General features: G+C 48.6%; 1 protein-coding gene across 3 annotated transcripts; it reads right to left on the minus strand.

Annotated features, from left to right (window-relative positions):
* Positions 1-25611: 25611 nt before the first annotated feature.
* LOC135054755 (oocyte zinc finger protein XlCOF6-like) lies at positions 25612-81724 on the minus strand. 3 transcript variants are annotated; one of them, XM_063958061.1, is made up of 3 exons: positions 81665-81724; positions 68930-69009; positions 25612-27958 (listed from the first exon to the last, which is right to left on the minus strand). In XM_063958061.1, exon 3 carries the CDS (start codon positions 27948-27950, stop codon positions 25641-25643), a length of 2310 nt encoding a protein of 769 aa, XP_063814131.1. In that variant the 5' UTR covers positions 27951-27958; positions 68930-69009; positions 81665-81724; the 3' UTR covers positions 25612-25640. The 3 variants fall into 3 exon arrangements, with proteins under 3 accessions (XP_063814131.1, XP_063814133.1, XP_063814132.1); XM_063958063.1 differs by having other exon boundaries at positions 68930-69004; positions 81665-81722; XM_063958062.1 differs by lacking the exon at positions 81665-81724 and adding an exon at positions 69096-69190.
* Positions 81725-144179: the final 62455 nt, after the last annotated feature.

The raw sequence follows: 144179 nt of genomic DNA on the forward strand, positions 1-144179 counted from the left end.
TTTAAATCCCGAAATATGTGTACTTGGGACCTATAAAAATTTTTTTTTCAGAAACATAATTTTTAAAATGCCTGCAAATAGTAAGGGTTATAAGATAGTAAACATAAGTCCAAAGATAAATGAATACACAATTCTCTCTCTCTCTCTCCGGAATGCGGTCAATTTACCTACAATCAAAATCCCGATGGTCAAAATCCACCGACATTTAAAATACCGACAAGGTCAAAATACCGACATTTAAAATGTCACAGGTCAAAAAGTCGACATGGGTTTTTCATGATTTTTTCATTGAAATTGACTTGTTCATACTTTATCATCCCAGTGGACCTGGAGGAGGAATATAGGCCCTCATTCCGAGTTGTTCGCTCGCTAGCTGCTTTTAGCAGCATTGCACACGCTAGGCCGCCGCCCACTGGGAGTGTATCTTAGCTTAGCAGAATAGCGAACGAAAGATTAGCAGAACTGCTACTAAATAATTCCTTGCAGTTTCTGAGTAGCTCCAGACCTACTCCTAGATTGCGATCACCTCAGTCCGTTTAGTTCCTGGTTTGACATCACAAACACGCCCTGCGTTCGGCCAGCCACTCCCCCATTTCTCCAGCCATTCCTGCATTTTTACGTGGCACGCCTGCGTTTTTTAGTACACTCCCTGAAAACGGTCAGTTACCTCCCAGAAACGCCCCTTTCCTGTCAATCACTCACCAATCAGCAGTGCGAATGAAAAGCGCCGCAGGAACACCAGCAAATCTACTAAGGTTTGTGTTAAATAACTTCGCGCATGCGTGCTGCGTACCATGCGCATGCACATTTTCCACCTAATCGCTGCATTGCGAAAAACGGCAACGAGCGAACAACTCGGAATGACCACCATAATACGATCCACGTGTGGACTACAATAGGGAATGGTAACCTGTGCCGAGCGCAGCTAGCCATGCGAAGGGACGCGGTACACTTATACGATACCCATGTCGACCTATGTCGACCCACACAAAATATGAAACCTTGCGTTGACTTTTTGACCTGTCGACATTTTAAATGTCGGTATTTTGACCTCGTCAATATTTTAAATGTTGGTATATTGACCTTGTCGGGATTTTGATTGTAGGTATTTCATACTAAACTCCTCTCTCTCTATACATAAATATATATATATATATATATATATATATTGGATGTGGCTGTTACTTGTGTCTCTTTCCTGGTGGCTGCAGGTTCAAATTTAACAGACCCTGCATAAAAACTGAAAAGAGTCTGCAACCAGGTTCATTAACTAGCTGAATACCCTTAAAGGCGTATGCGTTTATGCTTGGTTTTACCATCCTACAACCATTCTGGGTGAATTATCTATCTCTATTAAAAGTTGGTCCTATATATATGGGCTATGGATGTTTTATATCCATGAAGGCCTTTGTTCCTTCCTTTTTTTGTGATACCATACAGAAACCCCTGATGAAGTCGTTCTGACGAAACGCGTTGGTTCGAATCCGTTACGGTCTCTTATCTAGTTCATTAATACACCCTACAGAATATACACCTATAAGGGTAAGGGTGTTCTTTAAAGGCTTGAACAGAAAACCTATTGACTGTATCTGGATGTTTTTCTTTTAAGAATGTTTATATGAATGTATGGAACCTTTTATCTGTAAAAAAATGTTCATATGAATATATGGAATTCTATATGTTTTTTAATAAAAACAAATTGGTATCATATCTAATTTAGGCCATTCTGGCCGTCTTTTTGTTCGGGTGTGTTCTCTGGTGTGAGGGTATACTTGCAGGTGATACCAGTTATAAGAATCCACACCGTGGAAGAACAGCTACTGGAAATACTAAAATCTGAGTGTTTTAAAGTTATACCAAGCGCAATTAGTTATTGTTTTTGTTTATGTTATTCTTTGAAAGTTCACTAACGGGGACTTTCTCCATATTGCTGCTGGTGGGTTGAGCGCGGGGTGGAAGACATTTTTTTGTATTTATTTATATATATATATATATATATATACAGAGAGAGAGAGAGAGAGGATTGTGTATTCATTTATCTTTGGAGTTACATACATACATATACAGTATATGTTTACCAATACATGCTGCTGAGTGACACTACTATATTACATTGTTCATAAATATCATTTATAAGGTGCCCCAAAGCTCTGCAGCACTAGACAGTCAGAATTACAAATCATACAACAAACAATTGCACATAGATACATAACAATTACAGATGAGATAGACAAAGGAGATACAATGGTGACATAAAAGGTAGAGAGGACTTACAATCTAGAGGTGGCAATGCTGAGACAATAGTTTCTAGTGGTACTTAATGTGGACATGAGAATGAGGGAGAGTCTGGTCAGGTGGGGAGGGAGTTCCACAGGTTGGGAGCAGCACGGGAGAAGTTTTGGAAATGGGAGAGAGAGGTGATTAACAGAGCGGAGGGGAGACAGACATATCTCAAAGATGAGATTAGGCAGCAGTCAGAGGTGGCTACAATTTAGATGATCTCTAGATATCATTAGATGATACGCTTTTGGTGATCTCTGAAGCCTCCTTGGAGGCAGCAGCTGTCGCTGCAACTTCTGTGAACATGGAGAAAAAGAGTCCTCGCTCTTTGTCCAGCAGTGAGCATAAGGCCAGCTTCTCCAAACTGCTAAATGACCACCTTTAAGAATTAATTCAGATGAATGGAGTTTGAGAGACGAACAGTGTAATTTTCACTGCAAATAAAATGGTCCAATAATATTGTGGTTTTGTCTCTAATTTCTTGGACACAAATATCTCACTAACTAGTCTTATTTACTTTGGTACTTTAATTGTAGTCCTACAAGGGGCACTCACTGGACTGAAATACAATAATGTTATATATTAATATCAATTACCAGGGATCCATCATATGCTATTAAAACAGGATGTAGTCAGCTTCCCGACAGATGGGATCCCGGCACTCGAAATACCAATGCCGGAATCCCATCCGCAGCAGTAACACCGGCGTCTAAATACCGATGTCCGTAATCCCGATCCTTCTTTCAGCTGGATGCAAGCTGCGGGGAAGGGGGGGGGGGGGGGTGTTTAGATTTAGGCATTAGAAGAGGGGTTAAGGTTCAAGGATGGGAAGGTTAGGGTTAGCCCCCGGGGAGGGAGGGTTAGGCACTTAGCAGCAGAGGTTAAGGTTAGGCACCAAGCGGAGAGCGTTAGGGTTAGGCCCAAAGCAGGGATGGGTAGGGTTAGGCACCACCAGGGAGGGTTGGGGTAGGGAACAGGTAAGGGTCAGGGGACTTAATGAGAGGCTGACGGGATTCTGATGGTCAGGATGCCGCTGTCTGTATTCTGACCGCCGCCATCCCGTCCATCGGGAAATGATACTGAACCCATTAAAAAATGTGTATATTATCTGACTGGTTGATAAACCCCATTAATTCAATTTGTGTAGTGGAACTCCCATATATATATATTTTTTTTATATATTCTTTATTTTGGTTTTACAGAAAAAGTTAGGACGTTATCAAGAGTACAACAAGTCGTACAGTGTAGAAAGACATGGGTTAACATACCTGTAAAATATAAAACATCCAACATCTACACAAAAGACAAGACAGAGGTTAGAGGGGGGAATGGGAGAGGAATCAGGGGAGGGGAATGAGCGGGCTAATCAATTTCAATCAGAGATTAGTGTGGGTTCCATATAGCGAGGCATGTTACACAGATAAGCGGCATCATGTTATGTCTAGTGGGATCTGGTCTTTGTAGGTAGAGGTGGATTTAAACTCCATCCAAGAGAACCACGTAGCAACATAAGCGGCACGAGAGTCAAGAACCGAATGAAAAATATCCTCCATTGATCTATAGAATTCTATCCGCTGAAACCATTCCCATATTTGAGGGGGGGCACGGGACTTCCAGTGCACTGGTACTACAGCTCTTGCTGCGTTATTGAGGTGTTTGAGAAGGGAGTGTTTATATTTTGCCAATGGGATTGTAGTGTGGGAGAGTAACCAGAAGTCGATTCCAGTAGGCGCCTGAAACCCCAAGATCTTGGAGGATATTTGAATTATTTGGTTCCAAAAGGTAGTGATCAGGGGACAATCCCACCATATATGTAGAAGGGTGCCACACTCTTTTCCACATCTCCAACACAAGGGGGATACTGAGGGGTAAAACTTATGTAGAAGGGAGGGACAGCGATACCATCTAGTGAGCAGTTTATACTGTGTTTCAATAACTTCTAAGCTAGTAGAACAACGGGACATAACTTCACAGTGTTTCTGCCAGTTGATGTGTATCCCTCTAGGTATGAGATCTGTGTCCCATTTCGCGCAGAAAGCGGGGTCACCGGGGTAACGACTATGTAGCAGTATCTTATAGATACCAGACACGACATGTGAGGGTTCTGAGGATTGGGAGCACATTGTTTCAAAAGGGGTGAGACTACCAGTCAATGCAGCAGCTGTCCTGTGAGATAAGATAAATTGACGAGTTTGGAGATAGAACCAGAAGTCAGTCGCAGGAATATCAGTTCCCTCCCTAAGGTCATTGAAAGCTTTGATCTTCCCTCTAGAGAGCAGATGTGTTATTCTAGTTAGGCCTGCCCTTTTCCACCTAGCGGCTACACCACCACTCCCACCCGGTCCAAACAGTGGGTTGTCAAGGAGCGGGAGAAGCAGAGAAGTTGATGAGGACAGACCCATTTTAAATCTCAGTGTTCTCCACAGAGCCAAGGTGGGCCCAACCGTCATATGTGAGGAGCGGCCAATTGTTCCAAGCCAGGGTACTGCCTGTAAATGTAGACCCGAAGAACGTTTTTCCAAGTCAACCCACTGTTTAGAGCCGGAGTCGGACCGTGACCAATCCAGGACCCTATTCAAGATTGTAGCCTGGTAGTATGCAGAGACCATGGGCAGTTTTTGGCCCCCTTGAGTTTTCCTTAAGAATAGGTAGCAGTGTTTAAACCTGGGTTTTCTGCCGTTCCAAACAAAGTGGCTGATCGCTTTGTGCGCATTTGCCAAAAACTGATGTGGGAGCTTTAAGGGGATAGTTTGGAAAAGGTAAAGCAGTCGTGGTAGGATATTCATTTTTACAATGTTCATACGGCCTAGCCAGGAGAACTTCTGTTGGAGCCACTGCGACATTTCCTTACGTATTTTTTGCAATAAAGGAATGTGGTTCAGAGTGACAGTGGTCGAGAGGGAGGAGGGGATCAGGATGCCCAAGTATTTAATATGGGAGGGGTGCCAGGCAAATGGGAATGCAGTCTTTAGGGATGAAACTAAGTCTGTGGTGAGGGAGATACTAAGGGCCGTTGACTTAGCATAGTTAATTTTGAAATTGGACAATGCAAATTCTTTCATAAGCCCAGACAGGGAAACAGCAGGATTCGTAACGACCGCTAAAAGGTCGTCCGCGAATAATGCAATTTTATGTTCGTTTCCGCCCACCCTCAGGCCAGTGATATCCTGGTTCTGTCTAATGGCTCTAGCCAAAGCTTCCATGCAGATAACATACATCAATGGCGACAGCGGGCAACCCTGTCTAGTCCCATTAGAGATGGTTATCGGGTCAGATAATATTCCGTTTACCCGCACTTGTGCTGAGGGTGCTCGATATAGTGCCAATATTTTTTGCAGGAACACCTCTCCTAAGCCCAGCCGACGCATCGCAGCCTCCATAAAGACCCAATCGATGCGGTCAAAGGCTTTCTCAGCATCTATGGAGAGAAGCATCGTGGGGACCTTAGCGGTGTTCGCATGGGCAATCAAGTCAATCACTCGTATGGTGTTGTCTCTCGCTTCTCTGCCACGTACGAAACCAACCTGATCCGGATGTATTACTGTTGGAAGCAACTGACACAGGCGATTTGCTAAGAGTTTAGCATATAATTTAAGGTCGACGTTAAGGAGGGAGATTGGCCTGTAACTAGATGGCAACGAAGGGTCCTTTCCATCTTTAGGGATGACCGTGACATGGGCCTCCAGGGACTGGTTTGAGAAGGGGGCCTGTGGAGAGATAGTGTTACATGCCCGGAGCAGGAGGGGGAGAAGTTTATCCTGGAATGTTTTGTAATAGGATATGGGAAAGCCGTCGGGGCCTGGGCTTTTTCCAGACGGGGAGGACTTCAGAGCGGACAACAATTCGTCGGTTGTAAAAGGGACGTCAAGGGCCTCAATTATAGTAGGGGAAAGGGACGGGAATTTAATCTCTTCCAGATAATCCTCTACCGCCTTCCCATGTAATGACTGCTCACAATGGGAGCGCTGAGAGGTCAGATTATAGAGTTTCGTATAGTAAGTATGAAAGATCTCAGCCATCTTACCGTCAGAAGCATGAGGGACACCGGAGGAGTCCTTAATCTCTCTGATATAAGTCAGGGATCTTTGGGCACGGAGGGCGCGGGCAAGAAGTTTCCCGGGTTTATTACCCCATCTATGGAACTTGTGTCTACAGCAGCGGAATGCTCTACGAGTGCCTTCGTCTAGTAAGCCATTAAGAGAAGATCGCGCGTCTTGCAGTTCTGCTAATACGTCTGAAGTTAGTGTGGATTTATGAATGAGTTCAAGCCGTTTAATTTTAGCAAGCAGAGCTTCCCGACATTCGTTTTTTAGTTTTTTAAGGAGGGAGCCCAGTTGGATACACTTGCCCCTAATCACACATTTATGGGCTTCCCATACCGTCACTGGGGAGACTTCATTAGTCATGTTAAGAGCTATATTGTCTTCAATAGCACTGTCCAGTTGGGCTCGGCAGTCTGGGTCTCTAAGGAAATGCTCGTTAAAGCGCCAACGCCACTGACGCGGGTGGGGGCAGCGCAAGGATAGGGTAACAGTAGTTGGGGCATGGTCAGATCCGACTATTTGACCTATTGTGGCATCCACTAGAAAATCGAGGGAGTTATGGTCTACAAAGAGGTAGTCAATACGGGTATAAGAATTATGTGGGTGGGAATAAAACGTGTAGTCCCTATCCTTGGGATGGAGCAGGCGCCAGGTGTCTATTAGCTGAAAATCATGTAAGATTGACTTGAAGCGTCTGACATCATTCATGGAGGATCTAAGCGCACCAGTTGAGGTATCCAGAAGAGGCTCCAATGCCCTCCCATATATATATTAAAAGCTAATGCTGCTCCTCACCTCTATGGGGGGGTAGATCAAATGTTTTGCATGCCGGTGGCCACTAGACGGCACCCAATGGAGCAATTCAAGTGTTGCTCCGTTCAGGCGTGTACAGCCACCGGCGCTGACATTACTGTTACGTTGTCCCATCATTTTGACGGGCTGGTAACTAGTATAACATATAATTACTGTCCTTTATTTGTGAACGGCTCTTTCTGTATTGTTGTATACTATATAGTGACTTCTAACCAATGAATAAGCATGAAATAGACAGTCCCAATGTCCAAATTTTAAGAGATCAATTAAACAGCTCAACACAGGTGACTGCAATCATAAATTATGAGGGAGGTCCATGAGCAGAACATTTTGTGCCTGGTGGGAGGGGTCGTGTTGGAGTTTATGTATGTACAGTACCAAGAGGCAATGTTCTAGACCCAAATGTTTGGCCATCCAAATACCCAAGACATTAAAGGTCATTTTCTAAACTGGGATAATGCATAGCTACCTCTTTGGTGACACTCTTGCCCCCATATGTACACATTCGTACTCAAGGTTACATGCACGGGCTAGCAAGTCAAGGTTGCTCAGACTGCAGGTGGAACAACAATTAGCTCTTTCTAAAGAGAAGAGCTAGCTAGATGCTCCTAGCTCAACACTTATTTGGTTAGCCACAGTAGTACGTATGGGATTTCATTTTTAAGGACGTGTTTTAAGTAACTTCCAAGTTTATCATTTGCCCACAGATCCTCTTTTCCTCCAAAAAACAACTGGTAACAGTGGGGCAGATGTATTAAGTCTGGAAAAGTGATAAAGCACTGATAAGTGGAAGGTGATAATGCACCAGCCAATCAGCTCCTGTCAATTTACATACTGGAGCTGATTGGCTGGTGCTTTATCACCTTGCACTTACCACTGCTTTATCACTTCTCCAGGCTTAATACATCTGCCCCAGTATTTGTTTAATATCATTGAGTTACCTTTTGATCTATCTAGGTCCATTGTATGCCAAACAAGCACACTGATAAAAGCACATAAATCAACGTTATGAACCATTATGACATCAATGAGACATATGAAATAGGCAGTCCCAATGTCCATACTTTTGACAGTACTATAGGAGAAAAATGGAAATCTGAGATATAATAGGGCATTGGCCTACAAGAGATACTGGCAAGTGATGATTTACTCTAGACAATAAGTTCATTCGCAATAAAATATAATGTCATGGACATAGTTGGAAAAAATCAGTGGACTATTGCAATGCTTAGGTACATTTCTGCACAATGATTAGTGTCTCTGAATAAAGACTGTGATCTATTCCTAGTCTGTACAAATCTGAAAACCTAAAACTAAACGGTCTCTTCTTGAAGCCACCGCTCACTTCAAGTCTCCAGCAGATAACCACAGGAAAACCTCTCCTATTTTGCATCCAAGGAACAAGGTCTGGTCCCCATAAGTCTCACATTGAAAGTAATTGAATGCTTGCTTTCAGTTCCATTGGACTATATCAAATTCCTCCACAGGTTACTCTAACAGCTTGATTCAACCAATACGTCAAAGTACTAATACCTTTTCATGCCTCACTTTGAAACCTCTATTTGGCAAGCATTCTTCCAGTAGCAGAGCCCTGTTTAGTCTGGTCTTTGAAAATTAAGAAGAATTCAAGATCATGCACAGTATGCCTTTATGTCAGACATAGGAGAGGAAGAGTGATACTGTCGGTTACCGAGCTCTAGGTTTTCAGTATTGCCTCTTCACACGATTTGTACCTATGCAGTGTGGTGGGTACCACTACTTTTCACTGTCTTGATTCCATGAATGGCACATGTGGGAAAACTGTGTTTCGCATTCCCTCTGACATTATTGACACACGTTATATAAATCTGCTTTAGTCTCTCCTTTTTTTTCCTAAGCCAAAGGTTCTCAAACGTGGTCCTCAAGGCCCCCTTATGGTCCAGGTATTAGGTATATCCATGGCTCAGCACAGATGGTTAAATCACATTGACTGAGGTGCTAATTGAGTCACCTGTAGCCACGCAGGGATATACTTAAAACCTGGACTGTTGGAGTGCCTTGAGGATCGCATTTGAGAACCTCTAAGCGAAAGAAATGTTTCCCAGAGTAAACACTAAATTGATTTTTTTAACAATTAAAAATAGGATTTTAATTACCATACTGGTAAATCCTTTTCTTGTAGTCCATAGGGCAGCTTTTTCAACCAGTGTGCCGTGGCACACTAGTGTGCCGCGACCAGTTGCAAGGTGTGCCGCGGATCCAGAGCAGTTTCCTGCACCTTCAGAGTGAACTGTTGACACGGGCTCTTCTTAGAGGATCAGTCGTGTTCTGGCCATGATCTATGCCTTGAAGGCACGGCAGTGTGATATCATAGGTCACGGACGCCGCGTCTCACCACCCAGCCAGCCCAACCGCATACACATCTTCCAGGTCCTGCCTGCATACACAGCTTTCCTTGCCAACCCACATCCACACCTGCCCGACCGCCCACTACTCAGTATTCGCAGCACTCCACTATGAACAATCCCCGCCAATGAGGGACAGGGAGGAGGACAGCTGGCCTGTAGGGGCTAATATTTGTTATTTTATTTCTCCTGTGGGGAACAATAGGATTTCAATAGGATTTATGTGGGGAGAATAAGGATTTATGGGGGGAACAATGTGAATAATTCATGTGGGGAGCAATAAAATTTATGTGGGGGGCAATGTGATTGATTTATGTGGGGAGCAATAGGATTTCTGTAGGGAGCAACATGATTTATGTGGGTAGCAATGTGATTGTTTTTTTCTGTGTAGGCCAATGTATGAGTGGGATTTTTTGTTTACTGTGAGGGCCAATGTGTGTTTTTTTTTCTTTTCTTCCTGTGGGGAACTGATGGTGTGCCTTGGGAATTTTAAAATAATGTTCGGTGTGCCGTAAGTAAAAAACGGTTGAAAATCACTGCCATAGGGGATACTGGGAATCCATTTAGTACCATGGGGTATAGACGGGTCCACTAGGAGCAATGTGCACTTTAAGAATTTGATAGTGTGCGCTGGCTCCTCACTCTTTGCCCCTCCTACCAGACTCAGTCTAGGAAACTGTGACCGAGGAGACGGACATACTTTGATAGGATAGATAAAGAAAGTGGTGAGATTATGAACCAGCACACACAGAACAAGAGGAAAGCCATGCTAACCAAACTTGAAACCAGGAACAGCAACAGCAACAGCTGAACCAAACAACATTACTGAACCAACTAACCGTGCAGGAAGAACGAAGCACCGGGCGGGCGCCCAGTATCCCCTACGGACTACGAGATAAGGATTTATATGTCCTAGGGGATACTGGGAATCCATTTAGTACCATGGGGAAGTACCAAAGCTCCCAAACCGGGTGGGAGAGTGCTGAGGTTCCTGCAGAACTGACTGACCAAACTGAAGGTCCTCAGAGGCCAAAGTATCCAACTTGTAAAACTTAGCAAATGTGTTCGAACCTGACCATGTAGCCGCTCGGCAGAGCTGTAAAGCCGAGACCCCGGGCAGCCACCGGGCAGACCCCGTAAAGCCGAGATCCCAGGCAGCCACCCAAGAAGAACCCACCATTCTAGTAGAGTGGGCCTGTACAGATTTTGGAACCAGCAAGCCTGCCGTGGAATAAGCATGCTGGATAGTGAACCTGATCCAGCGTGCAATCATCTGCTATGAAGCAGGACACCCAATTTTATTGGGATCATAGAGAGCGAACAGCGAGTCCAATTTCCTGTGGCGAGCTGTTCTCTTGACATACACCTTCAAAACCCTCACAACATCCAAAGACTTTGAAGTAGCAGAGGTGTCCGTAACAACCGGAACCACAATAGGTTGGTTGATGTGGAACACAGACACCACCTTGGGAAGAAATTGCTGACGAGTTCTGAGTTCAGCTCTTGTCTTCATGGAAAATTAGGTAGGGGCTCTTGTGAGACAACGCCCCTAACTCCGACACACGTCTTGCCGAAGCCAAGGCCAACAGTGTGACAGTCTTCCATGTAAGGTATTTTACTTCAACCTCCTGTAATGGTTCAAACCAGTCCAATTGGAGGAACTGCAACACCAAATTGAGATCCCAAGGTGCCGTGGGAGGCACAAAGGGAGGTTGGATGTGCAGAACACCTTTCAAGAATGTTTGGACCTCAGGGAGAGAAGACAATTGTTTCTGAAAGAAAATAGACAAAGCCGAAATCTGGACTTTTATGGAGCCTAGACGTAGGCCCACATCTACACCCGACTGCAGAAAAAGCAGGAGACGTCCCAGATGAAATTCCACCGCAGAATATTGTCTGCTCTCAGTCCAAGACACGTATTTCTTACAAATACGGTTGTAATGTTTAGACGTTACCCCCTTCCTGGCCTGGATCAGAGTCGGGATGACCTTGTCAGAAATCCCTCTTTTGGCTAGAATCAGCCGTTCAACTTCCATGCCGTTAAACGTAGCCATTGTAAGTCTTGATAGACGAACGGGCCCTGTTGCAGAAGATTCTCTCGAAGAGGCAGAGGCCACGGATCTTCGAACAGCATCTTGAGAAGATCCACATACCAGGCCCTTCGAGGCCAGTCCGGAGCAATGAGGATTGCTTGAACCTTTTTATTCTTTTTAGAATTCTTGGGATCAGAGGAAGTGGAAGAAACACGTACACCATCTGGTAGACCCATGGAGTCGTCAGAGCGTCTCCCACCACTGCCTGTGGGTCTCTCGACCTGGAACAATACCACTTGAGCTTCTTGTTGAGACTAGAGGCCATCATGCCGATTTGTGGATATCCCCACCGACATGTCAACCACCTGAACACCTCCGGGTGAAGGCCTCATTCCCACGGGTGCAGGTCGTGTCTGCTGAAGTCTGCTTCCCAGTTGTCTACTCCTGGAATGAAGACCGCCGACAACAACACGGCGTGTTTTTCCTCCCAGAGGAGAATTCTTGACACCTCTGACATTGCGGCTCTGCTTTTCATTCCGCCCTGTCGGTTTATGTACGTCACTGCCGTCACATTGTCCGACTGGACCTGAATGGCCTGATTCTGAAGAAGAGATGAGTTCTGCAGAAGGGCTTTGTTTATAACCCTGAGTTTCAGGATGTTGATTGGAAGGACGACTTCCTGATTTGACCATCTTCCCTGAAACTGCATGTCACAACTGAGGGTCTGAGCTGATGGAAGGCAGCCTCAGTTGTAGGGGCTGAGATGTACCGGAACCTGGGAGGTTGTATCAGACCCCTGGACATGTAAGTAACATGAATAATAACTGCCCGAAGGCGTGACCACGACAACTTGGATAAAAGTCAATGATGTTTATTATGACAACTCCGCAACACAGCAGCAGTAAAAGAAAACGTAAAAGTCAGCAAAGAATAAATACAGTTCCTGGGTACTACAGGATGGCAGGAGCCACAGGGCACTGGTAGTGTGAGATAGTTCTTATGATCTTCTAGATGGAAAGTCCTTACCAGGCCCGACTGTAGCAATGGAGATAACCCAGGATTGTGCCAGCTGGTGTTCCAGGAAAAGCTGGGTTGCTGAAGATAAAACAGCTGCTGTGGATACTGGCTGGAACCAGACTGTTGTTAGCACGGAGTGGATACTGGCTGGAACCAGTTAAATAATAAATGAACTTGGGAGCGATGAAATATGAACTGAAATGTAGAACTTGAGAGCGGAGAAATAATAATACCGGTGGAGAGTGGTAAAGTGTAGAAAGGACACCGGCCCTTTAAGGGAAGCTGTACTCTGCTGGAAGCAGGTTATGTTGTAGCTGGAAACAGATGAATCCACGATGGATTGGAGAGTCAGGCTACACCGCAGGTGGAATGCTGGTGCGGGTCTCTATGGTGGAAGTCTTGAGACAGGAGCTGGAACCTGGAAGACAATCACAGGAGAGAGACAAACAGGAACTAGGTTTGACAACCAAAGCACTGACGCCTTCCTTGCTCAGGCACAGTGTATTTATACCTGCAGCAAGGAAGGGATTGGCTAGGCAATTATGCAGATTATCAATACTGAGAACAGATTGGTGGAAATGATCAGCTGACAGAATCCAAGATGGCTGCGCCCATGCAGACACTTGGAGGGAAGTTTGGTTTGTAATCCATGTGGTAATGAAAACAGTAATGGCGGCGCCGGCCACCGGAGACAGGAGGCGCCAGGCTGACAGATGCACATCCAACCACGCGGACACAGCGGAGGCCGCGGCTGACGTAATCGCCACTCAGACACTCTGCATGCAGAAGTTCAGGGACGGCGGCGGAGGCCGCGGGAGACGCCATGCCAGGTGTAATATGGCGTTTACTGTGACAGCGTCCCAGAGTGACAGGAGAGGATACAGGAATGTGCACATCAGGATAACAGATGGGATCCGGTCCTGGAGCGCTGAGCCAGCCTTAGGAGGCATCTGATGGGTAAGAAATGGCGTCCAGATACCCGGATCGTGACAGCACCCCCCTTTAGGAGTGGCCCCAGGACACTTCTTTGGTTTTTGAGGAAACTTGGAATGGAATCTCCGGACCAAGGCAGGAGCATGGACATCAGAAGCATTGGTCCATGAACGTTCCTCAGGACCATAACCCTTCCAGTCAATAAGATATTGTAGTTGACCGTAACGGTGACGTGAGTCCAGGATCTTGGCCACTTCATACTCAACGCCTCGTTGAGTTTGGACTTTCGGAGTTGGAGGAAGTGAGGAATGAAACCGATTCAAGATCAGCGGTTTCAACAGGGAAACATGGAATGTCCTGGGTATTTTTAAGAAGGGAGGCAACTGGAGTCTGTAAGCAACAGGATTGATGACTTGTTCAATCTTGAAAGGACCGATATAGCGAGGTGCAAACTTCATACTGGGAACTCTTAACCTCAAATTCTTCGTGGATAACCATACCCGATCACCCACCTTGAGAGCAGGAACTGCTCGACGCTTCTTATCCGCAAACTTCTTGTACCTGAACGATGCCTTGAGCAGAGCTGATCGTACGCTCTTCCAGATATTGGCAAACTGATGCAAGGTGATATCCACTGCGGGAACAGAAGTTGCTGGAAGCGGTTGGAACTCAGGGACTTTAGGGTGGAATCCAAAGTTAGTGAAGAATGGTGTTGAAGCAGATGAAGAATGATACTGGTTGTTATGACAGAACTCGGCCCAGGGAAGTAATTGAACCCAGTCATCTTGAGAGGAGGACACATAGATGCGGAGGAAGGCCTCCAAGTCCTGATTCACCCTCTCGGTTTGACCATTGGTCTGAGGATGGTAAGCCGTGGAAAACTTTAGCTTGACTTGGAGGACTTGACATAAACTTCGCCAGAATTTGGCTGTGAATTGAACTCCTCGATCTGAGATAATTTCTTCAGGAAGACCGTGGAGTCGGAAGATCTCTTGTATGAATACTTGAGTCAACTTGGAAGCTGACGGAAGACCGGTGAGAGGAATGAAGTGTGCCATCTTGGTGAACCGGTCAACTACCACCCAGATGGTATTGAACTTGTTGCACATGGGTAAGTCTGTAATGAAATCCATCGACAAGTGGGTCCATGGTCGACGGGGAACGGATAGTGGAACCAGTTGCCCCGCAGGCGACTGGCGGGATACTTTATGTTGGGCACACTTTGGGCAAGATGCAATAAACTCCAAGACGTCCTTTTTCAGAGTTGGCCACCAATAGGACCTAGAGATAAACTCCAGGGTTTTTTGGATACCTGTATGTCCGGCAAAACGGGAAGCATGGGCCCAATGCATGAGCTTCTTCCTTAGCATCGGCTTCACAAAACTTTTCCCTGATGGGGGCGTAGAGTCCATCCCTACCGTGGAGAATGCCAACGGATTTATAATAGGATGCTTGTCTGAAGACTCTGACTCATTTTCTTGCTCCCATGAGCGGGAAAGGGCATCGGCCTTGCGATTCTGAGAGCCCGGACAGAACTGGAGTTTAAAGTCGAACCTGGAAAAGAAAAGTGCCCATCTGGCCTGACGAGGGTTGAGACATTGTGCGCCCTTCAGGTATAAAAGGTTCTTGTGGTCTGTAAGTATGGTGATTGAATGAGAAGCTCCCTCCAACAGATACCTCCACTCTTCTAGAGCGAGCTTGATGGCTAGCAACTCCTGGTCGCCAATGGCATAGTTGCGCTCAGCTGGGGAGAACTTCCGGGAGAAGAAACTGCAAGGGTGTAAATGGCCATCTTTAGCCCTCTGAGATAACACCGCTCCTACTCCAACGGAGGAGGCATCCACCTCTAAGATGAAAGGAGAGTCGATGTCAGGCTGTTTCAGAACAGGCGCAGAGATGAACCTTTGTTTTAAAAGATGAAATGCTTGCATGGCTTCTTCAGACCACTTGGACGGGTTAGCACCCTTCTTAGTGAAAGCAGTAATAGGCGCCACAATGGTGGAAAAGTCTCGTATAAACTTTCGGTAATAGTTGGCGAACCCTAAGAACCTCTGGACCCCTTTGAGGGTTAAGGGTACCGGCCAATTTTGGATTGCTTGTAGTTTCTCAGGATCCATCTCTAGTCCGGAACCGGACACAATGTACCCTAGAAACGGAATGGACTTGACTTCAAAGACGCATTTTTCTAATTTGCAATAGAGATGATTGACACGGAGACGGGACAGAACCTCTTTAACCCAAAAACGATGTTCCTCTAAATCGTTGGCAAAAATGAGGATATCGTCTAGATAGACCACGACATGACGGTATAGAATGTCTCTGAAGACCTCATTGACAAAATGCTGGAAGACAGCTGGAGCATTGCTCAATCCGAAGGGCATGACGAGGTACTCATAATGTCCGTCACGGGTGTTAAAGGCGGTCTTCCACTCGTCACTCTCACGGATCCGGATGAGATTGTATGCACCTCGCAAGTCCAGCTTTGTAAAGATGGTAGCTCCGCTAACTCTGTCAAAGAGCTCAGTAATCAGGGGTAAAGGATAACGGTTCTTGATGGTAATGTCGTTCAAACCTCTGTAGTCGATGCACGGCCGCAGACCACCATCTTTCTTTTTTACAAAAAAGAAGCCTGCGCCGGCTGGAGAAGAAGAAGGTCGAATGAACCCCTTTGCTAGGTTCTCTTTAATATATTCCTCCATAGAATGCGTCTCAGGCAGAGACAACGGATAAGTTCGGCCTCGAGGTGGAACCTTCCCTGGAACGAGATCAATCGGACAGTCCCATTCTCTATGAGGAGGAAGGATATCAGCAGAAGCTTTACTGAACACATCCGTGAAATCTTGATATGGAGGAGGTGGAACATCAGACGACCTGGGGGAGGAAGAACAGACAGGCAATACTTTAAACAAACATGTCTCAGCACAGGAGGAACCCCATGCCAGGATTTGCGTAGTCGTCCAATCAATTGTAGGATTGTGAAGACGGAGCCATGGAAGGCCCAGGACCACAGGATGTGTGGCTCTTGGAATCACTAAAAAAGAAATAAGTTCGGAATGAAGAACTCCCACTCTCAGACGAACTGGTAGAGTCCTTAAAGAAATAACTGCATCAAAAATTTTGCTGCCATCCACGGCAGTTAAAGAAATGGACGAAGGAAGTCTCTCGGTGGGTAGGGACCACCGTTTAACATAGGCTTCGGTAATAAAGTTCCCAGCTGCTCCGGAATCAAGGAGGGCAATGACGTTCCGATAACGTCGAGCAACTTGAAGCGAGACTGGGAGATTACAATCTTGAGGAGATGGAGAGGAGATCATTACTCCTAGCCGGCCCTCTCCTTGGCGAGCTAGGATTTGGAGTTTCCCGGACGTTTGGGACAGGCATTAATGGTGTGAGACGGAGCTGCACAATAGAGACAGAGAGACTCGGAGAGGCATCTTCGGCGCTCAGCAGGAGTTAAACGGGAACGGCCAAGTTGCATGGGCTCATCTTTAGATGGTGACAGTTGACGAGGAGGAGGAGCAGAAGATTTTGGAGCAGATGATCTTCCACGCTCAGTTGCTCTCTCTCTGAAACGTAAATCAACTTTCGTGCAGAGTGAGATTAGCTCATCTAACTTAGAAGGTAAGTCTCTGGTAGCTAACTCATCTTTAATACGCTCAGATAAGCCATGCCAGAATGCAGCATACAGGGCCTCGTCGTTCCATGCCAGTTCGGATGCCAGGATCTGGAACTGTATCAGATATTGTCCTACAGTACGTGACCCCTGGCGTAAACGGAGAATCTCGGATGAAGCTGAGGTTACCCGGCCTGGCTCGTCGAAGATGCGCCTGAATGTTGACACGAAGGCAGTGTAGGAAGATAGCAGGGTGTCGGACCTCTCCCATAACGGTGATGCCCAATCAAGGGCTGAGCCACTGAGAAGAGAAATAATGTAGGCAATTTTTGTACGGTCACTGGGAAAATTGCCAGGTTGTAGCTCAAACTGAATCTCACACTGGTTGAGAAATCCCCTGCAGAATCTTGGAGATCCGTCAAATTTTGCTGGCGTTGGAAGATGAAGACGTGGAGCAGAAATGGGTAAGGTGGGTGGGGTTATAGCTGGAGTCACTGTGGTTGACGCACCAGACGCGCCTGATCCACGGAGAGTTGTCTGAATCCCATCCAGCCGAGTAGAGAGATCCTGGAGACAGCGGATGATGTGGCCCTGTGCAGCCTCCTGATGTTCTAGTCGGGCTGCCAGTTCTTGCATCGGCCTGGCCGCTTGATCCTGGTCTCCGGCTGGATTCATTAGGTCAGTGCTTACTGTCACAACTGAGGGCCTGAGCTGACGGGAGGCAGCCTCAGTTGTAGGGGCTGAGATGTACCGGAACCTGGGAGGTTGTATCAGACCCCTGGACATGTAAGTAACATGAATAATAACTGCCCGAAGGCGTGACCACGACAACTTGGATAAAAGTCAATGATGTTTATTATGACAACTCCGCAACACAGCAGCAGTAAAAGAAAACGTAAAAGTCAGCAAAGAATAAATACAGTTCCTGGGTACTACAGGATGGCAGGAGCCACAGGGCACTGGTAGTGTGAGATAGTTCTTATGATCTTCTAGATGGAAAGTCCTTACCAGGCCCGACTGTAGCAATGGAGATAACCCAGGATTGTGCCAGCTGGTGTTCCAGGAAAAGCTGGGTTGCTGAAGATAAAACAGCTGCTGTGGATACTGGCTGGAACCAGACTGTTGTTAGCACGGAGTGGATACTGGCTGGAACCAGTTAAATAATAAATGAACTTGGGAGCGATGAAATATGAACTGAAATGTAGAACTTGAGAGCGGAGAAATAATAATACCGGTGGAGAGTGGTAAAGTGTAGAAAGGACACCGGCCCTTTAAGGGAAGCTGTACTCTGCTGGAAGCAGGTTATGTTGTAGCTGGAAACAGATGAATCCACGATGGATTGGAGAGTCAGGCTACACCGCAGGTGGAATGCTGGTGCGGGTCTCTATGGTGGAAGTCTTGAGACAGGAGCTGGAACCTGGAAGACAATCACAGGAGAGAGACAAACAGGAACTAGGTTTGACAACCAAAGCACTGACGCCTTCCTTGCTCAGGCACAGTGTATTTATACCTGCAGCAAGGAAGGGATTGGCTAGGCAATTATGCAGATTATCAATACTGAGAACAGATTGGTGGAAATGATCAGCTGACAGAATCCAAGATGGCTGCGCCCATGCAGACACTTGGAGGGAAGTTTGGTTTGTAATCCATGTGGTAATGAAAACAGTAATGGCGGCGCCGGCCACCGGAGACAGGAGGCGCCAGGCTGACAGATGCACATCCAACCACGCGGACACAGCGGAGGCCGCGGCTGACGTAATCGCCACTCAGACACTCTGCATGCAGAAGTTCAGGGACGGCGGCGGAGGCCGCGGGAGACGCCATGCCAGGTGTAATATGGCGTTTACTGTGACAGCGTCCCAGAGTGACAGGAGAGGATACAGGAATGTGCACATCAGGATAACAGATGGGATCCGGTCCTGGAGCGCTGAGCCAGCCTTAGGAGGCATCTGATGGGTAAGAAATGGCGTCCAGATACCCGGATCGTGACACTGCACCCCCTGGGTGACTGCTCCCCATCCTCTGAGGCTTGCGTCTGTGGTTAGCAGTATCCAATTCTGAATCCCAACCCTCGACTAGGTGAGAAGTCTGTAGCCACCACAGAAGGAAGATCCTGGCTTTTGGAGCCAGACGGATCCTCTGCTGCATGTGAAGATGCGATCTGGACCATTTGTCCAACAGATCGAGCTGGAAGGGCCTTGCATGAAACCTTCTGTACTGAATTGCCTCGTAAGAGGCCAACATTTTCCCCAGAAGGTGAATGCACAGATGCATCGAGATCCGGGTTGGCTTCAGGACAGCCCGAACCATCGACTGGATTACCATTGCCTTTTCCAAGGGAAGGAACACTCTCTGAGACTCTGTGTCGAGTATCAATCCAGGGAAGGAAGCCTCTGCATCGGTTCCAGGTGAGATTTTGGTAAGTTCAGAATCCACCTGTGATCCAGGAGTAGTCTGGTTGAGAGGCCAATGCTATCCAACAACCGCTCCCTGGACGGTGCCTTTATCAGAAGATTGTCCAGGTACGGAATTATGTTCACTCCCTGTTTGCGGAGTAGAAACATAATCTCTGCCATCACTTTGGTGAACACTCTCGGTGCCGTGGAGAGACCAGATGGCAGGGCCTGGAACTGGTAGTGAGAGTCCTGCAATGCAAACTGTAGATAAGCCTGAGGTGGCCAGATTGGAATGTGAAGATACGCATCCTTGATATCCAGAGACACTAGGAATTCCCCCTCCTCCAGACCTGAGATCACCGCTCTCAGAGACTCCATCTTAAATTTGAACACTCGTAAGTACAGGTTCAACGACTTGAGGTTCAAAATCGGTCTTACCGAACCGTCCGGTTTCAGTACTACAAACAAGTTGGAATAATACCCCTTGTTATGCAGATGAGGTGGGACTGGAACAATAACCTGAGTCTGTACCAGTTTTTGAATGGCGTCCTGTAAAGTTATACTTGCCTCTTACGAAACTGGTAAGCATGATTTGAAGAATCTGTGAGGCAGGAGCTCCTGGAACTCCAGTGTGTAGCCCTGGGAAATAAGATCTATGACCCATGGATCCTGGCACAAACTTGTCCAGATGTGACTGAAGAATTTTAGCCGGACTCCCACCCACCAGTCTTCCAGGTATCGTGGTGTACCGTCATGCTGAAGATTTTGAGGAAGCAGAGCTACAGCTCTGTTCCTGAGAACCGGCAGCTGCTGGTTTGTGTGGTTTACCTCTAGCGCATCTGGTGGCTGTGGAAGAACCTCTGGTTTTGCCCCTAAACTTGGCCATCCGAAAGGACTGTAAATTGGAACCTGAGTAAGCCTTCGTAGCTGGGGGAGCTGCAGAAGGAAGATATGTGGACTCACCCGCAGTAGCTTTGGAGATCCATTTGTCTAGTTCATCTCCAAATAAGGCCTCTCCTGTGAAGGGTAGGCCTTCCACGCCTTTCCTGGAGTCCGCGTCAGCAGTCCACTGGCGTAGTCATAAGCTCCTGCATGCTGACACTGCCATAGCAGTGGTGCATGCATTAAGCAAGCATATTTCTTTTATGGCTTCCACCATAAAGTTCGCAGAGTTCTGTATATGTTGCAGGAGTAAAATAATCTCCCCCAGAGATAAGGTATCTAACCCCTCAATTAGGTTACCTGACCATTTGGCAATGGCTTTAGTAATCCACCCACATGCTATAGTGGGACTCTGGGCAACCCCAGCAGCTGTATACAAGGATTTGAGTGTGGTCTAAATTCTACGATCAGCCGTGTCTTTCAGGGCGGCTGCACCCGAGACAGGCAAAACAATTTTTCGTGACAGCCTGGATACTGATGGATTGGTGGATTTTCCCATTTTTTCCTATCCTCTGGAGGAAAAGGAACAGATGAAAGCAACCTCTTATGGATTTGAAATTTTCTATCAGTAATAACCCACGGTTCTTCAAACAGGGTATTCAGTTCCTTTGACACAGGAAAAGTGACTAAAGATTTTTTTTTTACATTAAAATAAGATTCCTCACTCTCCTCTGTCAACATATCAGGGATCTGCAGAACATCTCTTGATAGCCTCTATGACAGCCTGTATTCCCTGTGACAGAGTAGCATCCCCCACCTTCCCCTCCTCCATGTCTGACCCGTCATCATCAAAGTCAGACTGCAGGATATGAGCCAAAGTATGTTTCTGCGGACAAATGAAAGGGGACTGAGATGCTGGTTTGGGTACGGAGTCTCTTTTCATAAACTCATCCATAGACTGTCTTAAGTATTGTGTCTCTTTCTCATTGCGGGACAATTTAGTAGAAATATTGGAAATCATTCCCTTAATGGAGTCCAGCCATGCTGGCTCTGCCCCGCTAGCCTGGGAAGGTACACTACACTGAGTGTACAGTAGTGAACCCCCTGGAGAAGAGGAACACTGTGCCTTACATTAAACACACTCTTTGCCTGACATATTGCAACTGTGACAGCACACACACACAGAAAAACGTAAATGCACAATTAACCCACAAAGAACCCTTCCAGGGAGACACAGAGATATTATGGAGCCAGCACACAGCGCCCTTACCGCTAATGCCAAGCTTATCTGGGTCGCAGACTAAGGCCCTCATTCCGAGTTGTTCGCTCATTAGCTGCTTTTAGCAGCATTGCACACGCTAAGCCGCCGCCTACTGGGAGTGAATCTTAGCTTTGCAGAATTGCGAACGAAAGATTAGCAGAATTGCGAATAGAAATTTCTTTGCAGTTTCTGAGTGGCTCGAGACTTACTCCTACACTGCGATAAGTTCAGTCCTTTTCGTTCCTGGTTTGACGTCACAAACACACCCAGCGTTCATCCAGACACTCCCCCGTTTCTCCAGACACTCCCGCGTTTTTCCCTGAAACGCCTGCGTTTTTCCGCACACTCCCATAAAACGGCCAGTTTCCACCCACTTCTTGTCAATCACACTACGATCAGCAGAACGATGAAAAAACCTTGTTACGCAGTGAGTAAAATACCAAACTTTTGTGCAAATTTACTTGGCGCAGGCGCACTGCGAACATTGCGCATGCGCAGTTTGCGACTAATCGCTCCGTAGCGAAAAAAATAACGAGCGAACAACTCGGAATGAGGGCCTAAGTACCTAGATTAGGGACTCAGTACACTAATAATTGCTTCCCCCCTGCTATGACCCCCTGGTACCGCTGAGGCAATCTGGAGTCTCCCCGGAGGAGCTGCGCGTCCCTGTCAGTCAGCGTTTGTGTCCACTGCAGAGGGAAAATGGCGCTGGTGAGCTGCTGGCTCTGCTCATAGTGAAGCTCCGCCCCTTCAATGGTGCGGTCTTTCCGCTCTTTTTTATACTGGCTGAGGTGATTTTGTGCCTAAAATGGAGTCAGTCCCCTTTTAAGTCTGTAATGCCAGTCTGGGTACTGTGTACACATCTAGTGTACTGACTCAGTTCGCCCCCTCAGAAGCTGTGCGTCTGCACTGTGTACTGTGAGTCTGGAGACCCCGCCGCCCCCTGTAGAAGCCATGTGTCTCCATACCTTCATGCCGCCATAATGGCCAGCGACCCCCTAACCGAGACGCCGGCTTAGTACTCACCACTTTTCATTCTTCTGGCTCTGTTAGGGGTGGCGGCGTGCTGCGGGAACGTACGCTCGCCGTGGTGGGGCTTGCGATTAGTTCCCTCAGGAGCTAGTGTACTGTCAGCGAGGAACGGGGCCATTAACCCTTCAAGAGGTTGGGCCGTCCCCCGAAGCAGGCAGGCTGGTGCCATCCAGTCCTGCCTGAAAATAAACAGATAAAACAAATGCAGAAAACTCTTCAGGAGCTGCCAGAAACGTGACCAGCTCCTCCAGGCACATTTTCTAAACTGAGTCTGGTAGGAGGGGCATAGAGGGAGGAGCCAGTGCACACTATCAAATTCTTAAAGTGCCCATGGCGCCAAGTGGACCCATCTACACCCCATGGTACTAAATGAATTCCCAGTATCCCCTAGGACATAAAAGATATTTCTGACCTCACAAGCTGTCTCTTTGCTCCAACTATGGATTTTCCAGTTGTATATCTGTCCCACTGTCCCTGACCTTCTGCCCAACCATAACTAGTTTCTTAGCGTACTGCACAGCAGGACTTGCCCGACGGACACATCTGAGAGCTCCTCACGACAAGCCCATTCTTTACAGCTGGAGGCTGTGGTCTACCAGCATAGTCAGTCTACTGAAAGGAACCACGTCGTAAAAGTTGTTCTTTTATTATTCCCAATGGTTTTATGATATCTGTAGAGATTTATACATAATGTATAGGATACTAAAAATATGCCCCTCCCTTTTGAAGAACATTGTTTTACAAAGCGAGCATAACTTTATTCAGCACTGTAGACATAACATTTCAGGCACAATTTCCCTGCTCAACTGAGCGTACACTCTAACATTGTTTTCTAAACCACTGAAGACCAATAGGGAGATATAGGAAGGATAAAAAAAAAAAAATATGTGAGACAAAAAATTCTAAGTGCTTGTAAATGTCACATTTATGTGTGGAAATTTAAAATTGCTACATTTTATGTTTATCTACTTTTTACTGCATTTTGTGGAGTCATTCTCTCAAAATTACTTAAAGTATAGGAAACTGTGAGTAACAAAGGCCCTCATTCCGAGTTGATTGCTAGCTGCCGTTGTTTGCTGCGTAGTGATCAGTTAAAAAAATGGCAAAACTGCACATGCGTATGCATCGCAATGTGCACGCGCAGCGTACGGGTACAAAGAGCATCGTGGTTTTGCACAGGTTCTAGCGACGCTTTCAGTCGCACAGCCGATCGCAAGGAGATTGACAGGAAATGGGAGTCTCTGGGTGTCTACTGACCGTTTTCTGGGAGTGTTTGGAAAAATGCAGGCGTGGCTGGGCGGGTATCTGACGCCATTACCGTGTCATTCGTCGCAGCAATCATCACACAGAATAAGTAACTACAGGGCTGGTCTTGTTCTGTACAAAATGTGTTTGCAGCCGCTCTGCTGCACAGGCGTTCGCACTATACACTACCCCATAGGCGGCGACTACCTGATCGCAGTGCTGCAAAAAGTAGCTAGCGAGCGATCAACTCGGAATGAGGGCCAAAGTACAAACAATTTTAGACTTAGAATAGGAACACATTCTAGAGTGTTGGTATTTCTGTTAGTATTTTCTTGTCAAGACATATAATACACCTTATTTCTTTTTTAGGATTTCTAGAACAATTTTTTTTTCAAATATTTGAAGTCACTCTTATTATAGAATTTTGTTCTTGCAATAGTATTTCTTATTATTATTTTTCTTATTATTTTTTTTAACCTTATATCAATCCTATAAGACGAACTTCGTTTCGGCATTTGTCTAAACATAATTACTACAAGACAGAAATGATTTTAAAATTGTGCACATTTTACAACCTATAAACTGATGCTAAAGTAACCTTTAAAATTATATGTACACAATTTGTGGTCATTATAGAATTCCACCATTATGTTTTCCTGGCAGTGATACAATTCATGCAAAAGTGAAATATTTGCTAAGTTAGAAAGGTAATTATGGACAAATTACCCATCAGAATGTAACTCAAGGCTCAAAAATGTGTCTTTGCAAACTATCTTGCAACGATTTATACAACTTTATTCAGCGTGGAAATTGCCCAAACATTTTATGCTTTTACCTTGTCCTTGAGGATTTTTTTTTTCGATCTGTGTTTTCTTATATGTGATCTGGGTTGACCATTTTTGGATACATACACATTTGTTCATGTTTTGCATAATAAAAAAAATAATAATGATAATATATATGTACACATGCTAATAAGAATTAAAAATATAAGGTTTTAAAAAGAATTAAATCATCTTCATGACCATCTTCATGTATTAATACCAACTATGTTTATTAAGACAGGCTAAAGTAGCTGAGGCTGTGTATGAAGACAAAGACAGAACAATTAGTGAAACAACTGTGTTGAATTATGCATTGCCTAAATGGTTTATAATCTTATGAAAGTCTTGCCAACCACAAATAATATTTATAATAGCGTGCACCTTGAAATGTAATGGCAATTTAGAGTATTAGTTGACTTTTTATAGATAATATTCAAAGTCTAAAAATACAGCTTCTAACATGATTACATAAAAACATCTACAGCCTATGAACAATAAAGTTTGAGATATTTCAAATACAGTTCCATCCATTACAATTTTATTGTTTTCTATATTTTGAGCCTGAAAGCCACTGTTAAAGACCCTTAGGGGTTGATTCAATTACCTGCTAGTTGCAGATACAATGCTCCAGAACGCGAATCACGAGTGATGCATCGCCAATTTCTGTTCGCTACCACAGAGATACACACACAAATTGGCAACGTAGCCGCATTGCAGGGGGTACGGTATATGGAAAGCACACTCCTGCACCGCGGCGCATCGCACCCGAAATTCGTGGGTCAATGAACTGACATATTAGTGTATTACACTTTATCAAATAACTGAAATGTAACAATAGTTTTTGAATGCAATAAATTACAAGGTGAATTAACCTTTTTAATGAGTTATTTCGAAGAACTGGGTTTACTGCCTTTGTGAACTCTCAGATGTCGAGTCAGGGTGCACTTCTGTCCAAAACTTTTCCCACATTCGGAGCAAAAATACGGTTTCTCTCCGGTGTGTATTCTCTGGTGCAAGATGAGGTTCTGGTGTATGCTAAAGCTTTTCCCGCATTCCGAACACGTAAAAGGTTTCTCCCCAGTGTGAACTCTCTGGTGGACCACGAAATCAGCTTTGCGGGTAAAACACTTCCCACATTCGGAGCAAAAGCACAGTTTCTCGCCGGTGTGTATCCTCTGGTGTAAGACAAGGTTTTGGTGAATGCTAAACCGCTTCCCACACTCTGAACAGGGATAGGGCTTCTCCCCGGTATGAACTCTCTGATGGACCACATAATCGGCCTTGCGGGTGAAGCACTTTCCGCACTCAGAGCATGCGAACGGCTTCACTCCGGTGTGAATCTTCTGGTGCTTGACCAACTGCGACTTATTGGTGTAACTTTTCCCACAGACGGAACACGGATACGGTTTCTCTCCGGTGTGAAGTCTTTGGTGGAAAACAAGACTGGAGTGAGTGTTGAAACTAGTCCCACATTCAGAGCAGGTAAATGGCTTCTCCCCGGTGTGAATTCTCTGGTGAGTGATGAGGTGGCCCTTCTGGGAGAATCTCTTCCCGCAGTCGGAACAGGAATAAGGTTTTTCTCCTGTGTGTGTCCTCTGGTGAGTCACCAGCGGCGCCTTCTGGGAGAAACACTTCCCACAAATGGAGCAGGAAAATGGTTTTTCCCCCGTGTGGACTCTTTGGTGCTTAATGTAGACTGACTTGTGAGTGAAACGCTTCCCGCACTCTGCGCATGCGTACGGTTTCTCTCCCGTATGGCCTCTCCGGTGCAAAACGAGGCTTGTCTGGGTGTTGAAGGACTTCCCGCACTGAGAGCAGGAGAAGGGTTTCTCGCCGGTGTGAATCCTCTGATGCGTGATGAGATTTGACCGTTGGGAGAAACGTTTGCCGCAGTCAGGGCAGGCGACTGGCTTCTCCCCGGTGTGAACTCTCTCGTGGATCACAAGCTGCGCTCGCTGGCTAAAGCCTTTGTCGCAGAAGGAGCATGGGTAGGGTTTCTCTCCTGTGTGAGTTCTCTGGTGTGCCTCACATTGCCCTTCCCTTAGGAAGCACTTCCCGCAGAAAGAGCAGGAAAACCTTTTGTCATCAGTGTGGTACTTCTCATGTATTAGCAGTCGTGCTTTCTGGGAAAACCGCTTCCCGCAATAGGAGCAGGCAAACGGTTTGTTTCCTGTGTGAGTTCTTTCGTGCACAGTTACATGTGACTTTTGGGAAAAACCCTTGTTGCAGTAAGAGCAAGAATATGGTTTCTCCCCGGTGTGGGTTTTTTGGTGCGCCGCACATTGTTCGAGTCGGGTGAAACACTTGCCGCAGTAGCAGCATGAAAACGGTTTCACCCCGGTGTGGATTTTCTGATGTCTGATAAGATGTGATTTACGGCGAAACTGCTTTCTGCACTGAGAGCAAGGATAGGATTTCTCTTCTGCTTCACTGGTGTTTTCTTCTTCATGTGGATTCCATTCTTCATTAAAATGTGAAGATGAATTTTCAGTGGAGGCATAAATGTCTGTGTCCGTGAGGTTTTCTTCTTCACCTGAGACAGATTCTTCCTTAATACGAACTAGTGTATAATTGTCTGCCAGGTCATCTTCTTTAGATGAGACTGGTTTCTCCTTAATATGAGATGTAAGCTGTATATGATCTGTGGGTGTATACATGTCAGTGTGTGTGAGGTCTCCTCCATCACATGATACTGATTCTTCTTTAATATGAGTAGATGTATACTGTGTATGATATGTGAGTGTGTTAATGTCTGTGAGGTCTCCTCCATCACATGAGACTGGTTCTTCCTTAATAGGAGTAGATGTATACTGTGTATGATCTGTGGGTGTATCAGTGTTTGTGAGGTCTCCTCCATCACATGAGACTGGTTCCTCCTTAATATGAGATGTAGACTGTGTATGGTATGTGGGTGTATAAATGTCAGATTTTGTGAGGTTTCCTCCAGGAAATGAGTCCAATTCCTCCTTTATATGAGATGTATACTGTGTATGATCTGCAGGTGTATACATGTCAGTGTCTGTGAGGTTTCTTTCTTCATCCAAGACTGATTCTTCTTTAACTGGTGAAGATGGAAATTGAGCCTCATCATATAAGGTAGATTCCTGCTTAGTTTCCACAATACAATTATCTTCATTTTTATAATTTAAAGGTGAAATTAAGGTGTGAAATCCTCCTGTTGTATTTGCCATCATTGATGCACCTAAAAGAATCACAAAATGGAAAAAAAAGTTATATCAATGTTGTGTCAACGTTTAGTAATTTTTTTGAAAAAAAAAAAATTGTGTAAATGGTATGCAAATAATAAGATTTTACTTACCGGTAAATCTATTTCTCGTAGTCCGTAGTGGATGCTGGGGACTCCGTAAGGACCATAGGGAATAGACGGGCTCCGCAGGAGACATGGGCACTTTAAGAAAGAATTTGGATTCTGATGTGCTCTGGCTCCTCCCTCTATGTCCCTCCTCCAGACCTCAGTTAGAGAAACTGTGCCCGGAAGAGCTGATAGTACAAGGAATGGATTTTGGGAATCCAGGGTAAGACTCATACCAGCCACACCAATCACACCGTACAACTTGTGATAAACTTACCCAGTTAACAGTATGAACAATCACAGAGCATCAGATAAACTCTGATGCAACTATAACATAACCCTTATTTAAGCAATAACTATATACAAGCATTGCAGAAGAAGTCCGCACTTGGGACGGGCGCCCAGCATCCACTACGGACTACGAGAAATAGATTTACCGGTAAGTAAAATCTTATTTTCTCTAACGTCCTAGTGGATGCTGGGGACTCCGTAAGGACCATGGGGATTATACCAAAGCTCCCAAACGGGCGGGAGAGTGCGGATGACTCTGCAGCACCGAATGAGCAAACACAAGGTCCTCCTCAGCCAGGGTATCAAACTTGTAGAACTTTGCAAAGGTGATTGAACCTGACCAAGTATCCGCTCGGCAAAGCTGTAATGCCGAGACCCCTCGGGCAGCCGCCCAAGAAGAGCCCACCTTCCTTGTGGAATGGGCCTTTACTGATTTAGGCAGCGGCAACCCTCCCGCAGAATGAGTCTGCTGAATCGTGTTACAGATCCAGCGAGCAATAGTTTGCTTTGAAGCAAGCGCCCCAAGCTTGTTGGAAGCATACAGGATAAACAAAGATTCTGTTTTCCTGACCTTAGCCGTTCTGGCTACATAAACCTTCAAAGCCCTGACCACATCCAGTGACTCGGAATCCTCCAAGTCAGTAGTAGCCACAGGCACCACGATAGGTTGGTTCATATGAAAGGATGAAACCACTTTCGGCAGAAATTGTGGGTGGGTCCGCAATTCTGCTCTATTCGCATGGAAAACCAGATAAGGGCTTTTATGTGACAAAGCCGCCAATTCTGACACACGCCTAGCCGAAGCCAAGGCTAATAGCATGACCACCTTCCACGTGAGATATTTCAATTCCACCGTTTTGAGTGGTTCAAACCAGTGTGACTTCAGGAAACTCAACACCACGTTAAGATCCCAAGGTGCCACTGGAGGCACAAAAGGGGGCTCAATATGCAGCACTCCCTTCACAAACGTCTGAACTTCAGGCAGAGAAGCCAGTTCCTTTTGAAAGAAAATGGATAAGGCCGAAATCTGAACCTTAATGGAACCCAATTTAAGGCCCAAAGTCACTCCCGCCTGTAGGAAGTGAAGGAAACGGCCCAGCTGGAATTACTCCGTAGGGGCATTCCTGGCCTCACACCAAGCCACATATTTTCACCATATACGGTGATAATGTTGAGCTGTCACATCCTTCCTAGCCTTTATCAGCGTAGGAATAACTTCCTCCGGAATGCCTTTTTCTGCTAGGATCCGGCGTTCAACCGCCATGCCGTCAAACGCAGCTGCGGTAAGTCTTGGAACAGACAGGGCCCCTGTTGCAACTAGTCCTGTCTTAGAGGCAGAGGCCACGGGTCCTCTGTGAGCATTTCTTGCAGATCTGGATACCAAGTCCTTCTTGGCCAATCAGGAACAATGAGTATTGTTCTCACTCATCTTTTTCTTATGATTCTCAGCACCTTGGGTATGAGAGGAAGAGGAGGAAATACATAGACTGACTGGAACACCCACGGTGTCACCAGTGCGTCCACAGCTATCGCCTGAGGGTCCCTTGACCTGGCGCAATATCTCTGTAGCTTTTTGTTGAGGTGGGATGCCATCATGTCCACCTGTGGCAGTTCCCACCGACTTGCAATCTGCGTGAAGACTTCTTGATGAAGTCCCCACTCTCCCGGGTGGAGGTCGTGCCTGCTGAGGAAGTCTGTTTCCCAGTTGTCCACTCCCGGAATGAACACTGCTGACAGTGCGCTTGCGTGATTCTCCGCCCAGCAAAGAATTCTGGTGGCTTCTACCATCGCCACCCTGCTCCGTGTGCCGCCTTGGCGGTTTACATGAGCCACTGCGGTGATGTTGTCTGACTGAATCAGAACCGGCTGGTCGCGAAGCAGGGACTCCGCTTGACGTAGGGTGTTGTATATGGCCCTTAGTTCCAGGATGTTGATGTGAAGGCAAGTCTCCTGACTTGACCACAGCCCTTGGAAATTTCTTCCCTGTGTGACTGCCCCCCACCCTCGGAGGCTTGCATCCGTGGTCACCAGGACCCAGTCCTGAATGCCGAATCTGCGACCTTCGAGAAGGTGAGCACTCTGCAGCCACCACAGGAGAGACACCCTGGCCCTGGGGGATAGGGTGATCAACCGATGCATCTGAAGATGTGATCCGGACCACTTGTCCAACAGATCCCATTGAAAGGTCCTCGCATGGAACCTGCCGAATGGAATGGCCTCGTATGATGCCACCATCTTTCCCAGGACTCGCGTGCAGTGATGCACCGACACCTGTTTTGGTTTTAATAGGTCTCTGACCAGTGTCATGAGCTCCTGAGCCTTCTCCATCGGGAGATAAACCCTCTTCTGGTCTGTGTCCAGAATCATGCCCAGGAAAGGCAGACGAGTCGTAGGAATCAACTGCGACTTTGGAATATTTAGAATCCAGCCGTGCTGTTGTAACACTACCCGAGAGCGTGCTACGCTGATCAGCAACTGCTCTCTGGACCTCGCCTTTATGAGGAGATCGTCCAAGTATGGGATAATTGTGACCCCTTGCTTCCGCAGGAGCACCATCATTTCTGCCATTACCTTGGTAAATATTCTCGGTGCCGTGGAGAGACCAAACGGCAACGTCTGAAATTGGTAATGACAATCCTGTACCACAAATCTCAGGTAAGCCTGATGAGGTGGATAAATGGGGACATGAAGGTATGCATCCTTTATGTCCAGAGACACCATAAAATCCCCCCCTTCCAGGCTTGCGATGACCGCTCTGAGCGATTCCATCTTGAACTTGAACCTTTTCAGGTATATGTTCAGGGATTTTAAATTCAATATGGGTCTGACCGAGCCGTCCGGTTTCGGTACCACAAACATGGTCGAATAATAACCCTTTCCTTGTTGAAGGAGGGGAACCTTAACCACCACCTGCTGAAGATACAATTTGTGAATTGCAGCTAACACTATTTCCCTCTCTAAGGGGGAAGCTGGCAGGGCCGTTTTGAGGTATCAGTGAGGGGGCATCTCTTCGAATTCCAGCTTGTATCCCTGAGACACAATCTCTATCGCCCAGGGATCCACCTGGGAGTGAACCCACTTGTGGCTGAAATTTCGGAGACGCGCCCCCACCGGGCCTAGCTCCGCCTGTGGAGCCCCAGCGTCATGCGGTGGATTTAGTGGAAGCCGGCGAGGACTTCTGTTCCTGGGAACTAGCTGTGTTGTGCAGCTTCTTTCCTCTGCCCCTGCCTCTGGCAAGAAAGGACGCACCTCGGACTTTCTTGCCTTTTTGTGATCGAAAGGACTGCATTTGGTAATACGGTGCTTTCTTAGGTTGTGAGGGAACATATGGCAAAAAATTTGACTTTCCAGCAGTAGCTATGGAGACCAGGTCCGAGAGGCCCTCCCCAAACAATTCCTCACCCTTGTAAGGTAAAACCTCCATGTGCCTTTTTGAGTCGGCATCACCTGTCCATTGCCGAGTCCACAGGACCCTTCTGGCAGAAATCGACATTGCATTTATTCTAGAGCCCAGTAGGCTAATGTCTCTTTGAGCATCTCTCATATATAGGACAGCGTCTTTTATATGCCCCAGGGTCATTAATATAGTATCCTTGTCTAAGGTATCAAGTTCCTCAGATAAGGTATCAGTCCATGCTGCTACAGCACTACACACCCAGGCCGACGCGATTGCCGGCCTTATTAAGGTACCTGAATGTGTATAAATGGACTTCAGGGTACCCTCTTGCTTTCTATCCGCAGCATCTTTTAGGGTGGCCGTATCCTGTGACGGCAGGGCTACCCTCTTGGATAAGCGTGTTAAAGCTGTGTCCACCCTAGGGGAGGATTCCCAGCGTAACCTGTCCGTTGGCGGGAAAGGATACGCCATAAGCATCCGTTTGGAAATCTGCAATTTTTTATCTGGAGATTCCCAAGCCTTTTCACATAACTCATTTAGCTCGTGTGAGGGGGGAAAGGTCACCACCTGCCTTTTTTCCCCATACATATGAACCCTCTTGTCAGGGACTGGGGTTTCCTCTGTGATGTGCAACACATCCTTAATTGCTATAATCATATAACGGATGGATTTAGCCAATTTAGGCTGTAACTTTGCATCATCATAATCGACACTGGAGTCAGAATCCATGTCGGTATCTGTGTCAACAATTTGGGATAGTGGGCGCTTCTGAGACCCTGACGGCCTCTGCGACATAGGATCAGGCATGGGCTGAGACCCCGACTGTCCTAAGGTTTCAGCTTTATCCAACCTTTTATGCAAGGAATTAACATTATCATTTAAAACCTTCCACATATCCATCCAATCTGGTGTCGGCGCCGTCGGCGGATACACCACATTCATTTGCTCCCGCTCTGCTTCCACATAGCCTTCCTCGTCAAACATGTCGACACAAGCGTACCGACACACCACACACACAGGGGATGCTCTTTTTGAAGACAGTTCCCCCACAAGGCCCTTTGGAGAGACAGAGAGAGAGTATGCCAGCACACACCCCAGCGCTATATGTCCCAGGAATCACACAGTAACTTAGTGTTAACCCAGTAGCTGCTGTATATTATGTTTTTGCGCCTAATTTATGTGCCCCCCCCTCTCTTTTTACCCTCTTCTACCTTCTTCTGCAGGGGAGAGCCTGGGGAGCTTCCTCTCAGCGGAGCTGTGGAGAAAAAATGGCGCTGGTGAGTGCTAAGACGCCCCGCCCCCTCAGCGGCGGGCTTCTGTCCCGCGTTTATGTACAATATTATGGCGGGGGCTCATACATATATACAGTGCCTAACTGTATATATGTCCAATTTTTGCCAAGAGGTCCTAATTGCTGCCCAGGGCGCCCCCCCCCTGCACCCTACAGTGACCGGAGTATGTGGGTGTAGTGCGGGAGCAATGCTGCAGTGCTGTGCGCTACCTCAGTGAAGACTGGAGTCTTCTGCCGCCGATTTCGAAATCTTCTTGCTTCTTTCACCCGGCTTCTGTCTTCCGGCTCTGCGAGGGGGACGGCTGCGCGGCTCCGGGATCGGACGTCAAAGGGTGAGATCCTGTGTACGATCCCTCTGGAGCTAATGGTGTCCAGTAGCCTAAGAAGCAGGACCTATCTGCAGAGAGTAGGGCTGCTTCTCTTCCCTCTGTCCCACGATGCAGGGAGAGCTCACTAAACAGCACCCAGCTCGTCCGGGCACAGATTCAAACTGAGGTCTGGAGGAGGGACATAGAGGGAGGAGCCAGAGCACACCAGAATCCAAATTCTTTCTTAAAGTGCCCATGTCTCCTGCGGAGCCCATCTATTCCCCTTACGGAGTCCCCAGCATCCATCGGGGCGTTAGAGAAAATCTGTAAAAATAGGTGGCTAAAGAAGTACTGAAAATAAAGGATTTAGCCATCTATTTTTACCCATTTCAGTGTTTCATCTAGTCCTACCTTTATTACACCTTTAGGGGTCTATTCAATTGAAGTCGGAATTAATGTCAAGTCGGAAAGACAGCATTTTCCGACTTTCTTTGGTCGAATCAGGATTCGACCTATTCAATAGAGTTGCCATTTTTCTGACTTGTCGGAAAACACGTGGATTGGCAGATTAGCCGCGGATCCATGTGTTTTATCGAATTAGCGGCCAATTCTGACACAGGTTTTTGGCCCGTTTTCGACAATGCTTATCCGACTTCACAAAAAGTCGGATCAGCATTGTCGAAAACGGGCAAAACCTGTCAGAAATGCCCGCTAATTAAGAACTGAACTGTCGGATCCTCTCCGTCGGAGAAGATCCGGCAGGCATTGAATAGACCTATAAATCTACATTTGTTTCTTTGACATCATGGCAAGATAAGTTGTTGCGGAACTGTCACCCAAATTTACTAAGGTGGGAGTGTCTTAGAATTGGTGATGTTGCCCATAGCAACCAATCAGATTCTACTTCACATTTATCTAGCTGCTTCTAGAAGATAATAGATAGAATCTGATTGGTTGCTATGGACAACATCACCAGTTCTTAAATACTCCTACCTTAGTAAATTTACCCCTGTGTGTCAATATCTATGTGCCTCCACATGAAAATGCAAAGAAATAACTTATTGTATAAATGTATTTATTTTATCGTTGCAGCGTGCCAGGGGGGTCATTCCGAGTTGTTCGCTCGTTATTTTTTTCTCGCAACGGAGCGATTAGTCGCTAATGCGCATGCGCAATGTCCGCAGTGCGACTGCGCCAAGTAAATTTATCAAATTCTTCACACCTGTATACATATTTAACTTCACATCTATTTTACATATTCACCAGAGTTGCATAGGAAAAGAAGGCTTCCTCCACATGGGTTTGGTAATTGGTAATGACAATCCTGTACCACAAATCTGAGGTACGCCTGATGAGGTGGATAAATGGGAACATGAAGGTATGCATCCTTTATGTCCAGAGATACCATAAAACCCCCCCCCCCCCCCCTCCAGGCTTGCGATGACCGCTCTGAGCGATTCCATCTTGAACTTGAACCTTTTCAGGTACATGTTCAGGGATTTTAAATTTAATATGGGTCTGACCGAACCGTCCGGTTTCGGGACTACAAACAGGGTTGAGTAATATCCCCTCCCTTGTTGAAGGAGGGGAACCTTGACCACCACCTGTTGAAGGTACAATTTGTGAATTGCATTTAACACTATCTCCCTTTCCGGGGGAGAAGCTGGTAGGGCCGATTTGAAAAACCGGCGAGGCGGCACCTCTTCGAATTCCAGCTTGTAACCCCGAGAAACAATTTCTATTGCCCAGGGATCCACCTGCGAGTGAACCCAGATGTAGCTGAAAATTCGAAGACGTGCCCCCACTGGGGCGGACTCCTTTAACGGAGCCCCAGCGTCATGCGGTGGATTTTGTAGAGGCCGGGGAGGACTTCTTCTCCTGGGAACTAGCTGTGTTGTGCAGCTTTTTCCCTCTGCCCTTACCTCTGGCAAGAAAGGACGCACCTCGTACTTTCTTGTTTCTTTGTGATCGAAAGGACTGCATTTGATAATGTGGCGCTTTCTTAGGCTGTGAGGGAATATAAGGCAAAAAAATAAGAATTTACTTACCGATAATTCTATTTCTCATAGTCCGTAGTGGATGCTGGGGACTCCGAAAGGACCATGGGGAATAGCGGCTCCGCAGGAGACTGGGCACAAAGTAAAAGCTTTAGGACTAGCTGGTGTGCACTGGCTCCTCCCCCTATGACCCTCCTCCAAGCCTCAGTTAGGATACTGTGCCCGGACGAGCGTACACAATAAGGAAGGATTTTGAATCCCGGGTAAGACTCATACCAGCCACACCAATCACACCGTACAACTTGTGATCTGTACCCAGTTAACAGCATGATAACAGAAGGAGCCTCTGAAAAGATGGCTCACAACAACAATAACCCGATTTTTGTAACAATAACTATGTACAAGTAATGCAGACAATCCGCACTTGGGATGGGCGCCCAGCATCCACTACGGACTATGAGAAATAGAATTATCGGTAAGTAAATTCTTATTTTCTCTAACGTCCTAGTGGATGCTGGGGACTCCGAAAGGACCATGGGGATTATACCAAAGCTCCCAAACGGGCGGGAGAGTGCGGATGACTCTGCAGCACCGAATGAGAGAACTCCAGGTCCTCCTCAGCCAGGGTATCAAATTTGTAGAATTTAGCAAACGTGTTTGCCCCTGACCAAGTAGCTGCTCGGCAAAGTTGTAAAGCCGAGATCCCTCGGGCAGCCGCCCAAGATGAGCCCACTTTCCGTGTGGAATGGGCTTTTACAGATTTTGGCTGTGGCAGGCCTGCCACAGAATGTGCAAGCTGAATTGTACTACAAATCCAACGAGCAATCGTCTGCTTAGAAGCAGGAGCACCCAGCTTGCTGGGTGCATACAGGATAAACAGCGAATCAGATTTTCTGACTCCAGCCGTCCTGGAAACTATATTTTCAGGGCCCTGACTACGTCCAGCAACTTGGAATCCTCCAAGTCTCTAGTAGCCGCAGGCACCACAATAGGCTGGTTTAAGTGAAATGCTGAAACCACCTTAGGAAGAAATTGAGGACGAGTCCTCAATTCTGCCCTGTCCGTATGAAAAATTAGGTAAGGGCTTTTATAGGATAAAGCCGCCAATTCTGAGACACGCCTGGCTGAAGCCAGGGCTAACAGCATTACCACTTTCCATGTGAGATATTTTAAGTCCACAGTGGTGAGTGGTTCAAACCAATGTGATTTTAGGAATCCCAAAACTACATTGAGATCCCAAGGTGCCACTGGAGGCACAAAAGGAGGCTGTATATGCAGTACTCCCTTGACAAACGTCTGAACTTCAGGAACAGAAGCCAGTTCTTTTTGGAAGAATATTGACAGGGCCGAAATTTGAACCTTAATGGACCCTAATTTGAGGCCCATAGACAGTCCTGTTTGCAGGAAATGCAGGAAACGACCCAGTTGAAATTCCTCTGTAGGGGCCTTCCTGGCCTCGCACCACGCAACATATTTACGCCAAATACGGTGATAATGTTGTATGGTTACATCCTTCCTGGCTTTGATCAGGGTAGGGATGACTTCATCCGGAATGCCTTTTTCCTTCAGGATCCGGCGTTCAACCGCCATGCCGTCAAACGCAGCCGCGGTAAGTCTTGGAACAGACATGGTCCCTGCTGGAGCAGGTCCTTTCTTAGAGGTAGAGGCCACGGGTCTTCCGTGAGCATCTCTTGAATTTCCGGGTACCAAGTCCTTCTTGGCCAATCCGGAGCCACGAGTATAGTCTTTACTCCTCTCCTTCTTATGATTCTCAGTACTTTTGGTATGAGAGGAAGAGGAGGGAACACATACACTGACTGGTACACCCACGGTGTTACCAGAGCGTCCACAGCTATTGCCTGAGGGTCCCTTGACCTGGCGCAATATCTGTCCAGTTTTTTGTTGAGGCGGGACGCCATCATGTCCACCTTTGGTTTTTCCCAACGGTTCACAATCATGTGGAAGACTTCTGGGTGAAGTCCCCACTCCCCCGGGTGAAGATCGTGTCTGCTGAGGAAGTCTGCTTCCCAGTTGTCCACTCCCGGAATGAACACTGCTGACAGTGCTATCACATGATTCTCCGCCCAGCGAAGAATCCTTGCCACTTCCATCATTGCCCTCCTGCTTCTTGTGCCGCCCTGTCTGTTTACGTGGGCGACTGCCGTGATGTTGTCCGACTGGATCAACACCGGCTGACCCTGAAGCAGAGGTCTTGCCTGACTTAGGGCATTGTAAATGGCCCTTAGTTCCAGGATATTTATGTGAAGTGACGTTTCCATGCTTGACCACAAGCCCTGGAAATTTCTTCCCTGTGTGACTGCTCCCCAGCCTCTCAGGCTGGCATCCGTGGTCACCAGGACCCAATCCTGAATGCCGAATCTGCGGCCCTCTAGGAGATGAGCACTCTGTAACCACCACAGGAGAGACACCCTTGTCCTTGGAGACAGGGTTATCCGCTGATGCATTTGAAGATGCGATCCGGACCATTTGTCCAGCAGATCCCACTGAAAAGTTCTTGCGTGGAATCTGCCGAATGGAATCGCTTCGTAAGAAGCCACCATCTTTCCCAGGACCCTTGTGCATTGATGTACTGACACTTGGCCTGGTCTTAGGAGGTTCCTGACTAGGTCGGATAACTCCTTGGCTTTCTCCTCCGGGAGAAACACCTTTTTCTGTACTGTGTCCAGAATCATCCCTAGGAACAGCAGACGTGTCGTCGGAATCAGCTGTGATTTTGGAATATTTAGAATCCATCCGTGCTGTCGTAGTACTACTTGAGATAGTGCTACTCCGACCTCTAACTGTTCTCTGGACCTTGCCCTTATCAGGAGATCGTCCAAGTAAGGGATAATTAAGACGCCTTTTCTTCGAAGAAGAATCATCATTTCGGCCATTACCTTGGTAAAGACCCGGGGTGCCGTGGACAATCCAAACGGCAGCGTCTGAAACTGATAGTGACAGTTCTGTACCACAAACCTGAGGTACCCTTGGTGAGAAGGGCAAATTGGGACATGGAGGTAAGCATCCTTGATGTCCAGAGACACCATATAGTCCCCTTCTTCCAGGTTCGCTATCACTGCTCTGAGTGACTCCATCTTGACTTGAACCTTTTTATGTAAGTGTTCAAGGATTTCAGATTTAAAATGGGTCTCAACGAGCCGTCCGGCTTCGGTACCACAAACAGCGTGGAATAATACCCCTTTCCCTGTTGTAGGAGGGGTACCTTGATTATCACCTGCTGGGAATACAGCTTGTGAATGGCTTCCAATACCGCCTCCCTGTCGGGGGGAGACGTTGGTAAAGCAGACTTCAGGAACCGGCGAGGGGGAGACGTCTCGAATTCCAATTTGTACCCCTGAGATACTACCTGCAGGATCCAGGGGTCCACTTGCGAGTGTGCCCACTGCGCGCTGAAATTCTTGAGACGGGCCCCCACCGTGCCTGAGTCCGCTTGTAAGGCCCCAGCGTCATGCTGAGGACTTGGCAGAAGCGGGGGAGGGCTTCTGTTCGTGGGAAGAGGCTGTTTGCTGCAGTCTTTTTCCCCTTCCTCTGCCCCGGGGCAGATATGAGTGGCCTTTTGCCCGCTTGCCCTTATGGGGACGAAAGGACTGAGCCTGAAAAGACGGTATCTTTTTCTGCTGCGAGGTGACTTGGGGTAAAAAGGTGGATTTTCCAGCCGTTGCCGTGGCCACCAGGTCCGATAGACCGACCCCAAATAACTCCTCCCCTTTATACGGCAATACTTCCATATGCCGTTTGGAATCCGCATCCCCTGACCACTGTCGCGTCCATAATCCTCTTCTGGCAGAAATGGACATCGCACTTACTCTTGATGCCAGAGTGCAAATATCCCTCTGTGCATCTCGCATATATAGAAATGCATCCTTTAAATGCTCTATAGTCAATAATATATTGTCCCTGTCCAGGGTATCAATATTTTCAGTCAGGGAATCCGACCAAGCCACCCCAGCACTGCACATCCAGGCTGAGGCGATTGCTGGTCGCAGTATAATACCAGTATGTGTGTATATACTTTTAAGGATATTTTCCAGCTTCCTATCAGCTGGTTCCTTGAGGGCGGCCGTATCAGGGGACGGTAACGCCACTTGTTTTGATAAGCGTGTGAGCGCCTTATCTACGCTAGGGGGTGTTTCCCAACGCGCCCTAACCTCTGGTGGGAAAGGGTATAATGCCAATAATTTTTTAGAAATTAGCAGTTTTTTATCGGGGGAAACCCACGCTTCATCACACACCTCATTTAATTCATCTGATTCAGGAAAAACTACGGGTAGTTTTTTCACACCCCACATAATACCCTTTTTTGTGGTACTTGTAGTATCAGAAATGTTCAAAACCTCCTTCATTGCCGTGATCATGTAACGTGTGGCCCTACTGGAAAATACGTTTGTTTCCTCACCGTCGACACTGGAGTCAGTGTCCGTGTCAGTGTCTGTATCGACCTGAGGTAACGGGCGTTTTATAGCCCCTGACGGTGTTTGAGACGCCTGTACAGGTATTAACATGTTTTGCCGGCTGTCTCATGTCGTCAACAGTCTTTTGTAAAGTGCCGACACTATCACGTAATTCTTTCCATAAGACCATCCAGTCAGGTGTCGACTCCCTAGGGGGTGACATCACTAACACAGGCAATTGCTCCGCCTCCACACCATTTTCCTCCTCATACATGTCGACACAGCGTACCGACACACAGCACACACACAGGGAATGCTCTGATAGAGGACAGGACCCCACTAGCCCTTTGGGGAGACAGAGGGAGAGTTTGCCAGCACACTCCAGAGCGCTATATATATACAGGGATAACCTTATATAAGTGTTTTTCCCTAATATAGCTGCTGTATATATTAATATGCCAATTTAGTGCCCCCCCTCTCTTGTTTTACCCTGTTTCTGTTGTGCAGGATGTCAAAGTCAGAAAAATGTCTCTATGCACGTTGCCATATTTGCACCGCACACTGGTCCGCGCTGCGCATGCGTACGCTCTCCCGTGAAGGCGCATACCCGCAATAGCGTGCACTCGCAGGCGCGGTATGCGTATTTACGGTAGAGTTTATGTAGTCGTAGCGTGCGACTCATTCGTTACATATTTTCACAATTAATGTAGTTTGTAGATCATGGTCCCTTTGATAGATTCTGAAAGTTTGGTTAATATAGAATGTCCCTGAGCAGAGGAATCCCTCTTTGTATTGTACGAAGGGTCTAACAGGAATCATACAGCAGTGTTTGGTACCCATCGGAAGAGTATTTAATTAGCGATATTCCGGTGTTGGTTTGGAGCGTATTAATCGCTCGTGCGAATAGTTATGGACATAAGAAGTTATGTCCATTTTATTTGTTCTTACTTAGTCATGCATCTGAACAGTTGGAGACAGGCATCAGTGGGTCTCAAATGGCTCTTTGACCTCAGAGATCCCCCAAACAATAGTTTGCATGTTAAGAGGGCCTCATATCTACACATGCATAAGGTAAACACAGGAATAGTAATTGAAGATCAATTGTACTCCAAATCAGTATCTTTCCCGCAGACGGAGTGCAATAGCCTTTAATTACACTGAGCTTTGAGACTCAATGAAGAAGGCCAACACCTGTGTTTACAAATGGGGCTGGATTTGTATACAGGAAAATAAGGGCTGAGACGTCATTGTCTCAACTGAAAGTGGACATCATGAATATAGAACAGAACCCAGACAGGATTCTGTTTTGTATTCGCCAAACAATAGCTCTCCAGAAGACAGGAATGTGTTAGTTATCACCCATTGTTTTGCATAACCAAGACCACTGATACAGTTTACCTGTATGAATCAACCTATGACCTTTGTTATAATGCGAAGCCGAGTTCCTGCGTCCAATGGACAGTGAGACTGTAGGGACCATTAGATTGCATTGTGTGAGTAGCATAAAAGACGGGTCTGTGACATCCAGCTTTCACTTCTCTTCAAATGGTTCTCATTGCTGATAATCAGGAAGCTGGATGTCCAGAGGCGCTTGCGATCGTTTCCCCTTGTGCGTAAGTTTCTCTCCGTAATCATTGTCTTACTGTGAGCCAATTTCTCTCTCTCTCTCTCTCCTTTCTCTTTTCTCTCACATCTCCCCTAGACTAGTATTGTATTGTATTAGATAGTATTGTATTTTGGTTAGGAAGTCTCTGTTATATTGTAGTGTATCATTTGTACTGTTATTCTCTTTTTACAAGTATATTAGACATAATACAGTTAATAGGCTTTGGACCCTAAACCAGCATCTGTGTATTTCCTATAGTGTTAAGTGTTCACTTGAGCGTCGGTAACGCTCAAGCAGCTTTGTAGTTAGTCAGGTTACACAAGGTTGCACTTACACCCTGTATTCACATTAAGGTATTCTGTGTATTTCATTGGTATAAGGTTTAGACATAAAGGTATAGCGTTGTGAGCATCTGCGCCGCTGGTGATCTCCTCGTGGTCTCGAGCGAACCGCTACGCCATAGCGAATCATTCTGTCCTGTGATCTCTGGGCCGTGAGCGAACGTGACGCTTGAGCGTCTCGCCTACGGCTGAGCGATCGTTACGCAACCAGCGTACCCTTACGGTACTTCTTAAGTAAACAGCGTACAGCGTTCTTAGACTTCATAAAGGGTTGTAAATACATAAAGGAATTCTGCTTTGTTAATTGGGGGCCGTCCAGTCCTTCACATATCTGCACTAGGTAGATCAGCAGACATTATCCCCCAGCAAAAGGGCGGGAGGTTGTCTCGCAGTGCTGATGGGATAAGCGTCTGCTTCGCTTAGATAAAGAGTGCTGAAGGAATCCGGAGACCAGGAGGTAAGAACAAAACGCTTGTGTCTTTTAAAACTGTATTTTTCTTCTGTCTTGCGTTTATACGCACGTATACATATATATCTGCATTTCTTTTCCATCCGTGTATTTCATTTTTTTCGTATATCACTATCCTGTTTGCCAGTTTTATAGTTGATAAATGTGCTGAGAGAGATTTGTCGCTATTTCAATAATTTAAGTAGAAGCAACATAGTTAAAATATAGACAAACACACAGCTTTGCCAAGAGACAAGGTCAGTGTGGTGCGCGGTAAATGATCAAGGATCATCTACATTGATAAACGTATAAATCGTGTTACGGTGGATCTTTGCTGTGCGTACACGTGTCTCTAACAAAAGACTGAGACTTGCGTACGCAACCCAAAGGCCGACGCACGCAGCGCAACGGAGCGTCCGTGTACGCTCATGTAACAAATCACAAATGTTATAATTAAAAGGCGATAAATAGCGCAAAGCAATAAGTAGCGCAACGCGGTAAATAACGCAAAGCGATAAATAGCACAAATTGATTTCAGCTTTCCAAAACTTAGTTTAAATACCTTACTTTACTGTAATACCTCTGGGGAGAGCTATCAGACTACGGGAAATGATTTTTCTGATCAGAAAACTATAAGAATGATAGTGGGTTGAAAACGGTATGAGTGTATTGAATCCCGCTTTGTGGACTTTGTGATCTATGTGATAATCCCGCTTTGTGAACTTTGTGATCTATGTGGAACGTGATGAGCACGATCTGAGTGAAAACGTGCAACAGAGTGTGATAAAGTTTTCATTGTATTACGCTCTGGCTGTTTTGGAGCACAGTAGGGAGACTCCAATGATCCTACCATTTATGGGCAACAAGTGTCTATAAGTGGTACGATTGGACCGCACGGTTGTATGTGTGACCAATAACGCAACGTGATATGAGGTCGTATATCCATGCGTAAATCTTGCCCTCATACGTGTTGTAGGGAGCACATGCAAGCGTGATTTGTGTAAAGAAAAAGGAAGGGAATTTTCTCAGGAAAATCTCTAAAAAATAGGGCCTGCAACGGCTACACGTGTCTGCTAGAAGGCGGAACGGAGATACCCGGAGCAGAAGAAGTTCAGTGGAAGAGCTTTAAGGATTTCCAACGAAGTTCTGTGTTTGGTGCATTTTAGGAAGTTTTTTTTCTGTGTTAAAAAGGTCCACAATGGCAGCCAAGTGCACAATACAGAGACGGTCGGAGGTCAGGATTCAGACTCCAGAGGCTTGCAGACCCCGAGGGTCTGCTCGGTTAGTAATGTGGGGGAAATATGGTCCCCACTCTGAGACCTTTTGTGATGAATGGACACGAATGACTGCGGGGGATAAGGTACCATTTCCCGGGATAGGTAGTTTTGACTTAGAGGTGTTGCATAATTTAAGGCGAAGGATATGTCTCATCAAATCAGCAAAGAGACGAATCAAGCATTATGATTGTTTACAGATATGGCAACAGGAGAGTGAAATGCAAAGAAATGTAACTTACTTACCTAACTTTCATCTTGAGAGGGGAGAGGTGGCAATGGAGGGGATTGTGGTTGCGGAGAGAAGCACAGGGGTGAACAATAAAAATGCTCTTAGCAACAGTAGTACAGATAATAAGAATAAGTGTGATAAATGTAACAATGCTAATTGTAATGCTGTTGAATGTACAACTATTAACCCATGCAAGTCGCACCCCATGTTAAACTTTCCTCAGGGACACCAACAAGAAAGTGAACCCAGAACGATGTCGGCACCTCCTCCAGAAGCCATCACACAAGACATCCAGGTGGACGCGACCCAATCGGTAAAAACTGTAATCAAACCCCCTAATGGAGGGTCAGGTGAGGTCGTGTCCACAGGTATGTATGGTATTATACATCACGCACAAACAAATGTACCTTATATCATAGAATCAATTCAGAATGACATTACTGGACTTAATCCTGTTAGGGTAATTGCAGTACCAAATGGGGAAACTGACTCTTCAGGAATCACTCCTGTCAGGAACATCGCCATGTACTGCCCTTTTTCCCGAACAGAATTAAGAGCAATTCTGTCTGAATTTCCTGATCCCAGGAAAGACTTAGTTGCTTGTCAAAGATACATTAGAGTGCTAGGACATACTGCAGAGCCAAGTAACAAAGATTGGAGGACAGTTTTGAGGGCATGTTTACCCCCCGATGTTGATTCATTGAAATTTATCACTGATTGTAAGCTAGATGAGGAAGTGCCACTAACAAACAAGTATAACCAAGATAATGTAAAAAGAATCAATCTACAGTTGAAAGAATATTTTCCTACAGTAGCAAAGTGGAATAAAATCTATACAATAAGACAAAAAGAAGGTGAATCCGCAGAAGAGTATTTTCACCGGGCTCTGCAGGATATGGCTAGGTACACTGGTATAGATGACATTGAAACTAATGTACACCACAGAGAGGTAGCTGTGTCCGTATTAGCGAACAACTTAAAAGACACACTAAAAAAATTAGGGTACAAACTTCAATACCTCATTGGAGAGGTATCTCGGTTGCGGCATTAAGAGAGTCCGCTATCGAGCATGACCGAAATATCAAAAGAACCAGGGAAGCGCAGGGAGAGCGGTTGATGACACTGAACATCCAAGCACTAGAGAATGCATCAAGTCGACCGGAACCCCAGGCCCCTAGCACATGGAGAAAGCCAAGGATTTGTTACAATTGTAGAAGAGAAGGGCATTATGCCAACAACTGTAATAACCCACATAAAGTTAGACCCCCTAGACCAAGAAATGAGCAAAATTACAACACACACCATTATAATCAGAGATCAGATAGGAGGAATTTTGAGCCACACCCATGATAGGTAGTCAAGAAAGGTGATCATACGACGGATGGTAAGCCTGAGGTAATGGTTAGTAAATTGGGAGGTCATTCACTGAAGACACAGGAATGACCAGGTTAAACGTTGTAAATGTATTTGTGAAAAAAGTTTTTTCTCTCTCTCTCTATCCCCATCTCTGACGATTATTGGTAAGAATTCGAACATTGCATATTCGCTTGGTCCTTGCAGAAGTCTACCAAACCCCAGCATGACCTATCCACCACAATGTATTCTGGCCAGATACAGACAGTGGAATAATGCAAGTGCTGGTGGGGAGGGACTGCTCAAGGAAACCATTAGACACGTAGATACGACAGCCTAATAGTCTGACAATGTTTTCTTAATGTTGACAATGTTTAAAAATGCTTTGTTTCTCTTCTCTTATTGATGGTTATTGTCGAGTTATGTAATGTATATATGCACATGAATTGTTCTCTATCTCTTTTGTTTTTTTTTGTGTTTTCTCTCTCTTCTCACTCATGTTTTCATGGTTTAAAGATGATATGTCACCCCTCAGTTGGACCAATGGTAATGCCAGATTTTTTTTCTCCTTACAGAAAGATCGCTGGTTAGGAAGGAATATTGCATCACCAGAATGTTCGTTTGGAAGACTGAGAGACAGCACCTTTGAGAGGACAGCAGAACAAGAAGAACAACAAGACGAGAGAACTTATTATCGTAACAAGTTCTCTCCCCCTCAAACTGTTTTCTTATACCCCCTTTACAAATTTCTTCTTTTCTCCTCCTGTAAGATGGACTTGCCCCAAGAGACTGTGATATGGATTTTCCCGTTAACCATGATGTTGACCAGAGCAGTCTGTTTCGGTGAGAGTACCAGTGAGGTCGAGAAAGGATCCAGAAAGGTCCTGATGACTGAGACGGAGGTGTAAATTTCCAATAGCAACTCAATCACCAAGCAAAGGCGAGTACCGGGCACGATCTAACAACCATGTTATCTGTAAACATTTTCTTTGAAGGATTGTTAGTTCAAAAAGAAAACTGTATCTGTAGGCTCGGTAACAATAATGCCAATCCAGTTTTAATAACCATATGGACCGGCATCCATTGAGTGACTATCACTCCTTAGTGGGTAGCGTGTTAAATGAGACAGATTGTTGGGTATGTTCTCAAGTACCTCAAGGGCATAGCAAATCAGGGCTCGTACCATTTCCTTTAACGTTAGGGGAGGTACTTGAGCTAAGGGGTGGGAGACCGGTGGACCGGAGGTTTAACATCTCCAGCCCTCCTAGTTTGAAGCTCCACCAATACCATGTGGATAGGTCCCTCTTATGTTTTAATATCTCCAATCCCCGTGAGCCGGGAAATTGGGAAGTGTCATGGAGCAACCTTACCATGACCTTTTCACACAGAGCAGATAGAATGCCTACAGATACAGAGCTTGTACGCCACATAGCCAGTAGAGGAAAATCTTTCCGGTATCGATATACCTTAGGAAATAGGATTACTAGAGTTGGAGAGGTATCACCAGGATACTGTGCACATATCGTACAAACTGATACGTGCCTTAAGCAGATGGAAGAATTAGGGTCAGGAGATTTCACCTGGAAGGTTTGTAACATGGTCATGTCCTTCTCCGTCCCATATGTTCTCCCCGATGACGCATATTTCATATGCGGGAGAAAGGCGTACAAGTGGCTTGCCCCAAACTCTGAAGGATTGTGTTATATTGGAAAAGTATTGCCTGAAGTGATGACTGTTACACATGACAAAATGAAAGACATACACCGTGGTGCCCAAGCTCCTTATACTCACACTCATTACGAGCACCGAGTTAAAAGACAACTGTCAGAAAGGTTAGAGCATCCGGCCTCTGATCTGATCCATGAATCCACCGGGATTCAGGTTCTGGTGGCGTTAGATTTCACTCGCACCGCTCGAGGAGTGATGAATTATAGATACATTTCTGCGCTTGCAAATTTGTTAGATAATATCACTGAAATGTATGATGACACGTTTAGATACACTGGAAGAGAACTTCAAGCTTACAAAACAGAACTGGTACAGCATAGAATGGTTCTTAATTATCTCACAGCAGTGACAGGCGGATATTGTGTTACATTGGCAACACAGTACGGTATAAAGTGTTGCACGTATATCACGAATAGCACCGAGGATCCGGTCGAGGTCATAGATCAAAAGATGGACGATATTCTCCAATTGAAGTGGGAATTTCGCCGAAAACACAATCTCACCCTTGCTGCTGTAGGTAATGAGCTGACTGGTTGGGTGTCATGGTTGAACCCGCGAAATTGGTTCTCCGGTTTAGGAGACTGGGCTCAAGGAGTCATAATGGATGTTGGAAAGTTTCTACTATGTATCTTGGGTGTCGTTATATCGATTGGATTGATATTTAGATGCGGGCAGGCTTTAATGAGGTGCAAACAAAGTACAAAAGTGATGAGCTTGAGGAGTGAGGAAACCGTAATTAACCTGGATTTGATTTATGACCCAATGATAGAAACCAGAATGTGATGAAAATGCGATTATACGGTCCGTTTCTTTCACCTGTTTTTCTGCTTTTCTCCAAGATACAAAGACCCCCTTGGACGAGGAAGCTGACGAGACGAGATGTATACAGACAACGGATTGACCAAAGAAGAAGATTTGACAACTTTAAATATGGACACTTGATGAACTTTGCCATGGATCCCCAGTTTCCCTAGTATTTTTAAACTCACGCTAGCCCAACATTTTCTGTACATCTGATGGCATTGACAAAGCTTATTGCTCACACCTAATGAGCAAAACAGCGCAAAGAAGACGACTTTCAACAGATACCGAACAAAACTTCGACGACAGATGTACATTTACCTGACATAGGATATCATTGCATTTTTCGTAAGTGTTCTTTATCTTCATCTCTACAACCCTCAGGTAACGACACACATAGACGATAGGGAATACAGGCACAGATATCAGCAACCACATACCTCCCCCATTCATGTATCATCAACTAAAATGTGCATCCCCATTTTGTTACAACCACAGCCGAAATGAGCTCGGTAGAGTTTGACAGCCCATCCACAGACCTGTACCACAGGATAAGAAGGAATTCAAATGTATACTTCGCAATACCTCGAAGCTTGATTTACCACACGTACGGCACGATGATACATGACCCTCCAAACATGGACTCATACACACATGCTTCTGCTTTCTCACTAGGTCATACCCTCTTCACACCTACTCCACTCTACTTCCTTTCCCCACCATGGAAATCAATTAACCCCTGACTTACATTTTTCTCCTTTTGAAATGTTTTAGAAGGTGGCAGTTATTTATTGACTGCCAAAGGGTGGACTGTCAAAGTCAGAAAAATGTCTCTATGCACGTTGCCATATTTGCACCGCACACTGGTCCGCGCTGCGCATGCGTACGCTCTCCCGTGAAGGCGCATACCCGCAATAGCGTGCACTCGCAGGCGCGGTATGCGTATTTACGGTAGAGTTTATGTAGTCGTAGCGTGCGACTCATTCGTTACATATTTTCACAATTAATGTAGTTTGTAGATCATGGTCCCTTTGATAGATTCTGAAAGTTTGGTTAATATAGAATGTCCCTGAGCAGAGGAATCCCTCTTTGTATTGTACGAAGGGTCTAACAGGAATCATACAGCAGTGTTTGGTACCCATCGGAAGAGTATTTAATTAGCGATATTCCGGTGTTGGTTTGGAGCGTATTAATCGCTCGTGCGAATAGTTATGGACATAAGAAGTTATGTCCATTTTATTTGTTCTTACTTAGTCATGCATCTGAACAGTTGGAGACAGGCATCAGTGGGTCTCAAATGGCTCTTTGACCTCAGAGATCCCCCAAACAATAGTTTGCATGTTAAGAGGGCCTCATATCTACACATGCATAAGGTAAACACAGGAATAGTAATTGAAGATCAATTGTACTCCAAATCAGTATCTTTCCCGCAGACGGAGTGCAATAGCCTTTAATTACACTGAGCTTTGAGACTCAATGAAGAAGGCCAACACCTGTGTTTACAAATGGGGCTGGATTTGTATACAGGAAAATAAGGGCTGAGACGTCATTGTCTCAACTGAAAGTGGACATCATGAATATAGAACAGAACCCAGACAGGATTCTGTTTTGTATTCGCCAAACAATAGCTCTCCAGAAGACAGGAATGTGTTAGTTATCACCCATTGTTTTGCATAACCAAGACCACTGATACAGTTTACCTGTATGAATCAACCTATGACCTTTGTTATAATGCGAAGCCGAGTTCCTGCGTCCAATGGACAGTGAGACTGTAGGGACCATTAGATTGCATTGTGTGAGTAGCATAAAAGACGGGTCTGTGACATCCAGCTTTCACTTCTCTTCAAATGGTTCTCATTGCTGATAATCAGGAAGCTGGATGTCCAGAGGCGCTTGCGATCGTTTCCCCTTGTGCGTAAGTTTCTCTCCGTAATCATTGTCTTACTGTGAGCCAATTTCTCTCTCTCTCTCTCTCTCTCCTTTCTCTTTTCTCTCACATCTCCCCTAGACTAGTATTGTATTGTATTAGATAGTATTGTATTTTGGTTAGGAAGTCTCTGTTATATTGTAGTGTATCATTTGTACTGTTATTCTCTTTTTACAAGTATATTAGACATAATACAGTTAATAGGCTTTGGACCCTAAACCAGCATCTGTGTATTTCCTATAGTGTTAAGTGTTCACTTGAGCGTCGGTAACGCTCAAGCAGCTTTGTAGTTAGTCAGGTTACACAAGGTTGCACTTACACCCTGTATTCACATTAAGGTATTCTGTGTATTTCATTGGTATAAGGTTTAGACATAAAGGTATAGCGTTGTGAGCATCTGCGCCGCTGGTGATCTCCTCGTGGTCTCGAGCGAACCGCTACGCCATAGCGAATCATTCTGTCCTGTGATCTCTGGGCCGTGAGCGAACGTGACGCTTGAGCGTCTCGCCTACGGCTGAGCGATCGTTACGCAACCAGCGTACCCTTACGGTACTTCTTAAGTAAACAGCGTACAGCGTTCTTAGACTTCATAAAGGGTTGTAAATACATAAAGGAATTCTGCTTTGTTAATGACTGCAGGGGAGAGTCAGGGAGCCTTCCTCCAACGGAGCTGTGAGGAAAAAAATGGCGCTTGTGTGCGGAGGAAATAGGCTCCGCCCCTTTTCGGCAGCCTTACTCCCGCTTTTTTGTGGAAAACTGGCAGGGGTTAAATACATCCATATAGCCCAGGAGCTATATGTGATGTATTTTTAGCCATTTAAGGTATTTTCATTGCGTCCCAGGGCGCCCCCCCCCAGCGCCATGCACCCTCAGTGACCGGAGTGTGAAGTGTGCTGAGAGCAATGGCGCACAGCTGCGGTGCTGTGCGCTACCTTATTGAAGACAGGACGTCTTCTGCCGCCGATTTTCCGGACCTCTTCACTCTTCTGGCTCTGTAAGGGGGGCGGCGGCGCGGCTCCGGGACCCATCCATGGCTGGGCCTGTGATCGTCCCTCTGGAGCTAATGTCCAGTAGCCTAAGAAGCCCAATCCACTCTGCACGCAGGTGAGTTCGCTTCTTCTCCCCTTAGTCCCTCGATGCAGTGAGCCTGTTGCCAGCAGGTCTCACTGAAAATAAAAAAACCTATTTAAACTTTTACTCTAAGCAGCTCAGGAGAGCCACCTAGATTGCACCCTTCTCGTTCGGGCACAAAATCTTAACTGAGGCTTGGAGGAGGGTCATAGGGGGAGGAGCCAGTGCACACCAGCTAGTCCTAAAGCTTTTACTTTGTGCCCAGTCTCCTGCGGAGCCGCTATTCCCCATGGTCCTTTCGGAGTCCCCAGCATCCAGTAGGACGTTAGAGAAATTTGATTTACCAGCTGTAGCTGTGGAGACCAGGTCCGAGAGCCCTTCTCCAAACAATTCCTCACCCCTGTAAGGTAAAACCTCCATATGCCTGTTTGAGTCGGCATCACCTGTCCATTGCCGGGTCCATAGGACTTGTCTAGACGAAATCGACATAGCGTTGATTGTAGAACCCAGTAGACTAATGTCTCTTTGAGCATCTCTCATATATAAGACAGCATCTTTTATGTGCCCTAGGGTCAATAAAATGGTATCCTTATCTAGGGTCTCAATCTCTGCTGATAAGGTATCTGTCCATGCTGCTACAGCGCTACAAACCCAGCCCGACGCAATAGCCGGTCTGAGTAAGGTACCAGAATGTGTGTAAATGGACTTCAAGGTAACCTCCTGCTTGCGGTCAGCAGGATCCCTGAGGGTAGCCGTATCTTGGGATGGCAGCGCTACCTTCTTGGATAAGCGTGTCAATGCTTTGTCCACCCTAGGGGAGGATTCCCACCGTATCCTGTCCGTTGGCGGGAAAGGATACGCCATAAGAATCCTTTTGGGAATCTGCAGTTTTTTGTCTGGAGATTCCCACGCTTTTTCACATAATTCGTTCAACTCATGTGAGGGGGGAAAGGTTACCTCAGGTTTCTTTCCCTTATACATGTGAACCCTCGTGTCAGGGACAGGGGGTTCCTCTGTGATATGCAACACATCTTTTATTGCGATAATCATATATCGAATACATTTAGCCAATTTTGGCTGTAACTTTGCATCATCGTAGTCGACACTGGAGTCAGAATCCGTGTCGGTATCTGTGTCTACTATTTGGGATAGTGGGCGCTTCTGAGACCCCGAAGGTCCCTGCGACATAGGGACAGACATGGGTTGACTCCCTGGCTGTTCCCTAGCTTCAGCTTTGTCTAATCTTTTGTGCAATAAATTTACATTAGCACTTAAAACATTCCACATATCCAACCAGTCCGGTGTCGGCGTTGTCGACGGAGACACCACATTCATTTGTTCCCCCTCCTCCCTAGGAGAGCCTTCAACCTCAGACATGTCGACACACGCGTACCGACACACCACACACTCAGGGAATCCTCTTATCTGAAGATAGTTCCCCCACAAGGCCCTTTGGAGAGACAGAGAGAGAGTATGCCAGCACACACCCCAGCGCTATATGACCCAGGAAAAAACACAATAAATAATAAGATTTTACTCACCGGTAAATCTATTTCTCGTAGTCCGTAGTGGATGCTGGGGACTCCGTAAGGACCATGGGGAATAGACGGGCTCCGCAGGAGACTCGGCACTCTAAGAAAGATTTAGTACTACTGGTGTGCACTGGCTCCTCCCTCTATGCCCCTCCTCCAGTTAAGGAAACTGTGCCCGGAAGAGCTGACATTACAAGGAAAGGATTTTGTAATCCAGGGTAAGACTCATAACAGCCACACCAATCACACCGTATAACTTGTGATAACATACCCAGTCAACAGTATGAACAACATCAGAGCATCAGACAAACCTGATGCAACCATAACATAACCCTTATTTAAGCAATTTACTATATACAAGTATTGCAGAAGAAGTCCGCACTTGGGACGGGCGCCCAGCATCCACTACGGACTACGAGAAATAGATTTACCGGTGAGTAAAATCTTATTTTCTCTAACGTCCTAGTGGATGCTGGGGACTCCGTAAGGACCATGGGGATTATACCAAAGCTCCCAAACGGGCGGGAGAGTGCGGATGACTCTGCAGCACCAAATGAGCAAACACAAGGTCCTCCTCAGCAAGGGTATCAAACTTGTAGAACTTTGCAAAAGTGTTTGAACCCGACCAAGTAGCTGCTCGGCAAAGCTGTAATGCCGAGACCCCTCGGGCAGCCGCCCAAGAAGAGCCCACCTTCCTTATGGAATGGGCTTTTACTGATTTTGGAGGCGGCAAGCCAGCCGCAGAATGAGCCTGCTGAATCATGTTACAGATCCAGCGAGCAATAGTTTGCTTTGAAGCAGGAGCACCCAGCTTGTTGGATGCATACAGGATAAACAGCGAGTCAGGTTTCCTGACTCCAGCCGTTCTAGCTACATAAATCTTCAAAGCCCTGACTACATCTAGTAACTTGGAATCCTCCAAGTCACGAGTAGCCGCAGGCACCACAATAGGTTGGTTCAAATGAAAAGATGACGCCACCTTTGGAAGAAATTGCGGACGAGTCCGTAATTCTGCCCTGTCCATATGGAAAACCAGATAGGGGCTTTTACATGACAAAGACGCCAATTCTTGACCACTTTCCACGTGAGATATTTTAACTCCACGGTCTTAAGCGGCTCAAACCAGTGAGATTTCAGGAAACTCAACACCACGTTAAGATCCCAAGGTGCCACTGGTGGCACAAAAAGGGGGCTGAATATGCAGCACTCCCTTTACAAACGTCTGAACTTCAGGTAGAGAAGCTAGTTTTTGTATGAAAGAAAATGGATGGGGCCGAAATCTGGACCTTAATGGACCCCAATTCTAGGCCCAAAGTCACTCCCGACTGTAGGAAGTGAAGGAAACGGCCCAGTTGGAATTCCTCTGTAGAGGCATTCCTGGCCTCACACCCAGCAACATATTTTCGCCGTATAAGGTGATAATGTTTAGCCGTCACGTCCTTCCTAGCCCTTATCAGCGTAGGAATAATCTCATCCGGAATCCCTCTTTTCTACTAGGATCCGGCGTCCAACCGCCATGCCGTCAAACGCAGCTGCGGTAAGTCTTGGAACATACAAGGTCCCTGCTGCAACAGATCCTGCCCTAGAGGCAGAGGCCATGGGTCCTCTGTGAGCATTTCTTGCAGCTCTGGATACCAAGTCCTTCTTGGCCAATCCGGAACAATGAGTATTGTTCTCACTCCTCTTTTCCTTATGATACTCCGCACCTTGGGTAAGAGAGGAAAAGGAGGAAACACAAAAACCGACTGGAACATCCACGGTGTCACCAGTGAGTCTACAGCTATCGCCTGAGAGTCTCTTGACCTGGCGCAATACCTCTGTAGCTTTTTGTTGAGGCAGGATGCCATCATGTCCACCTGTGGCAGTTCCCACCGACCTACAATCTGCGCGAAGACTTCTTGATGAAGTCCCCACTCTCCCGGGTGGAGGTCGTGCCTGCTGAGGAAGTCTGCTTCCCAGTTGTCCACTCCCGGAATGAACACTGCTGACAGTGCGCTGACGTGATTCTCCGCCCAGCGAAGAATTCTGGTGGCTTCTACCATCGCCACCCTGCTCCTTGTGCCGCCTTGGCGGTTTACATGAGCCACTGCGGTGATGTTGTCTGACTGAATCAGAACCGGTTGGTCGCGAAGCAGGGTCTCCGCTTGACTTAGGGCGTTGTATATGGCCCTTAGTTCCAGGACAATGATGTGAAGGCAAGTCTCCTGCCTTGACCACAGCCCTTGGAAATTTCTTCCCTGTGTGACTGCCCCCCACCCTCGGAGGCTTGTATCCGTGGTCACCAGGACCCAGTCCTGAATGCCGAATCTGCGACCTTCGAGAAGGTGAGCACTCTGCAGCCACCACAGGAGAGACACCCTGGCTCTGGGGAATAGGGTGATTAACCGATGCATCTTGATCCGGACCACTTGTCCAGTAAGTCCCATTGGAAGGTTCTCGTATGGAACCTGCCGAAGGGAATTGCCTCGTATGATGCCACCCTCCTTCCCAGGACTCGAGTGCAGTGATGCACTGACACCTATTTTGGTTTTAATAGATTCCTGACCAGTGTCACGAGCTCCTGAGCTCTCTCTATCGGGAGATAAACCCTTTTCTGGTCTGTGTCTAGGATCATGCCTTGGAGAGGCAGATGAGCTGTAAGAACCAACTGCGACTTTGGAATATATAGAATCCAACCGTGTTGCCGTTTCACTTCCAGAGAAAGTGATACGCTGTTCAGCAACTGCTCTCTTGATCTCGCTTTTATGAAGAGATCGTCCAAGTACGTGATAATAGTGACACCTTGCTTCCGCAGGAGCACCATAATTTCCGCCATTACCTTGGTGAATATTCTCAAGGCCATGGAGAGACCAAACGGCAACGTCTGAAATTGGTAATGACAATCCCGTACCGCAATTCTGTGGTACGCCTGATGAAGTGGATAAATGGGGACATGAAGGTATGCATCCTTCATGTCCCGAGTCACCATAAAATCTCCTCCTTTCAGGCTTGCAATGACCGCTCTTAGCGATTCCATCTTGAACTTGAACCTTTTCAGGTATATGTTCAGGGATTTTAAATTCAATATGGGTCCGACCGAACCGTCTGGTTTCGGGACTACAACATGGTCGAATAATAACCCCCTCCTTGTTGAAGGAGGGGAACCTTGACCACCACCTGTTGAAGATACAATGTGTGAATTGCAGTTAACACTGTTTTCCTCTCGTGGGGGGAAGCCGGCAGGGCCGTCGGTGAGGGGGCATCTTCTCAAAGTCCAGCTTGTATCCCTGAGACACAATATCTATTGCCCAGGGATCTAACAGGGAGTGAACCCACTTGTGGCTGAACTTACGAAGGCGTGCCCCCACCGGGCCCAGCTCCGCCTGTGGAGCCCCAGCGACATGCAGTGGATTTTGTAGAGGCCGGGGAGGACTTCTGTTCCTGGGAACTAGCTGTGTTGTGCAGCTTCTTTCCTCTGCCCCCGCCTCTGGCAAGAAAGGACGCACCTCGGACTTTATTCGAAAGGCTGCATTTGATAATGTCGTGCTTTCCTAGGCTGTGCAGGAATATAAGGCAAAATATCAGAATTACCAGCTATAGCTGTGGAGACCAGGTCCGAGAACCCTTCTCCACACATCCTCAGCCTTCCATATGCCTCTTAAGTCGGCATCATCTGTCCATTGCATATTCTACAGGACACGTCAAGCAGAAATCGACATAGCCTTGACTCTAGGACCCAGTATACACATGTCTCTTTGGGCATGTTTTATATATACATATCTCTTAAGACAGCATCTTTAATATATATATATATATATATATATCTCTATATATACATATATATATCTATATGCATACTAGGGTCTCAATCTCTGCTGATAAGGTACCTGTCCACGCTGCCACAGCGCTATAAACCCATGCCGACACAATCGCCGGTCTGAGTAGTGTACCAGAATGTGCACGCTATCTGCAGGATCCCTGAGAATAGCTAGTGCTACCTTCTGGGCAAACGTGACACCCTAGGGGAAGATTCCCATCACATCCTGGCCCTAGTGGGGAAAGGATACTGCCTGAGAATTTTTTGTGAGAAGCTGCAGTCTCTTGTCTGGAGATTCCCGCTCTTTTTCCTCATGAGAGGAGGGAAATTTACCTCAGCTTTCTTCCCCTTAACATGTGTACCCTCGTGTCAGGGACAGATGAGTCATCAGTGATATGCAAATCATCTTTTATTACAATAATCATATATTGAATACCTTTCTGCCATTTTGGCTGTAACTTTGCATTATCGAAGTCGACACTGGAGTCAAACTCTGTGTCGATATCAGTGTTTATTATTTTGGATAGTGAGCATTGTGAGACTCTGAAGGTCTCTGTGACATAGGGACAGACATGGGTAGATTTCCTGTCTGTTCTCTAATCTTTTGTGCAATAAATTCACCTTAGCACTTACACATATCCAAACAGGTGTCGGCGTTGTCGACGGAGATACCCTCTCACACACATATTTGCTCTATCTCTTCCTTAGGGGAGCCTTTTACCTCAGACATGTCGACACACACGTACCGACACACCACACACACAGGGGATGCTCTATTTGAAGACAGTTCCCCCACAAGGCCCTTTGGAGAGACAGAGAGAGAGTATGCCAGCACACACCCCAGCGCTATATGACCCAGGAATCACACAGTAACTTAGTGTTAACCCAGTAGCTGCTGTATATATTGTTTTTACGCCAAATTTATGTGCCCCCCTCTCTTTTTCACCCTCTCTATCGTGCTTCTGCAGGGGGGAGCCTGGGGAGCTTCCTCTCAGCGGAGCTGTAGAGAGAAAATGGCGCTGGTGAGTGCTGAGGAAGAAGGCCCCGCCCCCTCAGCGGCGGGCTTCTGACCTGCGATTTTGTGTAAAAATAATGGCGGGGGCTCATGCATATTACAGTGTCCAACTGTATATATGCTGCTTTTGCCAGGAGGTACTGAATTGCTGCCCAGGGCGCCCCCCCCTGCGCCCTGCACCCTACAATGACCGGAGTGTGTGGGTGTAATCTGGGAGCAATGGCGCACAGCTGCAGTGCTGTGCGCTACCTCATATGAAGACAGGAGTCTTCTGCCGCCGATTTTGACGTCTTCTTGTTTCAACCCGCCGGCTTCTGTCTTCTGGCTCTGCGAGGGGGACGGCGGCGCGGCTCCGGGAATGGACGACCAAGGTTAGGTTCCTGTGTTCGATCCCTCTGGAGCTAATGGTGTCCAGTAGCCTAAGAAGCGCAACCTAGCCGCAGTTAGTAGGTTTGCTTCTCTCCCCTCAGTCCCACGTAGCAGAGAGTCTGTTGCCAGCAGAAGCTCTCTGAAAATAAAAAACCTAACTAAAGTACTTTCTTATTAGCAATCTCAGGAGAGCTCACTAAAAGCACCCAGCTCTGTCCGGGCACAGATTCTAACTGAGGTCTGGAGGAGGGGCATAGAGGGAGGAGCCAGTGCACACCAGTAGTACTAAATCTTTCTTAGAGTGCCCAGTCTCCTGCGGAGCCCGTCTATTCCCCATGGTCCTTACGGAGTCCCCAGCATCCACTAGGACGTTAGAGAAATATGTTTACCCAGTAGCGCTGTGTATATATGTATATATGCGCCTAATTTTGTGCGCCCCCTCTTCTTTAAAACCCTCTTTCACCGTGGTATAAGCAGGGGAGAGTCCGGGGAGCTTCCTCTCAGCTGTGCTGTGGAGAAAATGGCGCTGGTGAGTGCTGAGGGAGAAGCCCCGCCCCCTCGGCGGCGGGCTTCTGTCCCGCTCAAATACACTAAAAATTGGCGAGGGCTCTTATATATATATACAGTGCCCAGCTATATATATATATATATATATATATTTTTGCCAAAGAAAGGTTCATATGCTGCCCAGGGCGCCCCCCCCATGCGCCCTGCACCCTTACAGTGACTGCTGTGTGTGAGGTGTATGGGAGCAATGGCGCACAGCGTTACTGCTGTGCGTTACCTCAGTGAAGATCATGAAGTCTTCTGCCGCCTCTGAAGTCTTCTTATCTTCTCATACTCACCCGGCTTCTATCTTCCGGCTCTGCGAGGAGGACGGCGGCGCGGCTCTGGGACGGACGGCGAGGGTGAGACCTGCGTACCGATCCCTCTGGAGCTAATGGTGTACTGTAGCCTAAGAAGCAGAGCCTTTCAACTCACAGAAGTAGGTCTGCTTCTCTCTCCTCAGTCCCTCGATGCAGGGAGTCTGTTGCCAGCAGGCTCCCTGAAAATAAAAAACCTAACAAATATACTTTCTGTCAGGAAACTCAGGAGAGCTCCCTGAAATGCACCCAGTCTCCTCTGGGCACAGTAGTAAACTAAGGTCTGGAGGAGGGGCATAGAGGGAGGAGCCAGTGCACACCCAGATCTAAAGTCTTTCTTAAAGTGCCCATGTCTCCTGCGGAGCCCGTCTATCCCCATGGTCCTTACGGAGTCCCCAGCATCCTCTAGGATGTAAGAGAAATAAGTATATTTTCATATTAATTTCATTGTAAGGGGAAAAATAAGATTTTAAACCTACCGGTAAATCTATTTCTCATAGTCCGTAGAGGATGCTGGGGACTCCGTAAGGACCATGGGGTATAGACGGGCTCCGCAGGAGATAGGGCACCTAAAAAGAACTTTGACTATGGGTGTGCACTGGCTCCTCCCTCTATGCCCCTCCTCCAGACCTTAGTTAGAGAACTGTGCCCAGAGGAGATGGACAATACAAGGCAGGATTTAGCAATCCAAGGGCAAGATTCATACCAGCCCACACCAATCATACCATGTAACCTGGAACATACATAACCAGTTAACAGTATGAACAAAACAACAGTAACGGTCCAAGACCGATGTCAACTGTAACATAACCCTTATGTAAGCAACAACTATATACAAGTCTTGCAGAGTTTCCGCACTGGGACGGGCGCCCAGCATCCTCTACGGACTAGGAGAAATAAGAATTTACTCACCGGTAATTCTATTTCTCGTAGTCCGTAGTGGATGCTGGGGACTCCGTAAGGACCATGGGGAATAGACGGCTCCGCAGGAGACTGGGCACATCTAAAGAAAGATTTAGGTCTATCTGGTGTGCACTGGCTCCTCCCCCTATGACCCTCCTCCAAGCCTCAGTTAGGACACTGTGCCCGGAAGAGCTGACACAATAAGGAAGGATTTTGAATCCCGGGTAAGACTCATACCAGCTACACCAATCACACCATATAACTCGTGATAGGAACCCCGGTTAACAGTATGATAACAACGGAGCCTCTGAATAGATGGCTCGCAATAACAACCCGATTTGTGTAACAATAACTATTTACAAGTATTGCAGACAATCCGCACTTGGGATGGGCGCCCAGCATCCACTACGGACTACGAGAAATAGAATTACCGGTGAGTAAATTCTTATTTTCTCTGACGTCCTAGTGGATGCTGGGGACTCCGTAAGGACCATGGGGATTATACCAAAGCTCCCAAACGGGCGGGAGAGTGCGGACGACTCTGCAACACCGAATGAGAGAACTCCAGGTCCTCCTCAGCCAGGGTATCAAATTTGTAGAATTTTGCAAACGTGTTTGCCCCTGACCAAGTAGCAGCTCGGCAAAGTTGTAAAGCCGAGACCCCTCGGGCAGCCGCCCAAGATGAGCCCACCTTCCTTGTGGAATGGGCTTTTACAGATTTAGGCTGCGGTAGTCCCACCGCAGAATGCGCCTGCTGAATAGTGCTACAAATCCAGCGCGCGATAGTTTGCTTAGAAGCAGGAGCACCCAGTTTGTTGGGTGCATACAGGATAAACAGCGAGTCAGTTTTCCTGACTCCAGCCGTCCTGGAAACATACATTTTCAGGGCCCGGACTACGTCCAGTAACGTGGAATCCTCCAAGTTCCTAGTAGCCGCAGGCACCACAATAGGCTGGTTCAAGTGAAACGCTGATACCACCTTCGGGAGAAACTGAGGACGAGTCCTCAACTCTGCCCTATCCATATGGAAAATCAGATAAGGGCTTTTATAGGACAAAGCCGCCAATTCTGACACACGCCTGGCCGAAGCCAGAGCCAACAGCATGACCACTTTCCTCGTGAGATATTTAAAATCCACAGTCTTAAGTGGTTCAAACCAATGTGATTTCAGGAACTCCAAAACCACATTGAGATCCCAAGGTGCCACTGGGGGCACAAAAGGAGGCTGAATACGCAGAACTCCTTTGACAAAAGTCTGAACTTCAGGCAGTGAAGCCAGTTCTTTTTGGAAGAAAATCGACAGGGCCGAAATCTGGACCTTAATGGACCCCAATTTGAGGCCCAACGTCACCCCTGCTTGCAGGAAATGCAGGAATCGACCCAGTTGAAATTCCTCCGTTGGGGCCTTCCTGGCCTCACACCAAGCAACATATTTCCGCCAAATGCGGTGATAATGTTTTACGGTGACATCCTTCCTGGCATTGATCAGGGTAGGGATGACTTCCTCCGGAATGCCCTTTTCCTTCAGGATCCGGTGTTCAACCGCCATGCCGTCAAACGTAGCCGCGGTAAGTCTTGGAACAGACAGGGCCCCTGCTGCAGCAGGTCCTGTCTGAGCGGCAGAGGCCAAGGGTCCTCTGAAAGCATCTTTTGAAGTTCCGGGTACCAAGCTCTTCTTGGCCAATCCGGAACCACGAGTATAGTTTTCACTCCTCGCCTTCGTATTATTCTCAGTACCTTGGGAATGAGAGGCAGAGGAGGAAACACATAAACCGACTGGTACACCCACGGTGTTACTAGAGCGTCCACAGCGATCGCCTGAGGGTCCCTTGACCTGGCGCAATATCTTTTTAGCTTTTTGTTGAGGCGGGACGCCATCATGTCCACCTGTGGTCTTTCCCACCGGTTTACCAGCATTTGGAAGACTTCTGGATGAAGTCCCCATTCTCCCGGGTGGAGGTCGTGCCTGCTGAGGAAGTCTGCTTCCCAGTTGTCCACTCCCGGAATGAACACTGCTGTCAGTGCTAACACATGATTTTCCGCCCATCGGAGAATCCTTGTGGCTTCTGCCATTGCCCTCCTGCTTCTTGTGCCGCCCTGTCTGTTTACATGGGCGACCGCCGTGATGTTGTCTGATTGGATCAGTACCGGCTGGTTCTGAAGCAGGGGCCTTGCTTGGCTTAGGGCATTGTAAATGGCCCTTAGCTCTAGAATATTTATGTGAAGCGAAATCTCCTGATTTGACCACAGTCCTCGGAAATTTCTTCCCTGTGTGACTGCGCCCCAGCCCCGAAGGCTGGCATCCGTGGTCACCAGGACCCAGTCCTGTATTCCGAATCTGCGGCCCTCTAGTAGATGAGCCCTCTGCAGCCACCACAGCAGCGACACCCTGGTCCTTGCCGACAGGGTTATCCGCTGTTGCATCTGGAGATGGGACCCGGACCATTTGACCAACAGGTCCCACTGGAAAGTCCTTGCGTGGAACCTTCCGAATGGAATCGCTTCGTACGAAGCTACCATTTTTCCCAGGACTCGTGTGCATTGATGTACCGACACCTGTCCCGGTTTTAGGAGGTCTCTGACTAGAGATGACAACTCCTCGGCTTTTTCCACTGGAAGAAACACTTTTTTCTGGTCTGTGTCCAGAATCATTCCCAGGAACAGAAGACGTGTCGTCGGGACCAGCTGTGACTTTGGAATATTGAGAATCCAGCCGTGCTGTTGTAGCACTTCCCGAGAAAGTGCTACCCCCACTACCAACTGTTCCTTGGACCTCGCCTTTATCAGGAGATCGTCCAAGTACGGGATAATTAAAACTCCCTTCTTGCGAAGGAGTATCATCATTTCGGCCATTACCTTGGTAAAGACCCTCGGTGCCGTGGATAACCCGAACGGCAGCGTCTGGAACTGATAGTGACAGTCCTGTACCACAAATCTGAGGTACTCCTGGTGAGGAGGGTAAATGGGGACATGCAGGTACGCATCCTTGATGTCCAGGGAGACCATGTAATCCCCCTCGTCCAGGCTCACAATAACCGCCCTGAGCGATTCCATCTTGAACTTGAACCTTTTGATATAAGTGTTCAAGGATTTTAAATTTAAGATGGGTCTCACCGAACTGTCCGGTTTCGGTACCACAAACATTGTGGAATAGTAACCCTTCCCTTGCTGAAGGAGGGGTACCTTGACAATCACTTGCTGTGAATACAGTTTTTGGATAGCCACCAACACTGCCTCCCTGGCAGAGGGAGTTGCTGGTAAGGCAGATTTTAGAAAACGGCGGGGGGGGGGGGGGGGGGGGGAACGTCTCGAATTCCAGCCTGTACCCCTGAGATACTACTTGAAGGGCCCAGGGATCAGAGCCCACTGTGTGCTGAAATTTCTGAGACGGGCCCCCACCGTACCCGGATCCGCCTGTGAAGCCCCAGCGTCATGCTGTGGACTTACCGGACGCGGAGGAGGACTTTTGCTCTTGGGAACTGGCTGTATGCTGCAGCTTTTTCCCTCTACCTTTGCCTCTCGGCAGAAAGGATGCGCCTCGCGCCCTCTTGTGTTTATGGGGCCGAAAGGACTGTACTTGATAATATGGTGCCTTCTTTTTCTGTGGGGTAGCCTGTGGCAAAAATGTCGATTTCCCAGCCGTAGCTGTGGAAACGAGGTCTGAAAGACCATCCCCAAACAGTTCCACCCCCTTATAAGGCAAAACTTCCATGTGCCTTTTTGAATCGGCTTCACCTGACCACTGCCGAGTCCATAACCCCCTTCTGGCGGCAATGGACATTGCGCTTATTTTTGATGCCAGCCGGCAAATATCCCTCTGTGCATCACGCATGTATAAGACAGCGTCCTTTATATGCTCCACTGTCAGCAAAATAGTGTCCCTATCCAGGGTATCAATATTATCCGACAGGGAATCTGACCACGCAGCAGCAGCACTGCACATCCATGCTGATGCAATCGCAGGTCGCAATATAATGCCCGTGTGTGTATATATAGCTTTTAGGGTAGCCTCCTGCTTTCTATCAGCAGGATCCTTTAGGGCGGCCGTATCCGGAGACGGTAGTGCCACCTGTTTTGATAAACGTGTAAGCGCTTTATCTACCCTAGGGGACGTTTCCCAACGTGACCTATCCTCTGGCGGGAAAGGGTACGCTGCCAATAACCGTTTAGAAATTATCAATTTCTTATCGGGGGAAGTCCAGGCTTCCTCACACACCTCATTTAATTCCTCAGATGCAGGAAAAACTACTGGTAGTTTTTTCTCACCGAACATAATACCCTTTTTTGTGGTACCTGGGGTACTATCAGAAATTTGTAATACATTTTTCATTGCCTCAATCATGTAACGGGTGGACCTATTGGAGGGTACACTAGTCTCATCGTCGTCGACACTGGAGTCGGTATCCGTGTCGACATCTGTGTCTGCCATCTGAGGTAGCGGGCGTTTTAAAGCCCCTGATGACATTTGAGACGCTGGAACAGTCACAAGCTGAGTAGCCGGCTGCCCTATGTCGTCAAACCTTTTATGTAAGGAGCTGACACTGTCACGTAATTCCTTCCATAAGTCCATCCACACAGGTGTCGACCCCACAGGGGGTGACAACACATTTACAGGCATTTGCTCTGCCTCCACATCATTTTCCTCATCATACATGTCGACACAGCGGTACCGACACACAGCACACACACAGGGAATGCTCTGACAGAGGACAGGACCCCACAAAAGCCCTTTGGGGAGACAGAGGGAGAGTATGCCAGCACACACCAGAGCGCTATATACCACAGGGATATCACCTATAAAGAGTGTTTTCCCTTATAGCTGCATATATATATTATACTGCGCCTAAATTTGTGCCCCCCCCCCCCCTCTCTTTTTTCCCTTTCTGTAGTGCAGGACTGCAGGGGAGAGCCAGGGAGCGATCCTTCCAGCGGAGCTGTGAGGGAAAATGGCGCCAGTGTGCTGAGGGAGATGGCTCCGCCCCTTTTTTGGCTGGCTTTCTCACGCTTTTTTAGTTATTCTGGCAGGGGTAATTTACACCTATATAGCCTCTGGGGCTATATATGGTGTCAGTTTTGCCAGCCAAGGTGTTAATATTGCTGCTCAGGGCGCCCCCCCCCAGCGCCCTGCACCCATCAGTGACCGAAGTGTGTGGTGTGCATGAGGAGCAATGGCGCACAGCTGCAGTGCTGTGCGCTACCTTGGAGAAGACAGAAGTCTTCAGCCGCCGATTTTCCGGACCGTCTTGCTTCTGGCTCTGCAAGGGGGACGGCGGCGCGGCTCCGGGAACGGACGACGAGGTCGGGTCCTGTGTGCGATCCCTTTGGAGCTAATGGTGTCCAGTAGCCTAAGAAGCCCAAGCTACCACCACTTAGGTAGGTTCGCTTCTTCTCCCCTTAGTCCCTCGCTGCAGTGAGCCTGTTGCCAGCAGGTCTCACTGTAAAATAAAAAACCTAAACTATACTTTCTTTCTAGGAGCTCAGGAGAGCCCCTAGTGTGCATCCAGCTCGGCCGGGCACAGAAATCTAACTGAGGCTTGGAGGAGGGTCATAGGGGGAGGAGCCAGTGCACACCAGATAGACCTAAATCTTTCTTTAGATGTGCCCAGTCTCCTGCGGAGCCGTCTATTCCCCATGGCCCTTACGGAGTCCCCAGCATCCACTAGGACGTCAGAGAAAATAGATTTACCGGTAGGTTTAAAATCTTATTTTCTCTTACGTCCTAGAGGATGATGGGGACTCCGTAAGGACCATGGGGTTTATACCAAAGCATCCAATCGGGCGGGAGAGTGCGTATGACTCTGCAGCACCGACTGAGCAAACGCTAGGTCCTCATCAGCCAGGGTATCAAACTTGTAGAATTTAGCAAAAGTGTTTGACCCCGACCAAGTCGCCGCACGGCAAAGTTGTAATGCCGAGACGCCTCGGGCAGCCCCCAAGAAGAGCCCACCTTCCTAGTGGAATGGGCCTTAACCGAATTTGGTACCGGCAATCCAGCCGTAGAGTGAGCCTGCTGAATCGTATTACAGATCCAGCGAGCAATAGTCTGCTTCGAAGCAGGAGCGCCAATCTTATTGGCCGCATACAGGACAAACAGAGCCTCTGTTTTCCTAATTCTAGCCGTCCTGGCTACATAAATTTTTAAGGCCCTGACTACGTCCAGGGATCTGGAATCCTCCAGGTCACTTGTAGCCACAGGCACCATAATAGGTTGATTCATATGGAACGAAGAAGCCACTTTAGGCAAAAATTGCAGACGTGTCCTCAATTCAGCTCGATCCACCTTGATTATCACTTGGGGAACCTTGATTATCACTTGCTGTATACACAGCGTTTGAATTGCAGCTAACACTACATCCCTTTCCGATGTGGAAGCTGGTAGGGCCGATTTGAAAAATCGGCGCGGGGGCACCTCCTCGAATTCCAGTTTGTAACCCTGGGAAACTATTTCCAGCACCCAGGGATTCAGGTCCGAACTGACCCAGGCCTGACTGAAAAGTCGAAGACGTGCCCCCACCGGTGCGGACTCCCTCAGGGGAGCCCCAGCGTCATGCTGTGGGTTTTGAAGCAGCCGGGGAGGACTTTTGTTCCTGGGCACCTGCCGCAGCAGGTGCTCTCTTGCCTCTGCCCTTACCTCTGGCGAGGAAAGAGGATCCCCGACCTCTTTTAGACTTGTGCGACCGAAAGGACTGCATCTGATAGGGTGTTACTTTCTTTTGCTGTTGGGGAATATATGGTAAAAAATTTGATTTACCTGCTGTAGCTGTGGAAACCAGGTCCGTCAGCCCATCCCCAAACAATACATCCCCCTTATAGAGTAGTACTTCCATATGTTTCTTGGAATCCGCATCACCCGTCCATTGGCGAGTCCATAAGGATCTTCTCGCTGAGATAGACATGGCATTGGCCCTAGAAGCTAGCAATCCAATGTCCCTTTGAGCATCCCTCATAAATAAGACTGCGTCTTTTATATGGGCTAAAGTTAGGAATATAGTGTCCTTATCCATAGTATCAAATTGATCTGTCAGCTCATCTGTCCAAGCTGCAATTGCGCTACACACCCATGCCGACCCGTATGAGAATAAATACCCTTTAAGGTAGTTTCTTGCCTGCGATCTGCTGGGTCTTTAAGGGCCGCTGTGTCAGGAGACGGTAGCGCCACTTTCTTGGATAAGCGCGTCAGGGCCTTGTCCACAGTGGGGGGTAATTCACAAATCTCCCTGTCCTGCTTAGGGAAAGGGTATGCCATAAAAATTATTTTGGGGATCTGCGGTCTCTTATCCGGAGTCTCCCAAGCTTTTCCAAAGAACTCATTTAATTCATGAGATGTGGGAAAATTAATAATCTGTTTCTTTTCCTTAAACATGTGTACCCTTGTGTCGGGGACCGAGGGTTCATCCACAATATGCAAGACATCCCTTATTGCCACAATCATACCCTGAATAGTTTTAGTCACCCTAGGGTGCAATTTTACTTCGTCATAGTCGACACTGGAATCAGAATCCGTGTCGGTAGTAGTGTCTTGTGTTAAGGGACGCTTTTGAGACCCCGACGGGCCCTGTGAGTCGGTCCAATCTGAGGATTGACCGCCAGATGTCCCCCCTAAACCAGCCTTATCAAGCCTCTTATGTAAAGATGCCACACTTGCATGCAATGTATGCCACATGTCCATCCAATCAGGAGTCGGCACAACCGACGGGGACACACCACTCATTTGCTCCACCTCCTCTTTGGAGAAGCCTTCCGTCTCAGACATGTCGACACACACGTACCGACACCCCACACACACAGGGATTTACCTATAAGGGGACAAAACCCCAACCAGGCCCTTAGGAGAGACAGAGAGATAGAGTATGCCAGCACACACCCAGAGCTTAAAAACACTGGAATATACAACCAGATAGCGCTTTTATATGTTTATAATCGTAATCTCCACTCACTGCGTCACCAAAGTGCCCCCCTCCTCCTTTTTCCAACCTGTGAAGCTCAGCAGGGGAGAGAACAGGGAGCCAGCGTTTTCCTCATGCAGCCTCTGTGGAGAAAATGGCACTGGTTAGTGCTGAGGATCAAGCCCCGCCCACCCGACGGCGGGCTTCGGTCCCTTCATCATATATTAATAAAATGGCGGGGGTCCGCGGATTTACTGTCCCCCAGCCTAATCCACCTTATATATGGCCAAAACGAGGTTTATTGCTGCCCAGGGGGCCCCCCCCTGCGCCCTGCACCCTTCAGTGCCTGCATTGTGTGTGTGACAGGGACCAATGGCGCGCAGCTTACCGCTGCGCGCTTACCTCATGAAGATCTGATGTCTTCTGCCGCCTGAAGTCTTTTCCTCAATACTCACCCGGCTTCTATCTACGGCATCTGTGAGGAGGACGGTGGCGGCGCGGCTCTGGGACGAACCCCAGGTGAGACCTGTGTTCCGACTCCCTCTGGAGCTAATGGTGTCCAGTAGCCTAGAAGTAGTGCCCAACTTCACAAGCCAGCTCTGCTTCTCTCGCCTCAGTCCCACGATGCAGCGGGCCTGTTGCCAACAGGACTCCTGTGAAAATAAAAAACCTAACAAAATTCTTTTTCCACAGAAAACTCTGGAGAGCTCTCTGCAGTGCACCCATTCTCCTCTGGGCACAAGATCTAACTGAGGTCTGGAAGAGGGGCATAGAGGGAGGAGCCAGTGCACACCCATAGGCAAAGTTCTTTTTAGGTGCCCTATCTCCTGCGGAGCCCGTCTATACCCCATGGTCCTTACGGAGTCCCCAGCATCCTCTAGGACGTAAGAGAAACAATAATGACTATATTTACAGAACATGGGCATGAGCGGAAATGTGTCTAGTTCTGATCAGTAAAGGGGTACGGAATATGTGCTCTACTTGCTAAGTTGTGATCCAGTTGAACTTTCTGTGTTTATAGAGATGTGACCTCATACATCCAGTCTCAATACGCCATGCAGCAGGAGACACCTGGCAGGAGTGAGTCGCCGTGTCTTGTGTAACTCTGCTAGCGTCGGGTGTCTTTATTTGCCAAAATGGAGTCTTATTCGTGGTGCAACGCAGCTAGGACGCACAAGGAGACTGTGCTGATTGCTAGATATATGACACTTGTATATTGTGTATGACTGAGTCTGCAGGTGGGATCTCAAAAGTTTGTTAAAGGGACAATAACTTACAAGGCATGGTTTTGCCTTGTAAGCGATTGCCCCTTTAAAAAAAAAAACGTCCGCGAACGGCCGGCATCCTGCACCTCCAGCGACTCCATTACATCCCGCCGTGTATATGAAGCAAAATGGAACTTGACATGGAAAAAAGCTACGGCTGCTACATTGTAGCACTTAATGTACAGACTCAGAGACTCAGTCGCACACTGATATACAAGTGTCATATATCAAATTAATCAGCACAGTCTTCTTGTGCGTCCTGGTCACACTGCATTGCAACTAAGATGCATTTTTGGCAAAAAAGACGCAAAAAAAGAAACCCAACGTTATCAGTCCTGGCATGCCAAGAGGGACTGTTTGCTGAGATGTATGAGGACACATCTGTGTGACATCACACGTTGGGTACAGGTGACCGGCGGCCGTTATACCAGCGGTCAGCATACTACCAGGATCCTGGCCGCCAGAATGCCAGCAGGGGGGGGCGAGCGCAACAAAGCCCCTTGCCGGCTTGCTGTGCTCGCCACAGGTTCTATTCCCACTCTATGGGTGTCGTGGACACCCACGAGTGGGAATACTCCTTGGCCCCCTGCCGGCATTATGGCGGCCGGTATCGGTTTGCTGACCGCCGGGATGGTGACTACATCCCTCCCTAACATCCTGCACGACATATCGAGTGGGCCATAACATATTGATTAGTACATTATGATTGGGAAAAGTTAATAACAGTGAAAACACAGAGAGAGTAAGAACTCACCAGTAACCCCACCTCACTGAGCAGGCGAGAGGCCAGGGACACCTTAAAACGACACAAAGTCAGATGGCGCCACTTCTGACCTTCGGAAATAAATAACCGTTATCAGTAGAACAGTAAATAAATGCATAATAGACAACTTATTCTGTAACTTAAAGAGCTTATCTACCGATCTGTATTTTCTTCTATTGAAATTTTCCTTTGACAACCATCTCCATGGTAAAGTTGTCGACTCCACCCACTTTTTAATGGTATTCCTCCTGAGTAACAAACAGCACCATGGAAACCGGTTACAGACATTTTTAACTTGATCTGAAACATCCACAGTAGAGTGAACTTCTCATTTATGCATCCCATCACAATGGCTGATAACAGAAAGCAAAAACCTATAGCCCGCCAACATGCAACCCCGATACTCAGATATATTTCTATACTTCAGCCTATGGCTTTACCAGTTGTGGGCAGCTCTGCCGCGTCTGTGTGTTAGTACCAGTTTCGGTGAATTGGTGCCAGCATAGACTTGAGGTGCATGGAGCAAAGACACGTATCTTGGAGGAAAGCAAATACCACCTACTTATAATTTGTAGATAAACTGTGATTTTTAGTCTCTGCTGCTCGTGCTATTAGGACCCCCTCCCACAGTTTATGTAGCTTTGTATACTCAGAACAAAGAAAGGTCCACTTGGAAAGGGAATGCCCAATTTTCTATGCGGGTTAACATAAGATGTCAGGTTGTTGATATGAGGGGTCTTTAAAGGGACACTGACCTGTTACTCTGTGTTGTGTGCAGTAAAGGAAAATAAGATTTTACTTACCGATAAATCTATTTCTCGTAGTCCGTAGTGGATGCTGGGGACTCCGTCAGGACCATGGGGAATAGCGGCTCCGCAGGAGACAGGGCACAAAACTAAAGCTTTAGGATCAGGTGGTGTGTACTGGCTCCTCCCCCTATGACCCTCCTCCAAGCCTCAGTTAGGATACTGTGCCCGGACGAGCGTACACAATAAGGAAGGATATTGAATCCCGGGTAAGACTCATTCCAGCCACACCAATCACACCGTATAACTTGTGATCTAAACCCAGTTAACAGTATGACAAACGTAGGAGCCTCTGAACAGACGGCTCACAACAAATAACAACCCGATTTTTTTGTAACAATAACTATGTACAAGTATTGCAGACAATCCGCACTTGGGATGGGCGCCCAGCATCCACTACGGACTACGAGAAATAGATTTATCGGTAAGTAAAATCTTATTTTCTCTGACGTCCTAAGTGGATGCTGGGGACTCCGTCAGGACCATGGGGATTATACCAAAGCTCCCAAACGGGCGGGAGAGTGCGGATGACTCTGCAGCACCGAATGAGAGAACTCCAGGTCCTCTTTAGCCAGGGTATCAAATTTGTAGAATTTTACAAACGTGTTCTCCCCCGACCACGTAGCTGCTCGGCAGAGTTGTAATGCCGAGACCCCTCGGGCAGCCGCCCAGGATGAGCCCACCTTCCTTGTGGAATGGGCCTTGACAGATTTAGGCTGTGGCAGGCCTGCCACAGAATGTGCAAGTTGAATTGTGCTACAAATCCAACGAGCAATCGTCTGCTTAGAAGCAGGAGCACCCAGCTTGTTGGGTGCATACAGTATAAACAGCGAGTCAGATTTTCTGACTCCAGCCGTCCTTGAAATGTATATTTTCAATGCTCTGACAACGTCCAGCAACTTGGAATCTTCCAAATCGCTAGTAGCCGCAGGCACCACAATAGGCTGGTTCAGGTGAAACGCTGACACCACCTTAGGCAGAAAATGAGGACGCGTCCGCAGTTCTGCCCTGTCCGAATGGAAAATCAGATATGGGCTCTTATACGATAAAGCCGCCAATTCTGATACTCTCCTGGCTGAAGCCAGGGCCAGTAGCATGGTTACTTTCCATGTAAGATATTTCAAATCCACCGATTTGAGTGGCTCAAACCAATGGGATTTGAGAAAATCCAAAACTACATTCAGGTCCCACGGAGCCACTGGGGGCACAACCGGGGGCTGTATATGTAGTACTCCTTTTACAAAAGTCTGGACTTCAGGAACTGAAGCCAATTCTTTCTGGAAGAAAATCGACAGGGCCGAAATTTGAACCTTAATGGACCACAATTTGAGGCCCATAGACAATCCTGTTTGCAGGAAATGTAGGAATCGACCCAGTTGAAATTCCTCCGTGGGTGCCTTCCTGGCCTCACACCACGCAACATATTTTCTCCAAATGCGGTGATAATGTTGTGCAGTCACCTCCTTCCTGGCTTTAACCAGTGTAGGAATGACCTCTTCTGGAATGCCTTTTTCCTTTAGAATTCGGCGTTCAACCGCCATGCCGTCAAACGCAGCCGCGGTAAGTCTTGGAATAGACACGGTCCCTGCTGAATCAGGTCCCGTCTTAGAGGTAGAGGCCACGGATTTTCCGTGAGCATCTCCTGAAGTTCCGGGTACCAAGTTCTTCTTGGCCAATCCGGAGCCACGAGTATCGTTCTTACTCCCCTTTGCCGTATAATTCTCAGTACTTTGGGTATGAGAGGCAGAGGAGGAAATACATACACTGACTGGTACACCCACGGTGTTACCAGAGCGTCCACAGCTATTGCCTGAGGGTCTCTTGACCTGGCGCAATACCTGTCCAGTTTTTTGTTGAGGCGAGACGCCATCATATCCACCTTTGGTTTTTCCCAACGGTTCACAATCATGTGGAAGACTTCTGGATGAAGTCCCCACTCTCCCGGGTGTAGATCGTGTCTGCTGAGGAAGTCTGCTTCCCAGTTGTCTACTCCCGGAATGAACACTGCTGACAGTGCTATCACATGATCTTCCGCCCAGCGAAGAATCCTTGCAGCTTCTGCCATTGCTCTCCTGCTTCTTGTGCCGCCCTGTCTGTTTACGTGGGCGACTGCCGTGCTGTTGTCCGACTGGATCAACACCGGCTGACCCTGAAGCAGGGGTTTTGCCAGGCTTAGAGCATTGTAAATTTCTCTTAGCTCCAGTATATTTATATGAAGAGACATCTCCAGGCTTGACCATACTCCCTGGAAGTTTCTTCCCTGTGTGACCGCTCCCCAGCCTCTCAGACTGGCATCCGTGGTCACCAGGACCCAGTCCTGTATGCCGAATCTGCGGCCCTCTAACAGATGAGCACTCTGCAACCACCACAGAAGAGACACCCTTGTCCGTGGCGATAAGGTTATCCGCTGATGCATCTGCAGATGCGATCCGGACCATTTGTCCAGCAGATCCCACTGAAAAGTTCGTGCGTGGAATCTGCCGAATGGAATTGCTTCGTAAGAAGCCACCATCTTTCCCAGGACTCTTGTGCATTGATGCACAGACACTTTTCCTGGTTTTAGGAGGTTCCTGACAAGTTCGGATAACTCCTTGGCTTTCTCCTCCGGAAGAAACACCTTTTTCTGAACCGTGTCCAGAATCATTCCCAGGAACAGCAGACGTGTTGTCGGGGTCAACTGAGATTTTGTAAAATTCAGAATCCACCCGTGTTGTTGCAGTACTACTTGGGTTAGTGCTACTCCGTCCTCCAGCTGTTCTCTGGACCTTGCCCTTATCAGGAGATCGTCCAAGTAAGGGATAATTAATACGCCTCTTCTTCGCAGAAGAATCATCATTTCGGCCATTACCCTGGTAAAGACCCGAGGTGCCGTGGACAATCCAAACGGCAGCGTCTGAAACTGATAATGACAGTTTTGCACCACGAACCTGAGGTACCCTTGATGTGAAGGGCAAATTGGGACATGCAGGTAAGCATCCTTTATGTCCAGGGACACCATAAAGTCCCCTTCTTCCAGATTCGCTATCACTGCTCTGAGTGATTCCATCTTGAACTTGAATTTTTGTATGTACAGGTTCAAAGATTTCAGATTTAGAATAGGTCTTACCGAGCCGTCCGGCTTCGGTACCACAAATAGCGTGGAGTAATACCCCTTTCCCTGTTGTAGGAGGGGTACCTTGACTATCACCTGCTGAGAAAACAGCTTGTGAATGGCTTCCAATACCGTCGCCCTGTCTGAGGGAGACGTTGGCAAAGCAGACTTTAGGAACCGGCGAGGGGGAGACTTCTCGAATTCCAACCTGTAACCCTGAGATACTACCTGCAGGATCCAAGGGTCCACCTGTGAGCAAGCCCACTGTGCGCTGAAATTCCTGAGTCGACCCCCCACCGCTCCTGAGTCCGCTTGTACAGCCCCAGCGTCATGCTGAGGGCTTTGCAGAACCCTGGGAGGGCTTCTGTTCCTGGGCAGGGGCTGCTTGCTGCCCTCTCTTACCCCTTCCTCTGCCCCGGGGCAGATATGACTGTCCTTTTGCCCTCTTGTTCTTATAGGACCGAAAGGACTGCGGCTGAAAAGACGGTGTCTTTTTCTGTTGGGAGGGGGTCTGAGGTAAAAAGGTGGATTTTCCGGCAGTTGCCGTGGCCACCAGATCCGATAGACCTACGCCAAATAATTCCTCCCCTTTATACGGCAATACTTCCATATGTCGTTTGGAATCCGCATCACCTGACCACTGTCGCGTCCATAAACTTCTTCTGGCAGATATGGACATCGCACTTACTCTCGATGCCAGAGTGCAAATATCCCTCTGAGCATCTCGCATATAAAGAAAAGCATCCTTTAATTGCTCTATAGTCAATAAAATACTGTCCCTATCCAGGGTATCAATATTTTCAGTCAGGGAATCCGACCAAACCACCCCAGCACTGCACATCCAGGCTGAGGCGATGGCTGGTCGCAGTATAACACCAGTATGTGTGTATATACTCTTTAGGGTAGTTTCCAGCCTCCTATCAGCTGGATCCTTGAGGGCGGCCGTATCAGGAGACGGTAACGCCACTTATTTTGATAAGCGTGTGAGCGCCTTATCCACCCTAGGGGGTGTTTCCCAGCGCGCCCTAACCTCTGGCGGGAAAGGGTATAATGCCAATAACTTTTTTGAAATTAGCACTTTTCTATCTGGGTTAACCCACGCTTCATCACATACATCATTCAATTCCTCTGATTCAGGAAAAACTACAGGTAGTTTTTTCACCCCCCACATAATACCCCTTTTTGTGGTACTTGCAGTATCAGAGATATGCAAAGCCTCCTTCATTGCCGTGATCATATAACGTGTGGCTCTACTTGAAAATACGTTTGTTTCTTCACCGTCGACACTAGATTCAGTGTCCGTGTCTGGGTCTGTGTCGACCGACTGAGGTAAAGGGCGTTTTACAGCCCCTGACGGTGTCTGAGACGCCTGGGCAGGTACCAACTGGTTTTCCGGCCGTCTCATGTCGTCAACTGATTTTTGTAATGTGCTGACATTATCACGTAATTCCATAAACAAAGCCATCCATTCCGGTGTCGACTCCCTGGGGGGTGACATCACCATTACCGGCAATTGCTCTGCCTCCACACCAACATCGTCCTCATACATGTCGACACACACGTACCGACACACAGCAGACACACAGGGAATGCTCTTATCGAAGACAGGACCCCACTAGCCCTTTGGGGAGACAGAGGGAGAGTTTGCCAGCACACACCCAAGCGCTATAATATATATGGGAACAACCTTATATAAGTGTTGTATCCTTATAGCAGCTTAAATATATAAAATATCGCCAAAAAAAGTGCCCCCCCTCTCTGTTTTACCCTGTTTCTGTAGTGCAGTGCAGGGGAGAGTCCTGGGAGCCTTCCTCACAGCGGAGCTGAGCAGGAAAATGGCGCTGTGTGCTGAGGAGAATAAGCCCCGCCCCCTATTCCGGCGGGCTTTTCTCCCGTAGTTTGTAATATCTGGCAGGGGTTAAATACATCCATATAGCCTCAAGGGCTATATGTGATGTATTTTTTAGCCATAAAAGGTATTTACATTGCTGCCCAGGGCGCCCCCAGCAGCGCCCTGCACCCTCCGTGACCGTTGGTGAGAAGTGTGTGACAAACAATGGCGCACAGCTGCAGTGCTGTGCGCTACCTTCAAGAAGACTGAAGAGCCTTCTGCCGACGGTTTCTGGACCTTCAATCTTCAGCATCTGCAAGGGGGGTCGGCGGCGCGGCTCCGGGACGAACCCCAGGGTGAGACCTGTGTTCCGACTCCCTCTGGAGCTAATGGTGTCCAGTAGCCTAAGAAGCCAATCCATCCTGCACGCAGGTGAGTTGAACTTCTCTCCCCTAAGTCCCTCGATGCAGTGAGCCTGTTGCCAGCAGGACTCACTGAAAATAAAAAACCTAAAAACTTTTTCTAAGCAGCTCCTTAAGAGAGCCACCTAGATTGCACCCTGCTCGGACGGGCACAAAAACCTAACTGAGGCTTGGAGGAGGGTCATAGGGGGAGGAGCCAGTACACACCACCTGATCCTAAAGCTTTAGTTTTGTGCCCTGTCTCCTGCGGAGCCGCTATTCCCCATGGTCCTGACGGAGTCCCCAGCATCCACTTAGGACGTCAGAGAAATGTATATAAGCTGTCTAAATATACAGTACACAGCAAGCATCTATGTGTGGTCCACAGAGATACCTTCTGTTCTATTACCTTCTGTCTCCCTGCCAATCACCTCATCTCTAAACCATGGTTTACCAATCTCCCGAATCAGAGGCCTGCTGGGCTCCCAAGAGTTCAGGCAATTACTCCTGCCTGGGGCTGAGGCGTGATGACACAGTCATTATACATGTGCCCAACCCACTTGACATGAAGTCATGGTCACCTCTTCTTTTCCCTACCTGCTGTCCGTTGCATCACCCTGGGATGGCCTATATGAAACCCATCCCCAACACAGCGAGTCCATCTGCACAATGGGATTTGTGCCTTGAACAAAAATATGGCAGTATGCACAGAGCAACTTTGGAATTATTTAAATATAGTGGAGAGATACTGGAAAATAGAACAGTACGATAGATAATAAGAATTTACTTACCGATAATTCTATTTCTCGTAGTCCGTAGTGGATGCTGGGGACTCCGTCAGGACCATGGGGAATAGCGGGCTCCGCAGGAGACAGGGCACATCTAAAAAGCTTTTTAGGTCACATGGTGTGTACTGGCTCCTCCCCCTATGACCCTCCTCCAAGCCTCAGTTAGGTACTGTGCCCGGACGAGCGTACACAATAAGGAAGGATCTTGAATCCCGGGTAAGACTCATACCAGCCACACCAATCACACCGTACAACTTGTGATCTGAACCCAGTTAACAGTATGATAACAAAACGAAGTAGCCTCTAAAAAAATGGCTCACAACAATAGTAATAACCCGATTTTTGTAACAATAACTATGTACAAGCATTGCAGACAATCCGCACTTGGGATGGGCGCCCAGCATCCACTACGGACTACGAGAAATAGAATTATCGGTAAGTAAATTCTTATTTTCTCTAACGTCCTAGTGGATGCTGGGGACTCCGTCAGGACCATGGGGATTATACCAAAGCTCCCAAACGGGCGGGAGAGTGCGGATGACTCTGCAGCACCGAATGAGAGAACTCCAGGTCCTCTTTAGCCAGAGTATCAAATTTGTAAAATTTTACAAACGTGTTCTCCCCTGACCACGTAGCTGCTCGGCAAAGTTATAATGCCGAGACTCCTCGGGCAGCCGCCCAGGATGAGGCCACCTTCCTTGTGGAATGGGCATCTACATATTTCGGCTGTGGCAGGCCTGCCACAGAATGTGCAAGCTGAATTGTACTACAAATCTAGCGTGCAATAGACTGCTTAGAAGCAGGAGCACCCAGCTTGTTGGGTGCATACAATATAAACAGCAAGTCAGACTTTCTGACTCCAGCCGTCCTAACTATATATATATATATATATATATATATATATATATATTTTTAGGGCCCTGACAACGTCTAGTAACTTGGAGTCCTCCAAGTCCCCAGTAGCCGCAGGCACCACAATAGGTTGTTTCAGGTGACAACGCTGACACCCCTTTAGGAAGAAACTGGAGACGAGTCCCAGTTCTGCCCTGTTCAAATGGAAAATTCTAATATGGGCTTTTGTAAAACAAAACCGCCCATTCTTTTTGACAATCGCCTGGCCGAGGCCAGGACTAACAACATGGTCACTTTCCATGTGAGATATTGGTCAACAGCATGGTCACTTTCCATGTGAGATATTTCAAATCCACAGATTTGAGCGGTTCAAACCAATATGATTTTAAGGAATCCCAACACTATGTTGAGATCTCACGGTGCCCCTAGAGGCACAAAAGAACTGTATATGGAATACACCCTTTACAATCTGGACTTCAGGAACTGAAGTCAATTTTTTCTGGAAGAAAATCTACAGGGCCGAAATTTAAATCTTAATGAACCCCAATTTGAGACTCAAAACACTCCTGTTTTCAGGAAGTGCAGAATCGACATTGTTGAATTTCCTTCGTGGAGCCTTCCTGGCCTTACCCACGCAACATATTTTCACCACATGTGGTGATGACGTTGTGCGGTCACCTCCTTCCTGGCTTTGACCAAGGTAGGTATGACCTCTTATGGAATGCCTTTTTTCCTTCAGAATCCGGTATTCAACCGCCATGCCGTCAAACGCAGCCGCGGTAATTCTTGGAAAAGACATGGTACTTGCTGAAGCAAGTCCCTTCCTAGCTCCCCAGGCCCTTAGTCCTCTGTGAGCATCTCTTGAAGCTCCGGGTACCAAGTCCCTCTTGGCCCATCCGGAGCCACTAGTATAGTTCATACTCCTCTATGTCTTATAATTCTCAATACCTTGGTTATGAGAAACAGAGGAGGGAACCCATACACTGACACCCACGGTGTTACCAGAACATCCACAGCTATCGCCTGAAGGTCTCATGACCTGGCGGAATACCTGTCCCGTTTTTCGGGCGGGACGCTATCATGTCCACCTTTGGTCTTTGCCAACGGTCCACAATCATGCTGAAAAACTTCCCTATGAAGTTTCCACTCTCCCGGGTGGAGGTCATGCCTGCTGAGGAAGTCTGCTTCCCAGTCGTCCACTCCCGGAAAGAACACTGCTGACAGTGCTATCACATGATTTTCCGCCTAGCGAAAAATCCTTGCAGTTTTGTCACTGCCCTCCTGCTTCTTGTGCCGCCCTTTCTGTTTACGTGGGCGACTGCCGTGATGTTATCCCACTGGATCAATACCGGCTGACCTTGAAGCAGAGGTCTTGCTAAGTTTAGAGCCTTATAAATTTGCTCTAAGCTTATTTATGCAGAGAGAATTCTCCAGACTTAATCACACTTCCCTGGAAATTTTTTCCCTGTGTGACTGTTCTCCAGCCTCTCAGGCTGGCCTCCGTGGTCACCGGCATCCAATCCTGAATGCCAAATCTGCGGCCCTCTAGAAGATGAGCACTCTGTAATCACCACAGGAGAGACACCCTTGTCCTTGGATATAGGGTTATCCGCTGATGCATCTGAGGATGCGATCCGGACCATTTGTCCAGCAGATCCCACCGAAGAGTTCTTGCGGGAAATCTGCCGAATGGAATTGCTTCGTAATAAGCCACCATTTTTACCAGGACTCTTGTGCAATGATGCACTGACACTTTTCCTGGTTTTAGGAGGATCCCGATTAGCTCGGAGAACTCCCTGGCTTTCTCCACTGGGAGAAACACGTTTTTCTGGACTGTGTCCAGAATCATCCCTATGAACAGTAGACGTGTCATCGGAAAAAGCTGCGATCTTGGAATATTTAGAATCCACTCGTGCTGACGTAGAACTACTTAAGATAGTGCTACTCCGACCTCCAACTGTTCTCTGGACCTTGCCCTTATCAGGAAAGCGTCCATGTTTCCTTTTAAGAAAAATCATCATTCCGGCCATTACCTTGGTAAAGACCCGGGGCGCCGTGGACAACCCAAACGGCAGCGTCTGAACTGATAGTGACAGTTCTGTACCAGGAACCTGAAGTACCCTTGGTGAGAAGGGCAAATTTGGACCTGTAGGTAAGCGTCCCTGATATCCAGTGACACCATATCGTCCCCTTCTTCCTGGTTCTTTATCACTGCTCTGAGTGACTCCATCTTGATTTGAACGCTTGTATGTAAGTGTTCAAATATTTCAGATCTCACCGAGCCGGTTGGCTTCAGTACCACAATATAGTGTGGGATACTACCCCCTTCCATGTTGTAAGAGGGGTACTTTGATTATCACCTGCTGGGAATACAGCCTGTGAATTGTGTGAGGGGGAGATGTCTCGAATTTCCAATGTACACCTGGGATACTACATGTAGGATCCCGGAGTTCCCTTGCGAGTGAGCCCCCTGCGTACTGAAACTCTTGAGATGACCCCCTACCGCACCTGAGTCCGCTTGTACGGCCCCAGCGTTATGCTGCGGACTTGGCAGAAGCTGTGAGGGGCTTCTGTTCCTGGGAATGGGCTGCTTGCTGCAGTCTTCTTCCCTTTCCTCTACCCCTGGGCAGATATGACTGGCCTTTGCCCGCCTGCCCCTATGGGGACGAAAGGACTGAGACTGAAAAGACTGTGTCCTTTTTTGCCGATATGTGATTCGGGGTAACAAAAAGTGGATTTTTCAGCTGTTGCCATGGCCACCAGGTCCGATGGACCGCCCCTTTATACGGCAATACTTCCACATGCCGTCTGGAATCTGCCTCACCTGACCACTGTCGTGTCTTCGTCTGGCAGATATGTAAATCACATTTACTCTTGATGCCAGAATGCAAATATCCCTCTGCGCATCACGCATATATAGAAATGCATCCTTAAAATGCTCTATAGTCAATAAAATCTTGTCCCTGTCAAGGGTATCAAAATTTTCAGTCAGGAAATCCGACCAAGCCCCCTCAGCGCTGCACATCCAGGCTGAGGCGATTGCTGGTCGTAGTATAACACCAGTATGTGTGTATATACTGTCATGATATTTTTCAGCTTCCTATCAGCTGGCTTCTTGAGGGCGGCCGTATCTAGAGACGGTAACGCCATGTTTTTATAAGCGTGTGAGCGCCTTATCCACCCTAAGGTGTGTTTCCCAACTCGCCCTTACTTCTGGTGGGAAAGGGTATACCGCCCATAACTTTCTATCGGAGGAACCCCACGTATCATCACACACTTCATTTAATTTATCTGATTCAGGCAAAACTACAAGTAGTTTATTCACACCCTACAAAATACCCTTATTTGTGGTACTTGTAGTATCAGAAATATGTAACAGCTCCTTCATTGCCCTTAACATGTAACTCGTGGCCCTAAAGGAAAATTACGTATGTTTCTTCACCGTCGACACTGGGGTCAGTGTCCATGTCTGTGTCTGTCGACCGACTGAGGTAAATGGGCGTTTTTACAAGCCCCTGACGGTGTCTGAGACGCCTGGACCGGTACTAATTTGTCCGCCGGCCATCTCATGTCGTCAACCGTCTTGCAGCGTGTTGACATTATCACGTAATTCCATAAGTAGACCATCCATTCCGGTGTCGACTCCCTAGAGAGTGACATCAACATTACAGGCAATTTGCTCCGCCTCCTCACCAACATTTTCCTCATACATGTCGACACACACGTACCGACATACAGCACACACACAGGGAATGCTCTGATAGAGGACAGGACCCACTAGCCCTTTGGGGAGACAGAGGGAGAGTTTGCCAGCACACACCAAAAGCGCTATAATGTATATAACAACCCTAGAAGGTGTTGTTTCTATATATGCGCTCTTAATATATCATTATATCGCCAATTTATGCCCCCCTTCTCTTTTAACCCTGTTTCTGTAGTGCAGTGCAGGGGAGAGTGGGAGCCTTCCTCACCAGCGGAGCTGATCAGGAAAATGGCGCTGAGTGCTGAGGAGAATAAGCTCCGCCCCCTTTTCGGCGGGCTTTTCCTCCCGGTTTTTTAATAACTGGCCTGGGTTAAAATACATACATATAGCCTTAATGGCTATATGTGATGTATTTATTTGCCAAATAGGTATTTATATTGCTGCCCAGGGCGCCCCCAGCAGCGCCCTGCACCCTCCGTGACCGTGTCAGTGAGCCGTGTGACAACAATGGCGCACAGCTGCAGTGCTGTGCGCTACCTCTCTGAAGACTGTGAAGTCTTCTGCCGCCTGTTTCCGGACCTCCGTTCCGCCGTCTTTCTTCAGCGTCTGTAAGGGGGATCGGCGGCGCGGCTCCGGGACGAACCCCAGGCTGACCTGTGTTCCGACTCCCTCTGGAGCTCAGTGTCCAGTAGCCTAAGACTTCAATCCTCCTGCACGCAGGTGAGTTGCCAGTCTCTCCCCTAAGTCCCTCGTTGCAGTGATCCTGTCGCCAGCAGGAATCACTGATTAGAAACCTAAAAAAAAACTTTACTAAATAGCTCCTTAAGAGAGCCATCCAGTTTGCACCCTTCTCGGACGGGCACAAAAACCTAACTGAGGCTTGGAGGAGGGTCATAGGGGGAGGAGCCAGTACACACCATGTGACCTAAAAAGCTTTTTAGATGTGCCCTGTCTCCTGCGGAGCCCGCTATTCCCCATGGTCCTGACGGAGTCCCCAGCATCCACTAGGACGTTAGAGAAATATATATATATATATATATATATATATATATATATATAATGCATTTAGTGCCACTGTAAGAATGAGCAGAGAAGCACTAGAGCTAACAGCCAACCATTGTTTTTGTTGGTATCAGAACCGGTATATAAAATGGGCCAGCTGTAGAAGAAAATTTTTATTTAATATAATAGGAAATAACTTAATGTATATGCCCCCAGTCAGTAACGCTCAGCAAGATAACTAATGGTACTGACCTGCATCACATCCCGTTCTTATATATACATGAAAGGGAACAGCCCACTGCCGGAACCCACAACCTCTACTCGAAGTCACTTCCGTGTTATGCGTTCCATGTGCGGTCCGCCTTACTTCCGTGTTCTGCGTTCCACCTTACTTTCGCATTCTGCGTTACACCTTACTTCCGCGTTATGCGTTCCAAGTGTATTTCACTCACTTCCGGAAGACAAGTCTTTCTTGTGGTTCACTGGTGTTTTTAGATAACTGGAAACTAATGTTTCATATATATGCATACTTGGCTAGCTGACCCTCTCCATGAGGGAGAAAATGTTCTGTTCCTGGACTTTCCTGGTAATGTATGATTGCCATCACCTATGGTGAAACACAGAGCATTTTCTCCCTCATGGAGACGGTCAGGTAGGCAAGTATGTATATGTAATACACATGCAGTACTAGCATGCTGTCCACTCCTTACCTCAACTCTTTCCCTTGATGATGATATGTTATTTATTATGCCATTGTACTGCATTATGCTGTGTACATTTCTCCATTTCTGATTTTCACACTTTATTGCAGTTACCAGGGCTAAATGAAGTCATTGATAATAAAGGAATTTTTTTTTTTACACATATTAATTCATTTAGATAACTACAACTGGTAAATAACTGACGCAGAGAATTGGATACCAGGTGAAGTGGGCTTTGTTGGGTGGTGTTTTGCATCCAAGAGTATATTATCAGACCCTCCAACATGACCCGCCCCACTAGGTACAAAATGCTCTGTTCCTGGACTTCCCTCTTAATTTATGATTTCCATCACCTGTGTTGAACTAGTTAAATGATAAGAAAGCTGTTTTTTCACAGGTGATGGCAATAATAAATTAAGAGGGAAGTCCAGAAACAGAGCATTTTGTACCTAGTGGGGCGGGTCATGTTGGAGGGTATGTATTATATTATTATGTATGTACCAGAAACGCACATTTGAGTATTGTTTATTAGAAAGGGACGAGTCCTCCCCTTAGCGGTAGATGTAAGTGGTCCCTCCCAAGGTGGATATTTTCCCTCAGCTTCATTACGTTGTTAATGTGGGGGTCTGTAAGGCGAGAGAAGTCATCTTGGAGTAAAGATAGTGCAGACTGTGAGACAGCTCAACGCGGAGTCGCCGTGTTTCCACAAAGACTTAGCACGGGGCAAATAAAAACTACAATGCCTTTACACTTGCTATGAAAATTATGCAAAATAAGGGACTGGGGCTGCGTAATTAATTACTGGGGACATTGTCAATTGTAAACCATGGCTGCCAAAGACCCTGTTCAGTGTTACCCTGATATTTCACGGCAGATCTGTTATAAAGTAAAGTAATACCTCCTTATCCATTACACAAAGCTGTCACTTTTCTTCTTAAAGACATTCCTTTAAGATATTCCTCTCCCATACCTGACTCTATGAGATGCAAGCTTTCCATCAAGGTCTTCAGAAAGATGGCGCTGTCACCGGAGATAGCAAAGACTCACTGCATGCCAGAATGTCACTGACATACTCTATATAATTACAGTATGGTATTTTAGATTTTTATATGTCAGGTTAGTTATGTAATTACCATTAAATTCTCCCTTAACATCGTTATTTTCTCCTTGGCTTATCAGGGAACCTATTTACCCACAGAAAGACTTGCAGAAAGTTCATTGGCTGTCTTCCATTAATCAGTTTCCCAATCCTACAGGGAATCGTTATCTGGGTCCATCCCCACCACTGGGAACTAGATTGGGCCCAGGGCCGGCCCGAGCTTCATTTTTTTTGTAAGCAATATAGATTTTGGTGCCCTTGATAGGATAAACTTTTTAAAGGGGGTAGCACGCGCCTTCATAAAAAAGGGGTGTGATCTCACAAAGAAGGGGTGTGGCCACACAATAGTATTCCCAAGGGTACAGTGAGAAAGTGTGTGACTGGGGAGGCAGGGGTAACAGGGAGATAGTGTGTGTGACTGGGGAGGTAGGCATGGCAGGGAGATAGTAGGTAACTGGGGAGGCAGGGGTGACAGGTAGATAGTGGGTGACTGGTGAAGCAGGGGTGACAGGAGATAGTGCGTAAATGGGAAATTGAGGGAGACATGGAGATAGTGGGTCACTGGGGTGGCTGGGGTGACGGAGATAGTAGGTGACTAGGGAGGCAGGTGTGACAGGGAGACAGTAGGTGACTGGGGAGGCAGGGGTGACAGGGAGATAGTAGGTGACTGGGGAGGCAGGGGTGACAGAGAGATACTAGGTGACTGGGGAGGCAGGGGTGACAAGGAGATAGAGGGTAACTGGAGAGGCAGAGGTGACAGGGAGATAGTAGGTGACTGGGGAGACAGGGAGATAGTAGGTGACTAGGGAGGCAGGTATGATAGGGAGACAGTGGGTGACTGGGGAGGCAGGGGTGACAGGGAGATAGTGGGTAACCGGGGAGGCAGGGGTGACAGGGAGATAGGTGACTGGGGAGGCAGGAGTGACAGGGAAATAGTGAGTGACTGGGGAGACGGGTGACAAGGACATAGAGGGTAACTGGGGAGGCAGGTGTGACAGGGAGATAGTAGGTGACTGGGGAGGCAGGGGTGACAGGAAGATAGTGGGTGACTGGGGATGCAGGGGAGACAGTGTGTGACTGGGGAGACAGGAGTGACAGGGAAATGGTGTGTGACTGGGGAGGCAGGGGTGACAGGGAGATAGTGGGTGACGGAGATAGTGGGTGACTGGGGAGGCAGGGGTGACGGAGATAGTGGGTGACTGGGGAGGCAGGGGTGACAGGGAGATAGTAGGTGACTGGGGAGGCAGGGGTGACAGAGAGATACTAGGTGACTGGGGAGGCAGGGGTGACAAGGAGATAGAGGGTAACTGGAGAGGCAGAGGTGACAGGGAGATAGTAGGTGACTGGGGAGACAGGGAGATAGTAGGTGACTAGGGAGGCAGGTATGATAGGGAGACAGTGGGTGACTGGGGAGGCAGGGGTGACAGGGAGATAGTGGGTAACTGGGGAGGCAGGGGTGACAGGGAGATAGTAGGTGACTGGGGAGGCAGGAGTGACAGGGAAATAGTGAGTGACTGGGGAGACGGGTGACAAGGACATAGAGGGTAACGGGGGAGGCAGGTGTGACAGGGAGATAGTAGGTGACTGGGGAGGCAGGGGTGACAGGAAGATAGTGGGTGACTGGGGATGCAGGGGAGACAGTGTGTGACTGGGGAGACAGGAGTGACAGGGAAATGGTGTGTGACTGGGGAGGCAGGGGTGACAGGGAGATAGTGGGTGACTGGGGAGGCAGGGGTGACGGAGATAGTGGGTGACTGGGGAGGCAGGGGTGACGGAGATAGTGGGCGACTGGGGAGGCAGGGGTGACAGGGAGATAGTAGGTGACTGGGGAGGCAGGAGTGACAGGGAAATAGTGAGTGACTGGGGAGACGGGTGACAAGGACATAGAGGGTAACTGGGGAGGCAGGTGTGACAGGGAGATAGTAGGTGACTGGGGAGGCAGGGGTGACAGGAAGATAGTGGGTGACTGGGGATGCAGGGGAGACAGTGTGTGACTGGGGAGACAGGAGTGACAGGGAAATGGTGGGTGACTGGGGAGGCAGGGGTGACAAGGAGATAGAGGGTAACTGGGGAGGCAGGGAGATAGTAGGTGACTGTGGAGGCAGGGGTGACAGGGAGATAGTGGGTGACTGGGGAGGCAGGGGTGACAGGGATTTAGTGGGTGACTGAGGAGGCAGGGGTGACAGGGAGATAGTGGGTGACTGGGGAGGCAGGGGTGACAAGGAGATAGAGGTTAACTGGGTAGGCAGGGGTGCCAAGGAGATAGAGGGTAACTGGGGAGGCAGGGGTGACAGGAACACGGTAATGTCACTGTCCTATACTCATTATTAATAAACTGAATTCATTGCGTTTACTATTTTAGAAATATCTTATTACCCCTAAAAGACAGTTCCCTCTAACCACAGTTTTTTGATCTTGACTGATGAGCTCCTTCAGAATAATGTCAGCAGTTGGCACAGTTTAAAGAGCTTTTGCAGTGTCCTTAGTTGCTGTCATTGCCTAAAATATGTTTAGATTTTCGTTTTTTGTTATATACAGTACATCATTTGTTAGTATGTGCACTTGTGCATAAACTGGTTTATCAGATTCTCAGATGTGTTTTTATTACTCTATCAAGTTACCTGTGTGTCCGCCTGTCTGGCATCTTGAGGGAGAAGGAAACACTTTGGGAGCCGCCAGTACTGGGGATGCGTGTCCGCTCGCTAGGCATCTGGAGGGAGATGGGAAAAAGGCACATTGCGGGAGCTAGCAGAGCCGCGGATGCGCATTTTGCCAGGCGCCGTCCTCATAGTGGCACCTTACTCGGCTGCGTACCCTGCGTAATGGGTGGGCTGGCCTTGATTGGGCCTAAAAAGGAGCCCAGCCATCAAGTTCCAGGTTCTACCTCTCACATTGGAGAAGATGACTAGGAGACACTACTTTTGTTAGACTGGTCCACAATAAAGCAGTGTGGATAACAGGTCTTTGCTTATTTGTATACCTGCCGGGGCCACGAGGTCATGGAACTTGGTCCCTACCCTGATGGCAAAGTGAAGACGGTGTGGCACTGTGGATGGGACAACCAATTTTTTTTTTTTGTGCTATCCCAAAATATCTTCCCACCTCACACCTTCTCCTGTAAGGTTTCTGCTGTACCCTAGAGGGCTTCCCACCAGACCTTCTGTTTTCTCATAATTGGCTGTACGGACTGTGATGCGTCTTCAGTATCAGACTTACCAGTAGTCAAACATTGTTTGTAGAACACTGGGAGACCCTACAGACACTGTATTTGTGCTGTCTTTAATGGCCATACTACCTAGATCAGTGTTTGCCAAACAAGGTCCTCGTGACCCAACTCACAATACAGGTACTGAGGACTTCCATGCGTGCTGAGGCTTAATTATTCCCTCAGTCTGTGAGATTTACTCAACTAATCTCTAGACTGTGGGTGGGCCATGAGACCCAGATCTAGGAAACACTGACCTAGATGACGGAAAAATTTCACTGGCACAAACCTGGGATTTCATTTTGGAAACTGCACGAGGAAACCAATTGCAGGAGGGGCATATAGATTCTCACTTTGCCTTGAGAATGGCTTTAGAAAGACTCAACCATTCAGGAAACCAACTGACAAAAGCTGATGTAGCTAGACATATAGGCCAAATGGGTTCACATTTATTAACAGTTTATTTACTAACAGTTTCTTATATAGCGCAGCATATTCCATTGAGTCCCATATTCCGTTGCGCACATCCAACTGTGGAGTGAAGGGAGGCCAATCCCAGGATTGGGATTGGCGGGTTCTCGGGAATTTGGCCCCAAAATGCCGGGATTTGAATCCCGGGATTAGAGCCTTCAATCCCGGGATTCATGAGATTAGGGTGCGCATGCGCAGTCCCTCACTGCTCCAGACATCCTCCCTCCTTCTCTGCTCCTGACATCCTCCCTGCTCCTTACATGCTCTCTACACCCACCCTCCCGCTGCTCCCTACACCCACCCTCCCTCCCTGCTCCCTACACCAACCCTCCCGCTGTTCCCTACATCCACCCTCCCTTCCTGCTCCTTACATTCTCTCTACACCCACCCTCCCGCTGCTCCCTACACCCACCCTCCCTTCCTGCTCCTTACATGCTCCCTACACCAACCCTCCCGCTGTTCTCTACATCCACCCTCCCTTCCTGCTCCTTACATTCTCTCTACACCCACCCTCCCTTCCTCCTCCTTACATGCTCCCTACATTAACCCTCCCGCTGCTCCATACACCCTCCCTCCCTGCTCCTTACATGCTCCCTACACCAACCTTCCCGCTGCTCCATACACCCACCCTCCCTTCCTGCTCCTTACATGCTCTCTACACCCACCCTCCCTTCCTCCTCCTTACATGCCCCCTACACCAACCCTCCCACTGCTCCCTACACCCACCCTCCCTTCCTGCTCCTTACATACCCCCTACACCAACCCTCCCACTGCTCCCTACACCCACCCTCCCTTCCTGCTCCTTACATGCCCCCTACACCAACCCTCCCACTGCTCCCTACACCCACCCTCCCTTCCTGCTCCTTACATGCCCCCTACACCAACCCTCCCACTGCTCCCTACACCCACCCTCCCTTCCTGCTCCTTACATGCTCTCTACACCCACCCTCCCGCTGCTCCCTACACCCACCCTCCCTTCCTGCTCCTTACATGCTCCCTACACCAACCCTCCCGCTGTTCCCTACATCCACCCTCCCTTCCTGCTCCTTACATTCTCTCTACACCCACCCTCCCGCTGCTCCCTACACCCACCCTCCCTGCTCCTTACATGCTCCCTACACCAACCCTCCCGCTGTTCCCTACATCCACCCTCCCTTCCTGCTCCTTACATTCTCTCTACACCCACCCTCCCACTGCTCCCTACACCCACCCTCCCTTCCTCCTCCTTACATGCTCCCTACACCAACCCTCCCGCTGCTCCATACACTCACCCTCCCTGCTCCTTACATGCTCCCTACACCAACCTTCCCACTGCTCCATACACCCACCCTCCCTTCCTGCTCCTTACATGCTCTCTACACCCACCCTCTTGCTGCTCCCTACACCCACCCTCCCTTCCTCCTCCTTACATGCCCCCTACACCAACCCTCCCACTGCTCCCTACACCCACCCTCCCTTCCTGTTCCTTACATGCTCTCTACACCCACCCTCCCGCTGCTCCCTACACCCACCCTCCCTTCCTCCTCCTTACATGCCCCCTACACCAACCCTCCCGCTGCTCCCTACACCCACCCTCCCTTCCTCCTCCTTACATGCCCCCTACACCAACCCTCCCACTGCTCCCTACATCCACCCTCCCTTCCTGCTCCTTACATGCTCTCTACATCCACCCTCCCGCTGCTCCCTACATCCACCCTCCCTTCCTGCTCCTTACATGCTCTCTACACCCACCCTCCCTTCCTCCTCCTTACATGCCCCCTACACCAACCCTCCCACTGCTCCCTACACCCACCCTCCTTCCTGCTCCTTACATGTTCTCTACACCCACCCTTCCGCTGTTCCCTACATCCACCCTCCATTCCTGCTCCTTACATGTTCTCTACACCCACCCTTCCGCTGCTCCCTACACCCACCCTCCCTTCCTGCTCCTTACATGCTCTCTACACCCACCATTCCGGTGTTACCTACATCCACCCTCCCTTCCTGCTCCTTACATGCTCTCTACACCCACCCTTCCGCTGTTCCCTACACCCACCCTCCCTTCCTGTTCCTTACATGTTCTCTACACCCACCCTCCCGCTGTTCCCTACACCCACCCTCCCTTCCTGCTCCTTACATGTTCTCTACACCCACCCTCCCACTGCTCCCTACACCCACCCTCCCTTCCTGCTCCTTACATGTTCTCTACACCCACCCTTCCGCTCTTCCCTACATCCACCCTCCCTTCCTGCTCCTTACATGTTCTCTACACCCAGCCTCCCACTGCTCCCTACACCCACCCTCCCTTCCTGCTCCTTACATGTTCTCTACACCCACCCTCCCGCTGTTCCCTACACCCACCCGCCCTTCCTGCTCCTTACATGTTCTTTACACCCACCCTCCCGCTGTTCCCTACACCCACCCTCCCTTCCTGCTCCTTACATGTTCTCTACACCCACCCTCCCACTGCTCCCTACACCCACGCCTCCCTTCCTGCTCCTTACATGTTCTCTACACCCACCCCTCCCGCTGTTCCCTACACCCACCCTCCCCTTCCTGCTCCTTACATGTTCTCTACACCCACCCTTCCGCTGTTCCCTACATCCACCCTCCCTTGCTGACCTCCACATACACTCTCCCTTCTCCCTACACTGATCCGTACTGCAATCCCGGGAATTCCCGGGATTTAGCATTTTTCAATCCCAAATCCCGGGATTGAAACAATGGCCCGGGATTGGCCCCCTAGTGGAGTGTACTGGGTCTGGCACATCTATGTCACCCTCAGGCTGCTACGCCAGCACAGGACACTGATGGAGCCAGGACAAACTACCTGTGCAAGCTGACAACATTTTGAGCTATAGACTAATTGTGTAAACACACCTCATGAGGTAAGTGAAGGAAACGGATCACATTCTTAGTTATACATTTAGCCTACAGTACATTGAGGGGAAGAGCATTGGGAGCTGTGAGAGATGATATCCCCAAAATATTTTTTTGTATCGTAGAAGCAATACAACACCAAGGACACTAGTACAGTAAGAAATGTAGGGGGCATTTAACAGGAAGAGGTGATGTAGACCTAGGGTTGCCACCTCTCCCTGATTTCCTGGATTCTCCAGGATTTGGTGGCAACCCTCAAGGAGGCTTTTCCCTTCACCCGGATTCCTGGATTCCCCAGGAATAAGGGGACCCTGGGAGCATCAACAGTTCTCCTTGGCAGCCGAAGATCTCAGGGAACTACAGTGACAGTCTCGCGAGATGATGACATCAAATCGCGCAAGACTGTGTTCAGCTCTTCCTCAGCATTTCCCCAGACTGCGCCTGTGGACCGCAGACTGAGCTGAAGCTGTTGTGACACTGCCAGCGGCAGCTCTTCCTCAGCATTTCCCCGGACTGCGGTGGTGAAGTAACGCCGGCCCGGCTCATGTGAGAAGAGCAACGAGAGCTGACAGGCATGTTACACATATATTTATAATATAATGACCATGCATGAAACAAATAGAGGCTCAAGATATATATATATATATATATATATATATATATATATATGTATATTTTTAATCACATGTTTATTTAACCTGTTGAAGCTTGATATTGATTAGGTTGCAACACTTCCACTTCCATGGTTCTTGCCTCTTTCACACAATCCAGTTTTAAGGCACCAACTGCCTGTAATTTATCCAAGGGGTGGGTGCCGCAGCGGGGGGTGGGGGTGGGGGTGGAATGGGGATTGAGGGGGGTGGATCTCCAGGAATTGATGATGCATGAGGTGGCAACCCTATGTAGACCCCAGGCAACCGGTGTGGGATGTGACTCTGACAACAGACCTTGACCGTCACTAATGAAAGTGTTATAGGTGCAGCGTTTACATGCATCAAACATTCCAGTAGAAATATGGTGGCACAGTGACGTGCGGTGGGGTGAGGCAGGTGAGGCAGAGCCTTTCCTTTTGTACTAACGTATAAGCCAGAGTTTTGACTACACAAAGTATATGAAAAATGCAAAAAATATATTAGAAATAATAAGATTTTAAACCTACCGGTAAATCTTTTTCTCGTAGTCCGTAGAGGATGCTGGGACTCCGTAAGGACCATGGGGATAGACGGGCTCCGCAGGAGACATGGGCACTTTAAGAAAGACTTTGACTCTGGGTGTGCACTGGCTCCTCCCTCCATGCCCCTCCTCCAGACCTCAGTTAGAGAAACTGTGCCCAGAGGAGACGGACAGTACGAGGAAAGGATTTTTGTTAATCCAAGGGCAAGATCCATACCAGCCACACCGTATAACTTGTGATATACTATCTAGTTAACAGTATGAACAAACAACTTATCATCGGTCCAAACCCAATGAAACTCCAACATAACCCTTATGTAAGCAGCAACTATATACAAGTCTTGCAGAAGTAGTCCGCACTTGGGACGGGCGCCCAGCATCCTCTACGGACTACGAGAAAAAGATTTACCGGTAGGTTTAAAATCTTATTTTCTCTAACGTCCTAGAGGATGCTGGGACTCCGTAAGGACCATGGGGATTATACCAAAGCTCCCAAACGGGAGGGAGAGTGCGGATGACTCTGCAGCACCGATTGAGCAAACAGGAGGTCCTCCTCATCCAGGGTATCAAACTTATAGAACTTTGCAAAGGTGTTTGACCCCGACCAAGTAGCAGCTCGGCACAGTTGTAATGCCGAGACCCCTCGGGCAGCCGCCCAAGACGAGCCCACCTTCCTAGTGGAATGGGCTTTAACCGATTTCGGTAACAGCAATCCTGCCGTAGAATGCGCCTGCCAAATCATGTCACAGATCCAGCGAGCAATAGTCTGCTTTGAAGGAGGGCCGCCAACCTTGTTGGCTGCATACAGACAAACAGTGCTTCTGTTTTTCTTATCCTAGCCGTTCTGGCCACGTAAATTTTCAAAGCCCTGACCACATCAAGGGACTCGGAATCCTCCAAGTCACGTGTAGCCACAGGCACGACAATAGGTTGGTTCATATGAAAGGATGAGACCACCTTAGGCAGGAATTGAGGACGGGTCCGCAATTCCGCTCTATCCATATGGAAAACCAGATAGGGGCTTTTATGTGATAAAGCCGCCAACTCCGAAACTCGTCTAGCCGAAGCCAAGGCTAACAACATGACCACCTTCCAAGTGAGATATTTTAACTCCACAGTTTTAAGTGGTTTAAACCAATGTGACTTAAGGAAACTTAACACCACGTTAAGGTCCCAAGGCGCCACCGGAGGTACAAAAGGAGGCTGAATATGCAGTACTCCCTTCACAAAAGTCTGTACTTCAGGTAAAGAGGCCAATTCCTTTTGAAAGAAAATGGATAAGGCCGAAATCTGAACTTTAATGGAGCCTAATTTTAGGCCCAAATTCTCCAGTTTGTAGGAAGTGAAGAAAACGGCCCAGGTGGAATTCCTCCGTAGGACCATTCCTGGCCTCACACCAAGAAACATATTTTCTCCATATTCGGTGATAATGTTTAGATGTCACGTCCTTCCTAGCCTTTATTAGCATAGGAATGACCTCATCCGGAATACCTTTTTCCGCTAGGATACGGCGTTCAACCGCCATGCCGTCAAACGCAGCCGTGGTAAGTCTTGGAAAAGACAGGGACCTTGCTGCAACAGGTCCTGCCTTAGAGGAAGAGGCCACGGCTCTTCTGTGAGCATTTCCTGCAGATCTGGATACCAGGTCCTTCGTGGCCAATCCGGAACAATGAGTATTGTTCTCACTCCTCTTTTCCTTATTATCCTCAATACCTTGGGTATGAGAGGAAGAGGAGGAAACACATAGACCGACTGGAACACCCACGGTGTCACTAGGGCATCCACAGCTACCGCCTGAGGGTCTCTTGACCTGGCGCAATACCTTTGTAGCTTTTTGTTTAGACGGGACACCATCATGTCTATTTGAGGCAGTCCCCACCGACTTACAATCTGCGCGAAGACTTCCTGATGAAGTCCCCACTCTCCCGGATGCAGGTCGTGTCTGCTGAAGAAGTCTGCTTCCCAGTTGTCCACTCTCGGAATGAACACTGCTGCCAGAGCGCTGACATGATTCTCCACCCAGCGAAGAATTCTGGTGGCTTCCGCCATCGCCACTCTGCTCCTTGTGCCGCCTTGGCGGTTTACATGAGCTACTGCGGTGACGTTCTGGATCAGAACTGGTCGATCGCGAAGTAAGACCTCCGCTTGACGGAGGGCGTTGTATATGGCCCTCAGTTCCAGGATGTTGATGTGAAGACAAGCCTCTTGACTTGACCAAAGGCCTTGGAAATTTCTTCCCTGTGTGACTGCTCCCCAACCTCTGAGGCTCGCGTCCATGGTCACCATGATCCAGTCCTGAATGCCGAACCTGCGGCCCTCTAGAAGGTGAGCACTTTTCAGCCACCACAGGAGAGACACTCTGGCCCTGGGGGACAGGGTGATCCGCTGATGCATTTGCAGATGTGACCCCGACCATTTGTCCAACAGGTCCCATTGGAATGTCCTTGCATGGAATCTGCCGTAGGGAATGGCTCCGTATGTCGCCATAATTTTTCCCAGGACTTGAGTGCAATGATGTACTGACACTTGTTATGGCTTCAACAGGTTCATGACCAGAGTCATGAGTTCCTGCGCTTTTTCTGCCGGAAGAAAAACTTTCTTCTGGTCTGTGTCCAGAATCATGTCCTAGAAGGGCAGACGAGTCGTAGGAATCAGCTGCGACTTTGGAATATTGAGAATCCAGCCGTGTCGCTGTAACACATTCAGTGAAAGTGATACGCTGTTTAGCAACTTCTCCCGTGTTCTCGCTTTTATGAGGAGATCGTCCAAGTACGGGATAATTGTGACACCCTGCTTGCGCAGGAGCACCATCATTTCCGCCATTACCTTGGTGAAAATTCTCGGGGCCGTGGAAAGCCCAAACGGCAACGTCTGAAATTGGTAATGACAATCCTGTACCGCAAATCTCAGGTACGCCTGATGAGGAGGATAAATGGGAACATGCAGGTATGCATCCTTTATGTCCAGAGATACCATAAAATCCCCCCCTTCCAGGCTGGCGATGACCGCCCTGAGTGATTCCATCTTGAACTTGAACCGTTTTAAGTAAAGGTTCAGGGATTTTAATTCAAAATGGGTCTGACCGAACCGTCTGGTTTCGGGACCACAAACAGAGTTGAGTAGTACCCCTTCCCTCTTTGAAGTAGGGGAACCTCTACCACCACTTGTTGCCGACATAATTTGTGAATCGCATGTAACACTACCTCCCTTTCCAGGGAAGAAGTCGGTAGGGCCGATTTGAAGAACCGGCGAGGAGGCACTTCTTCGAATTCCAGCTTGTAACCCTGGGAAACAATTTCTATTGCCCAGGGATCCACCTGGGAGTGAACCCAGATGTGGCTGAACAGTCGAAGACGTGCCCCCACTGGAGCGGACTCCCCCAGGGGAACCCCAGCGTCATGCGGTGGATTTTGCAGAGGCCGGGGAGGACTTCTGTTCCTGGGAACTGGCTGTGTTGTGCAGCTTTTTCCCTCTGCCCTTACCTCTGGCAAGAAAGGACGATCCCCGTACTCTCTTGCTTTTATTGGGACGAAAGGACTGCATTTGATAATGAGGCGCTTTCTTAGATTGTGAGGGAATATATGGCAAAAAATTCGATTTACCTGCCGTAGCCGTGGAGACGAGATCCGAAAGGCCCTCTCCGAACAATTCCTCACCTTTGTAAGGCAACAACTCCATATGCCTCTTGGAGTCGGCATCACCTGTCCACTGCCGGGTCCATAAGACTCGCCTAGCAGAAATAGACATAGCATTTATCCTGAAACCCAGTAAACTAATGTCTCTTTGAGCATCTCTCATATATAAGACAGCATCTTTTATATGCCCGAGGGTCAATAAAATGGTATCCTTATCAAGAGTCTCAATATCCGCTGATAAGGAATCTGTCCATGCTGCTACAGCACTACAAACCCAGGACGACGCAATAGCCGGTCTGAGTAACGTACCAGAATGTGCGTAAATGGACTTCAAGGTAACCTCCTGCTTGCGGTCAGCAGGATCCTTGAGGGTAGCCATATCTTGGGATGGAAGCGCTATCTTTTTTTGATAAGCGTGTCAAAGCTTTGTCCACCCTAGGGGAGGATTCCCACCGTATTCTGTCCTGTGACGGGAAAGGATACGCTATAAGAATCCTTTTGGGAATCTGCAGTTTTTTGTCTGGAGTTTCCTACGGTTTTTCGCATAATTCGTTCAGCTCATGTGAGGAGGGAAAGGTGACCTCAGGTTTCTTTCCCTTAAACATGTGTACCCTCGTGTCAGAGGGTACATCGAATACATTTAGCCACCACGGCTGCAATTTTGCATCATCGTAGTCGACACTGGAATCTGAGTCCGTGTCGGTATCTGTGTCAGCTATTTGGGATAGTGGGCGCTTCTGAGACCCCGAAGGTCCAGGCGACAGTGGGACAGACATGGGTTGACTCCCTGACTGTAACCCTGCTTCAGCTTTGTCTAATCTTTTGTGCAATAAATTAACGTTAGCACTCAAAACATTCCATATATCCATCCAGTCAGGTGTCGACACTGCTGACGGAGACCTAGCATTCACACACTCCCCCTCCTCCTTAGATGAGCCTTCAATCTCAGACATGTCGACACACGCGTACCGACACACCGCACACACACAGGGAAGCCCTTTTCTGAAGACAGGTTCCCCACCAGGCCCTTTGGAGAGACCGAGAGAGAGTATGCCAGCACACACCCCAGCGCTATATGACCCAGGAAAAACACAGTATGTTTACCCAGCAGCGCTTTGTAACATGTATTAGCGCCAATATGTGCCCCCCCTCTACTTAAAAACCCCCTTTCACCATGTGTCAAGCAGGGGAGAGTCCGGGGAGCTTCCTCTCAGCGGTGCTGTGGAGAAAAAATTACGCTGGTGAGTGCTGAGGGAGAAGCCCCGCCCCCTCGGCGGCGGGCTTCTGTCCCACTCAAATAACTCAAATTATGGTGGGGGCTCTCTATATACATGTACAGTGCCCAACTGTACATGTATATACACTGTTATGCCATAGAAGAGGTTTAAATTGCTGCCCAGGGCGCCTCCCCTGCGCCCTGCACCCTTACAGTGACCGGAGTGTGTGTGGTGACTGGGAGCAATGGCGCACAGCTGCAGTGCTGTGCGTTACCTCCATGAAGAATCTGAAGTCTTCTGCCGCCTTGCTTGATCTTTTCCTCACATACTCACCCGGCTTCTATCTTCCGGCTCTGCGAGGAGGACGGCGGCGCGGCTCTGAGGCGGACGGCTAGGGTGAGACCTGCGTACCGATCCCTCTGGAGCTAATGGTGTCCAGTAGCCTAAGAAACAGAGCCCTGAACTCAGAGAAGTGGGTCTGTTTCTCTCTCCTCAGTCCCTCGATGCAGGGAGTCTGTTGCCAGCAGGCTCCCTGAAAATAAAAAACCTAACAAAAATGCTTTCTTACCGGAAACTCAGGAGAGCTCCTGAAATGCACCCAGCTCCTCTGGGCACAGTATCAAACTGAGGTCTGGAGGAGGGGCATGGAGGGAGGAGCCAGTGCACACCCAGAGTCAAAGTCTTTCTTAAAGTGCTCATGTCTCCTGCGGAGCCTGTCTATCCCCATGGTCCTTACGGAGTCCCAGCATCCACTAGGACGTTAGAGAAATCTTCTTTGTATTATTATAATAATTTTTATAGTCAAAACTCTGGAGTAAAAATAAGAATTTACTTACCGATAATTCTATTTCTCATAGTCCGTAGTGGATGCTGGGAACTCCGTAAGGACCATGGGGATTAGCGGCTCCGCAGGAGACTGGGCACAAAAGTAAAGCTTTAGGACTACCTGGTGTGCACTGGCTCCTCCCCCTATGATCCTCCTCCAAGCCTCAGTTAGGATACTGTGCCCGGACGAGCGTACACAATAAGGAAGGATTTTGAATCCCGGGTAAGACTCATACCAGCCACACCAATCACACCGTACAACCTGTGATCTGAACCCAGTTAACAGCATGATAATAGAGGAGCCTCTGAAAAGATGGCTCACAACAATAATAACCCGATTTTTGTAACAATAACTATGTACAAGTATTGCAGACAATCCGCACTTGGGATGGGCGCCCAGCATCCACTACGGACTATGAGAAATAGAATTATCAGTAAGTAAATTCTTATTTTCTCTAACGTCCTAGTGGATGCTGGGAACTCCGTAAGGACCATGGGGATTATACCAAAGCTCCTAAACGGGCGGGAGAGTGCGGATGACTCTGCAGCACCGAATGAGAGAACTCCAGGTCCTCCTCAGCCAGGGTATCAAATTTGTAGAATTTAGCAAACGTGTTTGCCCCTGACCAAGTAGCTGCTCGGCAAAGTTGTAACGCCGAGACCCCTCGGGCAGCCGCCCAAGATGAGCCCACCTTCCTTGTGGAATGGGCTTTTACAGATTTTGGCTGTGGCAGGCCTGCCACAGAATGTGCAAGCTGAATTGTACTACAAATCCAACGAGCAATAGTCTGCTTAGAAGCAGGAGCACCCAGCTTGTTGGGTGCATACAGGATAACAGCGAGTCAGATTTCCTGACTCCAGCCGTCCTGGAAACATATATTTTCAAGGCCCTGACTACGTCCAACAACTTGGAGTCCTCCAAGTCACTAGTAGCCGTAGGTACCAAAATAGGTTGGTTCAGATGAAACACTGAAACCACCTTAGGGAGAAAATGAGGACGAGTCCTCAATTCCGCCCTGTCTGAATGGAAGATCAGATAAGGGCTTTTACAGGATAAAGCCCCCAATTCTGACACGTGCCTGGCCGAGGCCAGGGCCAACAACATGACCACTTTCCATGTGAGATATTTTAACTCCACAGATTCAAGTGGTTCAAACCAATGTGACTTTAGGAACCCCAAAACTACATTGAGATCCCAAAGTGCCACTGGAGGCACCAAAAGAGGCTGTATACAGTACCCCTTTACAGTCGTCTGAACTTCAGGTAGTGAAGCTAGTTCTTTCTGGAAGAAAATTGACAGGGCCGAAATTTGAACCTTAATGGACCCCAATTTTAGGCCCATAGACACTCCTGTTTACAGGAAATGCAGGAATCGACCTAGTTGAAATTCCTCCATCGGGGCCTTACTGGCCTCGCACCACGCAACATATTTTCGCCAAATGCGGTGATAATGCTTTGCGGTTACATCCTTCCTGGCTTGACCAGGGTAGGGATGACTTCATCCGGAATGCCTTTTTCCTTCAGGATCCGGCGTTCAACCGCCCTGCCGTCAAACGCAGCCGCGGTAAGTCTTGGAATAGACAGGGTCCTTGCTGGAGCAGGTCCCTTCTTAGAGGTAGAGGCCACGGGTCCTCCGTGAGCATCTCTTGAAGTTCCGGGTACCAAGTCCTTCTTGGCCAATCCGGAGCCACGAGTATAGTTCTTACTTCCCTCCGTCTTATAATTCTCAGTACTTTTTGGTATGAGAGGAAGAGGAGGGAACACATACACTGACTGGTACACCCACGGTGTTACCAGAGCGTCCACAGCTATTGCCTGAGGGTCCCTTGACCTGGCGCAATACCTGTCCAATTTTTTGTTTAGGCGGGACGCCATCATGTCCACCTTTGGTTTTTCCCAATGGTTTACAATCATGTGGAAGACTTCTGGGTGAAGTCCCCACTCTTCCGGGTGGAGGTCGTGCCTGCTGAGGAAGTCTGCTTCCCAGTTGTCCACTCCCGGAATGAACACTGCTGACAGTGCTATCACATGATTTTCCGCCCAGCGAAAAATCCTTGCAGCTTCTGCCATTGCCCTCCTGCTTCTTGTGCCGCCCTGTCTGTTTACGTGGGCGACTGCCGTGATATTGTCCGACTGGATCAACACCGGCTGACCTTGAAGCAGAGGTCTTGCTTGGCTTAGGGCATTGTAAATGGCCCTTAGCTCCAAAATATTTATGTGAAGTGATGTCTCCAGGCTTGACCACAAGCCCTGGAAATTTTTTCCCTGTGTGACTGCTCCCCAGCCTCTCAGGCTGGCATCCGTGGTCACCAGGACCCAGTCCTGAATGCCGAATCTGCGGCCCTCTAGAAGATGAGCCCTCTGCAACCACCACAGGAGAGACACCCTTGTCTTTGGTGACAGGGTTATCCGCTGATGCATCGGAAGATGCGATCCGGACCATTTGTCCAGCAGGTCCCACTGGAAAGTTCTTGCGTGGAATCTGCCGAATGGAATTTCTTCGTAGGAAGCCACCATTTTTCCCAGGACCCTTGTGCACTGATGCACTGACACCTGGCCTGGTTTTAGGAGGTTTCTGACTAGTTCAGATAACTCCCTGGCTTTCTCCTCCGGGAGAAACACCTTTTTCTGGACTGTGTCCAGGATCATCCCTAGGAATAGAAGTCGTGTCGTCGGGATCAGCTGTGATTTTTGGAATATTGAGAATCCAACCGTGCTGGCGCAGCACTATCTGAGATAGTGCTACTCCGACTTCCAACTGTTCCCTGGATCTTGCCCTTATCAGGAGATCGTCCAAGTAAGGGATAACTAAAACTCCCTTCCTTCGAAGGAGTATCATCATTTCGGCCATTACCTTGGTAAAGACCCTGGGTGCCGTGGACAATCCAAACGGCAGCGTCTGAAACTGATAGTGACAGTTCTGTACCACAAACCTGAGGTACCCTTGGTGAAAAGGGTAAATTGGGACATGTAGGTAAGCATCTTTGATGTCCAGAGAGACCATATAGTCCCCTTCTTCCAGGTTTGCAATCACTGCTCTGAGTGACTCCATCTTGAATTTGAACCTTTGTATGTAAGTGTTCAAGGATTTTAAATTTAAAAATGGTCTCACCGAGCCGTCCGGCTTCGGTACCACAAATAGTGTGGAATAGTACCCCTTTCCCTGTTGCAGGAGGGGTACCTTGATTTTCACCTGCTGGGAATACAGCCTGTGAATGGCTTGCAATACTGTCTCCCTGTCTGAGGGAGACGTCGGTAAAGCAGACTTTATGAAACGGCGAGGGGGAGACGTCTCGAATTTCTTGAGACGGGCCCCCACCGTGCCTGAGACCGCTTGTAAAGCCCCAGCGTCATGCTGAGGACTTTGCGGAGGCGGGAGAGGGCTTTTGTTCCTGGGAATTGGCTGTTTCCAGTGGCCACCAGGTCTGTTAGACCTACCCCAAATAACTCCTCCCTTTTATAAGGCGATACTTCCATATGCCTTTTGGAATCATCATCACCTGACCACTGTCTTGTCCATAACCCTCTTCTGGCAGAAATGGACAGCGCACTTACTCTTGATGCCAGTCGGCAAATATCCCTCTGTGCATCACGCATATATAGAAATGCATATTTTAAATGCTCTATAGTTAGTAATATACTGTCCCTATCTAGGGTATCAATATTGTAAGTCAGGGAATCCGACCAAGCCACCCCAGCACTGCACATCCAGGCTGAGGCGTTTGCTGGTCGCAGTATCACACCCGTGTGAGTGTATATACATTTTAGGATATTTTACTGCTTTCTGTCAGCAGGTTCCTTAAGGGCGGCCGTATCCGGGGACGGTAGTGCCACCTGTTTAGACAAGCGTGTGAGCGCTTTATTCACCCTAAAGGGTGTTTCCCAACGTGCCCTATCCTCTGGCGGGAAGGGGTATGATGCTAATAACGTTTTAGGAATTAACAGTTTTTATCGGGGGAAACCCACGCATCATCACACACTTCATTTAATTCCTCAGATGCAGGAAAAACTACAGGCAGTTTTTTCTCACCCAACCTAATACCCTTTTTAGTGGTACTGGTATTATCAGAAATGTGTAAAAACATTTTCCATAGCCTCAATCATGTAACGTGTGGCCCTACTGGAAGTCACATTCGTCTCTTAATCGTCGACACTGGAGTCAGTATCCGTGTCGGTGTCTGTATCTGCCATCTGCGGTAACGGGCGTTTTAGAGCCCCAGATGGCTTTTGAGACACCTGGACATGCACAGGCTGAGTCGCCGGCTGTCTCATGTCATCAATCTTTTGTAAAGAGCTGACACTGTCACATAATTCCATCCATAAGCTCATCCACTCAGGTGTCGACTCCCTGGGGGGTGACATCTCTGTTACAGGCAATTGCTCGGCCTCCACCTCATTTTCCTCCTCATACATGTCGACACAACGTACCGACACACAGCACACACACAGGGAATGCTCTGATAGAGGACAGGACCCCACTAGCCCTTTGGGGAGACAGAGGGAGAGTATGCCAGCACACACCAGAGCGCTATATATATATATACAGGGATAACCTTATATAAGTGTTTTTCCCCTTATAGCTGCTGTATTGTTATACTGCGCCTAATTAGTGCCCCCCTCTCTTTTTTAACCCCTTTCTGTAGTGTAGTAACTGCAGGGGAGAGCCAGGGAGCTTCCCTCCAACGGAGCTGTGAGAGAAAATGGCGCCAGTGTGCTGAGGAGATAGGCTCCGCCCCCTTCTCGGCGGCCTTTTCTCCCGTTTTTCTGTGGAATCTGGCAGGGGTTAAAATTCATCCATATAGCCCTGGGGGCTATATGTGATGTATTTTCGCCAGCCAAGGTGTTTTTATTGCTGCTCAGGGCGCCCCCCCTAGCGCCCTGCACCCTCAGTGACCGAAGTGTGAAGTGTGCTGAGGAGCAATGGCGCACAGCTGCAGTGCTGTGCGCTACCTTGGTGAAGACAGGATGTCTTCTGCCGCCGATTTTTCCGGACCTCTTCTTGCTTCTGGCTCTGTAAGGGGGCCGGCGGCGCGGCTCTGGGACCGAGCTCCGAGGCTGGGCCTGTGTTCGGTCCCTCTGGAGCTAATGGTGTCCAGTAGCCTAAGAAGCCCAATCCACTCTGCACGCAGGTGAGTTCGCTTCTTCTCCCCTTAGTCCCTCGATGCAGTGAGCCTGTTGCCAGCAGGTCTCACTGAAAATAAAAAACCTAAAACTAAACTTTCACTAAGAAGCTCAGGAGAGCCCCTAGTGTGCACCCTTCTCGGCCGGGCACAAAAATCTAACTGAGGCTTGGAGGAGGGTCATAGGGGGAGGAGCCAGTGCACACCAGGTAGTCCTAAAGCTTTACTTTTGTGCCCAGTCTCCTGCGGAGCCGCTAATCCCCATGGTCCTTACGGAGTTCCCAGCATCCACTAGAACGTCAGAGAAAAGTCTATGACAGGTGATACAGTGCTTCCCCTTCCTATCTTTTCCGCACATCTCTGATCAAAAGTCACCAAATTTCCAGCAGTATATACTGCTGCACCTGTGTGTAATGCCCACATGTATATACTGCTGCACCTGTGTGTAATGCCCACATGTATATACTGCTGCACCTGTGTGTAATGCCCACATGAACCCTTCGGCTCCTATATTGTGTGTAAATCTGGCTCTGGTACTAGCCAGTGCCTCCTGAGCCATTTACATCACCGCATGTCCCTGAATACACAATGTATAACACTTCTGCTGCGCCTTTCCACACTCGATCTCCCCTGGTGTCTTAATATAACATTGCAGTTACATTGGGATAGGGAGGTCAGCATGAGAGAATGTTTGAAGGGAGAAATAAGAGGGAATGGTAGATAAAAAGATACCTTTGTGGGCAGGTGAACAGTGCAGCCTTGCCCGTGTGTCTCCGGGAATGAAGCAAAGACCTGCCGTGCACAGCAGGACTCTTAGTTCTGAGCGTCTGTTTCATATTCACTTTCTCAACTGTTGCTCATTCTTTGCTCCAGGCAATTGGTGAATATAGGCACTGTGCTAGCTACTGGCTCCAGGTACATGACAGATACAGGCTCTGTGCTAACTCCTGGCTCTGTGTACATGACAGATATAGGCACTGTGCTAGCTCCTAGTTCTAGGTACAGGACAGATACAGGCACTGTACTAGCTCCTGGTTCCAGGTACATGACAGATGCAGGCTCTGTGCTAGCTCCTAGTTCTAGGTACAGGACAGATACAGGCACTGTGCTAACTCCTGGTTCCAGGTACAGGACAGATACAGGCACTGTGATAGCTCCTAGTTCTAGGTACAGGACAGATACAGGCTCTGTGCTAGCTCCTAGTTCTAGGTACAGGACAGATACAGGCTCTGTGCTAGCTCCTAGTTCTAGGTACAGGACAGATACAGGCTCTGTGCTAGCTCCTAGTTCTAGGTACAGGTTAGATACAGGCACTGTACTAGCTCCTGGTTCCAGGTACATGACAGATACAGGCTCTGTGCTAGCTCCTAGTTCTAGGTACAGGACAGATACAGGCTCTGTGCTAACTCCTGGCTCTGTGTACATGACAGATACAGGCACTGTGCTAGCTCCTAGTTCTAGGTACAGGACAGATACAGGCACTGTGCTAGCTCCTGGTTCCAGGTACATGACAGATACAGGCACTGTGCTAGCTCCTAGTTCTAGGTACAGGACAGATACAGGCTCTGTGCTAACTCCTGGCTCTGTGTACATGACAGATACAGGCACTGTACTAGCTCCTGGTTCCAGGTACATGACAGATACAGGCACTGTGCTAGCTCCTAGTTCTAGGTACAGGACAGATACAGGCTCTGTGCTAGCTCCTAGTTCTAGGTACAGGACAGATACAGGCACTGTGCTAGCTCCTGGTTCCAGGTACATGACAGATACAGGCACTGTGCTAGCTCCTAGTTCTAGGTACAGGACAGATACAGGCTCTGTGCTAGCTCCTAGTTCTAGGTACAGGACAGATACAGGCACTGTGCTAGCTCCTGGTTCCAGGTACATGACAGATACAGGCACTGTACTAGCTCCTGGCTCCAGATACATGACAGATACAGGCACTGTGCTAACTCCTAGTTCTAGGTACAGGACAGATACAGGCACTGTGCTAGCTCTTAGTTCTAGGTACAGGACAGATACAGGCACTGTGCTAGCTCCTGGTTCCAGGTACATGACAGATACAGGCACTGTGCTAGCTCCTAGTTCTAGGTACAGGACAGATACAGGCACTGTGCTAGCTCCTGGCTCCAGGTACATGACAGATACAGGCTCTGTGCTAACTCCTGGCTCTGTGTACATGACAGATACAGGCACTGTGCTAGCTCCTAGTTCTAGGTACAGGACAGATACAGGCACTGTACTAGCTCCTGGTTCCAGGTACATGACAGATACAGGCACTGTGCTAGCTCCTAGTTCTAGGTACAGGACATATACAGGCACTGTGCTAGCTCCTGGTTCCAGGTACATGACAGATACAGGCACTGTGCTAGCTCCTAGTTCTAGGTACAGGACAGATACAGGCTCTGTGCTAGCTCCTAGTTCTAGGTACAGGACAGATACAGGCACTGTGCTAGCTCCTGGTTCCAGGTACATGACAGATACAGGCACTGTGCTAGCTCCTAGTTCTAGGTACAGGACAGATACAGGCTCTGTGCTAGCTCCTAGTTCTAGGTACAGGACAGATACAGGCTCTGTGCTAGCTCCTAGTTCTATGTACAGGACAGATACAGGCTCTGTGCTAGCTCCTAGTTCTAGGTACAGGACAGATACAGGCACTGTACTAGCTCCTGGTTCCAGGTACATGACAGATACAGGCTCTGTGCTAGCTCCTAGTTCTAGGTACAGGACAGATACAGGCACTGTGCTAGCTCCTGGTTCCAGGTACATGACAGATACAGGCACTGTGCTAGCTCCTAGTTCTAGGTACAGGACAGATACAGGCTCTGTGCTAGCTCCTAGTTCTAGGTACAGGACAGATACAGGCTCTGTGCTAACTCCTAGTTCTAGGTACAGGACAGATACAGGCACTGTGCTAGCTCCTAGTTCTAGGTACAGGACAGATACAGGCACTGTGCTAGCTCCTAGTTCTAGGTACAGGACAGATACAGGCACTGTGCTAGCTCCTGGTTCCAGGTACATGACAGATACAGGCTCTGTGCTAGCTCCTAGTTCTAGGTACAGGACAGATACAGGCACTGTGCTAGCTCCTGGTTACAGGTACATGACAGATACAGGCTCTGTGCTAGCTCCTAGTTCTAGGTACAGGACAGATACAGGCACTGTGCTAGCTCCTGGTTCCAGGTACATGACAGATACAGGCACTGTGCTAGCTCCTGGTTCCAGGTACATGACAGATACAGGCACTGTACTAGCTCCTGGCTCCAGGTACATGACAGATACAGGCACTGTACTAGCACCTAGTTCTAGGTACATGACAGATACAGGCACTGTGCTAACTCCTAGTTCTAGGTACAGGACAGATACAGGCACTGTGCTAGCTCCTAGTTCTAGGTACAGGACAGATACAGGCACTGTGCTAGCTCCTGGTTCCAGGTACATGACAGATACAGGCACTGTGCTAACTCCTAGTTCTAGGTACAGGACAGATACAGGCACTGTGCTAGCTCCTAGTTCTAGGTACAGGACAGATACAGGCACTGTGCTAGCTCCTGGCTCCAGATACATGACAGATACAGGCACTGTGCTAACTCCTAGTTCTAGGTACAGGACAGATACAGGCACTGTGCTAGCTCCTAGTTCTAGGTACAGGACAGATACAGGCACTGTGCTAGCTCCTGGCTCCAGGTACATGACAGATACAGGCTCTGTGCTAACTCCTGGCTCTGTGTACATGACAGATACAGGCACTGTGCTAGCTCCTAGTTCTAGGTACAGGACAGATACAGGCACTGTGCTAGCTCCTAGTTCTAGGTACAGGACAGATACAGGCTCCGTGCTAGCTCCTAGTTCTAGGTACAGGAGATACAGGCACTGTGCTAGCTCCTGGTTCCAGGTACATGACAGATACAGGCACTGTACTAGCTCCTGGCTCCAGATACATGACAGATACAGGCACTGTGCTAACTCCTAGTTCCAGGTACATGACAGATACAGGCACTGTGCTAGCTCCTAGTTCTAGGTACAGGACAGATACAGGCATTGTGCTAGCTCCTGGTTCCAGGTACATGACAGATACAGGCACTGTGCTAGCTCCTAGTTCTAGGTACAGGACAGATACAGGCTCTCTGCTAGCTCCTAGTTCTAGGTACAGGACAGATACAGTCACTGTGCTAGCTCCTGGTTCCAGGTACATGACAGATACAGGCACTGTACTAGCTCCTGGCTCCAGATACATGACAGATACAGGCACTGTGCTAACTCCTAGTTCTAGGTACAGGACAGATACAGGCACTGTGCTAGCTCCTGGTTCCAGGTACATGACAGATACAGGCTCTGTGCTAGCTCCTAGTTCTAGGTACAGGACAGATACAGGCACTGTGCTAGCTCCTGGTTCCAGGTACATGACAGATACAGGCACTGTACTAGCTCCTGGCTCCAGATACATGACAGATACAGGCACTGTGCTAACTCCTAGTTCGAGGTACAGGACAGATACAGGCACTGTACTAGCTCCTGTCTCCAGATACAGGCACTGTGCTAACTCCTAGTTCTAGGTACAGGACAGATACAGGCACTGTGCTAGCTCCTAGTTCTAGGTACAGGACAGATACAGGCACTGTGCTAGCTCCTGGTTCCAGGTACCTGACAGATACAGGCACTGTGCTAACTCCTAGATCTAGGTACAGGACAGATACAGGCACTGTGCTAGCTCCTAGTTCTAGGTACAGGACAGATACAGGCACTGTGCTAGCTCCTGGCTCCAGGTACATGACAGATACAGGCTCTGTGCTAACTCCTGGCTCTGTGTACATGACAGATACAGGCACTGTGCTAGCTCCTAGTTCTAGGTACAGGACAGATACAGGCACTGTGCTAGCTCCTAGTTCTAGGTACAGGACAGATACAGGCTCTGTGCTAGCTCCTAGTTCTAGGTACAGGAGATACAGGCACTGTGCTAGCTCCTGGTTCCAGGTACATGACAGATACAGGCACTGTACTAGCTCCTGGCTCCAGATACATGACAGATACAGGCACTGTGCTAACTCCTAGTTCCAGGTACAGGACAGATACAGGCACTGTGCTAGCTCCTAGTTCTAGGTACAGGACAGATACAGGCATTGTGCTAGCTCCTGGTTCCAGGTACATGACAGATACAGGCACTGTGCTAGCTCCTAGTTCTAGGTACAGGACAGATACAGGCTCTGTGCTAGCTCCTAGTTCTAGGTACAGGACAGATACAGGCACTGTGCTAGCTCCTGGTTCCAGGTACATGACAGATACAGGCACGGTACTAGCTCCTGGCTCCAGATACATGACAGATACAGGCACTGTACTAGCTCCTGGCTCCAGATACATGACAGATACAGGCACTGTGCTAACTCCTAGTTCTAGGTACAGGACAGATACAGGCACTGTGCTAGCTCCTGGTTCCAGGTACATGACAGATACAGGCTCTGTGCTAGCTCCTAGTTCTAGGTACATGACAGATACAGGCACTGTGCTAGCTCCTGGTTCCAGGTACATGACAGATACAGGCACTGTACTAGCTCCTGGCTCCAGATACATGACAGATACAGGCACTGTGCTAACTCCTAGTTCTAGGTACAGGACAGATACAGGCACTGTGCTAGCTCCTAGTTCTAGGTACAGGACAGATACAGGCACTGTGCTAGCTCCTGGTTCCAGGTACATGACAGATACAGGCACTGTACTAGCTCCTGGCTCCAGATACATGACAGATACAGGCACTGTGCTAACTCCTAGTTCTAGGTACAGGACAGATACAGGCACTGTGCTAGCTCCTAGTTCTAGGTACAGGACAGATACAGGCACTGTGCTAGCTCCTGGTTCCAGGTACATGACAGATACAGGCACTGTGCTAGCTCCTAGTTCTAGGTACAGGACAGATACAGGCTCTGTGCTAGTTCCTAGTTCTAGGTACAGGACAGATACAGGCACTGTGCTAGCTCCTGGTTCCAGGTACATGACAGATACAGGCACTGTGCTAGCTCCTAGTTCTAGGTACAGGACAGATACAGGCTCTGTGCTAGCTCCTAGTTCTAGGTACAGGACAGATACAGGCTCTGTGCTAGCTCCTAGTTCTAGGTACAGGACAGATACAGGCTCTGTGCTAGCTCCTAGTTCTAGGTACAGGACAGATACAGGCACTGTACTAACTCCTGGTTCCAGGTACATGACAGATACAGGCTCTGTGCTAGCTCCTAGTTCTAGGTACAGGACAGATACAGGCACTGTGCTAGCTCCTGGTTCCAGGTACATGACAGATACAGGCACTGTGCTAGCTCCTAGTTCTAGGTACAGGACAGATACAGGCTCTGTGCTAGCTCCTAGTTCTAGGTACAGGACAGATACAGGCTCTGTGCTAACTCCTAGTTCTAGGTACAGGACAGATACAGGCACTGTGCTAGCTCCTAGTTCTAGGTACAGGACAGATACAGGCACTGTGCTAGCTCCTAGTTCTAGGTACAGGACAGATACAGGCACTGTGCTAGCTCCTGGTTCCAGGTACATGACAGATACAGGCTCTGCGCTAGCTCCTAGTTCTAGGTACAGGACAGATACAGGCACTGTGCTAGCTCCTGGTTACAGGTACATGACAGATACAGGCTCTGTGCTAGCTCCTAGTTCTAGGTACAGGACAGATACAGGCACTGTGCTAGCTCCTGGTTCCAGGTACATGACAGATACAGGCACTGTGCTAGCTCCTGGTTCCAGGTACATGACAGATACAGGCACTGTACTAGCTCCTGGCTCCAGGTACATGACAGATACAGGCACTGTACTAGCTCCTAGTTCTAGGTACATGACAGATACAGGCACTGTGCTAACTCCTAGTTCTAGGTACAGGACAGATACAGGCACTGTGCTAGCTCCTAGTTCTAGTTACAGGACAGATACAGGCACTGTGCTAGCTCCTGGTTCCAGGTACATGACAGATACAGGCTCTGTGCTAGCTCCTAGTTCTAGGTACAGGGCAGATACAGGCACTGTGCTAGCTCCTGGTTACAGGTACATGACAGATACAGGCACTGTACTAGCTCCTGGCTCCAGATACATGACAGATACAGGCACTGTGCTAACTCCTAGTTCTAGGTACAGGACAGATACAGGCACTGTGCTAGCTCCTAGTTCTAGGTACAGGACAGATACAGGCACTGTGCTAGCTCCTGGTTCCAGGTACATGACAGATACAGGCACTGTGCTAACTCCTAGTTCTAGGTACAGGACAGATACAGGCACTGTGCTAGCTCCTAGTTCTAGGTACAGGACAGATACAGGCACTGTGCTAGCTCCTGGCTCCAGATACATGACAGATACAGGCACTGTGCTAACTCCTAGTTCTAGGTACAGGACAGATACAGGCACTGTGCTAGCTCCTAGTTCTAGGTACAGGACAGATACAGGCACTGTGCTAGCTCCTGGCTCCAGGTACATGACAGATACAGGCTCTGTGCTAACTCCTGGCTCTGTGTACATGACAGATACAGGCACTGTGCTAGCTCCTAGTTCTAGGTACAGGACAGATACAGGCACTGTGCTAGCTCCTAGTTCTAGGTACAGGACAGATACAGGCTCCGTGCTAGCTCCTAGTTCTAGGTACAGGAGATACAGGCACTGTGCTAGCTCCTGGTTCCAGGTACATGACAGATACAGGCACTGTACTAGCTCCTGGCTCCAGATACATGACAGATACAGGCACTGTGCTAACTCCTAGTTCCAGGTACATGACAGATACAGGCACTGTGCTAGCTCCTAGTTCTAGGTACAGGACAGATACAGGCATTGTGCTAGCTCCTGGTTCCAGGTACATGACAGATACAGGCACTGTGCTAGCTCCTAGTTCTAGGTACAGGACAGATACAGGCTCTCTGCTAGCTCCTAGTTCTAGGTACAGGACAGATACAGTCACTGTGCTAGCTCCTGGTTCCAGGTACATGACAGATACAGGCACTGTACTAGCTCCTGGCTCCAGATACATGACAGATACAGGCACTGTGCTAACTCCTAGTTCTAGGTACAGGACAGATACAGGCACTGTGCTAGCTCCTGGTTCCAGGTACATGACAGATACAGGCTCTGTGCTAGCTCCTAGTTCTAGGTACAGGACAGATACAGGCACTGTGCTAGCTCCTGGTTCCAGGTACATGACAGATACAGGCACTGTACTAGCTCCTGGCTCCAGATACATGACAGATACAGGCACTGTGCTAACTCCTAGTTCTAGGTACAGGACAGATACAGGCACTGTACTAGCTCCTGTCTCCAGATACAGGCACTGTGCTAACTCCTAGTTCTAGGTACAGGACAGATACAGGCACTGTGCTAGCTCCTAGTTCTAGGTACAGGACAGATACAGGCACTGTGCTAGCTCCTGGTTCCAGGTACATGACAGATACAGGCACTGTGCTAACTCCTAGATCTAGGTACAGGACAGATACAGGCACTGTGCTAGCTCCTAGTTCTAGGTACAGGACAGATACAGGCACTGTGCTAGCTCCTGGCTCCAGGTACATGACAGATACAGGCTCTGTGCTAACTCCTGGCTCTGTGTACATGACAGATACAGGCACTGTGCTAGCTCCTAGTTCTAGGTACAGGACAGATACAGGCACTGTGCTAGCTCCTAGTTCTAGGTACAGGACAGATACAGGCTCTGTGCTAGCTCCTAGTTCTAGGTACAGGAGATACAGGCACTGTGCTAGCTCCTGGTTCCAGGTACATGACAGATACAGGCACTGTACTAGCTCCTGGCTCCAGATACATGACAGATACAGGCACTGTGCTAACTCCTAGTTCCAGGTACATGACAGATACAGGCACTGTGCTAGCTCCTAGTTCTAGGTACAGGACAGATACAGGCTCTGTGCTAGCTCCTAGTTCTAGGTACAGGACAGATACAGGCACTGTGCTAGCTCCTGGTTCCAGGTACATGACAGATACAGGCACGGTACTAGCTCCTGGCTCCAGATACATGACAGATACAGGCACTGTACTAGCTCCTGGCTCCAGATACATGACAGATACAGGCACTGTGCTAACTCCTAGTTCTAGGTACAGGACAGATACAGGCACTGTGCTAGCTCCTGGTTCCAGGTACATGACAGATACAGGCTCTGTGCTAGTTCCTAGTTCTAGGTACATGACAGATACAGGCACTGTGCTAGCTCCTGGTTCCAGGTACATGACAGATACAGGCACTGTACTAGCTCCTGGCTCCAGATACATGACAGATACAGGCTCTGTGCTAGCTCCTAGTTCTAGGTACAGGACAGATACAGGCTCTGTGCTAACTCCTGGCTCTGTGTACATGACAGATACAGGCACTGTGCTAGCTCCTAGTTCTAGGTACAGGACAGATACAGGCACTGTGCTAGCTCCTGGTTCCAGGTACATGACAGATACAGGCACTGTGCTAGCTCCTAGTTCTAGGTACAGGACAGATACAGGCTCTGTGCTAACTCCTGGCTCTGTGTACATGACAGATACAGGCACTGTACTAGCTCCTGGTTCCAGGTACATGACAGATACAGGCACTGTGCTAGCTCCTAGTTCTAGGTACAGGACAGATACAGGCTCTGTGCTAGCTCCTAGTTCTAGGTACAGGACAGATACAGGCACTGTGCTAGCTCCTGGTTCCAGGTACATGACAGATACAGGCACTGTGCTAGCTCCTAGTTCTAGGTACAGGACAGATACAGGCTCTATGCTAGCTCCTAGTTCTAGGTACAGGACAGATACAGGCACTGTGCTAGCTCCTGGTTCCAGGTACATGACAGATACAGGCACTGTACTAGCTCCTGGCTCCAGATACATGACAGATACAGGCACTGTGCTAACTCCTAGTTCTAGGTACAGGACAGATACAGGCACTGTGCTAGCTCTTAGTTCTAGGTACAGGACAGATACAGGCACTGTGCTAGCTCCTGGTTCCAGGTACATGACAGATACAGGCACTGTGCTAGCTCCTAGTTCTAGGTACAGGACAGATACAGGCACTGTGCTAGCTCCTGGCTCCAGGTACATGACAGATACAGGCTCTGTGCTAACTCCTGGCTCTGTGTACATGACAGATACAGGCACTGTGCTAGCTCCTAGTTCTAGGTACAGGACAGATACAGGCACTGTACTAGCTCCTGGTTCCAGGTACATGACAGATACAGGCACTGTGCTAGCTCCTAGTTCTAGGTACAGGACATATACAGGCACTGTGCTAGCTCCTGGTTCCAGGTACATGACAGATACAGGCACTGTGCTAGCTCCTAGTTCTAGGTACAGGACAGATACAGGCTCTGTGCTAGCTCCTAGTTCTAGGTACAGTACAGATACAGGCACTGTGCTAGCTCCTGGTTCCAGGTACATGACAGATACAGGCACTGTGCTAGCTCCTAGTTCTAGGTACAGGACAGATACAGGCTCTGTGCTAGCTCCTAGATCTAGGTACAGGACAGATACAGGCTCTGTGCTAACTCCTAGTTCTAGGTACAGGACAGATACAGGCACTGTGCTAGCTCCTAGTTCGAGGTACAGGACAGATACAGGCACTGTGCTAGCTCCTAGTTCTAGGTACAGGACAGATACAGGCACTGTGCTAGCTCCTGGTTCCAGGTACATGACAGATACAGGCTCTGTGCTAGCTCCTAGTTCTAGGTACAGGACAGATACAGGCACTGTGCTAGCTCCTGGTTACAGGTACATGACAGATACAGGCTCTGTGCTAGCTCCTAGTTCTAGGTACAGGACAGATACAGGCACTGTGCTAGCTCCTAGTTCTAGGTACAGGACAGATACAGGCACTGTGCTAGCTCCTGGTTCCAGGTACATGACAGATACAGGCACTGTGCTAGCTCCTGGTTCCAGGTACATGACAGATACAGGCACTGTACTAGCTCCTGGCTCCAGGTACATGACAGATACAGGCACTGTACTAGCTCCTAGTTCTAGGTACATGACAGATACAGGCACTGTGCTAACTCCTAGTTCTAGGTACAGGACAGATACAGGCACTGTGCTAGCTCCTAGTTCTAGGTACAGGACAGATACAGGCACTGTGCTAGCTCCTGGTTCCAGGTACATGACAGATACAGGCTCTGTGCTAGCTCCTAGTTCTAGGTACAGGACAGATACAGGCACTGTGCTAGCTCCTGGTTACAGGTACATGACAGATACAGGCACTGTACTAGCTCCTGGCTCCAGATACATGACAGATACAGGCACTGTGCTAACTCCTAGTTCTAGGTACAGGACAGATACAGGCACTGTGCTAGCTCCTAGTTCTAGGTACAGGACAGATACAGGCACTGTGCTAGCTCCTGGTTCCAGGTACATGACAGATACAGGCACTGTGCTAACTCCTAGTTCTAGGTACAGGACAGATACAGGCACTGTGCTAGCTCCTAGTTCTAGGTACAGGACAGATACAGGCACTGTGCTAGCTCCTGGCTCCAGGTACATGACAGATACAGGCTCTGTGCTAACTCCTGGCTCTGTGTACATGACAGATACAGGCACTGTGCTAGCTCCTAGTTCTAGGTACAGGACAGATACAGGCACTGTGCTAGCTCCTAGTTCTAGGTACAGGACAGATACAGGCTCCGTGCTAGCTCCTAGTTCTAGGTACAGGAGATACAGGCACTGTGCTAGCTCCTGGTTCCAGGTACATGACAGATACAGGCACTGTACTAGCTCCTGGCTCCAGATACATGACAGATACAGGCACTGTGCTAACTCCTAGTTCCAGGTACATGACAGATACAGGCACTGTGCTAGCTCCTAGTTCTAGGTACAGGACAGATACAGGCATTGTGCTAGCTCCTGGTTCCAGGTACATGACAGATACAGGCACTGTGCTAGCTCCTAGTTCTAGGTACAGGACAGATACAGGCTCTCTGCTAGCTCCTAGTTCTAGGTACAGGACAGATACAGTCACTGTGCTAGCTCCTGGTTCCAGGTACATGACAGATACAGGCACTGTACTAGCTCCTGGCTCCAGATACATGACAGATACAGGCACTGTGCTAGCTCCTGGTTCCAGGTACATGACAGATACAGGCACTGTGCTAGCTCCTAGTTCTAGGTACAGGACAGATACAGGCTCTGTGCTAGCTCCTAGTTCTAGGTACAGGACAGATACAGGCTCTGTGCTAGCTCCTAGTTCTAGGTACAGGACAGATACAGGCACTGTACTAGCTCCTGGTTCCAGGTACATGACAGATACAGGCTCTGTGCTAGCTCCTAGTTCTAGGTACAGGACAGATACAGGCACTGTGCTAGCTCCTGGTTCCAGGTACATGACAGATACAGGCACTGTGCTAGCTCCTAGTTCTAGGTACAGGACAGATACAGGCTCTGTGCTAGCTCCTAGTTCTAGGTACAGGACAGATACAGGCTCTGTGCTAACTCCTAGTTCTAGGTACAGGACAGATACAGGCACTGTGCTAGCTCCTAGTTCTAGGTACAGGACAGATACAGGCACTGTGCTAGCTCCTAGTTCTAGGTACAGGACAGATACAGGCACTGTGCTAGCTCCTGGTTCCAGGTACATGACAGATACAGGCTCTGTGCTAGCTCCTAGTTCTAGGTACAGGACAGATACAGGCACTGTGCTAGCTCCTGGTTACAGGTACATGACAGATACAGGCTCTGTGCTAGCTCCTAGTTCTAGGTACAGGACAGATACAGGCACTGTGCTAGCTCCTGGTTCCAGGTACATGACAGATACAGGCACTGTGCTAGCTCCTGGTTCCAGGTACATGACAGATACAGGCACTGTACTAGCTCCTGGCTCCAGGTACATGACAGATACAGGCACTGTACTAGCTCCTAGTTCTAGGTACATGACAGATACAGGCACTGTGCTAACTCCTAGTTCTAGGTACAGGACAGATACAGGCACTGTGCTAGCTCCTAGTTCTAGGTACAGGACAGATACAGGCACTGTGCTAGCTCCTGGTTCCAGGTACATGACAGATACAGGCTCTGTGCTAGCTCCTAGTTCTAGGTACAGGACAGATACAGGCACTGTGCTAGCTCCTGGTTACAGGTACATGACAGATACAGGCACTGTACTAGCTCCTGGCTCCAGATACATGACAGATACAGGCATTGTGCTAACTCCTAGTTCTAGGTACAGGACAGATACAGGCACTGTGCTAGCTCCTAGTTCTAGGTACAGGACAGATACAGGCACTGTGCTAGCTCCTGGTTCCAGGTACATGACAGATACAGGCACTGTGCTAACTCCTAGTTCTAGGTACAGGACAGATACAGGCACTGTGCTAGCTCCTAGTTCTAGGTACAGGACAGATACAGGCACTGTGCTAGCTCCTGGCTCCAGATACATGACAGATACAGGCACTGTGCTAACTCCTAGTTCTAGGTACAGGACAGATACAGGCACTGTGCTAGCTCCTAGTTCTAGGTACAGGACAGATACAGGCACTGTGCTAGCTCCTGGCTCCAGGTACATGACAGATACAGGCTCTGTGCTAACTCCTGGCTCTGTGTACATGACAGATACAGGCACTGTGCTAGCTCCTAGTTCTAGGTACAGGACAGATACAGGCACTGTGCTAGCTCCTAGTTCTAGGTACAGGACAGATACAGGCTCCGTGCTAGCTCCTAGTTCTAGGTACAGGAGATACAGGCACTGTGCTAGCTCCTGGTTCCAGGTACATGACAGATACAGGCACTGTACTAGCTCCTGGCTCCAGATACATGACAGATACAGGCACTGTGATAACTCCTAGTTCCAGGTACATGACAGATACAGGCACTGTGCTAGCTCCTAGTTCTAGGTACAGGACAGATACAGGCATTGTGCTAGCTCCTGGTTCCAGGTACATGACAGATACAGGCACTGTGCTAGCTCCTAGTTCTAGGTACAGGACAGATACAGGCTCTCTGCTAGCTCCTAGTTCTAGGTACAGGACAGATACAGTCACTGTGCTAGCTCCTGGTTCCAGGTACATGACAGATACAGGCACTGTACTAGCTCCTGGCTCCAGATACATGACAGATACAGGCACTGTGCTAACTCCTAGTTCTAGGTACAGAACAGATACAGGCACTGTGCTAGCTCCTGGTTCCAGGTACATGACAGATACAGGCTCTGTGCTAGCTCCTAGTTCTAGGTACAGGACAGATACAGGCACTGTGCTAGCTCCTGGTTCCAGGTACATGACAGATACAGGCACTGTACTAGCTCCTGGCTCCAGATACATGACAGATACAGGCACTGTGCTAACTCCTAGTTCTAGGTACAGGACAGATACAGGCACTGTACTAGCTCCTGTCTCCAGATACAGGCACTGTGCTAACTCCTAGTTCTAGGTACAGGACAGATACAGGCACTGTGCTAGCTCCTAGTTCTAGGTACAGGACAGATACAGGCACTGTGCTAGCTCCTGGTTCCAGGTACATGACAGATACAGGCACTGTGCTAACTCCTAGATCTAGGTACAGGACAGATACAGGCACTGTGCTAGCTCCTAGTTCTAGGTACAGGACAGATACAGGCACTGTGCTAGCTCCTGGCTCCAGGTACATGACAGATACAGGCTCTGTGCTAACTCCTGGCTCTGTGTACATGACAGATACAGGCACTGTGCTAGCTCCTAGTTCTAGGTACAGGACAGATACAGGCACTGTGCTAGCTCCTAGTTCTAGGTACAGGACAGATACAGGCTCTGTGCTAGCTCCTAGTTCTAGGTACAGGAGATACAGGCACTGTGCTAGCTCCTGGTTCCAGGTACATGACAGATACAGGCACTGTACTAGCTCCTGGCTCCAGATACATGACAGATACAGGCACTGTGCTAACTCCTAGTTCCAGGTACATGACAGATACAGGCACTGTGCTAGCTCCTAGTTCTAGGTACAGGACAGATACAGGCATTGTGCTAGCTCCTGGTTCCAGGTACATGACAGATACAGGCACTGTGCTAGCTCCTAGTTCTAGGTACAGGACAGATACAGGCTCTGTGCTAGCTCCTAGTTCTAGGTACAGGACAGATACAGGCACTGTGCTAGCTCCTGGTTCCAGGTACATGACAGATACAGGCACGGTACTAGCTCCTGGCTCCAGATACATGACAGATACAGGCACTGTACTAGCTCCTGGCTCCAGATACATGACAGATACAGGCACTGTGCTAACTCCTAGTTCTAGGTACAGGACAGATACAGGCACTGTGCTAGCTCCTGGTTCCAGGTACATGACAGATACAGGCTCTGTGCTAGCTCCTAGTTCTAGGTACATGACAGATACAGGCACTGTGCTAGCTCCTGGTTCCAGGTACATGACAGATACAGGCACTGTACTAGCTCCTGGCTCCAGATACATGACAGATACAGGCACTGTGCTAACTCCTAGTTCTAGGTACAGGACAGATACAGGCACTGTGCTAGCTCCTAGTTCTAGGTACAGGACAGATACAGGCACTGTGCTAGCTCCTGGCTCCAGATACATGACAGATACAGGCACTGTGCTAACTCCTAGTTCTAGGTACAGGACAGATACAGGCACTGTGCTAGCTCCTAGTTCTAGGTACAGGACAGATACAGGCACTGTGCTAGCTCCTGGCTCCAGGTACATGACAGATACAGGCTCTGTGCTAACTCCTGGCTCTGTGTACATGACAGATACAGGCACTGTGCTAGCTCCTAGTTCTAGGTACAGGACAGATACAGGCACTGTGCTAGCTCCTAGTTCTAGGTACAGGACAGATACAGGCTCCGTGCTAGCTCCTAGTTCTAGGTACAGGAGATACAGGCACTGTGCTAGCTCCTGGTTCCAGGTACATGACAGATACAGGCACTGTACTAGCTCCTGGCTCCAGATACATGACAGATACAGGCACTGTGATAACTCCTAGTTCCAGGTACATGACAGATACAGGCACTGTGCTAGCTCCTAGTTCTAGGTACAGGACAGATACAGGCATTGTGCTAGCTCCTGGTTCCAGGTACATGACAGATACAGGCACTGTGCTAGCTCCTAGTTCTAGGTACAGGACAGATACAGGCTCTCTGCTAGCTCCTAGTTCTAGGTACAGGACAGATACAGTCACTGTGCTAGCTCCTGGTTCCAGGTACATGACAGATACAGGCACTGTACTAGCTCCTGGCTCCAGATACATGACAGATACAGGCACTGTGCTAACTCCTAGTTCTAGGTACAGAACAGATACAGGCACTGTGCTAGCTCCTGGTTCCAGGTACATGACAGATACAGGCTCTGTGCTAGCTCCTAGTTCTAGGTACAGGACAGATACAGGCACTGTGCTAGCTCCTGGTTCCAGGTACATGACAGATACAGGCACTGTACTAGCTCCTGGCTCCAGATACATGACAGATACAGGCACTGTGCTAACTCCTAGTTCTAGGTACAGGACAGATACAGGCACTGTACTAGCTCCTGTCTCCAGATACAGGCACTGTGCTAACTCCTAGTTCTAGGTACAGGACAGATACAGGCACTGTGCTAGCTCCTAGTTCTAGGTACAGGACAGATACAGGCACTGTGCTAGCTCCTGGTTCCAGGTACATGACAGATACAGGCACTGTGCTAACTCCTAGATCTAGGTACAGGACAGATACAGGCACTGTGCTAGCTCCTAGTTCTAGGTACAGGACAGATACAGGCACTGTGCTAGCTCCTGGCTCCAGGTACATGACAGATACAGGCTCTGTGCTAACTCCTGGCTCTGTGTACATGACAGATACAGGCACTGTGCTAGCTCCTAGTTCTAGGTACAGGACAGATACAGGCACTGTGCTAGCTCCTAGTTCTAGGTACAGGACAGATACAGGCTCTGTGCTAGCTCCTAGTTCTAGGTACAGGAGATACAGGCACTGTGCTAGCTCCTGGTTCCAGGTACATGACAGATACAGGCACTGTACTAGCTCCTGGCTCCAGATACATGACAGATACAGGCACTGTGCTAACTCCTAGTTCCAGGTACATGACAGATACAGGCACTGTGCTAGCTCCTAGTTCTAGGTACAGGACAGATACAGGCATTGTGCTAGCTCCTGGTTCCAGGTACATGACAGATACAGGCACTGTGCTAGCTCCTAGTTCTAGGTACAGGACAGATACAGGCTCTGTGCTAGCTCCTAGTTCTAGGTACAGGACAGATACAGGCACTGTGCTAGCTCCTGGTTCCAGGTACATGACAGATACAGGCACGGTACTAGCTCCTGGCTCCAGATACATGACAGATACAGGCACTGTACTAGCTCCTGGCTCCAGATACATGACAGATACAGGCACTGTGCTAACTCCTAGTTCTAGGTACAGGACAGATACAGGCACTGTGCTAGCTCCTGGTTCCAGGTACATGACAGATACAGGCTCTGTGCTAGCTCCTAGTTCTAGGTACATGACAGATACAGGCACTGTGCTAGCTCCTGGTTCCAGGTACATGACAGATACAGGCACTGTACTAGCTCCTGGCTCCAGATACATGACAGATACAGGCACTGTGCTAACTCCTAGTTCCAGGTACATGACAGATACAGGCACTGTGCTAGCTCCTAGTTCTAGGTACAGGACAGATACAGGCATTGTGCTAGCTCCTGGTTCCAGGTACATGACAGATACAGGCACTGTGCTAGCTCCTAGTTCTAGGTACAGGACAGATACAGGCTCTGTGCTAGCTCCTAGTTCTAGGTACAGGACAGATACAGGCACTGTGCTAGCTCCTGGTTCCAGGTACATGACAGATACAGGCACGGTACTAGCTCCTGGCTCCAGATACATGACAGATACAGGCACTGTACTAGCTCCTGGCTCCAGATACATGACAGATACAGGCACTGTGCTAACTCCTAGTTCTAGGTACAGGACAGATACAGGCACTGTGCTAGCTCCTGGTTCCAGGTACATGACAGATACAGGCTCTGTGCTAGCTCCTAGTTCTAGGTACTTGACAGATACAGGCACTGTGCAAGCTCCTGGTTCCAGGTACATAATAGATACAGGCACTGTACTAGCTCCTGGCTCCAGATACATGACAGATACAGGCACTGTGCTAACTCCTAGTTCTAGGTACAGGACAGATACAGGCACTGTGCTAGCTCCTAGTTCTAGGTACAGGACAGATACAGGCACTGTGCTAGCTCCTGGTTCCAGGTACTTGACAGATACAGGCACTGTACTAGCTCCTGGCTCCAGATACATGACAGATACAGGCACTGTGCTAACTCCTAGTTCTAGGTACAGGACAGATACAGGCACTGTGCTAGCTCCTAGTTCTAGGTACATGACAGATACAGGCACTGTGCTAGCTCCTGGTTCCAGGTACATGACAGATACAGGCACTGTGCTAGCTCCTAGTTCTAGGTACAGAACAGATACAGGCTCTGTGCTAGCTCCTAGTTCTAGGTACAGGACAGATACAGGCACTGTGCTAGCTCCTGGTTCCAGGTACATGACAGATACAGGCACTGTACTAGCTCCTGGCTCCAGATACATGACAGATACAGGCACTGTGCTAACTCCTAGTTCTAGGTACAGGACAGATACAGGCACTGTGCTAGCTCCTAGTTCTAGGTACAGGACAGATACAGGCACTGTGCTAGCTCCTGGTTCCAGGTACATGACAGATACAGGCACTGTGCTAGCTCCTAGTTCTAGGTACAGGACAGATACAGGCTCTGTGCTAGCTCCTAGTTCTAGGTACAGGACAGATACAGGCACTGTGCTAGCTCCTGGTTCCAGGTACATGACAGATACAGGCACTGTGCTAGCTCCTAGTTCTAGGTACAGGACAGATACAGGCTCTGTGCTAGCTCCTAGTTCTAGGTACAGGACAGATACAGGCTCTGTGCTAGCTCCTAGTTCTAGGTACAGGACAGATACAGGCTCTGTGCTAGCTCCTAGTTCTAGGTACAGGACAGATACAGGCACTGTACTAGCTCCTGGTTCCAGGTACATGACAGATACAGGCTCTGTGCTAGCTCCTAGTTCTAGGTACAGGACAGATACAGGCACTGTGCTAGCTCCTGGTTCCAGGTACATGACAGATACAGGCACTGTGCTAGCTCCTAGTTCTAGGTACAGGACAGATACAGGCTCTGTGCTAGCTCCTAGTTCTAGGTACAGGACAGATACAGGCTCTGTGCTAACTCCTAGTTCTAGGTACAGGACAGATACAGGCACTGTGCTAGCTCCTAGTTCTAGGTACAGGACAGATACAGGCACTGTGCTAGCTCCTAGTTCTAGGTACAGGACAGATACAGGCACTGTGCTTGCTCCTGGTTCCAGGTACATGACAGATACAGGCTCTGTGCTAGCTCCTAGTTCTAGGTACAGGACAGATACAGGCACTGTGCTAGCTCCTGGTTACAGGTACATGACAGATACAGGCTCTGTGCTAGCTCCTAGTTCTAGGTACAGGACAGATACAGGCACTGTGCTAGCTCCTGGTTCCAGGTACATGACAGATACAGGCACTGTGCTAGCTCCTGGTTCCAGGTACATGACAGATACAGGCACTGTACTGGCTCCTGGCTCCAGGTACATGACAGATACAGGCACTGTACTAGCTCCTAGTTCTAGGTACATGACAGATACAGGCACTGTGCTAACTCCTAGTTCTAGGTACAGGACAGATACAGGCACTGTGCTAGCTCTTAGTTCTAGGTACAGGACAGATACAGGCACTGTGCTAGCTCCTGGTTCCAGGTACATGACAGATACAGGCTCTGTGCTAGCTCCTAGTTCTAGGTACAGGACAGATACAGGCACTGTGCTAGCTCCTGGTTACAGGTACATGACAGATACAGGCACTGTACTAGCTCCTGGCTCCAGATACATGACAGATACAGGCACTGTGCTAACTCCTAGTTCTAGGTACAGGACAGATACAGGCACTGTGCTAGCTCCTAGTTCTAGGTACAGGACAGATACAGGCACTGTGCTAGCTCCTGGTTCCAGGTACATGACAGATACAGGCACTGTGCTAACTCCTAGTTCTAGGTACAGGACAGATACAGGCACTGTGCTAGCTCCTAGTTCTAGGTACAGGACAGATACAGGCACTGTGCTAGCTCCTGGCTCCAGATACATGACAGATACAGGCACTGTGCTAACTCCTAGTTCTAGGTACAGGACAGATACAGGCACTGTGCTAGCTCCTAGTTCTAGGTACAGGACAGATACAGGCACTGTGCTAGCTCCTGGCTCCAGGTACATGACAGATACAGGCTCTGTGCTAACTCCTGGCTCTGTGTACATGACAGATACAGGCACTGTGCTAGCTCCTAGTTCTAGGTACAGGACAGATACAGGCACTGTGCTAGCTCCTAGTTCTAGGTACAGGACAGATACAGGCTCCGTGCTAGCTCCTAGTTCTAGGTACAGGAGATACAGGCACTGTGCTAGCTCCTGGTTCCAGGTACATGACAGATACAGGCACTGTACTAGCTCCTGGCTCCAGATACATGACAGATACAGGCACTGTGCTAACTCCTAGTTCCAGGTACATGACAGATACAGGCACTGTGCTAGCTCCTAGTTCTAGGTACAGGACAGATACAGGCATTGTGCTAGCTCCTGGTTCCAGGTACATGACAGATACAGGCACTGTGCTAGCTCCTAGTTCTAGGTACAGGACAGATACAGGCTCTCTGCTAGCTCCTAGTTCTAGGTACAGGACAGATACAGTCACTGTGCTAGCTCCTGGTTCCAGGTACATGACAGATACAGGCACTGTACTAGCTCCTGGCTCCAGATACATGACAGATACAGGCACTGTGCTAACTCCTAGTTCTAGGTACAGGACAGATACAGGCTCTGTGCTAGCTCCTAGTTCTAGGTACAGGACAGATACAGGCACTGTGCTAGCTCCTGGTTCCAGGTACATGACAGATACAGGCACTGTACTAGCTCCTGGCTCCAGATACATGACAGATACAGGCACTGTGCTAACTCCTAGTTCTAGGTACAGGACAGATACAGGCACTGTACTAGCTCCTGTCTCCAGATACAGGCACTGTGCTAACTCCTAGTTCTAGGTACAGGACAGATACAGGCACTGTGCTAGCTCCTAGTTCTAGGTACAGGACAGATACAGGCACTGTGCTAGCTCCTGGTTCCAGGTACATGACAGATACAGGCACTGTGCTAACTCCTAGATCTAGGTACAGGACAGATACAGGCACTGTGCTAGCTCCTAGTTCTAGGTACAGGACAGATACAGGCACTGTGCTAGCTCCTGGCTCCAGGTACATGACAGATACAGGCTCTGTGCTAACTCCTGGCTCTGTGTACATGACAGATACAGGCACTGTGCTAGCTCCTAGTTCTAGGTACAGGACAGATACAGGCACTGTGCTAGCTCCTAGTTCTAGGTACAGGACAGATACAGGCTCTGTGCTAGCTCCTAGTTCTAGGTACAGGAGATACAGGCACTGTGCTAGCTCCTGGTTCCAGGTACATGACAGATACAGGCACTGTACTAGCTCCTGGCTCCAGATACATGACAGATACAGGCACTGTGCTAACTCCTAGTTCCAGGTACATGACAGATACAGGCACTGTGCTAGCTCCTAGTTCTAGGTACAGGACAGATACAGGCTCTGTGCTAGCTCCTAGTTCTAGGTACAGGACAGATACAGGCACTGTGCTAGCTCCTGGTTCCAGGTACATGACAGATACAGGCACGGTACTAGCTCCTGGCTCCAGATACATGACAGATACAGGCACTGTACTAGCTCCTGGCTCCAGATACATGACAGATACAGGCACTGTGCTAACTCCTAGTTCTAGGTACAGGACAGATACAGGCACTGTGCTAGCTCCTGGTTCCAGGTACATGACAGATACAGGCTCTGTGCTAGCTCCTAGTTCTAGGTACATGACAGATACAGGCACTGTGCTAGCTCCTGGTTCCAGGTACATGACAGATACAGGCACTGTACTAGCTCCTGGCTCCAGATACATGACAGATACAGGCACTGTGCTAACTCCTAGTTCTAGGTACAGGACAGATACAGGCACTGTGCTAGCTCCTAGTTCTAGGTACAGGACAGATACAGGCACTGTGCTAGCTCCTGGTTCCAGGTACATGACAGATACAGGCACTGTGCTAACTCCTAGTTCTAGGTACAGGACAGATACAGGCACTGTGCTAGCTCCTAGTTCTAGGTACAGGACAGATACAGGCACTGTGCTAGCTCCTGGCTCCAGATACATGACAGATACAGGCACTGTGCTAACTCCTAGTTCTAGGTACAGGACAGATACAGGCACTGTGCTAGCTCCTAGTTCTAGGTACAGGACAGATACGGGCACTGTGCTAGCTCCTGGCTCCAGGTACATGACATATACAGGCTCTGTGCGATCTCCTGGCTCTGTGTACATGACAGATACAGGCACTGTGCTAGCTCCTAGTTCTAGGTACAGGACAGATACAGGCACTGTACTAGCTCCTGGTTCCAGGTACATGACAGATACAGGCACTGTGCTAGCTCCTAGTTCTAGGTACAGGACAGATACAGGCACTGTGCTAGCTCCTGGTTCCAGGTACATGACAGATACAGGCACTGTGCTAGCTCCTAGTTCTAGGTACAGGACAGATACAGGCTCTGTGCTAGCTCCTAGTTCTAGGTACAGGACAGATACAGGCACTGTGCTAGCTCCTGGTTCCAGGTACATGACAGATACAGGCACTGTACTAGCTCCTGGCTCCAGATACATGACAGATACAGGCACTGTGCTAACTCCTAGTTCTAGGTACAGGACAGATACAGGCACTGTGCTAGCTCCTGGTTCCAGGTACATGACAGATACAGGCACTGTGCTAGCTCCTAGTTCTAGGTACAGGACAGATACAGGCTCTGTGCTAGCTCCTAGTTCTAGGTACAGGACAGATACAGGCTCTGTGCTAGCTCCTGGTTCCAGGTACATGACAGATACAGGCACTGTACTAGCTCCTGGCTCCAGATACATGACAGATACAGGCACTGTGCTAACTCCTAGTTCTAGGTACAGGACAGATACAGGCACTGTGCTAGCTCCTAGTTCTAGGTACAGGACAGATACAGGCTCTGTGCTAGCTCCTAGTTCTAGGTACAGGACAGATACAGGCTCTGTGCTAGCTCCTGGTTCCAGGTACATGACAGATACAGGCACTGTACTAGCTCCTGGCTCCAGATACATGACAGATACAGGCACTGTGCTAACTCCTAGTTCTAGGTACAGGACAGATACAGGCACTGTGCTAGCTCCTAGTTCTAGGTACAGGACAGATACAGGCTCTGTGCTAGCTCCTAGTTCTAGGTACAGGACAGATACAGGCTCTGTGCTAGCTCCTGGTTCCAGGTACATGACAGATACAGGCACTGTACTAGCTCCTAGTTCTAGGTACATGACAGATACAGGCACTGTGCTAGCTCCTAGTTCTAGGTACAGGACAGATACAGGCACTGTGCTAGCTCCTAGTTCTAGGTACAGGACAGATACAGGCACTGTGCTAGCTCCTGGCTCCAGGTACATGACAGATACAGGCACTGTGCTAGCTCCTAGTTCTAGGTACAGGACAGATACAGGCATTGTGCTAGCTCCTGGTTCCAGGTACATGACAGATACAGGCTCTGTGCTAGCTCCTAGTTCTAGGTACAGGACAGATACAGGCTCTCTGCTAGCTCCTAGTTCTAGGTACAGGACAGATACAGTCACTGTGCTAGCTCCTGGTTCCAGGTACATGACAGATACAGGCACTGTACTAGCTCCTGGCTCCAGATACATGACAGATACAGGCACTGTGCTAACTCCTAGTTCTAGGTACAGGACAGATACAGGCACTGTGCTAGCTCCTGGTTCCAGGTACATGACAGATACAGGCTCTGTGCTAGCTCCTAGTTCTAGGTACAGGACAGATACAGGCACTGTGCTAGCTCCTGGTTCCAGGTACATGATAGATACAGGCACTGTACTAGCTCCTGGCTCCAGATACATGACAGATACAGGCACTGTGCTAACTCCTAGTTCTAGGTACAGGACAGATACAGGCACTGTACTAGCTCCTGTCTCCAGATACAGGCACTGTGCTAACTCCTAGTTCTAGGTACAGGACAGATACAGGCACTGTGCTAGCTCCTAGTTCTAGGTACAGGACAGATACAGGCACTGTGCTAGCTCCTGGTTCCAGGTACATGACAGATACAGGCACTGTGCTAACTCCTAGATCTAGGTACAGGACAGATACAGGCACTGTGCTAGCTCCTAGTTCTAGGTACAGGACAGATACAGGCACTGTGCTAGCTCCTGGCTCCAGGTACATGACAGATACAGGCTCTGTGCTAACTCCTGGCTCTGTGTACATGACAGATACAGGCACTGTGCTAGCTCCTAGTTCTAGGTACAGGACAGATACAGGCACTGTGCTAGCTCCTAGTTCTAGGTACAGGACAGATACAGGCTCTGTGCTAGCTCCTAGTTCTAGGTACAGGAGATACAGGCACTGTGCTAGCTCCTGGTTCCAGGTACATGACAGATACAGGCACTGTACTAGCTCCTGGCTCCAGATACATGACAGATACAGGCACTGTGCTAACTCCTAGTTCCAGGTACATGACAGATACAGGCACTGTGCTAGCTCCTAGTTCTAGGTACAGGACAGATACAGGCATTGTGCTAGCTCCTGGTTCCAGGTACATGACAGATACAGGCACTGTGCTAGCTCCTAGTTCTAGGTACAGGACAGATACAGGCTCTGTGCTAGCTCCTAGTTCTAGGTACAGGACAGATACAGGCACTGTGCTAGCTCCTGGTTCCAGGTACATGACAGATACAGGCACGGTACTAGCTCCTGGCTCCAGATACATGACAGATACAGGCACTGTACTAGCTCCTGGCTCCAGATACATGACAGATACAGGCACTGTGCTAACTCCTAGTTCTAGGTACAGGACAGATACAGGCACTGTGCTAGCTCCTGGTTCCAGGTACATGACAGATACAGGCTCTGTGCTAGCTCCTAGTTCTAGGTACATGACAGATACAGGCACTGTGCTAGCTCCTGGTTCCAGGTACATGACAGATACAGGCACTGTACTAGCTCCTGGCTCCAGATACATGACAGATACAGGCACTGTGCTAACTCCTAGTTCTAGGTACAGGACAGATACAGGCACTGTGCTAGCTCCTAGTTCTAGGTACAGGACAGATACAGGCACTGTGCTAGCTCCTGGTTCCAGGTACATGACAGATACAGGCACTGTGCTAACTCCTAGTTCTAGGTACAGGACAGATACAGGCACTGTGCTAGCTCCTAGTTCTAGGTACAGGACAGATACAGGCACTGTGCTAGCTCCTGGCTCCAGATACATGACAGATACAGGCACTGTGCTAACTCCTAGTTCTAGGTACAGGACAGATACAGGCACTGTGCTAGCTCCTAGTTCTAGGTACAGGACAGATACGGGCACTGTGCTAGCTCCTGGCTCCAGGTACATGACATATACAGGCTCTGTGCTAACTCCTGGCTCTGTGTACATGACAGATACAGGCACTGTGCTAGCTCCTAGTTCTAGGTACAGGACAGATACAGGCACTGTACTAGCTCCTGGTTCCAGGTACATGACAGATACAGGCACTGTGCTAGCTCCTAGTTCTAGGTACAGGACAGATACAGGCACTGTGCTAGCTCCTGGTTCCAGGTACATGACAGATACAGGCACTGTGCTAGCTCCTAGTTCTAGGTACAGGACAGATACAGGCTCTGTGCTAGCTCCTAGTTCTAGGTACAGGACAGATACAGGCACTGTGCTAGCTCCTGGTTCCAGGTACATGACAGATACAGGCACTGTATTTGCTCCTGGCTCCAGATACATGACAGATACAGGCACTGTGCTAACTCCTAGTTCTAGGTACAGGACAGATACAGGCACTGTGCTAGCTCCTGGTTCCAGGTACATGACAGATACAGGCACTGTGCTAGCTCCTAGTTCTAGGTACAGGACAGATACAGGCTCTGTGCTAGCTCCTAGTTCTAGGTACAGGACAGATACAGGCTCTGTGCTAGCTCCTGGTTCCAGGTACATGACAGATACAGGCACTGTACTAGCTCCTGGCTCCAGATACATGACAGATACAGGCACTGTGCTAACTCCTAGTTCTAGGTACAGGACAGATACAGGCACTGTGCTAGCTCCTAGTTCTAGGTACAGGACAGATACAGGCTCTGTGCTAGCTCCTAGTTCTAGGTACAGGACAGATACAGGCTCTGTGCTAGCTCCTGGTTCCAGGTACATGACAGATACAGGCACTGTACTAGCTCCTGGCTCCAGATACATGACAGATACAGGCACTGTGCTAACTCCTAGTTCTAGGTACAGGACAGATACAGGCACTGTGCTAGCTCCTAGTTCTAGGTACAGGACAGATACAGGCTCTGTGCTAGCTCCTAGTTCTAGGTACAGGACAGATACAGGCTCTGTGCTAGCTCCTGGTTCCAGGTACATGACAGATACAGGCACTGTACTAGCTCCTAGTTCTAGGTACATGACAGATACAGGCACTGTGCTAGCTCCTAGTTCTAGGTACAGGACAGATACAGGCACTGTGCTAGCTCCTAGTTCTAGGTACAGGACAGATACAGGCACTGTGCTAGCTCCTAGTTCTAGGTACAGGACAGATACAGGCACTGTGCTAGCTCCTAGTTCTAGGTACAGGACAGATACGGGCACTGTGCTAGCTCCTGGCTCCAGGTACATGACATATACAGGCTCTGTGCTAACTCCTGGCTCTGTGTACATGACAGATACAGGCACTGTGCTAGCTCCTAGTTCTAGGTACAGGACAGATACAGGCACTGTACTAGCTCCTGGTTCCAGGTACATGACAGATACAGGCACTGTGCTAGCTCCTAGTTCTAGGTACATGACAGATACAGGCACTGTGCTAGCTCCTGGTTCCAGGTACATGACAGATACAGGCACTGTGCTAGCTCCTAGTTCTAGGTACAGGACAGATACAGGCTCTGTGCTAGCTCCTAGTTCTAGGTACAGGACAGATACAGGCACTGTGCTAGCTCCTGGTTCCAGGTACATGACAGATACAGGCACTGTACTAGCTCCTGGCTCCAGATACATGACAGATACAGGCACTGTGCTAACTCCTAGTTCTAGGTACAGGACAGATACAGGCACTGTGCTAGCTCCTGGTTCCAGGTACATGACAGATACAGGCACTGTGCTAGCTCCTAGTTCTAGGTACAGGACAGATACAGGCTCTGTGCTAGCTCCTAGTTCTAGGTACAGGACAGATACAGGCTCTGTGCTAGCTCCTGGTTCCAGGTACATGACAGATACAGGCACTGTACTAGCTCCTGGCTCCAGATACATGACAGATACAGGCACTGTGCTAACTCCTAGTTCTAGGTACAGGACAGATACAGGCACTGTGCTAGCTCCTAGTTCTAGGTACAGGACAGATACAGGCTCTGTGCTAGCTCCTAGTTCTAGGTACAGGACAGATACAGGCTCTGTGCTAGCTCCTGGTTCCAGGTACATGACAGATACAGGCACTGTACTAGCTCCTGGCTCCAGATACATGACAGATACAGGCACTGTGCTAACTCCTAGTTCTAGGTACAGGACAGATACAGGCACTGTGCTAGCTCCTAGTTCTAGGTACAGGACAGATACAGGCTCTGTGCTAGCTCCTAGTTCTAGGTACAGGACAGATACAGGCTCTGTGCTAGCTCCTGGTTCCAGGTACATGACAGATACAGGCACTGTACTAGCTCCTGGCTCCAGATACATGACAGATACAGGCACTGTGCTAACTCCTAGTTCTAGGTACAGGACAGATACAGGCACTGTGCTAGCTCCTAGTTCTAGGTACAGGACAGATACAGGCTCTGTGCTAGCTCCTAGTTCTAGGTACAGGACAGATACAGGCTCTGTGCTAGCTCCTGGTTCCAGGTACATGACAGATACAGGCACTGTACTAGCTCCTAGTTCTAGGTACATGACAGATACAGGCACTGTGCTAGCTCCTAGTTCTAGGTACAGGACAGATACAGGCACTGTGCTAGCTCCTAGTTCTAGGTACAGGACAGATACAGGCACTGTGCTAGCTCCTAGTTCTAGGTACAGGACAGATACAGGCACTGTGCTAGCTCCTAGTTCTAGGTACAGGACAGATACGGGCACTGTGCTAGCTCCTGGCTCCAGGTACATGACATATACAGGCTCTGTGCTAACTCCTGGCTCTGTGTACATGACAGATACAGGCACTGTGCTAGCTCCTAGTTCTAGGTACAGGACAGATACAGGCACTGTGCTAGCTCCTGGTTCCAGGTACATGACAGATACAGGCACTGTGCTAGCTCCTAGTTCTAGGTACAGGACAGATACAGGCTCTGTGCTAGCTCCTAGTTCTAGGTACAGGACAGATACAGGCACTGTGCTAGCTCCTGGTTCCAGGTACATGACAGATACAGGCACTGTATTTGCTCCTGGCTCCAGATACATGACAGATACAGGCACTGTGCTAACTCCTAGTTCTAGGTACAGGACAGATACAGGCACTGTGCTAGCTCCTGGTTCCAGGTACATGACAGATACAGGCATTGTGCTAGCTCCTAGTTCTAGGTACAGGACAGATACAGGCTCTGTGCTAGCTCCTAGTTCTAGGTACAGGACAGATACAGACTCTGTGCTAGCTCCTGGTTCCAGGTACATGACAGATACAGGCACTGTACTAGCTCCTGGCTCCAGATACATGACAGATACAGGCACTGTGCTAACTCCTAGTTCTAGGTACAGGACAGATACAGGCACTGTGCTAGCTCCTAGTTCTAGGTACAGGACAGATACAGGCTCTGTGCTAGCTCCTAGTTCTAGGTACAGGACAGATACAGGCTCTGTGCTAGCTCCTGGTTCCAGGTACATGACAGATACAGGCACTGTACTAGCTCCTGGCTCCAGATACATGACAGATACAGGCACTGTGCTAACTCCTAGTTCTAGGTACAGGACAGATACAGGCACTGTGCTAGCTCCTAGTTCTAGGTACAGGACAGATACAGGCTCTGTGCTAGCTCCTAGTTCTAGGTACAGGACAGATACAGGCTCTGTGCTAGCTCCTGGTTCCAGGTACATGACAGATACAGGCACTGTACTAGCTCCTAGTTCTAGGTACATGACAGATACAGGCACTGTGCTAGCTCCTAGTTCTAGGTACAGGACAGATACAGGCACTGTGCTAGCTCCTAGTTCTAGGTACAGGACAGATACAGGCACTGTGCTAGCTCCTAGTTCTAGGTACAGGACAGATACAGGCACTGTGCTAGCTCCTAGTTCTAGGTACAGGACAGATACGGGCACTGTGCTAGCTCCTGGCTCCAGGTACATGACATATACAGGCTCTGTGCTAACTCCTGGCTCTGTGTACATGACAGATACAGGCACTGTGCTAGCTCCTAGTTCTAGGTACAGGACAGATACAGGCACTGTACTAGCTCCTGGTTCCAGGTACATGACAGATACAGGCACTGTGCTAGCTCCTAGTTCTAGGTACAGGACAGATACAGGCACTGTGCTAGCTCCTGGTTCCAGGTACATGACAGATACAGGCACTGTGCTAGCTCCTAGTTCTAGGTACAGGACAGATACAGGCTCTGTGCTAGCTCCTAGTTCTAGGTACAGGACAGATACAGGCACTGTGCTAGCTCCTGGTTCCAGGTACATGACAGATACAGGCACTGTACTAGCTCCTGGCTCCAGATACATGACAGATACAGGCACTGTGCTAACTCCTAGTTCTAGGTACAGGACAGATACAGGCACTGTGCTAGCTCCTGGTTCCAGGTACATGACAGATACAGGCACTGTGCTAGCTCCTAGTTCTAGGTACAGGACAGATACAGGCTCTGTGCTAGCTCCTAGTTCTAGGTACAGGACAGATACAGGCTCTGTGCTAGCTCCTGGTTCCAGGTACATGACAGATACAGGCACTGTACTAGCTCCTGGCTCCAGATACATGACAGATACAGGCACTGTGCTAACTCCTAGTTCTAGGTACAGGACAGATACAGGCACTGTGCTAGCTCCTAGTTCTAGGTACAGGACAGATACAGGCTCTGTGCTAGCTCCTAGTTCTAGGTACAGGACAGATACAGGCTCTGTGCTAGCTCCTGGTTCCAGGTACATGACAGATACAGGCACTGTACTAGCTCCTGGCTCCAGATACATGACAGATACAGGCACTGTGCTAACTCCTAGTTCTAGGTACAGGACAGATACAGGCACTGTGCTAGCTCCTAGTTCTAGGTACAGGACAGATACAGGCTCTGTGCTAGCTCCTAGTTCTAGGTACAGGACAGATACAGGCTCTGTGCTAGCTCCTGGTTCCAGGTACATGACAGATACAGGCACTGTACTAGCTCCTAGTTCTAGGTACATGACAGATACAGGCACTGTGCTAGCTCCTAGTTCTAGGTACAGGACAGATACAGGCACTGTGCTAGCTCCTAGTTCTAGGTACAGGACAGATACAGGCACTGTGCTAGCTCTTGGTTCCAGGCATAGGCGTGCGCAGAAAATTTTATTAGGGGGTGCACCGTTAGAGGGTTGTGTTTAGCACTGCTTATTGGGCGTGTCTAGCCCAGTCTATTGGCACTCAATGCAATATAAATCACATACAACAAGGGGGGTGGCCACTGCAAACGGGGTCGTAGCAACATGACAGGCCACCTGTTTCTCATCACTCTGGGAGCTTTCCATTCCATATGCACCTTACCTATATGGTGATTTCTTACAAACGGCGAACCTCTGAAGAAATGTCCTCCCTGGGCAGACAGTGTCTTCAGTCAGTAATCACTATTCATATAGGAAATTACATGCTCCAGAAGATGCCTGTTTGTGTAGGAATATAACCAAGATCATCGTCATGCAACTTGACTCATGTCACCTCCTGCCCCCTACATCTCTCAGCCACACCATCATCTCCTCCCTGTGCCTCTCAGCCCCACCATCTCCTCCCCTCCCTGTGTCAACTCTCATCCCCTCCCTGCATTGTCTCTCATCCACACCATCATGTACTGCCTGCGTCTCCCTGCCACGCATCTTTCAAAATCCACCTCACTTTGTGTCTCCAAGTCTTCCCTCTTCACTCTGTGCCTCTCAGCCTCCCACCCTTCACTTTGTGTATTTCAGTCTCCACCTCGGTGTCTAGTGCCGCTTACACTCAATGCCCACAGTAGTAGTGCCCATTACACAATGCACACAGCAGATGTGCTCCATACATAATGCCACATAGTGGTTGTGCCCCTTACAATGCCCTGAGTACCGTTGTGCCCCTTACACAGTCCCGTGTACCGACACAGTAGATACTTGAAGCCCTGCTCCAGCAGCGTCCAAAGCTCCTCGCGCTAGGTACTATGGGAGAGATTTCATGACGTCGCGACGTCTCTCCCTTCATACACTGCAGAAGGCGGAGCTCAGGAGTGCAGGGAAAGAGCCGCTGTCAAATGCATAATGGCTATTTCACACATAATGGTTTTGTCCATAAGAACAAGAATAAGGCAGACAGGAACTGTCTGTGTCCACTATCCACTCTGTATGGCTGTCTCATTGGGTGCGTGCGTGGTGGTACTGGCAGGCCAGGCAGCAGCAATGTGATAAATTGAATTATAAGCAGCTAAGCCTACAACAAGCCCCTTTCAGGCCAGTGGCTGCAACCTGGGCAGGTGCTGCTAGTGTTAGTGACACGGACACACTGTAGTGTCATTCACCACCAGTCCCACGCGGCTCTGTCTGGGCTCGCTGGCATCCTCCTCTGCATAACTTGATGGCTAGCATTCATGGCTGAAGGGGCAGCTACCATGGGGCTGCGCAGCGTAACCTTGCTGATGTCACGCCACACACCAGTGCACCTCACAGACCCCCGACCACACACACACACGGTAATAGCAAAAGCATACCTCACAGTCGTCTCCTGTAATGGCACCAGCGCACCTCACCCACCCACCCCAACCTTGTAATGGCACTAGCGCACCTCAACCCCCTCCCCTGTAATGGCACCAGCGCACCTCTCAGTTCCCCCCCTCTCCTGTAATGGTACCAGCGCACCTCAGTTCCCCCCCTCTCCTGAAATGGTACCAGCGCACCTCAGTTACACCCCTCTCCTGTAATGGCACCAGCGCACCTCACAGTCCCTCCTTTCTCCCCTGTAATGGCACTAGCGCACCTCAAACCCCCCCCCCCTCTCCTGTAATGGCACCAGCGCACTTCAATTCACCCCCCCCCCCTGTAATGGCACTAGCGCACCCCCCCCCCCCCCCACCACCACCCTCTGTAATGGCACCAGCGCACCTCAAACCCTCCCCCTCCCCTGTAATGGCACCAGCGCACCACAGTCTTTACCCACCCACCTTCACAGTAATGGCTCTTCTCTTCCTGCATGTCACATGATGTACACGTGCAGGAGACATGGTCGTGTGTGCTGGAGCCGGCTCCCGGCAGCTGTTAGCTCAAAGCGCTGACAGACAGCCAGAACTGTTGAGGAAGTAAAAAAAAAAAAAAAAAACTTCCGCGCACTTCCAAACAACCGGACAGCGCCTACTGCTCTGCTGGGCTGCATGTGTTGGGGGGTTCTGGACAATAGGGGGTGCCTGTGCGCACAAGGAACCCCCTGTGTGCACGCCTATGGTTCCAGGTACATGACAGATACAGGCTCTGTGCTAGCTCCTAGTTCTAGGTACAGGACAGATACAGGCACTGTGCTAGCTCCTGGTTCCAGGTACATGACAGATACAGGCACTGTACTAGCTCCTGGCTCCAGATACATGACAGATACAGGCACTGTGCTAACTCCTAGTTCTAGGTACAGGACAGATACAGGCACTGTGCTAGCTCCTAGTTCTAGGTACAGGACAGATACAGGCACTGTGCTAGCTCCTGGTTCCAGGTACATGACAGATACAGGCACTGTGCTTAAGGTGTGTACACACGGTAAGATATTTTCTTCCGATTCTGACTATATAGTCAGAATCGGAAGAAAAGATAGTGCAGATCGCAAGGTGACAGTCACCTTGCGATCCCGATCCGATGCCGATGCGCGGCCCCGCGCGGTCGGCATCGGCAGAAAAAATAGGCTGTGCAGGCAAGTCAATCCTGGCTATCTCTATAGAAGAGATAGTCAGGATTGACATCGCACATAGCCAGCATCGCAAGCACACTCATTATGTGCTTGCGATACTGGCTAAGTGCCGACCCGGCCCCCTGTCGCACGGTGAGAATCGGATAAGTCCGAATCTCACCGTGTGTATGCACCCTAACTCCTAGTTCTAGGTACAGGACAGATACAGGCACTGTGCTAGCTCCTAGTTCTAGGTACAGGACAGATACAGGCACTGTGCTAGCTCCTGGCTCCCGATACATGACAGATACAGGCACTGTGCTAACTCCTAGTTCTAGGTACAGGACAGATACAGGCACTGTGCTAGCTCCTAGTTCTAGGTACAGGACATTTACAGGCACTGTGCTAGCTCCTGGATCCAGGTACATGACAGATACAGGCTCTGCGCTAACTCCTGGCTCTGTGTACATGACAGATACAGGCACTGTGCTAGCTCCTAGTTCTAGGTACAGGACAGATACAGGCACTGTACTAGCTCCTGGTTCCAGGTACATGACAGATACAGGCACTGTGCTAGCTCCTAGTTCTAGGTACAGGACAGATACAGGCACTGTGCTAGCTCCTGGTTCCAGGTACATGACAGATACAGGCACTGTGCTAGCTCCTAGTTCTAGGTACAGGACAGATACAGGCTCTGTGCTAGCTCCTAGTTCTAGGTACAGGACAGATACAGGCACTGTGCTAGCTCCTGGTTCCAGGTACATGACAGATACAGGCACTGTACTAGCTCCTGGCTCCAGATACATGACAGATACAGGCACTGTGCTAACTCCTAGTTCTAGGTACAGGACAGATACAGGCACTGTGCTAGCTCCTGGTTCCAGGTACATGACAGATACAGGCTCTGTGCTAGCTCCTAGTTCTAGGTACAGGACAGATACAGGCTCTGTGCTAGCTCCTAGTTCTAGGTACAGGACAGATACAGGCTCTGTGCTAACTCCTGGTTCCAGGTACATGACAGATACAGGCACTGTACTAGCTCCTGGCTCCAGATACATGACAGATACAGGCACTGTGCTAACTCCTAGTTCTAGGTACAGGACAGATACAGGCACTGTGCTAGCTCCTAGTTCTAGGTACAGGACAGATACAGGCTCTGTGCTAGCTCCTAGTTCTAGGTACAGGACAGATACAGGCTCTGTGCTAGCTCCTGGTTCCAGGTACATGACAGATACAGGCACTGTACTAGCTCCTGGCTCCAGGTACATGACAGATACAGGCACTGTACTAGCTCCTAGTTCTAGGTGCATGACAGATACAGGCACTGTGCTAACTCCTAGTTCTAGGTACAGGACAGATACAGGCACTGTGCTAGCTCCTAGTTCTAGGTACAGGACAGATACAGGCACTGTGCTAGCTCCTGGTTCCAGGTACATGACAGATACAGGCTCTGTGCTAGCTCCTAGTTCTAGGTACAGGACAGATACAGGCACTGTGCTAGCTCCTGGTTCCAGGTACATGACAGATACAGGCACTGTACTAGCTCCTGGCTCCAGATACATGACAGATACAGGCACTGTGCTAACTCCTAGTTCTATGTACAGGACAGATACAGGCACTGTGCTAGCTCCTGGCTCCAGATACATGACAGATACAGGCACTGTGCTAACTCCTAGTTCTAGGTACAGGACAGATACAGGCACTGTGCTAGCTCCTAGTTCTAGGTACAGGACAGATACAGGCACTGTGCTAGCTCCTGGCTCCAGATACATGACAGATACAGGCACTGTGCTAACTCCTAGTTCTAGGTACAGGACAGATACAGACACTGTGCTAGCTCCTAGTTCTAGGTACAGGACAGATACAGGCACTGAGCTAGCTCCTGGCTCCAGGTACATGACAGATACAGGCTCTGTGCTAACTCCTGGCTCTGTGTACATGACAGATACAGGCACTGTACTAGCTCCTAGTTCTAGGTACAGGACAGATACAGGCACTGTGCTAGCTCCTAGTTCTAGGTACAGGACAGATACAGGCTCTGTGCTAGCTCCTAGTTCTAGGTACAGGAGATACAGGCACTGTGCTAGCTCCTGGTTCCAGGTACATGACAGATACAGGCACTGTACTAGCTCCTGGCTCCAGATACATGACAGATACAGGCACTGTGCTAACTCCTAGTTCCAGGTACATGACAGATACAGGCACTGTGCTAGCTCCTAGTTCTAGGTACAGGACAGATACAGGCTCTGTGCTAGCTCCTAGTTCTAGGTACAGGACAGATACAGGCACTGTGCTAGCTCCTGGTTCCAGGTACATGACAGATACAGGCACTGTACTAGCTCCTGGCTCCAGATACATGACAGATACAGGCACTGTGCTAACTCCTAGTTCTAGGTACAGGACAGATACAGGCACTGTGCTAGCTCCTGGTTCCAGGTACATGACAGATACGGGCTCTGTGCTAGCTCCTAGTTCTAGGTACAGGACAGATACAGGCACTGTGCTAGCTCCTGGTTCCAGGTACACGACAGATACAGGCACTGTACTAGCTCCTGGCTCCAGATACATGACAGATACAGGCACTGTGCTAACTCCTAGTTCTAGGTACAGGACAGATACAGGCACTGTACTAGCTCCTGGCTCCAGATACAGGCACTGTGCTAACTCCTAGTTCTAGGTACAGGACAGGTACAGGCACTGTGCTAGCTCCTAGTTCTAGGTACAGGACAGATACAGGCACTGTGCTAGCTCCTGGTTCCAGGTACATGACAGATACAGGCACTGTGCTAACTCCTAGTTCTAGGTACAGGACAGATACAGGCACTGTGCTAGCTCCTAGTTCTAGGTACAGGACAGATGCAGGCACTGTGCTAGCTCCTGGCTCCAGGTACATGACAGATACAGGCTCTGTGCTAACTCCTGGCTCTGTGTACATGACAGATACAGGCACTGTGCTAGCTCCTAGTTCTAGGTACAGGACAGATACAGGCACTGTGCTAGCTCCTAGTTCTAGGTACAGGACAGATACAGGCTCCGTGCTAGCTCCTAGTTCTAGGTACAGGAGATACAGGCACTGTGCTAGCTCCTGGTTCCAGGTACATGACAGATACAGGCACTGTGCTAACTCCTAGTTCCAGGTACATGACAGATACAGGCACTGTGCTAGCTCCTAGTTCTAGGTACAGGACAGATACAGGCATTGTGCTAGCTCCTGGTTCCAGGTACATGACAGATACAGGCACTGTGCTAGCTCCTAGTTCTAGGTACAGGACAGATACAGGCTCTGTGCTAGCTCCTAGTTCTAGGTACAGGACAGATACAGGCACTGTGCTAGCTCCTGGTTCCAGGTACATGACAGATACAGGCACTGTACTAGCTCCTGGCTCCAGATACATGACAGATACAGGCACTGTACTAGCTCCTGGCTCCAGATACATGACAGATACAGGCACTGTGCTAACTCCTAGTTCTAGGTACAGGACAGATACAGGCACTGTTCTAGCTCCTGGTTCCAGGTACATAACAGATACAGGCACTGTACTAGCTCCTGGCTCCAGATACATGACAGATACAGGCACTGTGCTAACTCCTAGTTCTAGGTACAGGACAGATACAGGCACTGTGCTAGCTCCTAGTTCTAGGTACAGGACAGATACAGGCACTGTGCTAGCTCCTGGTTCCAGGTACATGACAGATACAGGCACTGTGCTAACTCCTAGTTCTAGGTACAGGACAGATACAGGCACTGTGCTAGCTCCTAGTTCTAGGTACAGGACAGATACAGGCACTGTGCTAGCTCCTGGCTCCAGGTACATGACAGATACAGGCTCTGTGCTAACTCCTGGCTCTGTGTACATGACAGATACAGGCACTGTGCTAGCTCCTAGTTCTAGGTACAGGACAGATACAGGCACTGTACTAGCTCCTGGTTCCAGGTACATGACAGATACAGGCACTGTGCTAGCTCCTAGTTCTAGGTACAGGACAGATACAGGCACTGTGCTAGCTCCTGGTTCCAGGTACATGACAGATACAGGCACTGTGCTAGCTCCTAGTTCTAGGTACAGGACAGATACAGGCTCTGTGCTAGCTCCTAGTTCTAGGTACAGGACAGATACAGGCACTGTGCTAACTCCTGGTTCCAGGTACATGACAGATACAGGCACTGTACTAGCTCCTGGCTCCAGATACATGACAGATACAGGCACTGTGCTAACTCCTAGTTCTAGGTACAGGACAGATACAGGCACTGTGCTAGCTCCTGGTTCCAGGTACATGACAGATACAGGCACTGTGCTAGCTCCTAGTTCTAGGTACAGGACAGATACAGGCTCTGTGCTAGCTCCTAGTTCTAGGTACAGGACAGATACAGGCTCTGTGCTAGCTCCTGGTTCCAGGTACATGACAGATACAGGCACTGTACTAGCTCCTGGCTCCAGATACATGACAGATACAGGCACTGTGCTAACTCCTGGCTCTGTGTACATGACAGATACAGGCACTGTGCTAGCTCCTGGCTCCAGATACACGACAGATACAGGCACTGTGCTAACTCCTGGCTCCGGATACATGACAGAGACAGGCACTGTGGTAGCTCCTGGCTCCGGATACATGACAGAGACAGGCACTGTGGTAGCTCCGGGTACATGACAGGCACTGTGCTAGATCCTGGCTGTCACAATTGGGCGGACGATTCTCCAGATACGTCAATCTGAAAAATCGCCCCAGTGATTTATGGGTTACTAACGACATGGTAATTGCCACCAGCAAAAGGAAATCAGTGTTCTGATACTAGGTAGACTTATGTTGGGTTGGATATTGTAATATTTGGTACACTGTACAGATTTGTATGCACATTGGTATATCTTAATTTTTTTTAGATTGATTATATTGTCATTATGCCAGTAGATAATTATGTCCACAGTATTCACAATAATGCTTAGCTTATTTACAGCTGTCACAGGGCCGCCAGCCAGTGCCGGATGACATAACAACCGGAGTGTCACAACTGAGGGCCTGAGCTGACGGGAGGCAGCCTCAGTTGTAGGGGCTGAGATGTAACGGAACCTGGGAGGTTGTATCAGACCCCTAGACATGTAAGTAACATGTAGAATAACTGCCCGAAGGCGTGACCACGACAACCAGGATAAAAGTCAATGATGTTTATTATGACAAACTCCGTAACACAGCAGCAGTAAAGGAAACATAAAAGTCAACAGAGGATAAATACAATTCCTGGGTACTACAGGGTGGCAAGGGCCACAGGCACTGGTAGGGTGAGACAGTTCTAATAATCTTCTAGTTGGAAAGTCCTTACCAGACCTGACTGTAGCAATGGAGAGAACCCAGGATCGTACCAGCTGGTGTTCCAGGAAAGGCTGGGTTGCTGAAGATAAAACGGCTGCTGTGGATACTGGCTGGAACCAGACTGTTGTTGGTACGGAGTGGATACTGGCTGGAACCAGTTAAATAATAAACGAACTTGAGAGCGATGAAATAAAAATGAAGTTTGGAGTTTGAGAGCGGTGAAATAATAATACCGGTGGAGAGTGGTAAACTGCAGAAAGGACACCGGCCCTTTAAGAGAAGCTGTACACTGCTGGAAGCTGGGCTGGAAGCAGGTGATTGATGAAGTTTGGAGTTTGAGAGCGGTGAAATAATAATACCGGTGGAGAGTGGTAAACTGCAGAAAGGACACCGGCCCTTTAAGAGAAGCTGTACACTGCTGGAAGCTGGGCTGGAAGCAGGTGATTGTTGTAACTGGAAACAGGTGAGTCCAGAATGGATCGGAGAGTCAGGCTACACCGCAGATGGAATGCTGGTGCGGGTCTCTATAGCAGAAGTCTGGAGACAGGAGCTGGAACCTGGAAGACAACCACAGGAGAGAGACAAACTGGAACTAGGTTAGACAACCAAAGCACTGACGCCTTCCTTGCTCAGGCACAGCTTACTTATACCTGCAGGAAGGAAGGGGTTGGCTAGGCAATTATGCAAATCAACAATACAGACAGCAGATTGGTGGAAATGCTCAGATGACAAAATCCAAGATGGCTGCGCCCATGCAGACACTTGGAGGGAAGTTTGGTTTGTAATCCATGTGAGAATTGAAACAGTAATGGCGACGCCAGCCACAGGAGACAGGAGACGCCAGACTGACAAGCGCACATTTAACCACGCGGGCACAGTGGAGGCCGCGGCTGATGAAATCACCACTCTGACATTCTGCATGTGGAAACTCAGGAACAGCGGGATCCGGTCCTGGAACGCTGAGCCAGCCTTAGGAGGCATCTGAAGGGTAAGTAATGGCGTCCAGATACCCGGATCGTGACAGCACCCCCCCCTTTAGGAGTGGCCCCAGGACACTTCTTAGGCTTTAAAGGAAACTTTGCGTGGAAATTTCGGACCAAGGCAGGAGCATGGACGTCTGAGGCATTGGTCCAAGAGCGTTCTTCAGGACCATAGCCCTTCCAGTCAATGAGGTATTGTAACTGACCGTAACGGAAACGTGAGTCCAAAATCTTGGCCACCTCGTACTCGACTCCCCGTTGAGTCTGAACTTTGGGAGCTGGAGGAAGTGCGGAATGAAACCGATTCAGGATCAGCGGTTTCAACAAAGAAACATGAAATGTCCTAGGTATTTTCAAGAAGGATGGTAACTGTAACCTGTAGGCAACAGGATTGATGACTTGTTCAATCTTGAAGGGTCCGATGTAGCGAGGTGCAAATTTCATGCTGGGAACTCTCAACCTCAAATTCTTCGTGGACAGCCACACACGATCACCCACCTTGAGGGCAGGAACCGCTCTACGCTTTCTATCGGCAAACTTCTTATACCTGAATGAGGCATTAAGCAGGGCTGCGCGGACGTTCCTCCAGTTATTTGAAAACTGACGCAAGGTGACATCCACTGCTGGAACAGAAGTTGCGGGAAGCGGTTGGAATTCTGGGACTTTAGGGTGGAATCCATAATTAATGAAGAATGGTGTAGAAGAAGATGAGGAATGGTATTGATTGTTGTGGCTGAACTCGGCCCAAGGAAGGAGTTGAACCCAGTCATCTTGAGAGGAAGACACATATATACGGAGGAAGGCCTCCAAGTCCTGATTCACCCTCTCGGTTTGACCATTGGTCTGAGGATGGTAAGCCGTGGAAAACTTTAACTTGACTTGGAGGGCTTGACACAAACTTCGCCAAAATTTGGCTACAAATTGTACTCCACGATCCGAGATGATCTCTTCAGGAAGACCGTGAAGTCGGAAGATCTCTTGTATAAACACTTGAGCCAACTTGGAAGCTGACGGAAGACCGGTGAGAGGGATGAAATGTGCCATCTTGGTGAACCGGTCAACTACCACCCAGATGGTATTAAACTTGTTGCAGATAGGTAGATCGGAAACAAAGTCCATCGACAAATGGGTCCAAGGTCGACGGGGAACAGATAATGGAACCAGTTGCCCCGCAGGCGACTGGCGGGAGACTTTGTGTTGGGCACACTTTGGGCAGGAGGCAATAAATTCCATAACGTCCTTCTTCAGAGTTGGCCACCAGTAGGACCTAGAAATAAATTCAAGGGTTTTCTGAATGCCTGTATGTCCAGCAAAACGGGAAGCATGGGCCCAATGCATGAGCTTTTTCCTTAGAACTGGCTTAACAAAACTTTTCCCTGGTGCAGGCGTAGAGTCCATCCCTACCGTGGAGAATGCCAACGGATTAATAATAGGATGCTTGTCTGCAGACTCAGACTCATTTTCTTGCTCCCATGAGCGGGAAAGGGCATCGGCCTTACGATTCTGAGAACCCGGACAGAACTGGAGTTTAAAGTCAAACCTAGAGAAGAAAAGTGCCCATCTGGCCTGACGAGGATTCAGACATTGTGCGCCTTTGAGATATAAAAGATTTTTGTGGTCGGTAAGTATGGTGATTGAGTGGGAAGCTCCCTCCAACAGGTATCTCCACTCCTCCAGAGCGAGCTTGATGGCTAGCAACTCCTGATCGCCAATGGCATAGTTGCGCTCAGCTGGGGAGAACTTCCGGGAGAAGAAACTGCAAGGATGTAGATGTCCATCTTTGGCCCTCTGGGATAACACTGCTCCTACTCCAACGGAGGAGGCATCTACCTCTAAGATAAAAGGAGAGTCGGTGTCGGGCTGTTTCAGAACTGGTGCAGAGATGAACCGTTGCTTCAGAAGGTGAAAGGCCTGTGTAGCTTCCTCGGACCACTTGGACGGATTAGCACCTTTCTTGGTTAATGCAGTGATAGGCGCCACAATGGTGGAAAAGTCTCGTATAAATTTTCTATAATAATTGGCGAACCCTAAGAACCTCTGGACCCCTTTGAGGCTTAAGGGTATAGGCCAATTCTGGATTGCTTGGAGTTTCTCAGGATCCATCTCTAGTCCGGAACCGGACACAATGTAACCTAGAAACGGAATGGTTTTAACTTCAAACACACACTTCTCCAATTTACAATAGAGGTGATTGACACGGAGACGGGAAAGAACCTCTTTTACCCAGAAACGATGATCTTCGAGATTATTAGCAAAGATGAGGATGTCGTCTAGATAAACCACGACATGGCGGTACAAGATGTCCCTGAAAATCTCATTCACGAAGTGCTGGAAGACTGCTGGAGCATTGCTCAATCCGAAGGGCATGACGAGGTACTCATAATGTCCGTCACGGGTGTTAAAGGCGGTCTTCCACTCGTCACCCTCACGGATTCGGATGAGATTGTAGGCACCCCTCAAGTCCAGCTTTGTGAAAATAGTTGCACCACTAACTCTATCAAAGAGCTCGGTAATCAGGGGTAAAGGGTATCGGTTCTTGACGGTAATGTCGTTCAGACCTCTGTAGTCGATGCACGGACGCAGACCACCGTCTTTCTTCTTAACGAAGAAGAAGCCTGCACCGGCTGGAGAAGAAGATGGTCGGATGAAACCCTTCGCCAGGTTCTCTTTGATGTACTCTTCCATGGAGTGTGTCTCAGGCAGAGACAACGGATAAGTTCGGCCTCGCGGTGGAACCTTCCCTGGAATGAGGTCGATTGGGCAGTCCCATTCTCTATGAGGAGGAAGGATATCAGCAGAGGCTTTACTGAACACGTCCGTGAAGTCTTGATATGGAGGAGGCGGAACATCAGATGACCTGGGGAAGGAAGAACAAACAGGAAGAACTTTGGCTAAACAAGTCTCAGCACAGGAGGGACCCCATGCCAGTATTTGCGTAGTCGTCCAGTCAATTGATGGGTTGTGGAGACGGAGCCATGGAAGGCCTAAAACCACTGGATGTGTGGCTCTTGGAATCACTAAAAAAGAAATATACTCAGAATGAAGAACTCCCACTCT

The sequence above is a fragment of the Pseudophryne corroboree genome, chromosome 3 (assembly GCF_028390025.1).
Source record: "Pseudophryne corroboree isolate aPseCor3 chromosome 3, aPseCor3.hap2, whole genome shotgun sequence".
Classification (NCBI taxonomy): Eukaryota; Metazoa; Chordata; class Amphibia; order Anura; family Myobatrachidae; genus Pseudophryne; species Pseudophryne corroboree.

Coding starts and splice junctions, on each gene's coding strand:
- LOC135054755 (XM_063958061.1), bottom strand. CDS start 27,950: ATGATGGCAAATACAACAGGAGGATTTCACACCTTAATTTCACCTTTA.